Genomic DNA, 122,687 nt, shown 5'->3' on the forward strand with positions numbered 1-122,687 from the left:
GCTAATCATTAATAATAATTATAGTGAATGGCATGTAATTTCCGTATATAATGGACTAATAAATGTTTTATGCATTGCAAATACTTTGATCTGCTGATCTGTCCACATCAGCTCTTAAGAAAATTTTGTTCTTGTCAGATCTGCATTATTCCCTTCCCTTATCACTGTAAGAAAATATTCTGGAGGACACATTTGTAAGGGAGGCTGTTAATGTTTTAATTTCTCTTACGTTGTACAGTGTGGAGGGCAGTCTTCGTGAGGGGAGTCAGACATTTTCCATTACCTTTTTTAAATATATATATATATATATATATATGCAATTTAAAAAACAGATATAGCTTTTACTCTCTTAAAACTCTTTAAAGTCATTAACTTAACCACTAATTTTGCCTTTATGAAAGGTAGTGGCCCAGATTCTAGCCTAATACTTAACGTACAAACAAATGTACTTCAACTTGGATAGTGCATTTTTCTTTCTGTTTTACCTGTGGCATGGCATAAAGGGAATTCTTTATACACTAATAGTGGGTTCATCTTTCTAAATTGTAAAAAAATATTTCCTAGAACTATGGCCCAATAGTCTGAGGCCTTCTTACATGTCACTTTATCTGTGTAATCTGACCGTGTGCTTCAGTTAATGTCTGTCCCATTTCTGTGACCCACTTACTTTACTAATGTTTGTAAAATAATGACTTTAGGTAACAATCAGCAGCAGTTGCATATAAATGCCTTTAAAAAAAAAAAAAAAAAGAAAACCCTATAGAAGTTTCTGATTGGCTTATTTTATTCCTAAGGGCCAAGGGCTAGATGTTGTGATACCATATATGCTAAAGGAATTTGTTTTGGATTTGAGAGATCTTTCAGTTATGTCCTTTAAAATATGGGCTTTGTTTTAATACGCACAAAAATACATGGATCAGAAAAAATACACCAAAATATTATTTGATTTGATTTGAAAATACAGAAAAGCAAAACAGCTACTATACTATTTTGCTGCTTTCTAACTACTGCTATTCTGACGTTTTTGTGGAGGAGAACATTCTTCAGTTTTCCCTGTGGCATCCTTGGCTCCTCTAAACCACGTGCGCCTGGAACAAACAGCCCAAAACTCTGAACTCATGGCTGACTTCCTTGGCCACCTCCATTGCAGTCCAGATGTTGTCCGTCTTTCAGACAAACCTGGCTCTGGCCAGCAACTTACAGGTTAAACAGGAATAAAAACAATAAGAAAATAATAGGAAATGCTGAATAGTTAATGCTTATTATTATAATTTTAAAGTTATACAAATTACTTCCCTTAAAGAGAAAATAAGCTAAGTTGGTCTGTTTCATGATTTTTACACATGAGAAAACCTTGTAAAATATCTCTTGCTCACTCAGACATAGTAGCTGATTTCACAAGATGGCATGTGCAGACTTCTGCACTTGAAGTGTACATATGACATCAGAATTAAGCTCTTCCAGTCCAGAGACAGCTTACAACACAAATAAAATGGATTATTTTTTGTTCCTTAAGGTACCTCTTTCTAATTCATGGTAATTTCTAATCTAAAAAAAAAAAAAAAAAAAAAAAGACTAAAATTTTAGTAAAATAAACCCAGGGTCATGTTAGATTATCAACATGATCCACCGAATATGCTTTGACCTTAATTAGCTGTTGCTCTATTCCCAGAAAATTTCAGTGCTCCACTGATTATAGACAGGGTTACCTTAAAGACTCTCATGTCTGACAAATAATTTTTGAGAAAATGCTGTGATGAGTATTTCTGAATAGGGAGTTACATGGACTAAGTAAACTGTTAAACTTTTAATTTTTTTGCTAATTTGTTTAAAGTTTCATTATACAGCAGAAGTTTTCAGTTCACTTTTAAAAAGATCAATCATTGGTAAAACATAAAAATTAACTACTAACCAGATGTCACCATTCAGAAGGACCCTGACAGGCCGGACAATGGGTCTGAGAGGAATCTTTTGTAGTTCAACAATGAGAAGTGCAAGGATCTGCACCTGGAGAGGAACAACCCCCTGCACCAGTACATGCTGGGGGCCAACTGGCTCGAAGGCAGCTTTTCACAAAAGGACCTTCGAGTCCTGGCGGACGTCAACTTCAACATGAGACAGCAGCATGTCCTCCTGGAAAAGGCAGCCAAGAAGCCTCCTGAAATGCATTAGGCAGAAAGTTCTCAGCAGGTCAAGAAAGGTGACTTTTCCCTTCTACTCAGCACTGGTGAGACTCATCTGGCATGCTGGTCCCAGTTCTGGGCTCACCAGTACAAGAAAGGTATGGACTTACTGGAGAGTCCACCACAAGACCACAAAAATGGTGAAGGGACTGGAGCATCTCCCCTGTGAGGAGACAGATTGCTGGCTCTGTTCAGCCTGGAGAAGGTTCAGGGGGATCTCACCAATGTCTATAAATACCTGCAGGGAGGGTGCATAGAGGATGGAGCCAGTCTTTTTTCAGTGGTGCCCAGTGACAGGACCAGAGGCAATGGGCACAAACTGAAGTGCAGGAGGTTCCCTCAGAATGTCAGGAAACACTTTTTCACTGTGAGGGTGGCTGAGCACTGGCACAAGTTGCCCAAGGAGGTGGTGGAGTCTCCATCCTTGGAGATACTCAAAAACCATCTGGACACAGTCCTGGGAAACCAGCTCTGGGTGGCCCTGCTTGAGCAGCGCGGGTGGACCAGATCATTTCCACAGGTCACTTCCAACCTCAGCCATTCTGTGACTCTGTATATCTTGACAGAATTACAGACATTCGTAAAGCTTTTCATCAGTTCTTCCCCTTCTTACATAGTGGACTTGTAGTTTTATCTTCAATTTATAGGTTGGACAACTATGATCTATAGTGATAAAATACCAGCCAGCCTCCAGCAAAATCAGAAATAGCATCCAGCTCCTCCGAGTGCAAAGGCAGTGCCTTGTCCATTAGGCCAAACAGCCAGAGCAATGGAGAATGGTATTTGCTCACCATGCTCTTTACAGCATGTATGATGAAAAAAACCCTAGCCTGACAAAAGATTAAGCACAGTCTAGAAAGAGCTGTTCTGTTTTCAAAGCTGATATTGTGTTCCCTACGTGTTCAAAGAACATCCGTGCTGGTATTTATGCACTAGAAAGCCACAAGAGCACAAGAGAATAGTTTGTTTTTCATTTGAATGTCCTATCATTTGAATGTTCCATCCCTCTCTTGTGGGGATCTACAATTTTCCATCTAACAGGATCAAGTTCTGACTGCAAATGCTTCTTCAGAAAATGCCAGATCCAGTGTTGGGTTTTAACCATAAGCTGCTGAAAGGAATTGTTTATTTAGTTCTTTCAGCTTCTTTGCAAAAATAATACAATGAAACAAACCCAACAGGCTGAAATATGCTACCCATATATCTAAGATTATTACTGAACACTTGCATATTGTTTACAGCTTTTACATGTTTTTAATTTTAGTCTTTAGTAATAGTGTGATATCTATAATAATATGTAAAACATGCCCAAATGATCTAACAAATACTGACTTTTCTCATTTGGGGAAAATACCTATGTTGTCCTATCACTTCTTACTGAGACTCTGCATCAGTTTACATGGAAAATGAAAACAAAGCATTGCAAAGTCAAGAAATGGAACAGAAATGTATGTTAATCACAGTAAGCTAATTGTATTGATAAAGAAAATCCTAAAATGCCCTAAAGTTGCAATTTTATTTTATTTCATTCAGGTAAATCACACCTCCTAAAATGAAGCAATAACTAATTATATACATGTACAAGTCAGTGACAGATGGTAACATCATGTAGCAGAAAAAATGTAAATTACTAGAAATTCCATTAAGTCATTTGCTTTGGTGCTACACAATAAAATAATGTGATACTTATAATCCATTCATTGTGCGATGCTTTGGGCTTGGTTTATGTCTACATTGCTAACTTCATGCAAAAGCTCTATTACTAACTGGCATATGTCAGCCCCTACATTTGGTACAAGACACACAGCTGGACTATTTGTTCTGAATGTTCTTTATAAATTTAGCCTGTTTTCATAGAAGACCATTTCTGAACTGACACTGGCTTTCTCTGAAGATATCTTCCTGGTTTCTGAATGGTTTTAACAATACTCTACACCACCAAACCCACTCTTTTCACCAGCCCTCTACCAACAATGTACTTTTGATAAGAACTTCTGGACAAATCAGCCATAACTCCTGGCTGATAATTCCACACTACAATTCCTGAAAATAATCTGTGCACACACATCCACTGGCCTGATCCTAGCAGTTTGTTCGCAGTCCGATATGAAAGCTGTGCCTACATTACAACAGGGGGCAGATGCCAGCTTGGCCAGACATACCCGTGGCAGCTTAGATTTAACTCGTTTGGGTAACCTTGGAAGCCAAGTTCAGGGAAATTGGGCTGCTGTGAAATTTCTGAGGCTCTGGGCTCCCCCCTGACGAGAAGATCTCGACTGCTGTATCTTTACTTCTATTGATAAGAGTTAGTTTGGTCAAAAGTGGTTGATCAGAAGCTCCCCTGTGCTACGCATCTGACCACAAAGTATTCAGAGTTCCTTCACAAATACTGTGGTAAGAAGAGGAGGTAATTTTAATGCACAGGAGACCAAGATCAGGTCTGTTTCTGGGTTTAAGTTGTCAGGATGATGTCTGACTGTATGGCTTTCAGTCAGTACCTGATTTCTGGAAAGGAGAAGCACTAAGTTCTCGTTTAAGCCAATAAGTTCTTGTTAAATCACCATAGCAATTGAAATCTTTCACCAAAGAGAAAACAGGCAGCAAATTGTCTCATTCTTTTTCCTGGTCCTTATGGTAAAGTGAGTTGCATGATCTTTAGCAGAGATGTTGCTGGAGTACATCATGGTGTGGAAAGGTGAAATGTGTCTTGCACAAGGCAGGGTAATCCATTCCAGACTCATGTGTAATGGAGGGGAAACAGGTGCAAGCAATTGAGCTCGCTGTCAGTAAGCTACGGTGATCGCTTTTGATATCTTAATCGTTAGTTGATCCATGTGCAACATTGGCAACATCACTGTCATAGCTGACTGCTTTCCGCACATCTGTAAACCTTTTCTGGGCGCTTCTTGATGTGTGTGTGAGTCCATGACGCCCTGACATCATGAGAAACTAAATTGGGCATGATTGCTGCCATTTCCGTTTTCCTGCTAGAAAACCAGAGAGTTGACAAATGTCAATAACTGCTAATAGCTCACTACTGTTTGTCAGATGCCACACAGGGCAGGTGTGAAGAGAAGGCAGCGTGTTCCTCTGAGCACCACTCAGCAACCAATTCATTTGTGAGACTGCTATCTAATTGCTTTTGCAGATAAAGAAGTTGCTGTTGCTTCACTTCATGACACTCTGGTAACAGTTCTGTATTAAACATGTTCCCACTGTGTCTACTGAGCTCCAGCAAACTGCTGCAGATTCCCTTACAGGTGATCACAGTGGTTTGAAAATAATTTTTAGGGCATAGTGTAACTCCACATATAATGCCATCAGCTAACAAATTAGCTGCCCCCTCTCTCTTTTCCTGCAGAAAACATTAATACAACTATAATACATCTAATCATGACCTCCCCACAAAACATGACACCAAAACTGATGACACAGGCTGCTGTAGTGGGAACTTCTGTTTCTACTTCCACCAGGTTACACCAGCTTGAGGATAGCAGGTTTCTACAGTGTTCAACAAGATCTGTGTATTCTGCTTATTTTAAATTTCAATTTATTTTTGCAACAGTAAAATGGGTTTTGTATCTCTACAGCCAGTTTGTATTCACAGCAGAATTTCCAGCCAAAGTTCTGTCTTTTCAGAGGGAGGCTTGTTCATGCAAAAATACAGCAAATGCTCTACATGTTTCATTAATTTCTTCAATAATTGTTTTGGTTCCCTATCTACTTTACCTTATGACAGTGAATACTTTGACTGGCTACGAGATACATTTCAGTCACCATTGAGTCAACTAGTTCTTAACTGATTTTGAAGCATTTCTTGAGAATTATCACCAGGCTGACATGCAAGTGGTTGACCTTTTATTTCATAATTTCAGAAGTATATGACTGTAAGGTGTTCAGCTGAGGATCTCCTCCATTCCTTGCATATGTCTTCTAACACATTTACTAACGTCCCCAAGAAACCTGACTAAAGAAGTCAATCGAGGCATTTGATTTTCACCGATGTTTGATCCATTCTGTCTCACTGATTTAGCTTAGGTAGGTATTCCCAGGCACCTATCTTATAAACAGCCTCACAGTCAAGGGTTCCATCACAACCTTGCATTTTCTTCCATTTCAGAAGATTTGGTTTTCAGAAAATGCCTACATAAGTTCTGTATCTTTGCTGATATAACAAAGTTATGGGGAGTATGGTTTGTAGGTTAGATCAGACAAAAAAAAAAATCTTCTCTAACTATTCATCAATGAAAGAAGCAGATGGGTAGGTAAAATCTACAATGGTTTTCCTATGACATCAATAGTAATCAGAAAATACAAAGAAATAGTCTGCTCCAGTTCCTTATTAAAACTGGCAAGGTCAAAATAGGATTCATTTCAGGTTGCTGTGCCTTTGTTCATCTGACTACCCACTGCATCCTCATTTCAAAGGTGGCATACAAGTTGGTTCTGTTGATGACTCTGTAGGATACTTCATTTCAGCTGTTTCAGGACCAATCCACAATGATGATAAGAAATCTGTGTGATCCACTTATTAAGGAATAATAAAACAAACATTAACTCTGCATCGAAGGTGAGAGAGAGCCAACACGTGTTGATGGCCCACCTTCTCCATCAGTGTAATACCATAGCAAAGAATAAAAGAAATCCCTACAGCCATACATAACCTCCATATTGCCTTCTCTGTACTGTTGTATCAGTTCTGGGGAGGAGCAGTCAGACTTTATGGAAGAGTGTCCAACACAGTATTGATGTTCTTCTTATAGAGTTAGAAATTAGAGCTGTTTATGGCTATGAGCCATTAGTTAGTTTGCCCCCTTCCTCCCACACAAAGGAGGATCATCTAAACAAGACCTGAGACATGATTTCTAGCTTGTCCTAAAGCCTTCCCATAAGGAAGATGTCTCCCATTTCTTTTCCTTCCAGAGTCTGTTTAGAAAGAGATTTACCTGATGTCAGGAATCAAAGAGTCGAATAGAGGATTATCTATAGCCCCTCTGCTAGCTTGTGTCATTTACTAACTTATAAATCCAGATGGGATACCTTTGATTTTTAGAACTGATAAACTTTTGAATTTAGGGTTGGGGTGGTGGGTATATACATTTCTATATATTTTTTTATACATATGTACATGTAGACATAACAGATATATTTATTTAATATATGTATATTTACAGGTATCTATAATTAAACTTACTTAACCACCAGTAGCCTCCAATGCCTTTCTAATGTCACTCTCCCTCTAAACCCCTATAGTTAATACTCTTACTTCCCCCATCTTGACTTAAACAGATAATTCCTTAGGACTGAGGGTATATGTAATGTTTATGATTGGTAAGTGACTACCACTTTTTCATATGCTGAAAAATAGCAAGTTATATCTCCGGGATGAGAAACAACAATACCTTTTTGCATTTAGATTTCACACCAACCAAATTGATGAGTGTTGTAGGAGAGCGCAGCTGCACCCACACTGACAACCACAGTGATCAGATAATCACACTAATTAATTAAATTTTACCACTGTCAATCAAAAATATGCTCTTCCCCTTCTTGTTTTCTTACTTTCTTTTCAGGAAGTTTTCAGAGATCCTCTTTCTCAACTAGGAATCTGCAAAGTGATCTCTGTAGTCCCAGGAAGCTCATAGCTTAGAGTTTGTAAGGAAAGCACTAATTCTGGTTTTCTTCGACATGTTTTCAAAAAGTTCTGCCTATTCTCTCTCTTCACAACTTGCATGTCTTTATGTACTCCTATTTTTTCCCATTGGAAAGATTTAACTTCTAGTGGTAACCCTTTGGAGCACCTGGCTCAGGAGAGAAAAAGAAAAGAAAGCTTGATTTATAGAGGATGCCAGTGACTTTCTTCTGGCTGTGAAACTTAGCTCTGTCCATCTGATGCCTTTTAAAGCACAACCATGTGTGAAAAATAATGAATCTTTATAACTTCCTTTACCATTTCAAACAAAAAGTTAATGTATTTATTTAAAGAGCTGTTTGCTTTTTTTAGACTTATATTTCATTTCAAAATATATTGCTTTATACAATATGGATCATTTAGGATGGATGCTGATAGGTAATCCAGTAGTATATACCCTTCATGGTTCTATAACAACATAATTAAATATTAAAGCATTAGTAAAACATATCTGGACAACATGACTGACCTTTGAAAGAAAAGCCCCTTAAGACCAGAAAGAATTCATGTAATTATATGCAAAATTACGACCCTGTAGCAAGTCAGGCCCAGCTGTGCTCGGTGACGTAACGGCACATGTGTATTCCCCCCATTCAGTCACATCCGTCCTCTACGAAGTGTGCTGCAGTTTGCACCTAACCACATCTGCACTTTGGATAACCCACGGCCCCCCCCAGCCCGTGCCTGCCAGCAACCCACTGGCTCTCACCAGCGTGGAAATGATTCACGAGGAGCCACAAGGCAACACCGCCGGCCGAGCCCCAGCCTGCTGCTGAACAGGGGGTCTCTCCGCAGCAAACGGCCAGGGAGCGCTGCCGGAGCCCACGCGTTCTGCCAGCCCCGCGGCTGCCAGGGCAGGGCAGGAGAGGGGTCAGCAGTGGCTAAAAGAATTTCCACACTGCAGACAAGGCCGGTGCCGTGTTATGTTTGGCTCCCATTTTGGCTGAAAATGTGCGGCGGCGTGAATGAAGAGAGGTAAATGAGCGGGCAGGAGAGTGACAGTACAATGTGTGCGATCATTAAGACCCTGGTGCAGAGGGAACCAGCCCGGGCTGCACCGCAGTACTCTGCTGCTGCGGAGAGGCTGGGAGGGCTGCAGGCTTGGGGATCCACAGGCAGATCCCGAAATCTGACACGTAGGGTTTTGGTTTGGCAGACAGCTTTATCAGACAGTCCCAATAACTCAGACTTACAAAGAGTAACGTCTTTTAGCACATTCAGCTACATGCACCAGTAATGAGATATAACGTCTATATTAGAATTTGAGATGGAGAGATATATAAGGCTGATCAGATGCCTTTAGCATAGACTAAAATACTTAATCTGAAGAAGAGGAAATCAAGGCAGTGAAGATAGCTATTGTGAAATCTGGTGCAGTATGAAGTTGAATGGAGAGTGACTGTCTGCTGTCGCACAGTATACTAAAAGTAGGCGGCATCAATTACAATTATCTGGAACTATGTTCAAAATGAACAGAATAAGACTAACCCTAGCCCTAGTAAAAACCTAGAACATAATGGATGCTACAAGGTTACATGGATCGTACAGGCTCACAGAAAAAAACTCCACTGAGGGCTATCAGAAAACCAGATAGTTTGTCTAGGTGAGGAAGAGCCTGAACTGCAAAAAGGAGCTGGACTTATCACTACATATCTGCTCTACTCTTTTACATTTCTGTAAACATCTGCCATTGGACACTACTGAAAACAGAATAATGGACTAGATTAACTTCTAATCTGCTGCTGTAGAGCTTGATACCTATACACTCTTAATTGCACTGCAGGGAAAAGGGGGGAGCAACTACTTCAGCAGTTAGTTGGCATTTCCACCTTTCTGCAATGAGGCCTAGCATCTACTCAGAACAGAAGATTTTCCAACATAATCAAACGTGGAGAAAGTCATTTCCAATCCTCTTTCAGTCAAATTCGATCCTCTGGCCAACTTATTGATCACAGCCTCAGCATTTGGTCTACGTAGATTAAGAACTTCCTTTCTGCTTTAGCAGCTTGCTCAACCAGGATCGCCACAAGTCTTCAGAAACTCCTGTATAGACAGAAAATGCCCCACACTTCAACATTAAGAGGGCTCCACTGTTGAATCAATAGAAACAATACAGAAGACTTGAAATTTATCCGCAGGTCAGGTTACCACAGCCAGCTAGGCTTGCGCTAACATATAAGGAACCAGAAATGATCCAAAACCTGCAAAAAGGTTGTCCTTGACAGCTAGAGCCAGGTCAGCCTTTACATCTGTAACTCACATCAAGGAGACTCTGGAAAGAATGAATTGTTCTGGAAGAAGCTGGATAAATCATGTTTTAAATTATTTTTGTGGGAAGGGAGCCCTTTAGTCTATTAACAAATGGCTTGCAAACTGACCCTGTATTCTATTTATGTATTAGCTGAATAGTTAATGCATTTCAGCTTTTTGTGAGTTGTTCCAAAACAGTCTGTCAATGGTTACATGAGTCATAGGTCATTGTTTCCGAGAGCTGATTGGACGACTGCAGTTTTTAATAAGGAGACAAAATGTGAAAAATAGCACCCAGAGAATAAAACACTTAAAAAGGTCTGTGCCAAAAGATTAATCAATTATGGTGAAATGCTTTAGTTTGGAGAGTTACAGCCTTTTAGGCTGCCTGAGCACTCAAAACACATGGGTGACATGACCTGCAAATAACAGTTAGCCGGATTCACCACTTTAGCTTGGAGTGTTTCATACTCTACAGCCATATCTGTTTTATGTGACTTGGGTCAAAAATAAATCGTGTTTCTTAGAAAATAAACTTTTCATTTACTCTAAACTTTTAATGGCAGACAGTAAATGCATGGCCTTGACTGCAGTTGATCTGTTTCTTCTTGCTTCTCATCCAATGAAGAGAGGCTGCACAAGCAGCCTAAGTTGAAGAAACACAAAACTCCTGATGCAGAACCCCACTCCTCTAAATGCTGGTGTACGAGTGGTGACAGTGTGAGCCACCCCTGTCCCTGGCAGCATCTGCTGCCGTGCCTTGGATTTCCCCCCAGTGAGCCCCAGAGGTACTCACACACCCCACAGCAGGTGGCTCAACACAGGAACCTCCCTCATGGTGCCTGCTTTAGGAAACCAGCACAAACCAAACTACTCCTTTACTTCCCAGCAGGTACAAAGCAGCTCTTCAGGAGCTCCAACTCCTTTGCAACCAGCTTGCAGTCGCCTGTCCTTCCCCCATCCTTGCCAGCCTTGGTTCCTCCTGCCTTTGACTCAAGGGATTTGCACTGTTTCGAGCGCCTGTTCCCCAGAGGAGTTTTGCAGGCAGTGCGTCTCCTAGATCACCTGCAAGCCCTGCCCCAGGCTGCCCCTGGGATCACGGCCACCCCTAACACACCCACCTAGCATCTGCAAAGGCCGCTGTTTGCACCCAGGATGGACCCGTGAGCCATGTGCCCATCTTGGAAGTTTGTAGCCACAGTGCCCAAGCCGTTCTTCCTGACAGCCCTACCGATCCTATTCCTTGAGCATCCTACCTTACCTGCTTTCTGTCCCTGTGCCAGGGCTTCAGCTTGCAGGTATGGTTATGAGCCCCTTCCTCTTGCACACCAGGAGGACACTTTTCCAACGGCGCTTCCCACCTGGCAGTAGGCTGCAGTCACTCAGTAATTATTCAGGTTGACTGCTACAATGGGGGCACCTATGTTAGACACAGACATCTGCCTAATCACTGAAGTCATATGAGATAAAGTCCTTTCTAGTCTCTTAACTCTTGAGTAAAATCATGTTTCCTGAAGGCCAAAGCAAGCACAGAGAATATACAGCCTGAGGGTCCGGGGCTTTGTTCAGCATCACCAAAGCAATCATTCATAAATCAGTATCTTAAAACCAGCAATGGGTTTTAAATCCTCGTTCAAATGCTAAATATTCACTTATTTGGCTTAAATCTTCAGTTCTTTGGCTTCTAAGCCATTAAAAAGCCTCTCCTTTAGCGTTTCCTTCACAATTTTTGAGGACCTATAAACTCGTTGGGGTTTAGTTTAAATTTAAAGTAACTGGATTCTCATGAAACTCTCCCTGGGACTTTTAAGAAAAACACCAAACATCCCAACAGCAATCAGTCTTGAGAAGCAGTTACTCTGCCTTTCAGTGGCATTTAACTCTCACATAAATCACAGCATTTGAACTGATTCCTTGACTCACTATTAGTGATTCCAGAACAAAAAACAGAAATGTAGTTGAAATTTAGGCCAAATCCACCACAGACTGAAGGAAATGGTTGCGAGATCACTTGCACCGCAGCAAGGATCCCTGGGGCAGGCGGTGGGAAGGATGCTTGTAAGTGCAGTAAGAAACAAAGTCAGCTATACTGACTGTCAAATTTATCACTTTATAACCATACCTAGACTAAATAGACTTTTTTTTTTTTTTTTAGGTGGCTAGATGATTTTTAGTAGCTGTTTTGTTGGGAGCTGGATTTGAAACATGGGGAAAGAAAAGTGGCCAGCACTTCCTGAAATAAAGCTATTTTTGTAAAAGAGCAGAAGGAAACAACCTCGTTATCCATTCAGATTATTCATCTTGCACAGATCCTGGGGTCTCGCCTGATTCCTGCCAGTTGTACGTCATACCCTTGGGACAAACCTCCTGTTTCGATGTAAAAAAAAAAACAAACAAAACAAAAAAAATACAATCACCAAGAAAGACTCCTACAATTTCTTCCCATGCCATTTCATGCTGAAAGACTTCATATTGTTTGACATTATTCGGGATGTTCACGATACAGAAAATGCTGTGCGACCTTTTCTGTTTCTTGCTATCAGAATATTCTGTGGCTCTATGAAACACATACACCAAAGTGATTTTAACTTTTAAGGACCTTTTATTTAGGACCATTAAGTTACCTGGTGTCTGAATGAAGGAGTAGGCCACCCAGTCCCACACACAGTTGATATCTACTTAGACAGTCGTTGTCCCCATACATTAGACGGAGAGAGAATTTGGATCTCCATTTGCCCTGAAAGCATCTGCGAGGCGTGAGAGCTGAGAGCAGGGGCTGACCCGACCTCCTGCTCTTCAGATCATGAGCTACCAGCAGGCCAAAAAGACAAAACCTCTGAGCAACTTATTTGAAGGAATCTAGCCACTCCCTTAGAGCAGTCTGCCAGCTGTTGTGCATTGGCACAGGAAGATAAGGCAGCTACAGCCAACACCGGCGCAGGTGCAGTTCCCTGGTGAGCACTGGGAGTTGTTCATCGCTGGTTTGTTTCGGGGAATGGATGGTGACAGGACAAAGTGGAGGATGAGCCAGTTAAATGTAGGGTATACGGTCAAATATCACAGCTAGGAAATCTCTGGGTTATAAAAATTAAGCCAAGCCTCCAAACCATTTCTTTTTACATGGCCTTGCACCTATTCTTCTTTGATCCTGTCAGCAGATGGACTTAATTAACAGGTTAACACATGGGCTACCTTCTAGGTCATATTACCACAGTCAGAGTCACAGTCCTGGGCGCAGGAGGCACATATCACAGGGAAATTAAACTACTTGGAGGATTCCTAAATCCAATATACCACAGATCAGTGCTCCTTGGGATCGATAGGGCACAGGCAGAAAGAGCTGATGATCCCTACATTGGAGGATTTTCCTCCAGAAATCCTCCAAGGCTAGGCTTAGAACTGCTTTGGGCCACCACAATAGCTTTACAAGGAAGAGGGATTACATCACTGTCTACTTCACCTTTTGCTCCATATTTAAGTAGAAGAAATGTGTGGCTTAGTTTAGCCACCTCTGTAGTAATGCCTGGAAACTTCCATGTTTTCTCCTTAAATCCATTTTCCTATTGCACCTTTATACTCATTTTTATTAAGATCTTTGTTTTCTTTTTGAGTCAAGAGATCATATCCCTGGAGGTAGATTGCATAATTGTGAAATCATAGAGACCAGAGAAACAATCCCATAACTACTCCCCAGGGAACAACCAACATGGAAACTGAAAAAAAAAAAAAAAAATGTTCTCCCAAGGCTGGTGCCTCCCAGACAGTTATAGCCTTCAATGTTCTGTCAGCTTCTGTCTTGTACATAAACCATAAGACACATGGCCTCTCTGCATCATTATTTTGCAGCTGCTTTTATTGCTCCATCATTGACATTAGAACTTGAAATGGAGGCTGGAAGTAAAAACTTTTACAGTTGCTGAAAAAAAAAAAAAAATGGTTGACCTGCCTTTCTCAGTTTCATAATTTTTTTCTTTATTCTATATCTTGTCTTCAACCTGTTCAAAATTACCACAAAGTAAAAATTCATCTGCCATGACCCAGGGAGAGCAGCAACAGCTTGAACAGTGCCAAGGAGTTGGGTAATCTTTTGTTTTCAGAGGGATTTCTTCTTTTCTATAGTGTGGTCCAGTCTAACACATGCACGAAAGGGGGAAGGAGGCACCTCTTCTAGCTGCCTAAAAAGATGATTACACCCCACCCAGTCACCTTCTTCCCCCTAAAGGAATTTTATTTCATCTGGCATTTTCCATATACGTAACAGAAAGCACCTGGACGACTCTGCCCACACTTCTTTGTCCTGAGTCTGTTGGTGGTGAACACTCAGGGGGGAGTGAGAAGGCTCAGGTGGTGCATGTCAGGTCAGGCGAGTCACTAGAAATAAGTCCATAGGTAAGAAGAGGTTCTCCTGGTCCCAGGCCCTGCAGGATCAGCACAGGCCGAGACCTTGCCAGACTTCTTCACCGCAGTGACCTCCTGCCATGCCTGGTGCTGGGGAGGGACCTGAGGGCTGGTCAGAGCAATGGGTGGCAGCCACCTCAGCAGGATGTGCATCGTGACAGTGACCCTGGCTGCTATGCAAAAATCCCTGAGACATAAGCACCCTTCTCACTGCAGCAGAGCACCTCTTCAAAAAGAAAAAAAAAAAAAGAAAACAAAACAAAGCTGTTTGGATTAGCTGTTTGCTAATTTTTTTTTTTTAATAATTCTACATAGCATGATTTATTTCTTTTACTCCAGCTTCGCACTGGAATTATGCTTTTAGTTCATGTTTCTCTATGCTTCTAGTGGCCTTTGGCCATGTACTCCACAGTCAAAGTTGTAATGGTGGCTATAAATACATTTACTAACAGAGAATAATTTGGCTTCCCATGCCAGAAGCCAGAGCCTGCCCCTGAGGTACCTTCGCTGAGGTAAAAAACCCGCTCCCTTCCCACCCCAGACTGATCGATTTCAAAACCTGCCCAAACGTGAGGAGGGGGAGCTCTTTGATACATCTCATCTATTTGCCACAGCGATCCGTCTTGTGACAAAGTAAACACAAGAAGATGTCAAGATGTCCTGCTTTCTCTGGTTAGCATTATTCACAGTAGATATGGTGTTTTCGTGAGGGGGTGAAAAGACTTTAAAGCAAAAGGTAAAGTCTAATTGAGGAAGGTTGGAGGGTTATTTAGATATATATCAGTTTAAAGCTTTTGATATAACGTCGTGATGTCAGCTTGGGTTAAACCTTTAAGATTGAGACTGGATATTATAGGGATAGTCCATCACGAGGAATGGGGTTTCCAGAGATCTGTAAGGTTAATCTAAATTATCCCGGAGATTAGCCCTGAGACAGTGAATGGTTCCACAAACATCACCACTGCTGTCCCAAGCAGCCATGCGATACCTTCAAACCTTGGTTAGCATTTTCAAGGAGACTAATCCTGAGCTCAGCGGTGAGGAGAGGACATAATTTTATAGGTGAGGCTGTCATTCTCTCCCAGGGTGAGTTATGGGGCTGGGCTGGCAGTGGAACAGGAGCATACAAGTTACAGGTCAAGCTCTTCAAAGACTGTCAGCTCAAGCAAATCCACTCTGCAAATTTAAAGCTCTTCACCCTGAAGCGTCAAGCAATTTATTCTGTTCTAGAAGAGAAATAAGCTGTGACCCTGTTTCTTCTATTTCTAGCTACTATCCCTGACTTATTGCAGTCATAATTCAACCACTTTGCGAGAGGTATGTAGCATCAGTAACATGGAAATGTTCCCAGAAAGCTTTTCAGTACTTACTCTGCAAGTCTAAAAGTAAGATGGTAAACTACCTGCTCTTTGACATCAGAAAGTGCAGTCTGCTGTCTGCAGATATTTGCTGTATAGATTTAATTCAGGGAGCCTTTTTTCAAACCAACTTTCTATGCCGCTATTGAACATAAGTACCTGAAAAATGACTGAGCAGCATAACTACAAGTAACACCCATGTATGTTGTTGCCCACCCTGCGTGTGCCCAGAGCCCTATAGGCTCACCTAATACATACAGTTCTCTTAGTATGATATAAACACTGAGTTTTCACTTTTTGTCCCTAACTTGTGTTTTAAATTACATAAGGAAAATCTGCACATACTTCAGGTTCCAGTTTTCCAGCTCTTTGCTTCAGTGCAATTTTAAGGAAATGCAGTGGATTCCCATTGCTATAAAGCAGATTTAAAAACAGAGCTGTGGACACAAATAGTCTTGTAATAAATTAGGACAACCTGAAGTATGGAGGGTGTGAAATGACAAGGACAACATGAAATCATACAGTGAATACAGCCAGGTTTCAATTAAACATTCAAATGATACCAGATCACCAGTTACTTTCAAAATCATGTTTTGTTGATTATGAGCGTTATCTCAATAGGAAAATTAACACAGAGTAAGAATTCAAATAAAAACCAGTAAGAACTCAAATAAAAATAATGTGTAGTTATGGAAGGATTCTGAAGCCAAGGACCAATGCAGATGCTCTGATTATTTTTACTTGATTGCATTTTTAAAGCAGTGGAAGAGGAAAAAACAATACATTAAAATTGAAGTAATATTAAATATAAGAAGATTAAAAACCTCTCTGAAGCCAGTGGATTTTTATTTCAAGTGCCTAGAACTACCAAAAACTAGAGGCAAGTGTAATAAAATAATTTTTCTGTTTCGTAAGTCTCATCTAACGTCCTTGTTCAAAATGGAAATGATGTGCGAATCAAGGAGTAGGAAAGTCTGTTTCTTACTGAAGCATCTATGGGGATGTGCTTCTAAAATCATTTTTTACATATTTCACACTACTGATACTCTGTAAGAAAGAAGAAGGGAGGAGACACCCATAACCATTCACGTACGTTCACATCTGCATCTCATGGCCCTTGTTACCACCCAACACTAATTATCAGCTGAAGTGCTAGAAGTTTTGAAACATGAAGGTTTCACTTCTGGTTTCTGTTGAGAATTGAAATTGTCAAATACCACATACACACACATGAAAAAAAAAAAAAAAAAAGAAACGGCAGTTGGTCACATTTTCAGATCGGTTTTCCAAATTCAAAAAATGTGGACAGTTTGGACAAGCTTCAAGTAAACACCCAAAGAGTTCAAAGCAACGAGATAGATCCAAACCAAACCAAGGGCCTGGATCTGAAAGTTCCCACATTTCATAGACACTTGGATCCAGATCCAAAAATCTCTGTGGGCCCCATATGTACAAAGGGGCAAGTCAAAACCATACCCAAATCACCTTTCTTTTCTTCTTCCTCCTTGAGCTTTGAAGATGTTTGAATCTGAAACCAGGTCTGAACATCGGTTCTTATGTCCTTCTCCAGTTGGGTGGTTGTTCACACGTGAACCTAAACACAGATCTTTTGAGGCTCGGCCAGCAAAAAACAAAGGTTTGAACAAATACTGTTGACTTGGCTACGATCTCATGAGACAGCATAATCATGTCCGCTCTGAAGGCCAGAATATTTCAGATGGCGATATGAGCTACTTTATCAATGAATACAGTGGCAGTAAGAGATTCAGCACTTACAGGTTTAGTTTTTCAAAAGTAACCAGCAATTTGGGATTGTCAGTTTGAGACACCATATGCTTAATCTTCAGAAAAAGCTGAATATTTTAAATTTTTTTTTTAGTATTTATTTTTAGCTTTAAAGTGTCAGATAACAATTTCCAGAAACAAGAAAATGTTGCCACACTAGATGTTATTTCTGCAAAAAGCAGACACCCACCGTCTGCTGTTATTTTCTCACTTTCATATAGCAGGCATTTTTGTAAATGGTGTCTATACATTCTTTAAAAGGAAAAAAAACCCTGTTGCATCAACTTTGTTAGATTTGGCCTGACAGATGAACAGCTGTACGAACTGCTAAAAGCATAAAATACAAAAGAAACAATGACAGATCAGCCTAGTGCCTAGCTCCGGGCTCCGGTGGGGTGCATACGAAGTCGGCGGGCATAAATGCTTGAAGGGGAAACCGAGGCGGACGCGCCGGCTGTGGCACCACCGAGGTCACTCGGGACGGCCCTGACTGAGGCCGCGCAGCCGAGGCCGCCATCGCCCCCCCCTCCCCCATTACCGCCATCGCCCCCTCAGCGCCATCGCATTCCCCCTCAGCGCCATCGCATCCCCCCTCAGCGCCATCGCCCCCTCAGCGCCATCGCCCCCTCAGCGCCATCGCCCCCCCTCAGCGCCATCGTCCCCTCAGCGCCATCGCCCCCTCAGCGCCATCGCGCCCCCTCAGCGCCATCGCCCCCCCTCAGCGCGCCCCCCCCGCCGCGCGGAGCCCGCTGCCCCCTGGCGGCGCGGTGCGTTCCGTGGGCGGGCAGCGCCACCTGCTGGCGGAACCCGACCCTCCCCCGGCTCCGCGCCCGCGGGAAGGCCGGGGGGCAGTTTTGGCGGGGGGGGAATTAAAAAACGACCCCTACGTGTCACCTTCATTCAAAACATAAGGGGAAGAGGCTGTTAAAGGATGGGAAGAGCCTCCTCTATCAAACCCTGCGTGCTGCAGCAGGGCTGGCGGCCCCGGCACGGTGGAACCCGCTCTCCAAGCTGACCAGCAAATGGGTTGATAAACGCCCGAAAAGATTTTGGCAGCTCCGAATGAGGAGATTTCTGTCTCAGGAGGGCTGGAGGTCTCGGCAAACTTGGTGCTTCAGCATGGCGGTGTGGCTTAGTAGAGCTGTGTGTTGGCTCAGAGTGTAAATAAAGTAAAAGGTACACGTGGGGTAAACTGAGGGTGGCATTTGGCCGCCGAGCAGGAAATACGGAAAACCAGATCAGCTGTATCGGCAGAGAAAATAAGATAGTGTTGGTCTATGAACTGAAACTTCAGTTGACTAACAGGAATGAACTTACAGAGTGGAATCGGAAAATGAGGTAAATACCCGGTTTTACATGCATTTGCCATTTTTAATCTCAGTGTAAAGTACTGAGGAGACATCTGTAACTTCAGTGGTCGTTGATTTACATTTTCCATCTTTGTTATTTTGTTCCCCCTTGTAAAAATGTCTTTTCAGTACTGCAGGCAGTTATACAGTCCTCACAGAAATATACAATGACCAAAAAAAAAAAAAAAAGTAGTTACTACCCAAAAAAAGAACAAAACCTTAAAACTTCCCATATTTCTTCTGTCATTCTCCTTCTGCAAGAATGCTGCTACAAAGACTTTCCTGTGCTTGAACTGATGATAAACTAACTTGGATTTCATCAAAGAAGAAATCGGGAGATATTTAGGACAGATAATATGTAGTGATATTTAAAGCTGATGATCACTGTAGATTAATCAGAAAACAATGTTGGGGCTCGACCACATATTTATCCGCAGCGGAGGCCTGTTGCTGTATTAGTGGGCTGGCTCCTTTGGCTGCAGTGAAATAAAACTTTCTTCAGAAGGTATTCATTTCAAGTGTGGGAACAAACTGAATGCAGGGACTGACTCAGTCTTTGATGTCACATACGAGAGTATTGTAGATCTCCTCAAATGTAAATGGCTAACAAAGCATCAGGGATTTTTTAGCAGTAAACCATCGCAGTCTTCTCTGGGAATGCCTGTCTGGAAGTAAAGTTCTTCAGAAGAAAAAATAAGTGGATTTAGATGTGATTTTTAAGCTATTTTTACCCTTCTTTTTTCTGCCTGCATATTCTCAGCCGTAATTATTTGTGCTGGTTATAAATACATAAAAGCAGCTATCCACCGATGAACGCAATTGGGGTAATACTTTTGCGGACTCCTCAAATCACTGGAAAAATGTAGTATCATACCTGAAATAAATTGCGAGCAGAAAGCCTGGTTAAAAAAAAAAAAAAAAAAAAAAAAAAAAGTTTGGGCTTTAAAAATCACCTAATTTGGCATGGAAATTAAAATTGTTGTGTCTGTGTTGTCTCCAGTTATTTTGGTTATGTAGTTGGTCTCAGGGACTCTCCAGAGGAAAACCAGTCGTTGGGATCTGCTCTGCTAACAGTCACAGAGGGATGAGTAAAATGGTTATGCACCCATTTGTATTTTCTACTTGAGAGTATGTAGTATGGCACGTATCTTTTTTGGCACTTCAGGTGTTGCTGATATTGGACTGTCAGTCTATATTAAATAAATGAGGCACAGTTTAAAGAAAGGTCAATATTTTCATTATTGGACTGGTTGATAGAATTGGCAAATGAAACAAACTTTCAGGCATGTAAGCCCTTCTTCAGATATGAAAAACAATTTATGAGCCTCATTTTTCCTCTTCTTGATAACATGAAGAGATATATCAAATTATTGCCCCTCTCTACATGTCTGGCCTCACTTACATCCTTAGTCTACCATGCTGCGGATTAAGCATAGTCCAGTTCCATGACCTGCTGAGTGCTTGGAGGGTGCACGGTGATACTAGTGGGTGACCAGGCTTTCCTTTTGTACCTTTGATGGAAAATAGCTTTGAGATACTGATCACAGAGAAGTTTAGCAGAAAAAAATAATAGAGGAACAGAGCAATGAAGTGATACTTGGCGTATTTGGCAGGAGAGAGAGATTTTCCAGAAGTCCTTCCTCCTTTCTTCCTTGAAGCACTGCTTCTCTTCCCCAGGGAAATTTACCCTGCTCCCTTGGACTCCTTCCAGCCACTTTAAGTCACCACCACTATGACAGCCCTTTTCTGGGTGGCAGCACGAGCAGTGACAGCAGATGAAGCATCTGGAATATACTTACTCCTATTTGGCATGTTCCTCTTACCTCCCGCTCGCTGACTCTGCCGGATAACTCCAGATGCAGGTGTAAGGCAGCAACTAGAATTGTCCTCAATCTATTTAATTCCCAATTTTTCTCCCCTACCCAACTGATCTTGCTGGGGAACAGGGACACTGTGGCAGTGGTCACGATGACTGCCTCCACTGCAGCACCCTCCAAGCTGCAGTCATGAAGTCAGGGTCACACCAGAGGGAATGCCATTTGCTTCACGTGTAAGGTTAGGAAGATACATAACATTTTGTAAGACAGAAGCCTAGGAAGGAATTTAAAAGAAAAGAATGTGGGCAAGGGATCAGAAATAGCTATCCAAGATATATTACAGCTTGAAAACAAAGAAGCCTAAATAATAACCAGTGACGTGCCGAATGCAGTTTTTAAATGACCAGGATGGTGCAAGTCCCCACTACTAATACCTTCCTTCCACCTCTGCTCCTGCCACACATTATATGCACATGTGCATACCTACATGTAAAATCTTATCTGATTTACAGCTATGGCCTCTGCTGAGAAGGATGGTCCCCCAAAAATGCTCAAGATCTGCTGTTCTGTATTTCTGAAAGAGTGCAAGCTCCAAAACACTATGGTACAAGAGCAAGTCACTTTACCCTAGAATAATGTTATGAACTTGATACCCCACCCAGAAATGAGGCCACAGTGAAATGAGGTGATGTGTTGTTTATGTAAAAGAATATTTGTACTAGATACCTGATTTTTTTTATTTTATAATCACTCCTAATAGATCATTATCAAACTAAAGTAAACCTCTTAAATGCTCAATTTGTGCATGTGTAAATGAAGCTGTGCAGAAAGGCCTTGGGATAGAATGAAGTTTATGAGATCGTGAGTGAGCTCTATTTATAACATTGTTTGGAAATGAAACAAAGACTTGTTCATGGCTCGCTCTACACACACTATCATACCTAAAAAGCAACCTGGGATACCATACATTTGGGATTTCCTAGTTCAGAAAGATGAAAATATACAACTCCTGTGTTTCGATACAAAAAGGGCTTTCCTAGCAAATAGTCTGATTTTGAAATATATCGGAATAGAATATTCCGGAAGTGAAAAAGAATAGTGGATTAAGTTCAGCTTGTGCCAGGAAGTAAAATGTTGGTGAGAAAATCCACACTGTGTTTTAACAGGTCTGATTTGTGCCCTTTTTTTTAGGACATAATGTTTCATGGATATCAGAAATTACTGGGGCTATTTTGCAGTCTCCTTCAGATTTCCAGACTTGACTCCGCTGTAGTTAGTATGCACTAAAATACTATATGTTTATTCTCCATGTCCTTGTGCATGTGTATAATTGCTTGATAGAGAATTTATGTCATAAATTAACTATCTGAAGACCAAAGATTCGTTTTAGAATCTGAATAGGTGTGTGCTATGGTCACTGTTTCCTTTGGGTTTTTATACAGAATGGATCAGGTGATACTTAAAACAAAGTGATTGTACTAGATTTTTATCTGCGGTCTTGAGGAGCAGCATGCAAACGCTTCCAGGCAGTAATGTGTATTTTTATGACCCATTCTTTCAGCCCTTTTTATCTTGCTTCATAAGCTCAGCATCTCTACAGTGCCTCTATTACTGAAAAGATCTTTTAAATATGTGTATGCAAGCTCAAACACATGTACATATGTACAAATATGAAGAGCTTGAATTATACGTTAAAATGGTCGAAAATGACTATTTTTCTTTCTCCTTCTCCATAGAGTGGAAATTTTAAATTGTCTGTATTTATTACAAGTGAATCATCAAAAAACGTTGTTTCAACCATTTTAAAGGTGCGAGTTCAGGACCTTTGTTCCAAGAAGTGCAGGTTTAACGGCGAGCGTTCAGCAAAACTCATTGCAGAGGGTTCTCCCACAGCCGGAGTCGAAAGCCTCGCTTGCAAACACTGGCAGTGCTGGGGGCTTCCCCCACTCCCCTTCCCAACCTGCCAGGACTTTGCACCGGGATTCTCTCACACGTGCTCACTAGCTGTCTACATCCAGGAGCAAATTGGTTTATGGCGAGGTCTTGCGGGCACGGGTGCAATTAGAAGCTGGCTGCCCGAAGAGGGAGCGCAGCAGCACGGCTGTGGGCGATGGGGTCCGTGGCTGCCCCAGCCCGGTGGCCCTCAGTCACCCGCCGTGCGTGGGTCCCCCAAACCCTCCTGCTGGCACAGGTCCCTCGGCATCACCGCGGCTCCCCCGTGGCTCCGTGCAAAGAGCGGGGCACATCCTCGCTTCCCGACGGCGGTTACTGTATCGGAAACGTCCCTGGGCACCAAAAGGCGGGAGGTCCGGGACTGTGGGAGAAGAGGGAGATCTGGGCTCCAGTCCCCTGCAACTGCGAATGCTCTGGTGTGGAGTTAGATGTCCTGACAGCCTCTTCCACATACGGTCGAAAATGCTTCTTTCTGCACAAAAATGCAGGCAAACCCAACATGAAGCAAGAGACTCGTTGCAGGACAAGTGAAGCTTTCCATATATCCTAAAAATTACCATTTTTTTTTCCCACTTTGGCAAACCAAATGAAAGCCCTTCGTTACAAGCTGAATTAGTTTTTCTTTTAAAAATGAAAACCTTTTCAGCTGGGGTGATAAATTGCATCTCATGTCTGAAGAATGCACCTTCTGGCTTAGGAAAGTAGGTTATTTCTCTCTCACAAGCTGGCACGTTCCACCATGCAAACAGCTTGAGCTAATATTTGATTAGGTAAATAGAACATTAGTGTTAGAGCAAGAGGGGCTGGTCAAACATTCCTGACTCAAGACAACCTCTTAGACACTCTGATCAGAAAGGAAATACCGGCGAATGAAAAATGAGACGTTTTATATGCAATATTATTTATTGTTCTATTTGAAGTTTGGATAACAATTGTAAACCGTGGGCGTGCATACATGTGCATGCACTTAAAATAAATAGTTAATGAAATCTGGATACAAATGCCGCTGCTGATCTCCTTCTGTATATATAGTGGACCTAGCCAAAACACAATCCTCAGGTTTTCCAGACCTGGATTGAGATCCAAATGTCATGGCTCATGCCCACCCTTCCTTCTTTTCAAGGAACTCATTCATCAGTGGTGTGGACATTTCCCTGGACTTTATTGTAGCTGCCAGAGATTTTTTGGCATTTTATAATAAGACTAATTGCAGTGCATGTGAGCCCCAAGGATTTAAGATGCTTCTCTGCTTTAAAATTAGCAGCTGTGACTGCCAGTGTGACATGCAGAAATATTCTGGAGGCCAGATAGAAAGCTCAGTGAGAACTTCCAAGGCCACACAACAGTCTGCTGACTTTTTCAACTTAGCAAATATGGTTTTCCAAAATACTTGTCTTCCTTTTATTCCTATGAGGTGCTGCAGCTAAAAGAAGGAGAGCAAGCAATTCTTGGACTTAACCACTTGATTTCCTCTCTGATGAGCTTTCATCTCTCTCTTACTGCACAGCACAAGTCTTTTCTTAACTGTTTTGAATATTAGCTCCTTGGCTAATAAAATTTTACAAGTGATTTTGAAAACAAACAATACTATATTATCCCTTTTTTTTAACTCATGAAATAAATATTCCATCAAAGAGACTTTTATGTTTCACAGTGGCAGTTCTCAAATGACCAGCGTGGTATCATGTTCAAAACAGGGCACGGTCCATTTTTACAGTAGATTTACTCAATCACAGTTACTAATCGGATTAGTACTGCTTTTATGTCTGACAAATTTTTAAAAGTTGGGGGTCATTAAAGCACTTGCACATAGAGAGCCTGTGGTGCTGGGCTGTGTTTTTCCAGTTAACCATTTCTGCTTTGAAACAAATCAGACAATTTTATTTTTTTTTTTAATGCATGTAGAAGAGAAGTTGCTCTTCTAGGTTGCAGTGCCACCAAGCATTTAAATCCATTGTTTGACTTAGCAAAGCACATGCTTATGTATGGAGTTAAGAAAGAACATCAGTTTAAAAGGTAGGAGAGGCTAAGTGTTAAGGAGGGACTCGTGCATGCTACTATACAAAAGGAAAACATTTACTTAAGCCCTCGACCATATTCAAGAACTAACTCTTACCATCTGAATCACAGCTTTTGATATGGTTCCTTCACAATTGCTGTCCAAAATTCTAATAAAAAATATTGGGGTTAGAATTAGTTGTCATGAGCTTGCAAGTGATTTCACTAAGAAGTTAAGAAGAAACTACATTTGCCTCCAAAGGGAGAACTTGGCCACCAAAAGGGTAAGTTTTGCTCAGGAGGCTGAACTCCAGTGAAGTCAGAGCGTTATTCCAGATCTTGTAGATGTATATTACAGGCCTTTTTTGGATGCTGGGCGTGTGTGTCCTCCTACTTCAGCTGTTCTCATGAATTGCACAAGAAAACAACTAGAAACCTTTTACTCATAAAATTATAGGAAGGTCCAGTATCCTCTATCAGACAGTTGGCTTAAAGCTCAAGCCATATTAGTCCTGTGTCAAAGAGAAAGCAGACAAAGCAGGCCAAAAAAGTAGAAAATTAAGCCAAATCTTTCATTTCTACTAGAAATTCCCTCCTGGAGCTGGAGGAGAGAGCAAAGGGCATGTGATTACCATTCCAAAAGCTATTGCAGCATTAAAACAGTAGGAGTGGTTCTGACTGGCTCATTACTGAATAGGCTGAAATGGGATGTAAAATTGGTAAAAAACATACAAAAATGTTCCAGGTGTCTTACAGCACCAAGAGCAACTAACAGTGTCCATCTTTTCTTAAAATTCAAGTCTATTTTAGTTCTAAAAGACTGTTACCAAAAGGCTGTCTTGCTAAAATCACCACAGATGCTGGTATCTGCAAATGGTTCCACTGCTGTCTCCCCCAAATGAATGCAAACAAGCAGCTTTCATATAGCCATTAAAATGCCTTTATTTGCTCTAGTTTAGTAAGTCTGGAGGGTATAAGCAAAAATTAGATTTCCTAATGGATAAAGAAAAAGAAGATATTTAAATTATTTTTAACATGAATCAATTATGCCAAAAGGATCTCAGTAGAAACAGATGTACTAGAATATGAAGTAACTAAAACAGAAATGGAATTAAATATAGTCTATGTTTGTACATGCTCTCTATAAATACTAACTTTATGAGAAAGTGAATGGGTTAGCATCAGCCAAACACAAGTCAGGAAATGATCAAATTAAATTTACACACCGAAGCTTAGACTATGTCCCCTGGGCACGTGCATTACTGTGAGATCTTTGATGTTAATATCATATGTCATTTTCCAAACAATAAAATGCAGTAGCATACATCTTTTTTAAAAACTTAATTCACATATATAGATAAGTATACAACGGAGGCTTGCTGCCTATTTGTCAACTCTCTTCTTTGGAAGGGAAAAACAAAATAAAGATAAAACCTAAAAGCTCGGGTCTCCTCTGCAAGACTGAAAAGCTCTGTTGATCTGTAGAGTAACAATAATATTTCTATATAAATCGAGCTTGTTAGTTGTTAACAGAGCTATTAGCTAGTGTTAGGAGGAGGAGATTATTAATGCGATTCTGTCTCCTTTTCATGATCAGGGTGCAGTTTCATGTATTCTCAGTGGAAAGCAGGAGAGTAGTCTTTCCTTTGTTCTACCCAAAATCATTAACTCTTCAAGAGTCTCACAGATGAACACCATCTATGGAGATTGTGCAACTACCGCTAATTCCTCAGCAATTCACAAATTAGAACAAACAATCTATACAGAGCAACACACTGACAGAGTTATACAACTTCGAAGGAGTAATAATATCTATTAACATTAAGCCACTACTGTGAAGTAACTACAAAATGCTGTATAAGTTATGAATAGTATTATACAAGCTATTACAGTATCATAATATCATATCATAATAAATAGGTCTTCTATCAAAATAAAGGCTCGGTGATGTTTTGGCATTTATATGAAATGATAATGATTGAATTAACACATAATCCCAATTAGAAAAAAAAATATATATTTTCTTCTGTGGTACAGCAGGTCTTCTAAAGGCTGCTATTGAGCAAGTTGCCAAATGCAGGAGCAAAGCCTCCTGGATCGGTAAGTTTGTTTTAAAGGAAAACTCACAAGATATTAAATCAATCTCTGTTGTGTTTTGTCAGTGCAAGTTCCTCCACATCTTAAAACCCTTTTAAGGCCCCATGTGAGAACACTAGCACCACTATATACTGGGATTAGAGGGGCAAACTGACCCAGATAAGTAGTCCTTAAACCGGGGCATGCTGAGAAATAATAATTGTGATCCTGAAGATTCAGAAGCTCTTATGTAAGCATACAAGGACAGAAAGTCACCAGAATTTAAGTGTCTACTGGGAGCCAATGTCATCTTAATCTTTCAGAGCAGTCAATGGAGAGCTAGTCATAGAATCACCGAACAGTTTGGGTTGGAAGGGATCTTACAGGTCATCTAGTTCCAACCCCCTGCCACAGTCAGGGACACCTTCCACAAGCCCAGGGTGCTCCCAGCCCCGTCCAACCTGGCCTTGAACCCTTCCAGGGAGGGGGCAGCCACAGCTGCTCTGGGCACCCTGGGCCAGTGCCTCATCACCTTCACAGTGAAGAGTTTCTCTAAATATACCCTCTTTCAGTTTAAAGCCATTACCCCTTGTCCTATCACTATATGCCCTTGTAAAAAGTCCCTCTCTGGCTTTCTTGTAGGCCCCATTTAGGTACTGGAAGTCCACTATAAGGTCTCCCCAGAGCCTTCTCTTCTCCAGGCTCAACAACCCCAACTCTCTCCGTCTGTCTTCATAAGGGAGGTGCTCCAGCCCCCTGGTCATCTTTGTCACGCTCCTCTGGACAAGTACTCCAGATGGGGTCTCACGAGAGCAGAGTAGAGGTGCAGAATCACCTCCCTCAACCTGTGATCATGCTTCTCTTGATGCAGCCCAGGATACATTTGGCTTTCTGGACTGCAAGCGCACATCGCATGTTGAGTTTCTCATCAACCAACACCCCCAAGTCCTTCTCCACAGGGCTGCTCTCAATCCACCCTTCACCCAGCCTGGTTTTGTGCTTGGGATTATCCCAACCCAAGTGCAGGACCTCACACTTAGACTTGTTGAACTTTGTGAGGTTTGCATGGGCCCACCTCTCAAGGCTCTCACAGTCCCTCTGGATGGCATAATAGTCAATACAGTCAATGAAGCCAAGAGAGAAATTCACCTTAACCTAAGCTAAATAAACAAAAGAGGCATTTTCTCTTCTAAAGAGAGATGTCTAGAGCTGTTTGTGGTGCTCTAGGATACTCGGGACAGAACCAGGGCAGGCTGGGCACAAGACCTACAGAAAATCATTGCCCTTCAAGAGCAGCAAATGGTCACCAGGTGAAATATCCTGGAGCATCAGAAAAGTCAGTAGACATGCATGATTGGGAAACAATCCCATCGGTTCTGGATAGTCAGTTGAAGATCTCCCTAAGGACCTTTAAGTTTATGGACTAGACAGCTAGCGCACATATGCATTCACTGCTAAATTTAGGTGGACATCTAAATCCCGTGTGTTGCATCAATTCCATAGTTCCTATCTGCAAGACGGATGGCCACATGCTTCTGACTGCCTGAGTACATAGGACACTGACAATAGACCAAAGGATAATCTTAGGAGCAGTTACTTGCTGAACACTGAGTAATGATGACCCTCAGAGAAGAAAAACATTGAAAGCACTGACCTATGCATTTCTTGTGTATAAACTCTTGGCATGTTACTAGTCACACTGTCCCAGTTTGTTTATTCTTCTCAATCAAAAATAAACAACCACAAATCCCCAGGTCTATGACAAGAAGACACTAATAGTATTCATCCATTTCCAGAAACAGATGAGGTAAAAGTACTGGCAGTAAAAGTTTGTGATAAAGATGGTCAAACAATTTGGCGATAAAGAATTGCCATGGGAAGGACCCCGCTCCTGGTTCATTTGCTAGGCTGTCTTTAACTCAGGCCAGCAAACCCTACAGTAGCACAACATTTTTCCATCATCAGGTCAGGAGGAAAGGCATATTTCATGGTCACGTCGCTGACCCAGACCTCTGGCCGAAAGGGAGTGATATTGATGCATTCTGAAGCAGGTTTATCTGACTCTTAATCAGAAAGCCATTAGCCTGACACAAGGGTCAAAGTAGGAAGTATAAAATGCATTGATATAGGAGGGGTCCACGTGATTTCCAGAAAAGCCTTGGAAAAAGAGAGTCTGTGGCACTTCCTCTAATTATTTTTATTACCATGTTGGACTTCAAAACAGCAGCTCAGGAAAAGAAACAGCAAGGTAAAGCCTTGACCCCACTGAAATCAATGAGAATTTTATTGCTGACCTTCGGTAGGACAAAACTGGACTTCTTCCTAAGTTTAAAAGAGTGCCTACTTGTTTTGAGCATCTAAATACTGCAAGATGGGCAGGGATTTCAGTGAAGCTGAGAAATCTCCCTCTGATTTCCTGTGCAGACCAGAGGCTCTCAGATCAAACACGCTGGCTTAGCTCGTTCCTGCTGGGTGCCTTTCCCTAGTGTCTGTCAGGGCCCTGGCTGCACAAATTGGCTTTAATTGCCCTGACCAGCCTCAGCTGGGACCCCCACCACACCTTCTGCCCATGGGCTCAGGAGCCCCATTGAAGTTTGGCCCGGGATTGTCATCTGGTTTTCCTGGATAAATACTGAGCCTATGTAGTAGGGAGCTTTCTCTCAAGCCCTATTTCTAGCTGCAGCTCCTGGATGGACATCAGATCTGGTCAGTAGCTTTGTTTCTGGTCCTGTCTCCAGTGTTTCTGACCGGTGTCTCTGGCTGGACTTTGTACCTAAATCATCTCTTTGGCTTGTCAGAGACTGTCACATGAAGCTAGCAGCAGCAGCAGCAGGACCTTGTTCAGGTGCTGTGAGACTGTGGCTTGGTTACATATGTGACGTGTGACAATCACCGCCTGTTTTCTAGGGAGAGCAAGAGTAGTCATCATTGCTCCTCTACTGTTCTGTTTAATTTCTGTCTCTCTAATATGATGCCAAGAAAGTTAGATTCCGCAGTTGGAAGTGAAGCATTCAAACCACTGTGTTTCCCCTTTATTTTTTGTTTCGTCTTTTTTTACACTGACAGTGTGGTAGGTGGTTACTCATCTGTCCTTAAAGTAGTTAGCAATCCATTCTTATTAGAAGTTTAAAGTAATCATCAACAAATTAGACCTGGATGCATATTAAGATGTGGATCTCAGCATATGCAGTTTCCTGTCACACTGCAACAGTAGCAGCATATCAAAGACTCTGGATGATAAATTCCAATAGCTGCATTACATGAAATACCCACTACCAGTGATAGTGCTCCATCTCCAGGTCCTCTTCTTCCATCCACTATACTTGTGCTGGACTGAAGGTAAGCATCTTTTAGACTGCTGGTGAGGAATTGAGACAAGCTTGTGATAAAATTGTGTCTATATTTAATAGACCTCCTATAACTTTTATTCTGTGGGTTTTTGTTTGTTTGTTCCCCCTCCTCTCCCACCAGTGGCTCAGTAAATTTGCACAATCTCTTAATATCCACCTATACCGATGGCAAGAGCTTTTGTAGCATACAAGCCTCTCCTGTTTTGAAAATGGCACATCTGTTTTATTTGATGCCCCCCTTCTTATATCACTACAGATAAGTAAATAGGGAGTGATTATTCCCTTCTTCTGTGTCAATAGCGATTCTGTAGGCCCGTAGTATATCACCTTTCAGCTCAGTCTAGTCTGAAGAGTTTTGATATAATTTGTTCTTTTCTGTAAAGGTTGTGAAATAGCTTTGATTGTGCTTGTCTCCCTATAGGGATCTTTTGTAATCATACTACGTTCTTTTTCTGAGATGGGGAAATAAGAACTGTGTACAGTGTTTGAAGTCAGCACATTGTGAAGATGTAGAATGGCATAACATTGCTGTAAAAACAATCCCTTCACAGAAGTGTTGAGAAACAAAATGTTGTATCAGTTTGGAGTTCAACTGCAATTCTTCTGATTTAAAGAGAGGCCAGGCCTACAGCTCATGTACAAAAGCAAGTGATCTACTGAGTAACACAAGGAATTTTAAACAATTTAAACCGCCATCACTTAAATTATTATCCCATTCAATCAAACTACTGATCAACCCTTGATCTGTTGGACCAAGTCCTGGGTAACAGGAGATTGAAATAATCTTCTCTAATAATCCAGAGATTCCTACATAATTCTATGATAACTATAATTCTTCAGGTAAATCCAAACTCTCAGCCTGTATTTATGTACCTAACCTTCACTGCTTAGCCATGGAGTACCCAAGCCCATTCTAGAGAGGTTGAGTACCTCTCTAGAACTTCTCTGGCTACTTGCCAGCTCCACTGAAGTTCTTATCTGGGGGAACTGGGGCAATTTAACCACCGAAACAAAACAAAAGAAGCAACAATTCCTTATCCCCCCCTCTCTAACTGACATAAGTAACACCGATGACACTTTTTCCACGTGACAACTTTTCTAGAAAACTTTAATGTTCAGGTTCCTACTACCTGACCTTTTTCAGGTCAACACCGGTTAAACAAAGAGCCTGACTTGATAGGACAGGGTGGGTTGAAAACTTGCCATTACCTGTGTTGTAAATTTTTGTGGATAAAAAGAGAAATGCTACCGCTGGCATTGTCAACCTCCCATCTTTGTAAGCCAACAGAAAAAGAAAACCTTGATGGTTAGAGGGGGAGTAGGGAGTAGAATGGAGCAATAGAAAGTGTTGCTAAAAAAATTTTAGTCTGTGAAATTATTTTTATCCCCATATTACATTCCCTTCTTTAATAATCACTTAGGCAATTAAATCTCCAAAATGGAGAATGCTTTCTTCACATAATGAACTTCTGACATCATTACCATGCAAAGAAATCATCATACCATGCCCTGATGCCTATTTGAGAGGTTGCAAATAATTTTTAACAATTCTGCTAAGAATGTGTTTCTAATGAAAAATGTTTTCTAAATAAAAATAGTGCCTAGACAAAGACAATCAACTGCATGATGATTTCTAGAACTGCTGATTAATAGTTTATGCATGAAGTAGATTAGTTGGTAGGTAACACACCAGTTATGTCAAGGAAGGATTAGGGAAATGAAAAGCAGCCCCCACACTTACGGTTGCTTATACAGTAAACAATACTGCCCCTCACAGCACAGCAACAACCATCTGTTTTCATTATATATGTGAATGTTTTGCGGTGCTTCTTGCTATTTTTGTTAGTATCATGTTTTCTGTGTTGCACCAGAAAACACCATTGGCAGGCATGCTCTTTTTGCAGTCGGCTGTATCGCCTAGGGTAGCAGGGGTAAAATACTTAAGAAATAAATACAGATTATATAAATCAGGCTATAGGAACATACAGTTAAGTTAAAAAGGAGAGACATCAGAGATTCTAAAATCCTGGAAATACCGACCCAGACCAGTCCATCCGCGTGGGCCAGTGAAGCACTGTGGGGATAATTTTGGCTGAAGCCCAGAGGCCCTTAATCATTCTTGCACAGCACCGTATCCACACCAACAAACTCTCTGGGCCCAAGGGGCTCACTAAGCAGCTCTCTGCGTTACGCTGCTTGGTGCCTCCCTTCGCAAGGGGTTTAGAGCTGGGCTCTGTGCCCCCTCCTTCGCAGCATGGTCAGTCCGCAGCTCACGTGGACACCCACAAACAATGAAGATGAGACTATTCACTCTCATTCGATGGGAAGTTAGGACAATAGCAATTTTAGGAAGGGTATTGGAACAATACGTAGGCTGAGATTTTTCACAAACCATATAAATGAGGAAGAATATATCAGGCTTTTCTATTAATATTTAGGTGTCAAAAGCCTTGTAAAAGCTACAGCTCTTTCTGGCAATTGGGTCCATGTTATGTTTCCAAATTTTACCTAGAAACACTAAGTACTGTGACCTGCTTGTGTGTTACAATGCTATTTCAGGATCTGCAGGTTTTTCATCGTGTGCTTCCTTTTTCACAGCTCTCCCAGCTCAAAATTCCAAACTATAACTATATTTATCATGTGATAACCTCTGGCAATAATGAGAAATTGCATTTCTTACCTCATTTTCACTGATTATTCAAGATACTATGATAGGAATTTTATTTTTTTAAAAAAAGACTTTTGACTGCTGCCTTTCTATAGTGTCACAGTTTGAGCTCAGAGGGCAACTGAGCACCAACACCACTGTTCCCTCTGCCCTTCCCCCGAAGTGCTGGAAAGAACAAAATGAAGCAAAAGGCTTCAGAATTGAGATAAGGATAGGGAGGAGTAACTCACCCATTACAGTCACTGGCAAAAGACAGACTTGTTAGGGGAAGAAAAAAAAAGAACATAGATTTAATACAGACACTAACAACAACAATTAACAAACAGAGTAGGACAGTGAGAAGCACTACCACATCTTAAAAACACCTTCCTCCACCCTCCCTTCTTCCCAGACTCAGCTTTGTTCCCAATCTCTCTGCCTTCTCCCACCAGCAGTGCATGGGGCAGGGGATGGGGATTACAGTCAGTCCTGCTGCTCCTTCCATCTTGGGGAGGAGGGGAACTTCTAGCATTCTCCCCCTGCTCTACTTGGTGTCCCTCTCACAGGAGATAGTCCTCCACAAACTTGTTCCGACATGAGTCCCTCCCACAAATTGCAGCCGTTCCCATGCTGCTCTGGCACGGGTCACCCCCATGTGTTGCAGTCCTCCCAGTGCCAAACCACAACAGCGGGGGCTGCTTCTTCCCACAGAGTCCTGGCCTTCTTCGGGCAGAGTCACCCACTCTGGTGTGGGATCCTCCACAGGCTGCAGGTTGGCATCTGCTCCAGACAGACCTCCATGGGAGGCGGAGGAGGGTGTAGGGGTGGCCCTGCTGTCTCACCATGGGATACAGGAGGGTCTCTGCTCCAGTGCATCTCCCCTTTTCTTCCTTCGTCCTTCCACTGACCTCGGTATTCACAGAGATGTTGCAGCTCCTCCTCGCGACTCCAATTCCTCCTCTCAGGTTCCCTTTCTTAAATATGTTATCACAGAGGTGCAGCCACCATCGTTAATTGTCTCGGCCTTGGACAGAGGTGGGTCCGACTTGGAGCCAGGGGAGCTTTGAGAAGCTTCTCACAGGGGCCAGTGCTGTAGCCTCCTCCCCTGCTACAAAAAACCCCGCCACTCACACAAACCCAGCTCATATAGTTACAGAAATTCCCCAAATGCAGTCCTGTTACAGCTGCAACATACAGCAACATTCCTGGCTTGGAAGCCACATCGCTGTCTGAAAATATCGCCTCTTCACTTATTACTAGTACCCTTTCAAGATTATCAATGTCAAAATTAGAATTCTTTTAAATGTTCCTATTTTTGTCTTGTTTGCTGACCTGCAGATGACTTGATGCCACTTCTGTCTGTCCAGATGCAGTATAATAATTTCTAAATGACATGGCTGACTGTTCCCTGAGGTTCAGATGACAGAGGACAACCCCTTTTAGCTGGGGGAAATTTGGATGGATATGAAAGAAGGTGGAAGGGCAAATGAAGACCTCTGCATCTGTTCAGATAAGCCACTAATTCAAACGCATTTGCAATTGATTATAGATCAAAGAATGGTCAGCAGAACTAACTAGCATGTTCCAACATAGTGTGTCTTCTTATCTCATCTTACTAACATCCCAGCTGGCCTTAGGTGGCCCCGCTTGAGAAGCAGGGTTGGACCAGCTGACCTCCGGAGGTCCCTTCCAACCTCAGCTGTTCTGTGATTGTGACACACCTGGACAGAAACAGAAGAAATCAAAAGTGAATAACAAAATTATGTCAGGGCCAGAAGTACAGCAATGGCATTGGAGGATTGAGAAAGCACATAAAAGCATGAAGGTACAGGACAAGATCTGGGAAAATGAGTGTGCAGAAGCAGGAAAATGGCTGAAATGGGAGATGAACAGACTGCCATAGATAGGAAGGATGGATGGAAAAGACACTGGAAAAAAGTTCCTGAAATAGGTGTTACAGAGCCTCTGGTGTAGAGAGAGGTGGACTATACAGCATTCCTTATCTGAAAGAAGAGGGGAGGCTGCATGGCATCATAACGTGTGCACGGGACACTAACACACAAGGGAAAAAGATGTGGAAATGTAGTCCATATATGTACGACAATCAGGCTTGCAGAAGCAAGGGAACCATGCAACATTCATATTATCTTTAAACAAGTATCGGGGTGAGGCGCAGCAAGCTCTGCCCCTTTCTTCCTGCACAGGAGCTGGGCTCCTGCCCTCTCCACAGGCATGAGACTAGTGGGCACTGAGCTGGAAAAGGGGCTCCGTGCTGGAACAGGGCAGGGACTAACCTGCCTCTTCTTCCTCTCTCCCCCTCACCTTGGTCCCACTTGTGTTGTATCCAAAATCCTGTTGCAGTTTGGCCTCCCCATGCACAGACTGCCTGGGTGTCATGCTAAGATGCTTAGTGAAGTGCAGCAGCAGAGCTAACTCCTGAAGAAGCACCAGGTAGGCCTTGATAGAAAATGAAGGAATGAGATGTACAAGGTACGGGCAAGTCTCTTCTGAAATTATTTCCTAATTGCTTGTGATTTCAATACACACCTTGACAGAAGATGGATGTTGTATGTGCTGTCTTCTCAAGTTGTGCTCTGCCTGCCAGATGATAGTGCGATGGTAAATTGCACTTGCGGAGAACCTGCTTCTAAAGCTCAGCAGGTAGTAGGAGAATCCAGTCTTCTGAAATTTATGAAACAGGTGGGGGGGGTTTTAGCATGGTACCATACTGAATCGATCCATTTATTCATTCCCCTGAGTAACACCCATCATCCTTCTGCAATCAGCTACAGTAAACTGTATCAGTAACCACAGATTCTACTCTGAGAAAACCATTTTTTAAATCAAAAATTGAGATGAAGGTCTTAAATCATGTAGAATTCTTGCCCCGATGTATGGCTGTCTGACATATACATAAGATACCACTGACGCAACGTTGGTGGGACTTTTGTAAGCAGCAAATAAATCATTGCTTTGACAGTCACCCATTTACACATTTTATTGATAAATGGAAGCTGGAAGTGGATGACTTAGTATTTCAGTGGAATTCTGTTGCTTTCTTCCTAAGTGGTTTAGCTGAAAACTCACTCCATCCTTTCCCAAAACACTCAAGCAAAGGGGCCACCACCTACCATACATGCGGAGTTTGATAACTGCTGAGCCTCAGAGGTCCAGCCCACTTTGGTAGGGTGAAAACAATTATTGCCCATGACAAGGCCTGCAAGTCTTTCATTTCCTTTCTCCTTTATTAGCAAAAAAAAAACCCACCTTTTTGGGTTTGTGTTTTGTTTTTCTTTCAGACTGAGGAAGGCCACACCCAGCTGCTTTAATTATACTTCTAAATGCATACATGGCTAGGAGAACATAAGTGAGAGAAGGCTTTTTGGGCTTTCATTTATTTTTTTCAAAGAAAGGCATAAATTAGTTACTGATAGCTACAATTGTTGTTCAAGTCTGATTATAATTATAGACATTAAATCACTAATTATAATTTTATATTCATTTTTTGACACAATAGTCATTCTTGTTTGGAACTGCCACGCTTATTTCTTTTCATAAAATTCCCCAGCCTATTTAACAGAACACAGGAGAAACAGGCATGCAGCTTGAAGAATGACATTGCTTATATTATGCTTTTTCAAAAAGGTGTTGATTATGATAACTGCCAAAGTGCAAGCTCATTAGCCTATGCAAATTTTGATAGTGTCATTTAAGAAGTTGTTTATAAGGGACTTCTTCCATGTTATGTGGCCGAGCCTATTTTCCTTTGTGTTTATGTAAGTGTGTCATTCAGCTTTGCAGACTGTAAGGTCACACTCAGGTAGGATCATGTAGTTAATGCCATGGTAAAGAACCCAGGGAAAATTCACCAGGGGTAAGTTCCTTCCACTTTTCTTCTCAAGTGAGAAAATGTTATAGGGTCGTATCATCAAATTGCACGTAAACAAATCATAATTCAAGTTGATATGCATTTAACTTTAGAATACTTGAGATGGTTGCTTACTACACTGAAGACATTAATACTAAGTTTCAGAGCAAGGTTACTTATTTCAACGTGATGTTCAGAAATGGTCCAAAGGCTTATTAAATAAGCAGTCTGAAATACTAAATGTAAGCTATTATGCAGAAGAAGCAAATGAGATTCGAAGGATCTCAGAGAAGTCCATGTCTATAGGAGAAAGAAGATGCATTCCCACCATTCAGTTTTTAGCTTTTCAGTGATTGAAATAGCCAACTAATATCCCTATGCTCCCTATATATATGATCTGAAAAAAAGATTCTTACTGCTAATTTACTAGGGTTCTGCTACACATAGTAGAATTACTATGCCAAGGGTCAGCTATATCACCTAATTTTACCTACCTAAACTCCATCCTGTCAACATTCCTTCTGTAGTCAACGGGGAAGGGCACCTCTAAGGGAAGATTCATCAGATCCTAAACAGGTGGCAGGGTAGACAGGATGACAGCCCTCTGGGTGTGATTATTTTTTTTTTTCCCCTCTACTGATTGTAGAGGACCCTATACAACTTCACATTCAATTTGAGTTAATGGTGTATGTCAGAAAATTGAGATAAATACCAGTCTACAAGCAAGGGTACCAATCCAATACCACTCAAATAATGCTGCCACACACTAGTGACTGTGGAAAAGCAGCACAGAGCTAAATGAGGTACTGTTTGGCTGCTCTGGAGTACTGACAAAAACAAGTGGCAGGTGACTGACCCTTTTAAATCTAAGTTTAGAAATTACTATAGCCCAGCAGAACACAGCCCAAAACAGCTTGGAAAACACCTGTAGAATGTAATCTTTCTGCGTTATTTACCTATTGTATTCTGCCATTTTCCAGAGCCCAGATTATAAAAATATTTTCCTCTCACTCTTCCTTTTCATCCAATTTAAACAATATAACAAAGTATAAGAGTATAACAAACAGCATGCAGTCTGCATCATGGCAGGGGCATGTATCCCCGCACAGTATAACTTCAACCAAGCAAATGCATTTCTTCCCCAGTTGAATAATTCAATGTTCATTAAAAATACACATCTTCATGTAGGACATAATTTTGGAAAACCCCAAATATAAGCATAGCAGAATTATAAAAAGCCAATGGTGTTTTCCTGGAGTCTCTCAAACTTTTATGTGAACACTCAGCCAAATTCTGATGACTAAACATTTGCCATTGAAAAGGAGAAACTGTTTTCTGGACCACAGGCTGAATATTCATGGAAACAAAAACTGTAATTATGAAATAAAAATAGGAGTGTAGCTTGTGGACAGAAAGAGTAATCCATCTGATACATTCAGCAGTAGCTAGGGTACTGCACCACGATACTGGTCCTGCCCTTCAAGGACGACATGGTCAACACGACAATAAAGAAATAGGAAGGATCATCAGTCTAGAAGACAAGACATACAGGATTATGTGGTTTCATGTGTTCGGCACTCAGAGGAGTCAGAGAATATGATAATGGTCTTCAAATATGTAAAATCCTGCTTCACAGAAGAGGGAAACTATCTGTTCCGCAAGGCAGGGAGGGCAGCAAGGGTCTTATATTGCAGTAAAGAGGGTGAACATAGGAGGCTTCTGACTGAGAAGACCCTCTGGATCTGTGGGAGATTACCCTGGGACATTGTGTTTTTCAGAACCAGTTAGAAAACTTCTGCCAGGAATGGCACAAGCACAGTGGCCCTGCTAGGACAAACTACAATATTACGTTTGAGGTCCCTTTCTACTCTACTACAGTGTAACACACTTCAAGTTTGACCAAATGTGTAGAGTATGCTATGTGGGAATGACTGAAAACACCAGCTCCTACTGTCTCTATTTGCTATGCCTTCCTCTCCTCTTCATCTTTACAAGTGACCTTCAAAGACGTAGCTTGGTCATTTGCTTCCTCACAGCAGCTGGGAACTGTCCAAGGATATTTAGCCCTTGATTTTCAGCAGTTGACCTACTCCCCATAGAATAAAATGGGTAACCATCTCTTTTCCAAGATGTTTGTAGGCTCCCATTAAAAAATACCTATGCTTAATCAGAGAGATTAAAGATCACTTCTAAGTGCTGAGCAGACAAAGCACAACAGAACTTTACTACCAACTTTTTGTTGCGTTCCGTCTGCAAGATATATAGTCTTCTAAGTATTGTCATCCTAGACACATGACCAAAGTGCCAGTAGTAGTAATAATAATGGTAATGATGATGAAGATTTTGTATGGAAATCAGCAAAAGCACACTGGAGTTTCTAAGGTACAAAAATGTGCACTTGAAAACCTTCTTATCGTTTCTCATTCTGTTCTGTAATTTACAGCTGTGATCGCTGTCAGAAATAAAAACAGTATGCTAAAAGTAAAAACATACATGGAAATCAACATACAATCATAGGAAGGCTAGTGCAGTTTGTAGTTTCAATGGGTGTTAGCGGGCTAAGGTAAGTTTGAAGCATCAGTCCCTATCCCACCAAGGTCTACGTTTTACTAAGCTAACGAATGTAACTCATATAGTGGGAATCTTCCGTGTGACTTGTATTTGTTATATGTTAGTTAATTGGAGGTAAAAGAAGAAAAAATTTTGACGGAGGTGGATTCCAGGGGCTTATCTGCACTCTGTTTGAGTATTGATTGTACAGCCCATTTACTTTGCTAATCTTCTATTAAAAATCTGTAAAATGAAACTAAAGTGCTAGGAAGCAGAGAAGAGCACAAAGAGGTAGAACAGGAAAATTCTTCAGCTGGAATGAATGACAAGTACATGTGTTGCCTCAGGTTCAGACAAGATAAGTTGTTTAACCTCTTATATTTATTTGGAAGAATATTCACATGGTGAAAACTGGGCAGAATGAAGGTACGCCTACATTCAGCTGTGTGCATGCTTCTACAGTGCATAATAAAAATGAGAGCTGTTAGTTTTGAAACCATCTTTGAGATGTAAGACTATGGGAGAAAAAAGAGCTGGTACTTTAATGTCTAAATATACAAGGGTTAATGTTTGAGCTTGAGGCTTTTAGAAATAAATATGCATAGTACCAGTAACGAGCAAGCAGCGGAACTCAGCACTCTGAAGGGTTAAAGTGAACTTTAATCTTCCACCGATCACCCTCTGGTACTGTGTCTTCATAAATTTCCCCTGTTTATGGAGTGTTTTTGATGGCAGGCAATTCTTTGTTGAAAGTTAAGTGCTCTTTTATATGAATAAATAAAGAAGGCTTTGGTTTGAATGAATACATTATTTTGACAAATGTTTATTGGAAACCCAATTATGGCTTCATAAATCAGTGCTATCTGTGGTACATCAGGTGAGCTCACCCATGCCATCAAATGGCACATTGAATATTAGTGGGATAATTAAAACAATTCTGATGAATGGTGTCCGTCTTACCCAGGTCTGACAGTAGTCAAAACAGGAAGAAATTGTTTATTATTTTCATTTAACTTATTAAAATACTTCTTGTAAGAGGTAATGGACATACTTAACAAAAAAGAAAAAATACACATTTGTTTTCAATTTGCAGTTAGATTAAAATGACAAGGTCAGGCACGATGCACGAACTGAGTTGCAGCTGAATTTTAAAAGTAGTCAGGAAACAGAAAGGATTTGTATGAAGTCTATTGTTTGAACTTTACACCTAGGTGAAGTGGGGTTTTGTTTGTTTTGTCTGAAGTGGTCACTGATGATATGAAATGTGTCTACAGTCAATTCATGTGCTTCCTTGTCCTCCCTGCTCCAGTGATTCTGGGTTAGAATGACCAAATGCATGTGAAGCCATTTTCATAACTATGAAAAGAAAGGGAATAAAGTGAATGTCTTGAACTCAAGATCAAGAAGAAAGGGAGGAGGATATAGTTGAAAATAAATAAATAAAAGTAGACAGCGGACAAGCTAACAGGAATTCCTTTCTCTTGAGGCCCTCTGATTGATGGCAACGAAATGGAGACGTTTAAAGTACCTGTGGCAGGATACCGAAGATCTGTTTAAGCTTTAGGAAAAGAATCTGCATGATTTCCCAAAGGATCATTTCCCAGTTTTAGGATACAGCTAAATTTATATCCACTAGAATTTACAAGCATAAAATAGGGATTGAAACTTAAGTAATTGGGTTTGATGTGTATTTGAATTAGTGTGATAGAAATAGCCGCCTAGATGCCTTTCTTACCAATGCGACCTCAGTACAACATTCTTCTCAGTGGCACAGAAGACGGAACAAGAAGACATAAGGAGAACAACAGAAGGCAGCACAACATTCAGCTTTTCTCCCATGAAAGAAAATGAGTGTTAGGGGTTGTCCAGAGAGATGGCAAAGAAATACTTTTATTTGGAATTTGTCAGTTCACTGAAATAAAAGAAAAAAAGGTCACGAAGACAAACTTCACCAGAAACTAACCTTCCTCCAGAGTGACTCAGGCTCCAGATTTCTTGCAGCAGGCAGACAACCTGGAGGACCCAGGTCTGAAGTTCCCACAGTAGGACTTCCCAGACGCTCATAGTTCCCTGGGGATCTGCTTCTCAGGTAATGTACAAAGTTTGAGGTCTTCTTCCAAATAATGGTTAGACAAAATTTTGTCATCTTCAGCAAGATGAGATAACATTCTCTCTTTTCCACACTACTTTACCCTAGTCCTTTCTCAGGATTTCAGATGAACAAACAATAAAATTGTGGGAAGTAACATAGAGATAGTCTTAACTATTTAGGATCCTATTTTTTCATAGCAAAATAAGAGTACATTCAGCCTAAAACCAGACATGCATTTTGCTGCCAAGGGCACCATCACCAGTAATACTCTGTAGATAAAGGAGACAGAATTTAGGGCAGTCATGGTGCCTGAAGCAGGGTTTTTCTCTTACCTAAGCAGCCATTCCAGGGCAAACAAATCTGGAAATCTCTTTTCCAGAGTAGAGAGAAGTGAAGGTACTCTTTTATATACTAATTTTAGGAAAATTATTGCTTAAGTCTCACTGATTGTACTTTTTCATGTCTTAAATTCTGGATCCACATTCCAGTTATTACTAAGTGGACGTGAGGGATTTTAGAAGTAAACTCTTCTTACTACACTGATTTTTCATGAGTATCCTTGGAAAGGCAGACCATTCAGTCCAAGATATGCACCTAGAAATTAAATTCCTTGAATAGGATTAAGAAGATGTAAGTGGTTGGCCTGGTAAAGATAACTATGGAGATGGAACAGGAAATAAACACATTTAGAAACTTCCCTGAGCTCTGCTAAGGCTGGAAGGGTAACAAGAAAAAGGCAGTCTGCAGTCCATGGACTTGACACAAAGGGTGCAAGACACAGCTCTTCAGCACCCTAATAATCGACTAAAACATCAACCCTTCCCCAAAGTTTTAGGGAAGTTTGCTGTCAACCAATAAAGCTAAGAGATTTGGTTCCTGGTAAACTTTATGAGTTTCTCTTATCTCTGGTCTCTTTTCTGAAACCTTGTTTCCTCCCTTTGCCTGTGGCTACTTCTAACTGCAAATTTGAATTATTGGAAGGCAAAAGAAGGGGAGAGAAAGAGCCCCAGTTCTCATAATTCAGATTTAAAACACAGCAGCTCTGAAAGGTTTCCCCTTGGTTTTTATTTCTGAAGAAGCTGTGGCTATCAACCTTATTTCCTTTGTTGTTGATTTAGCATTTGAACACAGGACTGAAATGTCTAATTTCACCTTGCCTTCTGCCAGAAAATGTTGATGGACAAGCTGGTTATTCCATCATTTCCCAACCCCTATGAGTACAATGCATCAGAACAGTTGCTTTTCTTTTCTCCAGTGACAAAGACAGAAGAAGCTGCACCACTGCATACCTTGCATAGCCTCCTATTTCAGTGGAAATCAGCATTCAGTGTTACATCTTAGAGCTCAAAGGAGAGGAAATCTTCAAGGAAGACAGTTCTTCCTTTATATGCAAGACTCCTGTTGCCATCCATAAATCACTCAGGCTGCTATTATAATCCAAAACAACAAGCTGGCATCACCCCTAAATACAGAAGGTTGTGTGAAAGATTAGCAGAACAAAAACAATAAAGGAGTCATTAAAACACCTAGAAGATAAAATGCTTGACAATATCTCCCAAATTTCCTTGTGGCAAGACAGTGATTGAGCCATAAATCAAAGCTATTCTTCTTCAAGGGGTATTTAGGGAGAAGGCAGTATGTTTTGTAACTATGCTCATCTGAAGAACTGCAGCTCACACACTAATGGGGAGAATCAGATAACTTAACACCACCCTCAATTATTTCAAATGCACTCCTCTTTCAACAAGAAAAGAAAAGCAAACCCTGTTTTTTTCAGAATCAACATAAATAAATAGAATGTTGTTTTAATTATAGCTTTCATTTGATTAAGTCTTAGCTTTTTGTATGTTTTATTTGCATTGTTAAAAACTACAACAGTGGATTGTGTTGGATGGATAGATTAAATTACTTCTTTTTCAAAAGTAACTTTGACCAGCACATAGAGAAATATTCATGTTATAAAGGCTTTGTACAGCATCACAGAAAGCAACAGTTATTCAGAGCAAATAACTCTTCTCCATTATGCACTACTCAGTGATGATACACAAGAAACAGTGACAAAGCAACAGACTGTCCAGAAAGTTCATTGCATTATGAAATTTTGAAATCTACCAATTTTCACTCTATCTTTTTGTCCTGCCTCTCCGTCAACTTCATCTGAACATGCCTGTGCTCTGCAATAAGCAGTGGGATGAAAATGCCTGTAATAAACAACAAGAAAAATAATACCTACCACCAGACTAAGAACAGTTAGGATGCTCACTATTGTAAAATGTATTTCCTTGATAATGGAAGGTTTCCAGAACATATATAGAAGCAAAATACCTAGAGTTACAACAGTGTGAGTAGCATAATAAATAGAAATGCAAGCTTTTGTTTTTCTTCCCTTTATGTTAAAAAACGTAAAAACTAGAATGATTCCAACAACAGTTCTGTACAGATATTCCATCTTCTTAGATTTGCAAAATGCAGTATGTTGTTTCAAAGTCCAGCTGAAGCCACAGATCCAAAGAAATATCATCAGAATTACAGAACTTCTAACACTTAGTAGAGTGATCAGTGAAATACTAAGTATCCAAGAAGTGATGGTAAGCAGTTTATAGAAGAGATACACTAACTTAGGAAGCACGCGAAATTCATCTTTATCGGGCAGAGATTTTCGTAATGATATCTGATAATCAACCGTTGAAAAGGAGATACCACAAAAAGACATAATAATGGCAGCATCTAAACAAAACACAAGGAAGAATGTTAGATTGAAGAAAAAGATACTTATTTTACATTATAATTTTTGGACAAGTTCATGCTTTCTTAACCCTTTCTTTATACCAATTTTATACTTCCTCTGTGCTCCTGAACAAGTCACCTTAATTTTAAAGCTCAGTTTAGTTACATAAATCTAGGCATCTAGTGCTGTTTGGTATGCCTATGTTATCCCTCCAGCCTCTGGCCATTAATGTTCTTGCTTAAGTTATGTATCATATTTGCCATCTCTATACACAGATGACTTAGAAAGTCCCCAAGTATTGTGAATACCCCATAAAAACTTAAGTTTCAGCACTGATACTGACTCTGTGTTGTATATAATGTAGAAATCTATAACTAAGTCTTGACCCTTCACATGGTCATATTTGAGATTGGTCTGGCCATTTTGTGTAAGTATCTATTGACTCCATGGATAAATTCCATCCCTGAGTCCATGGATAAATTCCATCCCTGAGTCATTCAATGTCTTGCCAATAATTCTGCTAGTTTTAGAGCAGGAAATGGCACAGCTGCTGTCTTCCTGAGAGTTGAATCAGTATCTCTTAATCATATTACATTCTGCAATGTTGACATATCCTTAGGTTTTTTCTGACTCTGTCTCTCATCTGTAATGTGGATGATGGCAGTGACAGCTCACAGGGCTGCTGATTTCAAGATGCCCAGTTAGCAGTTTTAAAAGAAACAAAGCAAAAACACACCAAACTACTCTGCAAATTATATGCTAATTGCATTCAATAGCTTATTTTCAAGTGATGTATCATGTTTCTATTAGATATTATGACTTGTTCTAGTGAAATCTTCCTTCTCATAGGTTTATCAGAACGGATAAACCTGCTAGACAGAAACTCTAGTTAAATGGAGAGTGGAGTGTATGTTTTCCAAGGTACATTTAAAATGTTATCCAATCACATGAGTTATCTTTGTAGGTAAGATGATACCCAACTTACAAATTAATGAGAAAGACAGACTCACATTGACAGAAATTATTTTTGCCATGTTCCATGAGGATATAAATCTGGACAAAAAGTTGTGGTATGGTCTCAAGAAAAGTCTTGAATACCCTGAGCATGTTAATATCAGTCACTACATCAACAGCTTGTTTTTGAATGAAGTTGTGAGGGTCTGTTTCTGGTGCATCTCCACTGCTTTTTTGTTTAAATGCAGCTTGGCAGCCATATTTCAAAGCAAACCAATACCTATTAAAAAAGGAGACTTGATTAGACAGCATATTTTAGAAGCACAACTCAATAAAATGATATAGGCTAACAACATTTTATCCCATTTCATTTTCCATTCACATTTTGTCTTTGAATGTAATCCAGCACCTTCTACTAAGATAAAATTTTGTCTTTGAATATAATCCAGCACCTTCTACTAAGATAAAATTTTGTCCTATATTTGTCATGTACCAGTGATATCAGATAATAATTTAAGCCCAGCGATACTGATGCAATGTAAAATCTACTAGAACAGAGTGAGTCTTGCCTGAATAAAGATTGCAAGCTTTATTTTGTTAGGTTCTTGTTTCTTTAAAAGTACCACATTCCTGAAAATTCCCTTAGCATCTCTCCTCAGTCTGCCTTTGAGATACTTGTTCACTTTCTTTGTATCCTTTTAAGGGTATTAGTGAATATCCAGCTGCGAACATCCACACCTATATAAGTATAATATAGATCCATAAGCCCCAGGGATAATAGCTGATGAATTGCAAACATACAACAGACTTAAAAAAAAAAAAATCACCACAGTGTTCTTTTTAAATACTCAGGAAGACATTCATTTCAAAAAATTATTTTCAAAATACATGGATTCCTGGGTTGACAGATTCTATTAATAATCTGAGTGGCTTTACATGAAGAAGCCATTTGCCTTGGCAAATGAGTGCACCTGAATGACTTTTAGAACAGTTCTGGTTTATTTTCAGTTCAGCCTAAACGAACAACTCCTCTAAAAGAGCAGTAAATGCAAAGATACATGGAATTAGTTAGTCAGGACTGGTGTACATTCTGTGTTATAAAGAACATTTTCTGTTCAGGATGTCTCTAATGCTTTGCTTAGAGATAAATAAAACCTAGCTCTTGTTCCCATTTTCAGACCTTTTCTTCAGGCCTGGGGGTGAACATGGATATCAGAGGGGAGAGTACGCCTAAGTTTTAATCAATAGCCATTTTGATAATAAGGGAAGAACCAGCTATTGTACATGGTAATCTTCACAGCTGTGTTTAGGAAAGCAGGATGGTGGCTGCAACCTGATGGAGGACCAGAGCTCCAGCTGCTGGAATTAGTGTTTCCATTGTCCCTAATGAACTCACACACACATACATGGCCCTGGTGAATGACTTGAGTCTTTGCAGTAGTTTTTTGGAAGCCAAGCAAGATAGGTAATGCTATAATAGATGAAATGGAGCAATTCCAGAAGAAGGGGTTTTCACAGCGAAAGACCTCTTCCCAGTGCAACTGCTCAACAGCAAAGAAAGAATCTATTGGAACTAGTTAACAAATGAAAGCAGGTAGAAGTATCCTTGTAAGTGTGCATGTAAATACTGTCTTGAAGCAAAGCAATTCTTGTTCCCTTTTGCTCTTTACTTGATTTCAAGTGGTCAGTAACAGTGGCTGTGTGGCTTGTAGGCTACCCGTTGTAACTGCAGCACCATAGTGGCATTGTCATTGCTAGTAACATGGCACAAGCTTTGCAAGGCCTCAGGAATGAGGCTTGCCAGGCTTGCTCTGTTTGAAGTTTTCGTGACCTGTCTGTGACTTTGTTTTACTTGGTTTAGCTTGGATTTTCTGCAGAAAAAATGATGATTTCTTCCAATTGACCAAATGGCTAATTTGGTTTACTTCTGTTTATTTTTGTGAGGTACAGCCATAGTTTTATACAGGTAACAGTAACAAGTAAGGCAAGGTCCCATACCTTACCTTGTCTCCTACTTCCATTCCCTAAGGCTGCATCTGGAATGATTTCAAGACTCATACTGAAGTGCTGCAGGTTCCCTATTCCCTGCTTGTCCCCCAGATCATACGCACTACGGGCCCCATGAAACCCATGCAGTTGTATTTCCTTTACATAGAAAAAAGGGGGCAACAGATCACTAGACACCCTGATCTCACAGACTCACCTCATCCCAATATGCCATTGGAGCACAGTCCCCTTCTGCTTACAAAGGGAGTTAGGAAGAATTCCTGGGTCCAGGTGTGAAAAGTTTAACACCTTCACCACCTTTAAAGACCAAATCCTTTGACCGCTGGGGAGACAGTGTCAGGTGTTATTCCATAGCTATAATCAGTACAGCCAGGATTTGCAGGTCTTGGGTTAAGTGCATGTTAGAGGAATCATGATTTATTCCCTGATATGTTGAAGGATGTCAACCATGCAAGTGAGAATTTCAACCTGGAAGCATCAGTAGTAGGTGTGGAACAGCTGTGTTGCTACTGAGGAGCCTTAGGGGAAGATCCTTTGCTCTTCTCCTTGCAGAGGCTCACAGACTGCAGACCCCCATTCGGTCCATATGTTGATTCTGTGAGCTGGCTTTAGAACCCTTATTTACTCCCAAAGGAAACCGTTATCTATTTTTAAGTTTTCGTGTATTTATCTTAGTGTTCTCAGAATAATCACTCATAAGCAAAGAACCAAACTGTTTGGCAAGACATCTATAGCTTTTTCAGTTTATAGAACAATAAGTATTACAAAACATCTGGTTCTTGCATCCAAGATGTAAACATCTGGAGAGTTTGCAATGTTTCCAAGAAAAAACAATTGGGTAGACTGATCTATTAATTGTCCATGGACTCGTTCACCAGAGCATGCTTTTGGCCATGCAGCAAGAAGTGGAAACCAGCTGCACAAGTTTCAAGCAGCAGAGCTCACTTCTGAGGAGGCAGATTATACACAAGACAAGAACCAGACATGTAAAAAGATTATTTCAGCTAGATGCACACCCGGAATCACTTGTCAATTTTCAGAAGCATTTTCCTCTGAGTGTGGTATTCTAAGTGTATATTGTTATGAGGTGGTATGCTATAGTATTTTTCACTAGTTGTAGCAATTTCAGTTAGTCCATTTCTGACTCTGAATATTGTATAAAATACCTTGTTTTTTCTAGAAAAGTCCAAATACTTCCATTGCTCTTTGACTATGTATTAGAGCGAGGTGGTGTTCCCTGAGCACCACACACCTATGTCACTTACTGTAGTTCACTTGACAAGTCTTTTATCCTTTAAAAGTATTTTGAGCTTACACTCCCATTCCCGTCTGCCCATTTGGCATGTGATATTCGGACGTTTTAAGAAGGACCCATAGCCAACTTTTAGGCCTAACATTGCATTCACAGCCAAGGGCAAAGTTCAGTCTGTACTAAGGGATGGATCAGACTCAAATTTTCTCCTTTATCATGCCTATGGCCCTAAACACTGTGCCTACTATGAACCTATGATAATTATAACCCTATATTAATATATCTATTGCAATAGCAGCTCCATGTTTCAGTCTTCATAAACTGAAAAAAAGGTTCTAATAAAAATACATTCATTAAAAGTATTGGACTGGTTATGTATTTTAAGTAGACATACATCTTAAACTGAAGGTGAAAAGGGTAAGTGTTGTGTGTTTACTTCTCCCTCTAGATTCATTAAAGAGGATTTTTTTTTTCATTAATCTGAAGTATATAAGATACTTGGAAGCCAACAGAGTAAAAAAATCACAATTTCTTTACAATTGGAATTGTCATATGTGAACTGTAAAGAATTATCAGTGTTTCTAAATATTATATTCACTTGGATAGGAGGTAAAAAAAAAAAAAAAAGGGTTCTGCCTCTGTAGTGTTGATTTGTGGAGAATGCAGATGATAGGGCTCCTTCTTGTTATAAACACTCATTGGAACACAGCTCCACTGTCTCTGTTCTTAAGACACTCCTACATTTTCATCATCATTTCATAAGGAGTGAAGTTTCCTCCTGGACTCCTGTATAATTAGTAAGGCTTTGGCTCACCAAGCATGACTGGGAATTCAGAGATGACAGCTACTTGGTTTTGTTGCTTCACAGCCTTCACATGTCACAGGCAAACTGCCTTGCCAGTGCTTCCACGTCACCTGTTTCCCCTCAAATTTCTACTGAGGATGTTCCACCACAATTCCAGCACTACACTTCATGTCCCATCTCATCAAACTACATTGATGAAGATTTGGGTGCCATTTAGAAATTCATAGAGGGAGAGTGTGAGAGACACCTGGCAGCAACGATTGTCCCTTCTAAATTCTGGTCATGCAATCACAGCTTGCAACATCATATAAGTCCTTAATCAAAGGAAAATTATTCTCTGCTGCATGTTAAACTTAATCTTTTAAGTATCAAAAGGCTTGGATTAAGTCCATTAAACTGATGCAAGTCAATACTTAGGACATTAAATTTACATTACAAAAATGGGATCAAGCATATATTATTATGTAACCTCTAACTCAAAGTAGCATTACAAACTTTCCACTTTTAACTGACTCTGTACCTCACTGACTTGGTATCTTAAATACCTTTCTATTTATTTTGTCCTGCGGAACTTCTTGTGATACACATAAATTGCTTGAGGCATGTTACCAGCTTCAGTCCTTATTTTTGATCCATTCTTGGTTTGGGTGTGACTTAACAGGTGTTAATTCTGTACCAGTATAAACTGAACATCACCTATCTTGACTGAATTTTTCTCATCACCTTTTCAAATCGTGTAATGAAATAATCCCAGGTTCAGCAAAGCACTCACATTTACTCTGATGTCTCATGGATTTAGAATTAATAGTTGCCAAAAAATCTGTTTCATCTGCTCCTGTTCAAAGATGCAGGGCATCTTGAGCCTACCTGTAAACATCAAGAGACACAATAGCAGCTGCCAATATCACAATGGCTGCTGCCTGTATGGCCGCCTATTCTGACAGTGAAGGTTATTGATGGCTAAAATGTACTCTTCTGCAGGTGTCCTTGACTGATGCTGCAAACTGCTACACATCAGCGGACTCCAGAATTCATATGGTGCCCCAGGGAAATGTCCCCTTTTCCCACATTCACTGACTGCATTATTGTCTTAATGTTGACTGTTATGCCACAGTCTGTTCTCAATTCTACCAACATTCGTGTGACCCATTTAAATGGGTCAGGCTGAAAATAATTTTAGTCAGCATAGCTAATATTTACTTTACCAACTTAATTTTGCTTCTTGCAGAGAATAATATTTCATATGAAATATAATTACAGGTCTACATTATTTCCATTAAAATAAACTAAAGCTTCATTAGATATAAAATAATTTTCATTTCATTTTTCTCTATTTTTAATACTTATATGTACATGGATGTATACACACATATTATTTCCATATTTATTACTTAGCATTAGCAGTGACAACCTAACCGGACTGATTCCCGTTGTGCTGTGCACTGTACAAACATAACATAATGAAGTTCCCCGTTTCAATGATGGGGCAAGAGGTGTAAAAGACATATGAGAGCGGGAAGAAGGGAAGAAAAAAAGGAAGAATTGAAGGAAAATGATTTGGTAAGGTATATTCACATCTTCTAATTTCAGGCATCCTAAGTTCACTGGCTAAATCATATTTACTGACTAGGACCCTATTTTCCTCTGTATTGAATGGAGAATATAGGTTCTTGCCCCAAATGACCTTCTGGAGAAGTTCACCTTAACAAGTATGACCCAACTCCCGACAAAATCTACTTTTATCCACTGACTATAAAGGTAAGCCTGAGAGACTCATTGTCTAAATTAACTGGATAGATCAGATGACTAAGAAGGAACACAGAAGGGAGTTGTACACGGATACACCTAAGAAAACACATATAATGGGAAGCATATAATAGTTGATCACAAAGGTACAAGCCAGGTGTCAACTTGCTGTTATCAGTTTATACTTTACAGTATGCATTATCACACTGCTGAGTTTTGAGGAGTGGCTGAAAGAACTTTGTAATTTGTACATATCAACTCGGCAATTTTTTCCAAGTGTAAGTGGCAGCACAGGAGAAAATATCATTTGTGCGATAGAGAACAGGTGACCAAGTTGACAACACTGTCAGTGCAAAGGGCAAGATTGTGTTCACTAGATAATAAGCCACTCAGAGAAGATGGCGCTAATTCTGGGAAGGAAGCTTTGAAAATTATAGAAATTCATGGTGAGAGGTATTAATTGGAAAGGGTATGAGTTCAGCTAAATCCAAGAGTTTCATGGATTACCTTAGAGTTAAGGTAGTCTATTAAGGTTTGCCCATAAAAGCAGCATTTTGCATAGATACAAGAACTGAGTCAAGATTAAGTGTCTAGAGTTGTAGACAATCGGAGCTTGGGCCTGAATTCTGAAAGTCTGTGTTGAAAGGTGAGGTCTAGGAATAGGCACTCAGTCAGTGGGAAATTTTAGGGGCAACCTGGAAGTGTAAAGCCAAGCCAGAGGTGAAGCCAGAATTACAGTCCTGAACAGATTGCAGAGAACAAGGTCATGGAAAAGAAAGCTGAAGAAGGGAGGTTTTTGGCCAGACACTGAAAGAGCGGCTTCTGCCATTCTACACCAGAGTTACTGGCTTAACATTTATCACCAGTTACCAAAAAGAGAGGTCATGGCTTTAATGGCCTTTGGAGGAAACAAACTCAGAGGGGTATGCCTGTAAGCCCTGAGCACAGGAATGGCACTCCCAGCCATACTGAAGTTGAAAAGCCTTGGGGACAGACAAAAAGCAGAGTGTCACAGTGGTCCCTGAGGCATTCTCTCTCAAAGGCTGGTAAAGTCCCTGTGGCCAGGTCTTGGTATATCTCACATGAACCAACACACGTCCATGGATCTGGTTAGTGAGTAAGAAACCATCCAGAGAAATTGAAGGGGAGTTTTCTTTTTCTTCAAAATGTAGTATTTCTAAGTTTTTCGAATACCTGACACCAGAAAAATTAAACCTGTCAGTAAATAGTCCTCTATGAAGTCTAAAACTTCAGGATTGCAAAAGGAGGAGAAGCAGAAAAATAAAGCTGATGGACAAAAGTAAAAAGAATATTGAGAGGCAAAAGTTAATTCCAGCACCTAAAAGCTCCATCATTTTCCTTAATCCATGATAACATCAAGTGAGTAAAACATTCGTGTGAAGGGAATTTTTACATTCGCATCCATATATCTTTCCTCATTCTCCATAGCATAGCATAGGAAGTTAAAAGAGGAATTTTAAACAAGTATTTTATTAAGTGTCTCAAATAAGTCGATATTCAGTCATGTTTCTTGCATGTTGCATACTCAAAATAATTAAAATCCAAGACTTTTTGTCAGCATCTTTCACCTCAGTTTTAAAATGGAAATAAGATCTTGGCATAATGATCTCTATAATGATAATGATAATTTTATAGCAAAGCCACCACAGAATGTTAAGCATATGGTATCTTAAACTATTCCTGGACATGTGCCTTTCAGCAAACAAAGGTTTCTGTCACCATTAACTCAGTCCTCACAGGAAGCACTGCTGCAAATATTCTTACTAACTATTCAACTATTAATTTCTCTCCCGAATCTTGGTGTTTTTTCTACATATGTTTAGTCTCTCAGAATCAAAAATTACCTCTTATTTTAGCTGTCTCACCTGTTTAGTATAATTAAATCAATTCCCTTCTTAACATCACTTTAAAAAAAATAATTTATCGATTACAACAGTGTGACTGGGTAAAGCAAGCATTTTTATTAAATATGCCCTATCAAAATGTTGATGAATCAAATAGAGATAGGCTGTGAATGATAAAAATTATTACTTACAGGTAAAATGAAAGAAGATCTACATTTCCATCAAAACGTGACATAATTTACCCTGGCATAAGCAGACAAAAATCCATTTGCTTACATGGAGCAATAATTGTTAAGGCCAGAAGTGGTCTTGTCCCTGAAGCCATATTAAACATTTCTTAATAAATTGCCTTAAAGCAATATGATTTCTCATTTAAAAATAAATTTTAAAATGTGCTTACCTTATAAAAATTCCACACTGAAAGAGGTGAACTAGAAAAATCCATTTCAACTTCCCGGTATCAGTACCTTCCCAGTCATTTTTAAACCACTCATAACTGAATATCTGAGTTATTAATGATGAAAGACCTCTAAAACATAGTATCAATATACTCCAAGAATATTGTCCTTGAGAGAAATATTTACTAGCTACCCAGAAGTCCACTCCAATATCAACTACATAAATTATAATTCCACCAATTAAAAGAATAAAATTCTGCTTAGTAAATTTCATTATGCATTAGACTGTCATTGCTGTCATCCTCTCTTCACTTCATGTAAAGGAAAGTCAGAATTAATCTAAATACTTTCCTACAATGGAGTCTTTTTCCTGATGATACCACCTGCTCATGGGACATTATACAAAGGAAAGTTGGATTATGCATTTTTATTATGGCAAAGGGCCTTGCATTTTTCTGTATTTTTGATTGAAATGCTAAATTAAGTTCACCGATGCATGCTTATTCTGGAAAAGATAAATGTAAATTGTCTTTTGAATGGGTGGAGTCTTTCTTCATTACTGGATCCTAAAAAGAAGAATTAAAAAGGAAGATTAGCAGTAACAATATTTTCTTTTAAAGTATCATACAGCAATTCTCACCACCATTTAAACAAGCAAGTACAAAATGCAGAAGGTACTGAGATATCAGTGAACAATCAGTCCAAGAGAAGCTGCGCTTCTGAACCTGCGGAGGTCACCCACTCTCCCAACCACAGTGACTCTTCACTTACCAAGCGGCTGTTGAGATAATTCCTAATAGTTGTAAAACACTGAGGAACAAGCTTACCTCTACTAGATTTTAAAATCAGCTTATGGAAAAAAAAGATTGATTCCTTCCCAGAACTTCCTTAACTTCTGAGCTCTTCTCCCTTATTGTGCACAGCACAAAACACTGAGAAAACTCCTGTCTTGAGTACACATCATTGTATCAGAGTACACATCATTATGTCATTTCCAACTGTGTTACTTTGTGTGCATATGTCTAGTGGTTTTATCATTTCTGCTTGGTTTTCCACATGCAACAAGAAAACGCTGAATAGGATTGCAGCTCTGCTGTAAAAAAGACTTGTAAGAAGCCAGACCTGCACCAGTCTACACCTCTTTGGGAAATTTCTCCCGGGCTGTGTGAGTAGTAGCTACACACAGATGACCTAACCACACAGTCTACTACAAATAGAATTAATTCACAGTTGGAGCTATGTTTACGTTGTCTAACATTGCAAGGATTCTTGTGACCTCCTCCAGTAGTCCTTATACATCCTTTCTCTGTGGATCTGTGGTCTTTCCCAGGTGAAACGGAAAAGCTATAAGGCAGTACATTCTTTGTCTCAATCATTTCCACTTCTGCAAAGCTATAAATATTAAAATTACAAAGTCCTTTTTTCATTTGCATATCTTAGGAAAAAGCTGTTGGCAGTAATGCCAAAGGATGGGATGCAGGACATGCCAAAACACTGGGTTTGGGCTGGTGCCACCTCCAAACGGCAGCAGACAATACATGGGGAACAGCTGCGCCAGGGAACGTGGAGCAGGGGAAGGGCATGTGGGGGCAGGACTCCTGTGGATTTTTGTGAATCTTGGCACGCTGCCACAGAGGAACGAAATGGGACAATTGGTTAGTATCCCATGAACAAAGCTTTTGAAAGGTAATGACTATTCTTTGCTTGTGTTGACTGGGCAAGTCTATGTTGTGACCCAGGTACAAATCCAAAAAAGAATATAAGCTCTTCATTTCCTAATGAAGACAAGTGAGACTATAACAGCCTGAAAAGGTGCTGGGTGTCTAGACGTTGGTGCTTTGGATCTAGGCCTTAGCTATTTCTAGCCTCTTGTTCTATCTCCTATTTAGGTTTCATGTCCTGGCCCAGCAGAGGTCAGAAAGATCAGGAGATCTAATAGCTGGGATAGCTTGAATCCTTTCACTGTTCTTTCCTATCCTCTCCAATAAAATACCACTAATCTCTTTCAAATCACTAATGGAATTTATATCCTGTTCACAGTCAGATTCAGGGAAGTAGGCTTTGGTACAAAGTCCAGCACAAACTGAACTTCATGTTTACAAATGTTTCATATCTGAAAACATGTGTATGAACCAGCTTTATAGTGTGGAAAACATAGGCATGATTCGTGTCAAGATAGAGTATGGTGTGATAAGTGTAATTGTTGTACCCTGTGTTTATTACTAGGATTCACTCAAAAAAATTCCAAAGGAAATTGTATTTACTCTATATAAGCACGTCACGTCATTCTGCAACTTGATGTACCACCTTTGCTGAGCTGTATCCTTTTTTGTGACAAGAACATTATGCACGGTTTTTAGAACAGATTTAAAAAAAAAAAAAAAAAACCAAAACCTAAACAAGTTCACTATTTGACTATGTCAGGAAACACAACAATAAAGATAAGTCAATAACCGGTTCCAATCAGAAAGTTCTTTAGCTAGGCAATTTATGGCTGTAGTAGGCAGTATACCAAGGTTCACATTTAATGAGTAGTACTGTAGCAGACATCTGAGTGGCAAGGAATAGCCTCTAGTTTTGTACCTGAAATGAATAAACAGGGTAACTGGAATCCCCGCTCTTTACAACCACCCTATCCTTTTGTATCTGAGCACTTCACAAAGAGGAATTATCTCATTATCATATTATCCCTACTAAGAAAGGATGTTTTACAGGCTATGTCCAGACTCCTCTGAAACAACAGCACAAAGAGTAGCTGTGAGCCAGGTGATTTCTACTTCCAACACACATACTGTCCAAACTGCTGCCATGCTGGCAGTCTGCAGATTGGTCTGGAAAATCTTGCTGGTATACGAAGCCATCAGGTAAACTGAGATACATGAGGAGCCACACATTATCTAGCATGTCAGCTTACTCACAATCTTGTGATTATCTTGAATATGGAATCTAGTCTCGAAAGAGCCTTGGAATGTCTAGTAAGACACAGTGTTTACATTTTGCTCATGATAACCTAAAAAAACATCTCAGACACTCACAAATCTGTATTCCTGAATGTCCAATGTCTTAATTCCAAACCCAAGCACAAATGCCTGCTCACAGGTGCACATGAAACCTCTGTTGAAGATCTCAGCCCTTAATATCCCCTATACTTTATGCATGATAGCACTCCAAAGAGCACAGTGGTCTCATGCACCAGGTGGGGTACAATTAAGTGCCACAGGAGAGAGTGTTTTGTATCACTCAGAATAATATTGTCCCTGGTCTTATTAAACATATGAGATCTAACATGACAGGAACAAGAAGAGCAAAGTGCCTGTCAGCCAACATACATATAAGCCTGCTCTTAAAACCAGCCTACTTTTACAGAATCATTTTCTGATAAAGCAGAAACAATGTGATTAGCAAGACCTTCAGTTCTCACAATACATTTAAAATGCTATTACAAAATGCAGACTTACCTTAATATTGGCCATGGATAGAGATTTTTCACTTTAAAAGATTGTATATTTACATATTCGCAGGTTTCCGACCCATACTTTTACAAGACTTGCAATCCAAGAAAAGTTAAAGGGCTTACTGATATAACACAAACTGAAACTAAAATCATATGGAAACCATGTGACATAGTTAATGATTTGCTACCTGTCAAGCATTGTCATTCTTATGAATATATTATAAAATTTCTATTCTAAAAATTCTGTTTAGAAGTCCCTGTCTATATTTAATACTAAATTTAATAGATTACAAAATTTGTATTTACATATATATGTATTAAATTATTAATAAATTAATTTCACACTTTACTCCATAAAAGTAAAAAAAAGTTCCACTTTACCTCTCTATGTTTATATATCTCTGTGTGCAAGTTCAAACTTAGACTTTAGTTTATTAGAACTGTTGAGCAAAAGCCAGTAGGTATTTCTGGAAACATATACATGTATATGTGTGTGTTTATATGTCTATGTTGTTTATATATATATTCGTTTATTTATTTCTATACCCATTTATTTATCTCAAAGATTTATGAAAAAAGAACAGTCTCTTTGGCTATAGCTGAAAACTGTAGTACAACGCATTTTAAAACATGTACAAAAAAGCTTTTCTGTGCAATGATACATGCAGAGACTGCATGTGTCCAGATACAAGTGATTAAAACTGCTTTGCTCTGGTAAAACTACAGGTATTTGTAAGACTGCTCCAGCTGAGCTATCGGCCCTCAACATACAATTTTTATGCATGTTTGAAAGAGCTGCAGGGTACAGCTATTGTGCTTCAGCCTCTATGACTGTGCTGCACGAGGATAATACACACCCTCCCCCAGAGCAGCCTATAGCTTCTCTAGCTCTTAGGACAGGAGACAGAATCCTCCCGGTGTCTTCATAACAAACACAGTATCAGCGTTTGCCTTTTCTTTTGCTCCTTCCTGCTTCCCCCTTATAGGTTAGAAACATCTTAATCCTGAGCGGTTCTTGCAGTGCCTGAAATACCATTATTTTCACGCCATCACTTGAAGAATAGAATCAATGAATCAAGTTAATTCTCCAAAGCTAAAAAATCAGTGTCTAAATCCAGAGCAGTACTGAAGAATTCCTGGCTCAATTGCATATGGTTCACTCCTGCAAGGCAATGCATTGGGAAAACACTTTAGGACAGCGATGGGATGATTCGTTATCCACAACAGCCTTCTGAATAAATGCAGCAGAGGCCTTTCTGCCTGGGCAGAATAATCTTGGTGATGACTGAAAGATAACAGGCCTACTGCCTGCATGCCCAACAAGCTCTTCATAACGGCTGTGGCATCATGAATGCACTAATTAAAAATGTAGTTGTATATTGCTCCACAATGAAATCCCGGTGACTTCAGAGAAGCAGCAGCTCTAAAATTACAATGACACCTGTTCTGTCCTATAAATGATCAAATGAATACAAGCACTCTGTTAGAATATGGCTTTTGTGGACAGTGTTTCTTTCAACGTTGGACTAAGCTACTGTGTGCTTTTGAAGCAAATTAAATGTCTCATGTCAGCATAAACCTATGCAATCTTTGCCAAGAAAAATAAAAGTGATTCTTCTTGTCCGTCCTGTCTTGTATTCCCCTGACTTGGTTGTTCCACTTGCATAAAATGCACTGGAATGGACAGGACCACTGGTTCTTCACAACCTTCACTTCACTGGGACCTCAATGGATGAGACTGCAAGAGTACCCGCAGACAAGACAAGACTGTGACAAACTGACTGTGGGCTAGACTATCTACATTTAGCAGCTTTTACTAAGACTGCCCCTCTCCATGGATCTGGGCCAGATTTGAAAAGCAACTGCCCTCCAGTACAACATAGATTTCTGTTAAATCCTAAAAAGTCTCTATTGATCTTAGTCAATGATTAGTATCGTTCCTTCATGAATGAAAAGTTTGGGTCATGAGATATGTTCTCCCTAAATTATAATACACATAATTTAGCAACAGAGCAATAAACACATTATATACTGAGTTTGGTATATTGTTTTAAATTCTTATAGCCCCACCTCAGATTTTTCAAATTTGTAATAGACTTTGCAAGCTATTTGCCCAAATAGTGACTAAGCTCCTACAGCTTTAACAGAAGGCATCTTAAGTCAGCCAAGTCACAAACCCATCGTTGTGACCTTTGTTATTATTTTAAAATGACAAAAACTCTGCAGCACAGAGAGACAGACAAGGTTTATGTATCTGATTCTTGGAATGTAAATCAAGCAGTTCATGAGCTAAATTAGTGGGTGGATGATTTATTTGTTTTCTAGTTAGACTTGCCATTGAAGAAAGCACATCTCTAAATTGTGACAAAACTCCCATGGTATTCAGTACACATCTTGTTATTTTCTTTCAAATGGGGTAGGAAGGACGCTTTTTCTCAGCTTTGATTAGTGTTAGCAGGACATTGGACACTGGATATATTGGATATATATTTCTCTTTGGAACATCCAATTTATTCCAGACATTGGAAACTAAGGTCCTCCCCAGGACTAGCGCAGAAATAAACAGGATGAAGTGCCAATCTGAAAAAACCTCAAGATTTCTGAAGATTCATTGTGTAAGTGTCTTTACTTTTGATACTTAAGTTTTTCAGTCAGTTAATGTTTTTGCCATCGGTATCAATGGAAGTTACAGAAGAAAATGCATGCCTTGAAAGGGTGTGTTGGCCACTGACTTCACTTCAGTGTAGTAGATTCCCCTGCTGCTTCATTAACTACTTGTACAGGCTGTCAGAAGTTTTCTACCACCGCTGCTACTTGGTACTATCCTACAGCAGAACCCCATGTCACCTGTCTAGCGAACCCAAAAGTTGAACTCACGTAGAGTATTTATGATCTGAGCAGCATGAACATACAGGATTTTCTTGGAGAATCTCACAAAGTCCCAGAACAGATGAGGCTGGAAGGGACTTCTGGAGGGCATCTGGTCCAACTCCCCTGCTCAAGCAGGGCCACCTAGAGCTGGCTGCACGAGACTGTGTCCAGATGGCTTTTAAATATCTCCAAGGATGGAGACTCCACCACCTCCTTGTACAACCTCTGACAGTGCTCAGTCACCCTCGCAGTGAAAAATGTTTCCTGATGTTCAGAGGGAACCTTCTGTGTTTCAGTTTGTGCCCATTGTCTCTGGTCCTGACACTGGGCACCACCCAAAAAAGCCTGGCTCCATCCTCTATGCACCCTCCCTTCGGGTAGTTATACACTGATGAGATTCCCCTGAGCCTTCTCTTCTCCAGGCTGAACAGTCTCAGCTCTCTCAGCCTTTCCTCAGGGGGAAGATGTCCTAGTCCCTTCATCCTTCCCCCTAACCATCTCCTACAAATCAGCTGATCTGGCTTTCTACATTTTCTACACAATGCTGCCTCTTAATGTAGGAATATTGTGGCCTATGTTTCCTCTGCAAAATCTGCTCCACTTTTTTTTGGTTTAAGGTTTCTTTACTTATCTCTGTGCCAGGTAACAAGCATAAAAACATAATGAAACTGAAAGAAAAATTCTGCAAGTACCAAGAAATGTATGCATATCTTAAAATATGTTTCATAAGTAACAGGTAGAATTATACTAAAATAATATGAAAGCCTTTCAACCAAAAATCCTCTCAATGAGACTTTCACATACCAATATCTGTGAAGGTAAGTATCTCAGGAAATTTTCTGTATACTATTCAACTGATTCTGTCTGATTATCACAGAGTTACATTCTTCTGCTTAGATCTATTAGGCCATTACACAGTCACAGTGGAGAGGCATTTATCCTCAACATTTATGCTTAAAACGGGGTAGAAAGCCAAGTGCCAGTACTTAAAGTTTTCCTGAGTGTTAAAAATGAAGTAACCTTGTGGGATATTTTGGAAATACTAAACTGCATTTTATGCATCTCATAACTGTAGAAAATTAATCCTCCATCAAATACCCCGTTGTATATCACCAGCAATCTCACTTTAGGTTTATTAGAACTCATCTTTTTTTTTTTTTTTTTTTTTTTTTTACCGATAGTCTAACATTCCCTGCTTCAGAATATTTTTCCCCTCAAAATTTTGTCTGAACAGCATAAAACAGTCAGTACACCAAAAGAACCTGACAAAAGTACACTTATATTTGCTTGTACCAGATTAGAGAGTATAATAGCAAGACTTTCACTACGTGCCTATTAACCCCTGTATCGTAAGAGAAACAAGAGTTAAACCGATGGGTTTGTGCAGGAGATTAAGATGATTGTAGCAGAAGCTGTATGTCGCTCTCCAAAAGCACCCGCTACTGCCACCTACAGACGAAACGATTCACAGCTCCTGCCTAAAATCAGAAAATCTATTCTTTTATCACAAGACAGCAAGAGTAGTAATAAGTATACCCCAGGGAATAAATCTACAGTTCCCCAAACAATTCATAATTTAGAAAAAAAAAAAAAGTTTTGTGATGTTAAAAATAACTGGCACCTTACTTCTGATTTACCAGTGACACATAAAATTTCAGGTAAATACTTTCAGAAATCTCTAGGCTTTCAGAATTTTCTTAGAAACAGGAAATCACTGAAATAAACAACTTGCCTTTGCTTAGGTAGTACCTTCTTCTAACGACACAGCAACTAAACTTTACCTATGGCCTGAAAATGGGTTGAATATACCACCAAATAGGTGTATAAGTGTGATACAAAATCAGCATACCAGGATACCTCAAGATTAGGTAAGTCCAAGTCTAGTCACAGTTTCTTATAAAACAGTATACAGGAAAAGTATATGGGAAGAGGCTGGAATATTGTATATAGGGGTGTCTTGCTCACTTCAGCAGCATACCTACACACAAAAAGGTGTCTTTGACCTGAAACATCCTTTCCGTTGTCTGTAGTTTATGCTTAAATGAGCTTGCAAATAAAAAATAAATGTAATGGTTTTATATCTCAAATAAATAAAGTTTTTATTTATCAGATAAATCAAAGAAATTGGCTTGAAGGCCTAAATATAGGGATGGCCAGTATCTGTGCTGTGGCACAGTTTCCATCTGTGGCTTTTGTGATGCCTGACAATTAACAGCTGCAATCGAAGTCCATGCCCAGGAGTAGATTTTTTTTTTAATTGCTGCATAATACAGGCTGGCACAATGTACTGCCAGCAAGCCACTTATGCATCACAGCGCAAACTGTTTGGCTGAACGGGTGACTGCAAGGTGATGCATACTGTTTGTGCAGCTGAAGGGTTAGCTAGCACTTTAAGTATACTAGCTGTAGCTAAATTAGCACTGATGAAGCAGCCTAGAGGCAAGCATGCTGTCTGTCCCTGGGCAAAGAAGATGCAGGTGCTGTCTGACCAGGCAGCTGAAAGGCACCCTTTGTTCTCTGACCTTGGAAGCCAGCTGAAAATCTGGAGTTGTGAGTCACCAACTAGCAAGTGCGGCGTGGCTGGGCAGGTAGCAGTGCCTGCCTCAGAGCTGCCTCCCTGCCTCGTGCCGTCCTCTGCCTCACACTGCCCAAGAAGCCAAACACATCAGGTGGATCTGTGGCAGGCTTAGAACCAGCAGCAGGGGAAGGAGGAAAGAGGCGTAGTGCTAGTCCGGGCAACGCCAGTTTGTCATGCATGGCAAGACACAGACCTTTGTTAGCGTGTTGGAGCCTTCAATAGCTCATCTCCCGGCATGTATTGCGCGTATTACTTGCCCACATTAGCGTTTAAGCAAACCAAAAAATTTAAACTTTGAAGTTTCATGAAGTTATAAAGTTCAGTTGAAGCCACAAAGTTTTGGTTTTCAGTTCCACGCTGTACTCAGAGCTATTTGTGCCTAACAAGTCTTTTGGAAGTTTGCCTATCAAGATCATGTTTGGGGATTTCTGCCCCTTCAGAAGACAGTGGGAATATGTTCTGTTTGCCCATGCAAATCCTATAAATGGTCTCAGATCACATGTAAGGGTTGCAACTCTGTTTTCATACCATGAAAAAGCATTTAAGCAAAAAAAAAAAAAAATGTTACCAGCAAACACTTTCTTTTACTTTGTATTGCTATGATCACCTTATAAATTAACACTTGTTTGTTGCAGGTAATATATAGGATCCTATATAGATATAAAACAATCAGATAATATTTGAAATTCTAATACTGGTTTTATATTCTAATATAAATATTCTAATTCCCCACAGTAATAGTACTTGGTTTAATTTCAGGCTGAATTATCTTTATTCTTTGTTTACAGGGACTTTAAAGAGAGACTAAGTCTGCTCTAATTTTTTAACAGTACCAGTTGAAAGCCAGTTGATGAGTTTCAGAGGGGACACTGCAAAACCAAACAGACGAATTTCAGCACCTTGCAGGCTCTAGAATGAATGCTGATTGCACAGTATCACTACTTGGATAACAGTGACAAAATTTCACAGAATGGCTGAGGCTGAACAGGACCTCTGAAGGGCATCTGGTCCAACCCTCCTGCTCAAGCAGGGCCACCTACAGCTGGCCGCACAGGGCCGTGACCAGATGGCTTTTAAATCCTCCAAGGGTGGAGACTCCTCCACTTCCCTGGGCAACCTGTGCCAGCACTTGGTCATCCCCACAGGGAAAAGGTGTTTCCTGAAGTTCAGGGAGAACCTCCTGTGCTTCAGTGTGTGCCCATTGCCTCTGGTCCTGGCACTGACAGAACCATAGGTAAAGGTCCTGTGACAGAGCCTGGCTCCGTCCTCTATGCACCCTCCCTTCAGGTATTTATATACATTGACAAGATCTCCCTGAGCCTTCTCTTCTCCAGGCTGGACAGTCCCAGCTCTCACAGCCTTTTCCTCATGGGAGAGGTGCTCCAGTCCCTTCATCACATTAGTGACCCTTTGCTGGGCAGTCTCCAGTAGCTCCCAAATTTTCTTAAAATTGCTGAATCTTAGATAGCTCGGATACACCATACAGGAACACATATAGGTCCGATTTACGTTGCGAGCGGGCACGTTCTCAGAATATACAGCAGCTGCAGCTACAACAAATTCCTCCCGCCTTTAGGAAGTGGCCGGCAGAGCCCGGGCCTGCCTCTCACCGGGCAGCGGCGAGGCACCGATCCGTCGAAGGAGAATATTCGCCTTTATTCCTCTGAATTACCAGCGTTTTTGTCGCTAGAGGCCGAGTTACAAGCGTAAAACCCGCCGCGTCCGTGGGCGGGGAGGAGCCGCCTCCCTGAGGGCGGGAACCGAGCGGCCTCGCCGCCGGGCGGAAGGCCCCTCGCCTGGCGCCGGGAGGCGGAGCGGGGGGTAATAGAGGCTTCCGCCTTCCCGCCTTCGCCTTTCGGCGGTGGCGGCGTGAGGGGGGGGAGCGGAGCCGGGAGGGAAGAGGAACCTACCGGGATGGTGTCGCTGCTGCCGCGCATCGAGCGGCTCTCGTCGCGGGTGGTGCGGGTCCTGGGCTGCAACCCGGGGCCCATGACTCTGCAGGGCACCAACACCTACCTGGTGGGCACCGGGCTCAGGTAACGACCCTACTCGGGGACGGGGGAAGGGGACGGGGACGGGGCGGCGGCGGCGGCCGCCGCCGCCGCCCCGTCCCCGTCCCCTTCCCCCGTCCCGCTTTGGGGCCTGCGCGCTCCCTCCGGCTCGAGAGGCGGCTACCGGCCTGTTAGGAAATCCTTTAATTGGGGTAAAAAGGAGGAGAAAACATTAAAGAATGCAGCATTGAGTTTTCGGGACCGGTGCCCGGAGGTGGCTAGGGCAAGGTGGGGGGGGTGTGGGATCGGCCGAGGCGGGGAATTCCGTGAGGGACGCGGGTGGGTGCCTCGCAGCTCCCCGGCGGTCCTGCCGCTTTGTCCGGGGGTTGCGAGTGCGTGGGCTGAATTCACTCTTTATCCTTCTTGGTAAATTGTTGTGCCACGGCGGGGGCGGGGGGTGGAATACCGAGGAGGGAAGAGGTGGTGTCAGGAATACGGAGACATCCATTACTACTGCATTTCCGTAGAATGCTGGGTTCTTTTTTTAGCATTCTTTAGCTGTCACATGAGCACTCTAAATTCTCTCAGTGTTTTGTTTTGTTTTTTTTTCCCCTCTCTTTTGTTTGTTTTTCCATGTGTAGAAGAGTCCTTATTGACACTGGGGAGCCAGCTATTCCTGAATATATTGGCTGTTTAAGGCAGGCCCTGTCAGAGTTCAACGTCTCAATTCAAGAAATTTTAGTGACACACTGGCATCATGATCATACTGGTGGAATACCTGATATCTGCACAAACATCCCAAATGGTAGGCCAGAGATTTTTGCGTATTGTTGAAAATGTTAGACATGTGGCAAGAAAAAACTTTTACTAGGTGATTTTGTGCAAATCAGCCGGACTGTTTTTCTGAAATCTCCACATAAACTAGATGTAATTTCGTGATACTGTTGCAGTGTGTAAAATGAGAACAACAAATAATCTAAATATTGTAGTTGTAGTACTGCAGTTTTTATTCAACACCTGTGCGTACCTTCATAGTGAATTTTTCATAAGTGTGAGTAATGACAACCTAGAATACCATCAGCAGTTTACATGATATTACGAGAAGTGAGAAAAACCTGATACTCACTTCTTTCTACACTGACAGTAATGACAAATATACCATTATTTTCGCTTGTGTAAAAACAATAAATAACTTAATCTCTGAAAAAGAAACATGCACAACTTTGAGATTCCTTACAGAGACCGTTAGTAATTGCTGACAAATTTGTAGGCCTCAGATCATGAAGGGGAAGAGGGTAGCGCAGTCTGCAGGTAAAGTCTGATCTAAAAATGTGTATTTCATGTTGATAAACAGTAAGAGACATTCCTGCTTTAGTGTCAGGGAGGAGAATAAGCAGTATGGAAAATGCAGTTCTTCTTAGCATCGTTGGACTTTGTCTCAGGCTTTGTCACAGGCTTTGTCAGATTTTGTAAAGTTGCCAGATGCTTACGTGCAAAGAAGCCTGGCCATGACTGAAAACAAGATTGGTGTCTTTGTGAGGCTTTTGGTCTTGGCAACCCATGAGTATGGTTGTAAAGACTAGCAAGGGATATAAATACCTTTCTGAGTTGCTGTCCATAGATGTTCCAGCCAAAGCATTCACAGTTCATGCACGGGTCAGAACGATGGACGTTGAGGGAAGTTGCAAGTCAGAAAGCCTCCATCCAGTGTTAGTCAAACGTTGAAAGATGCTTCTGCGAATCGTAATGCAGAACTTGAGCACAGAAATCTTAGTCTTGTTGTAGAAACTTGGGAGGTTTGCCTCTTGTTGAGTCAAGAAGGAACGTTTGTAAAATACAATAATTATTGACATTTCTTTATTTCACTTGTGCTTTTTCATCTTCCAAGTTGCTGCTGGTACAGAGTACAGTATTCAGATTCGGTGGCTTTCACTATTCAGTGTTTGTATCTTGGGAATAAGATTGCTTTATAAACATAAAGTTACTGTGCAGAATTTCTTGTTTCTAGGTTTGTACTCATACTATGTAATAATTAATAGTACTTGTTCAAAAAGTAGCTTTTCTATGGAATTAGCTTTATTAGTGACAAATTCAAAACAACATTGTCTTTGCTTTCTTTACACAGACTCTGAATATCGCATCTGTAAGCTTCCTCGTGTCCCTCACAGTGAAGAAATAATAGGAGGAGGACATAAATATTTTTATCTTAAAGAGGGAGATGTGATACAGACAGAAGGAGCCACACTCAGGTAAACACTAATTTCTACAAGTTTACTGGATAATGTTTTTCTTCATAATTCTGACACATATGTATCCTAACGTCTAATGACTGGCAATCCATACATCTAATATTTTCAACACATACATGTAGACTTCCTATTATGTTCCAGCAGGGTATGTTTAATATGAAGGAATTGTTTTAATGAGTGAGGATTATCAGGAATTAGCCTTTGGATTTTGACCTCAACAGAGAAATTAAGAACATTTCCTTGAAAAATATTTCCCCTGGGAAAATCAAATAGAGGTTTACATACTTTCTCATTGCTCTTTTTCGTGATTTAACCCCAGCTGGCAACCACGCCCAGCACAGCCACTCTCTCACTCCCCACTGGTGGGATGGGGGAGAGAATCAGAAGGGTAAAAATGAGAAAACTCATGAGTTGAGATAAAGACAGTTTAATAGGTAAATCAAGAGCCGTGCACACAAGCAGAGCAAAACAAGGGATTCATTCCCCACTCCCCATGGGCAGGCAGGGGCTCAGCCATCCCTGGGACAGCCGGGGTCTGTCACACATAGCAGTGGCTTGGGAAGACAAATGCCATCACTCCGAATATCCCGCCACCCTCCCTCCTTCTTCCTAACAGCTTTGTTGCTGAGCAGGACGCCCTACGGTGTGGGATGTCCCTTTGGTCAGTTGAGCTCAGCTGTCCCAGCCATGTCCCCTTCCAACTCCCCAGCCCACTTGCTAGTGGAGTGGTGTGAGGAGCAGAAAGGCCTTGGCTCTGTGTGAGCTCTGCTCAGCAATAACTAAAACATCCCTGTGTTATCAACGCTGTTTCCAGCAGAAATCCAAAACCACCCCATAACAGCTCCTATGAAGACAACTAACTCTCCCAGCCAAAACCAGCACATTCTCCACTCCTTATTCCATATCGTTTACATCATGCTCAGGTCCCACACAACCTCATTAACCATCCCCCCCTTCCCATCCTTTTATAGAATACGCAGAGATCATTCCCTTCATCCATGGACCACCCCTGTAAAATGTCCATTTAGTTCATTTAGTTCTTGACTTGGGCTTCATCTGTTACCATGGTCACTCAGGACAAGACAGATGGGGTGCTGCATGGAGTTACTGGGCACCAAAGCCAGCTCAGGTCAGGTCACTGCTGCGCATGGCACTACTTCTTGTAAGACTTGTCCTCCACTGGTTTGGGTGGTTCTTGCTACAGTAATTCCTATAACATGCAACTCAAAGGTATATCCATTACAGTCTCCACCCCTGGTCCCTTTGGGTGAGGTTATAGGGTTTAATGTTTCAAGGAACTCCTCCCTTTGCCTGCACAGACTGCAGTCCCTTAGGGGTGTACCTGCTCCAGGTGGAGCCTTATCTGTGAGCCACAGTCTCTCCAGGGGCGTGCCTGCTACAGCGTAGAATTACCCACAGCACAGTTGCGTTGAAGCTCAAGTGTGGCCTTCTCCATGGGCCACAATGTCTTCAGAGATATACCTGCTGGAGCGTGGCCTTACCCACGGCCACAGTCCCTTCAGAACTGAACCTGCTCCAACATGACCTTAACCATGGCTGCAGTTCCTCCAGCTCTGTTGTGGGCTGCTCTGTCATGGGCTTATCCATTGCCACACGCTTTGAGATGCTCCAGCATGACTTCATGCACAGCCACTAATGCTTCAAGGTGTACCTGTGTTGGGTAATAAAACCGACTGTTGTGGTTGAAGCCCAGCCAGCAACCAAGCCCTGCACAGCCGCTCACTCACTCCCCCTGATGGGGTGGGGGAGAGAATCAGAAGGGTGAAAGTGAGAAAACTTGTGGCTTGAGATAAAGACAGTTTAATAGGCAAAGCAAAAGCCGCGCACACAAGCAAAGGAAAACAAGGAATTCACTCCCCATGGGCAGGCAGGGGCTCAGCCATCCCCAGGACAGCCAGGCTCCCTCACACGTAACGGTGACTTGGGCAGGGAAACGCTGGCACTCGCAACATGCCTCCCTTCCTCCTCCTTCCCCCAGCTTTATTGCTGAGCAGGACGCCCTGTGGGGTGGGATGTCCCTGGGGTCAGTTGGGCTCAGCTGTCCCAGCCGTGTCCCCTCCCAGCTCCTTGTGCCCCCCCAGCCCACTCACAGGGGCTGTGGGAGGAGCAGAAAAGGCCTTGGCTCTGTGTGATCTCTGCTCAGCAGCAATTAAAACAGCCCTGTGTTATCAACACTTTTCAGCACTAATCCAAAACAGCCCCATAACAGCTCCTATGAAGAAAATTAACTCTCTCCCAGCCAAAACCAGCACACTTATTAAAATTGATACTTTTGGGGAAGCTTATGGTAGTCTAGATGGAGTATTTAGCATGCCTTTCTTTTTACTTTAAAAATATTTCCTAAGGAGACACTAAAACCTGTCATACTTAAAGGTTTAAAATTTAACAGTTTAACCTGTCAGGTACTTATACGGTGCCAATTTGGGCGGGCTTCTTCCCAGAGAGCATATTGCCTGTCATGTCAGCTTGAATGAGTCTGAAACAGAAAGCCACTCTGCCTCCCACAAACACACACAATGACAAGATCTGACTATTCTTTTCCAGAGTTCTTTCATTAACAATGGATTACTCTTTTAAGGACAAATTTTGCTTGTTTTCCTCAGTTTAGATATGAATTATACCTCACCTGTAGAATATGCCAGCTGGCTGGTTAGAGTAAAAAAACATAAAAATAAGGGATATATTTGACCAAAAGCATTTTATTTTTATAGTATAAAAAAACCCAAAACATGGAGAGTATTATGTTGAATATTGAAGACCTATCACTACTCTTAAGTGGCTCATGTTTGGACAAAATCCATTTAGAGATGGAAAACAACTTGTTAAATTTGAATCTAGGTAAAGCAGGGGTGGTAGATTTTGGAGTTTGGGGTAGTGCAGCTAAACTTTCTGCTTGGTTAAAAGCAGGTATTCTTACCTGGTTAATTCAGTAAGCACTTTAGGGATACTCTTAGATCCACCACTGGTTCAAAATTAGTAGTATCTGCATGTTAAATTTTAGTTAGCAGTTTTCAAGGTGTGCCAGTCAGTGTTGGGTTCTTTTTCCTTTGTTTTTCCATGTCCGTGGTTAAGCTTCCTGGTAAAGTTATATCAAGAACTGGAGGATACCACTTTGTACAAAGGCAAGATGCAACCCATCAACTTGATTTTTGTGTTGCCTCTGCAGGACGATGGCTCACCTACTTTCTGCTCAATTCCAGTAAGAGCTGGAAGTCATTGCATCAGATGGTGCTGTGCTTCTGGCCTCCCAGCCCTGCACTGATGTGGCTGGGAGCAGCTTAGCATTGGCTGTATACCATGCTTGGCACCAGCTCTGTCAGTGCCTGATCACTGCTTTGATGCATCTGCCATTAACAAGAAGATGCTGATGAATTTCAGGAGGGCTGCTGGTCTGAGTTGTGTTACTTTCAGTTTGAATCAGCCTCAGCATGAGGCCTTCTGCCTTTCAAAAATCAGAGCGAAAGGGCATTGCAGTGCAGCTCCTTAGCAGCTCAGGTTACTGTACATATATCAGTTGTCTCTTCATCCTTTGCTGCGTTCCACCGCAGTACTCATTGAAGCTGTGGGGTCCTAAACCCTTACCATTCAGTTGTTTAATAAGCTGCACATAGAACAGCTAAAAGACCATGATTCCTTGTTGTATTGGACAGCTCCACTCCACTATGTCATGGGGCTTTCAGGCAAAAATAAATTTCAGGAGACAGAACTTAATCTGGGTTGGAATCAGAAGCTTATAGTTAATTCCTAAAAGAATTGGCAACATCATCCTTACCTTCTTTTGCTAAGTGCAGGGTGTACGTCAAGAACTTCACATTTCAATCTGAAAATAACATGTCAATTTTTCTTTTATTAAAGCTTCAGAGTAAAGTCCTCTGTAACACAGATTCTCAGCTCCCTTAATGCCCTTTTATTATGATGTGTCATGTAAGTAAAAGGATGTTAGAGATGGTTATCTGTGTTCTCTACATAGTATAAGAAAGTGGACTGGGATTAGGCAAAGTGATGCCCTATTTACATTGGCATTTCAGCATTTTTTTGGTCTATTTCTTTCTGGTTCTTGTGGGCTACTTTGTAAGTGTATGATTTTATCATTATGGGTTTCCAGCTTCTGAAAATGAAGCATTTATGCTGCATGAAAAACCTTACGCTTTTTTGTTGTTGCTCTTTAAACAGAGTTTTATATACACCTGGACACACTGATGATCATATGGCTTTACATTTAGAAGAAGAAAATGCTGTATTTTCCGGCGACTGTATTTTAGGGGAAGGAACAACAGTAATTGAAGACCTGTATGATTACATGAAGACTTTGAAAAGGTTGTTACAAATGAAACTAGATTTAATATATCCAGGTAAGTGGTTCTATTTTTAACTGCTCTGTTTTACTATATAATTTTAAAATATCTCCTCACAGAACTTGAGAACTCTTACTAAAATCAAACACCATTACTAGCGTAGTAGTTCAAGTTCATTACTTAATAGGTGTCCAGTGCTAAGCTAAGATGACATTACGGCAAGACTTGAAATTTCTTCAGTATCTTTCCTTCCTGAGATTTCTCCATTTGAGGGTGAATCTTTTGCTTCTGTTCCCAAAGCCTACAGAGGTCAGAGTCTTTTACTTTCGGAATCACAGAGCAAATTTGGTTTTCTTATATTACTCTATCCATGTGCCTTAACGTTACTATGGAAGAAAAATAAGAGTTGTTCTTCTGGTCATTTACATCCCCACATATGCTGCCAATGTGAGTAACCTAGTCATGTTTTTTTGAGAGAGTTGTCTGTCCTTTGCAGCACAGATCAATCACAAATTCATCTTGGAAAGCTACAGAACTGTCAGATGGTTGTCTTAGTTAATGACTTAGCTTAAATTTGAACAAGAGCCAAGAAGCCAAATGTCATGTTCTAAAAATAGGTTAGCAATTCATTAAGTCTATGACTTTGCTTTATTTTTTTTTCCTCTATTTCCCCCAAACCTTGGGAATGCATTTACTTTTCTTATAAACCACATGTCTATTTGACAAAACTGGATTTTAAGAATTCATTATGTAACTAAGGTATAAGCTCCTTATTTGATTTTTCAGAGCTACATCTCAGGATTTTTTCTGACTTTTTCATCTTCTTCAACTTGACTGTGTCTACATTCTTAGTTGTATCTTCCTCCATTAACCATCTATGTTTAGCCTACATAACCAAATCTCTTTTGTGTTCATTCTTAAGACGTGCTTCTTTTGAAGTAGGTGCTCTTTAAGTGCTTTAAGATCTAATCATAAAAATGCTATTTAAGAAAAATACCGTTATATATATTCCATGGATGTGGAGGCTGACATAGACAGAAATAGTGACTTGCTGGTGGTTACTGACCTAACTACTGGTAAAACTAAGAATATTTTAGCCTCCAGAATCTTAGTCTGTTGATCAATCAAATGATTTACTTTCTTAAATACCTACAAAACAAAATCTGTTCCTCTAATTGAACTTCTGCCTTCCAAAACCCCATATATGACGAATTCTATTGAGTTTATCAATTTTATCTGTTGTATTTCACTCTCTCCTTAATCATTATTTATCTAGATTACACATTCACCAAGGTTGAATGTTTGTACCATTTATCTGTAACTGTTTGCTACACTGTTGTATGTTCGTGCTGTACTTGCAATTAGGAAGTCAGTTGGATATTATGCTTTTTCAGTGATAAGTAGCTAAGTATTGAGATGGCTTGGAACTAGCTTTCTTCTTTTATGCATGCGTCACAAAATGTATGTGCTATTGTGTAAAAGATAACTATTGCCCAATCAGAACAATTGTTTATACTATTGGTATGTACTACAGTAAAATGGTAACTATAGCAGAAGGTAATTTGCTTTACCAAAACATTCTGTATAAGCTTAGTACTTTGATTTTATTGGAGTTTTAGGTCTTCGTAATTCTTGAACTGTTTCTCTGTTCCCCATTCATGCTTTAGCACTCACGTTGCAGCCTCAGAATTAGATGCAGGGCTGCGTGAATTTTTGTTACAAGCTGACTGCTGGCTAGGTGTGAGTAGCTGAATTTTGCCAATCCTTTCATTTCCACGTTTCTTTATTAATTTAATGTGGAAATGACTTCAGGCAGAATACTCGTGACAATCTTCACAGCTGAGAGTCGATGAGAATCCTTGGAACCAGAAAAGGGCATTTTAGTCAGCAGAGGGCTCTCCAGCCTGTAATAATAAGCAATGTTCCTTGATAATACAGAAAAAAAATGGTACCGGAGTTGGGAATCTGCAAGGTTTCATGAGCCAATTATTTTCTTCAATTTTATCCTTTGTGCTTTAATTTACTGTAAAGTAAGAGAATCTATATTACTTCACAGGGTGTCAGGAGAATAAAAACACTGTTTCTGATCATTTGGGCTATACAGAGGTCTGAAATAACATGAAGCTGTCTGATATAAAGTCTGAATTATTGGAAAGACGGTCATATTTTGACAGATACGTTTCACAGGCTCAGAAATATTTTACAAGTATGTGGATATTAATTTATTTATTGGTGAAGTTAACTGTTGCTGTCCCAGAAAAAATATGGATGGGAAAGATCCGCATCTGGATTTAGTTCTCAGCTTTCTGACATCATTTTAATGTGTGTAGATGCATACACAATGGCTATGGATCAGATGATGTAATGGATATGAAATGCCTTTAACTTTGCAAAATGTGGTTTCCATTCCAGGTACTGACATTGGTCTTATAGTCTAAGTCAATTAAAACACTTGGAAGAGCAAGGACAGGTTTTAAGACTGCCTTGTGATTCCATGTGCAGGCCTTAATTTTGAATACTTCAATGCGACTTCTGTCATTAGAGAATGCAAGAGAGTGGACAGTCACTATTATAGTCTCTGCTCAGTATATCTTAATGTGTTTTTTCTAATTTTAAGGGTTTTTTTAAAAAAATATAACATATTTACTAGAGATATTGTTATATTTGTAATTTATTCTGTAAGGAGCAATAGTTTCCAGTTAAATATGTTTGAAATCATTAAATATATATGCATATGACATATCGTTTTATATTTACATATTACATATCTTTTATATATAATACTATCTTCACACAAGGTAAGCTTCAATGTATATTTAGTAATTTCAGATCTGCTGAAGTGACTGTATAAGTTGAGATATGCATAAATATTTTGACTTGCTGAAAGATTTCCTTTGACACTTTATTTCATAGATAATCAAAACATGAAAAATTAGTTGCTCTTTTTCCATAAGCTGCTTGTCCTCAGACAAAATAAGCTCTAATTTAAAAAGCCTTAAAAATAAAAACTCATTTAGTCAGTTAACCCAAAAGTACAAATAAAAAATACAATGATTTTTTTAAAAAATAGTCAGAGAACCTCAAAAGAAACTGTCTGATTTGGATGATGCTCAATAACTTCTGAAAGAAAGCTAGGTTTTCTACAGTAATTTCTGTTCTACTCATCTTATAAATTACTTGGAGTTTAAACTGGCAGGGCTGGAAGTTGCTGCTGCTAATTCAGGTGAGTTATACAGGCAAAGAAATAGGAAACTTTGCTATAAAAAGCATGTGATGAATATTCATGCAAGTAAATTTCTCTATAGGTAAAACATTAAGTTTAATTTCTGTGCATGTAACTCTCATGTCTGAAAAATATTTTCGTTTCATCTGCCATTTTAGTGTATCATGAGGCAGTATTTGATTTTACCACAAAGGTTAGTGCTTTACCAATTAAGCCTTTTTCTGATTTGATTCAAAGACCTTTCAGTAAGTTCAACATTTCTGATCTGCCTCAATATGTACAGGAAAAAGCATTTGTGTTTTGCTTATTAACCAGCCAGACACAAAATGACCCACATATAACCTTCCTTGTGCATTGTTTATTCCTGCCCTGGCATGTTCTGGTAGTCCCACTGATTTGTCTTCTATTAATTTTTTTGATCATACTTATGAAAGTATGTTCTTCAGGGAATTAAACACCGTGTGTGAGTCAGTTTTGAAGATCTGTCCTGGAAAATTTATCTCTCACAATTAAAGTTATTACTTCTCTCGCCTCTGTGTTTGCTAGACAGCCCCACAACTGGACAGTAGTACATGAGTCCTTTGCCTCAGCCACTACTGTTCAAAGACCAGTATGAGTTTAAATCTTCAGTACCCTTTGGGAAGAGTAAAACAGGCAGACAAAGGTAATATAATCATCTGAACCTCATCTTTAAAATCTGTTCAGCAGTGAACTCCTTTCCCTTTTTTTTTTTTTTTTTTTTTTTTTTTTTCCCTTTCATAGCCTGAAGTGGTCTTCCCTTGCTTTCTATATTCCACCTGAAGTATTCCCCTTCCCCATTCAGACTTTTCAGATCCTAATTCTTCCGTAACATCTTAATGCTTTTCAATTGCAGACTGTGATGCAGACATTCAAACTTAATTTTAGCTTATTTATGTGCAAAAAAAAAAAAAAAAAGGAAAAAAAGCATGCAAAGAGCATCTTACAATTTAACATCACGGATACTCTGACAGGGAGATGCTTACCAGATGCTGCTCCCTTCTTATGACTTCTAAGTCTACCCAAGTATACGTAAGAATGACTAGATTATTCAATAGCATACTTAATACCAAATTTAAGTAATAGTGCTCTGGTATATGTGTTTTGATTTAGGTCATGGCCCAGTAGTGCGGGATGCAAATGCTAGAATCCAAAGCTACATTTCTCACCGAATGGCACGTGAACAACAAATTCTGAATGTTTTTCAGAAGAATGCTGGAAAATCATATACATCCTCAGAGCTTGTAAAGATAGTATACAAGGTAATTGTTAATTAAAAGTTTTTAGATCAAAATAAATAAAATTGAGGTTACGTTCATAAAATTGTATGTAACAGTTTAAGTATTTGACTGAAGACCTTGGTGGCTTTTTTTTAAAAAAAAAAAAAAAAAAAGGAAGAAAATATATCTGCTTGTTCAAATTTCATATGACTGCATTTAAATTGTATTGCATAAGCACTTCATTGGAGCAGGGACCAGATAATTCTTATTTCACTGTCTAGATGGTCCTAAGTACAGTTTCATAGGACCAAGCAGAAGTAAAGTTGTAGTGCTTGGTTCTTCCAAGTGTTCTTCTAAGTACGAGATGGCTGTTAATTGTTGATTTGTCAAAGGATGTTTGGAGTCTCCTGAAAGATTGGTTAAAACTTCTAGTTCCTGACTGATTAGTCTGCAGGAGGGTGCAGGTGAACTGCAGTTCCAGAGCGATGATATTGCGCTCAGAAGCTGGGCAGCTTGTCTGTGTCATTAGACAGGTGTAAGAGTACTTTTTTTGCTACTTCATCATTCTTCATGTAGCCTCAGTAATTTGTACATGCAGTATGGGGGTTACGCCTCCTAGCAAGTAGAGATAAAAGAGATACAGCATTTGCTTCAAAGGAAGATGTTGAAGTTGCCAATGGCTGCAGTTTGTGAACAGGTCTGCAACAGCTTCACAGCTCATTTTTCACGGTTCTGCTGGACCTGTTTCCAAAAGAATGACTGCACCACACTGAGCTTTTTGTGATGCTGGTGCACTGTTACCCATGGCTGTTTAGCTCCTGCAGTTTTCCTGCCTGGACCACGACAGCTTTCAAAGCTTTTAAAGATTCACCATTTGTTGAGCTAGATTTCTAGTGAATTTTCCTGCCAGACTCGTGTTCTTTGGAGAAGAACTTTTTAATTTTCAAAAAGAAGGCTTTACTTTTAGGATGACAGAGGTGGAGAAGAGGATTTTGAGAAATGTTATTGGGTTTTACCTAATGAGCAGTAGAAAATTTCAAGAGACGTTTTGTCCTCCCAAAGCTGTTGTATTTTTAAATTGTTTATTCATTTACAGATGCTAATTGTTAAAGGATATTTAAACCCATGCAAATATTGTCATGGAATATAAGTGATAGGTATCTGTGGATAAATGCATCTCTAAATTTGTTTTTAAAAATGCTCAGCTACACTAACACACAGTGCAGACCAAGCTCAGAGGAGCACAGTCGTCTTAATATTGGCCAAAGTTTGCATGATAGAAACAGATAATGCAAAAAAATGAGCCAAGTAAACAGAAGTGTATTATTAGGCTACTAGTTTAACCGGTATAAAGTTGATTTACTCGTTTCAGTTTGTTGTCATTATATAACTACCTGAATGTTCAATATAGCAATTCAGAAGAGGAAAATGTATTTGAACCAAGAATTCTGGATATTGAAAAAATAATTGGGAGATATTTAAACAAATACATTTTTGTGTTCTCATTAGGAGATCCCTGAAAATTTACTTCCAGCAGCAGAAAATAACCTCCTAGTCCACTTGAAGAAGTTGGAAAAAGAAGGAAAAGTGTGTAAGTTGTGGATGGAGGGTGATTTTCATCTTGATTTTCTATATACTGTTTCTCACTATATTTTAGTCCATTATTTCCTGGGAAAAAGAGCCCTGCAATTAGTTGTAGAAGCTGTCCTACAAGCAATTTGAAGTAGAATTATATACAAAAAGTCTATGGCTATGCAGTATTTCCAAACTTTTAGAAAATATTTTATAAAGTGTTTGTGAAATGTTTAGAGAACTAATTACTGCAATGCAGTAAAAATTTTTATTTAAAAGATACCATGGAATACATTCCTAATGCCAGTGTTTATACCCTTGTGTATTTTCTGAAATTCATACCTAACTATGCATGTACATAGCATTTTATGGGATTACATTTTATGTTTCTGCCTTTTCTAAATACCTATTGTTGTATGTATGTGTTTTAGAGATGGTTAAAATCATGCAGTGTAAATTTTTACAATTTCTGATTAGTACAGTACTTAAATAGAGCAACTATATTTAGTTTACTGGTTTTACATTATGCTTTTACTTTTAGTGAACAAGGTGAAGTATTCAATTTCTGTAATGGCATGTGCATGTAGAGAAGTTAGTCAGCCAGAAGCTAAGGAAAATATTTCTGTCTATACATTACATAACTGCACCCAGGACTGTCTACTCATAAGTAAATAATTACATGAATATTTACAACTGTTTCAAAAATTCAGCTTTTACCAACCTGAATAACAATTTGAAATTAGTGTCTTTTTTCTAACTTAGACCTTCTGTTTATTTTAACGGTAAATCAGCTGCTGTGTATTAATTGTGTAAAGAATTGAGACAATTTTTGTGATAATAAAAACCCACTTTTTATTCAAAGCAGGTAGTCTAGAGTCACACAAATACAGTCATTACTGAAGTTCAGAAAGTGATGTCTTCAAGCATATTTTGTGCAGAATACTGTGGAAGCTTACCAGCATGGTACTTATTGGAGCAGCTTTTAAATGTGATCTCAGTTCTTGATTATTAACATTATTGACATACACATTTCTTCAGTTTGGCTCCACAAGATTCCTCTGGGGTATCCCATGCTGTTGACTATTTATCTCTTCCTTTTTACTGCCAAAGTAGCTCAAGCAACATCGTTTTCTGTTTAAATGAAGTGGTAGTTAAATTAGCTTCCTCTTCATGGGTAGACTTCCCTACAAAAGACTGGGTATATGCATCTTAAATGTCCAGGAATTAATTTGACTGAGCTAGAGATTTTCATCTCTTAAGCCAGGGGGGTTTTCTTCTTTCCCACCCCCCCCTTTATAAAAAAAAAAAAAATCTGCCTTTACAGATTTGCTTTTCTCACTTAAAACAGAAAAATAATGTCCTGTGTACAGGAGCATGATACAATATGAGCACGTAAGCTTTCTCCCATGTTTGGATATAAATGTCTTGGTCATTCTTTCACACTTTTAAAACACGGCTGATGAAGACAGAAAAATAATTTTACTGTTCTTAGTTTAGCAGAACAGATTTTTTTTTTCTCTGGAGTTCATACATTTCAGAAAATTCAACAATTCCTCTGCTACCTCAAATTTCTTAATATCTAGAATTTTTAATATTCTGAACTTTAAATAACTGTAGGATTATTAAACACTTTTTTATTAATCGTTCTTCACATTGCTAGGTTACATTGTGAAACAGTTAATGTTTATCACCTTCCATTAAAACTCAATGCTGGCCTGAAGGAAAGTATTGCAGTAGTTTTAACAAAAAAATGTATAGACACACATATGCACATAGAGGTTAAGTTTGAGATAGTCTAATGTTTATATATAGAATCTAAGTGTCAGTTTGTGACTAATTTGGTCTTTTTCTCTTAACAGTACATGACGCGTCTCCCAACTTCAGATGGAGAAACAATTTATAAATTACACAAGATTGCTCAAGAATATTTTTAATCTGCACAGTTGCTGCATGAAAAAATACAGTGATGAACTCAGATAGTACGTAAAATAAACACTAATTATTCCTTCCCTTTTTTTAAACAGTGGTAACACAATTTTAACGCAATGTTACAGTTGGTTAACTAATGTTTTTCATATTCTTCTTCACATGAATTTTTAAAATAACCTGATAGGTACTGAGTTAGTAAAATGGAATGAGTGTGAAGAACTGAATATTACCTCTGTTATAAAATACCCAGCTTTATTGTTGGTGGCAGAAGACAAATAGCAGGGTCTTATAAACTTAATATTACAATATTATAAAGCAATATTATAAATGTAATAAATCAGCTATATAAAAATATCTCTAGTAAAAAGAATGGAAAGTATGTTATTTTAAACCTGTTTTCATTTGCTTGTGATTTTCAAAAAGTCATTTTTCTAATAAGTTATCTATACATTCTAAAAACCAAGTTATTTTTGTTAACAGATGTAAATACTGGAGTTTATATTCCTTTTCTAATTTAGCTGCCTGTGCACATATTTGCTGGTTGCTCACTGCTGTAGGTTTTAACGAACGCTGAAAGTAATTCCAGACTTCTCTGTTTTCTGGTGGAAATGCCATTTCTATGGAATTCATTCAAAGTATTCATTGATTTTAACTACGCCATGTCAAAAAATGCAGAGTCGGAGCAGACTCTTAAATTCTTTATCTTAAAAGATTCTGCAAGAATGTGATTAAAAAGGTGTATAAATTGAGATACATACTACCACATGAAGTTGTTTGTTTATACTTTATAACTAATAAGCTTCAAGTTTTGCTGTTAAATCCATTTAAACTACAAATATTTTAACTAGAGGTTTTATTTGCTTGTCAGATACTGTATAGTGTATTAAAATACAATGTTTGAAGATTGATTTAGACTGCAAGTTGAGCTCTTTGTGTAGCTTAAACTTTCAGAATAGTGTACAAATGTTTGCATTACTTTGTATGTTCAAATTGTGTGAAGTTTTTATGATACATACACTTATTTTAATGCTGGCTCAACCTTTACGAAAAAAAAAAAAATCAGATACGAGATGTTTGAAAGTACCAAAGAGAAATATATATGTCCTTGAAAATTCTTCATCATTTAATCCTGTACCTTCATTCGCGAAACATCCATGTGTTTGGGTATTTAAGACATGTCTTAATAATTACCATTATTTGATGAAGTTGATGGCATTTGTTCTAATCAACTGAGCCAAATCCCATGGAAAAATACTCCCAGGAACAGCAATCCAAAACTGAAACCATGTTCTGAAGTAGTAACCAGCCCAGTGAAGAGGGGAAATAATAACTTTCTGCTCTATAAAATGATGCTTTTTGCAAACTTCATTGATCTGATTTTTGGCCACATCGTGACTCTTGCTCACTTCTAACTCTCTGTGCAGTGCCATTTTAGGGTCTTTTTCAGGTCTCCTAGTTTTGCTTCCTTTTTAATTTTCTGTTTACTTGTATTTTTCCATTTCAGCCACTTTTTTTTCCCCTCCTCCCGCAAACCTTATTTTTTAAAATTTCTTTTTGATTGTTTCTCTCTTCATAATTACTCAGGAGCTTTCACACGGACTTCTTACCATTAATAATTATTGTTTTCCTTGAACTATTTCATTAATTTATAGTTACCTTTTCCATTGTTGGGAATGAAAAGGTAATTATCAGTGTTTTCTTTTTTAAAAACTTAATTCACATGCTCTGATGTCATTTTGCTTCAGGAAAACAGAAAGATCCATGAAATGGCATGATTTTCTGTCATGAGGTCTGAGAACCTAAGCCAGCAGGAAACTGGTATCAAGAGGTGATGTCTCATTACCTTTCTGAGCTGAAGAAGAAATCTACTGGCAGGCAAAATGTCACTGAACCATTTTCTTCTATTTTACTATGCTTCATTTTTAAGTAGGAACGCTTTAAGAAGAAAACGGCTTTAAAATTCAGTTAAAAGTATTATTGGAACTTACAGGCAACAAAGAAAGCAGGAGGATACAAATCAGAGGCTTCCATGTTTCATGCTGTGCTGAAGCAAACACCTGACATTCACAGAAAATAAGGGAAATTGCAGTTTAACCAGACTTGTCATTAATGATTGGGTATGGTGCCTCTGGAATATTAAAAGCAGAGATTGCACTGTTACTGAGAGTAATATACAGTAAAGGATACTTACATCAGCTATGACATGTTGTGAAAGTCTTAAGACTCCCTGTCGATTATGAGATTATAAATCAGGAGGAGTGTTTGTTTACTTAAAAGTAGAGTGGTATTGCAAGCTATATGGCATGTACATATAAAAATGGGGATTGGCCTATTTACATCCCTTGTATTGAATTTATTAATCTGTGCAGAATGCATTAAAAGTTATGAATAAATACAGGAGAAGGGGCAACTTCTGTCTCATCAAGCTAGAAGGGCAAATGTCATTCAGTGCGTGAACTTCCTAAACAGCTGGGGACAAATTGAGTTTCCAGCCTTCCTTGCCAGCTAATTTGAAGATCCTGTCCTGAGAGGCAGCATCATTTATTAGGTTTAAGACCTAGAAAAGAAGTTTGGGGGTAGTTAGAACATTTTGGGGGTTTTCTATTCTGTTTCTTGCTAACTTCTTTATTTACACTTTGTTTAAAAATGTCATTCTTGGTTATATCTTTAAGCGTGTTTGATGACAAGGGAATTCCGGGGAGGTTCCCAAATAAGAAGGGCGTTGTTCTGCTTGTGTCTGTTACTGTTGTGTGTTGTTTGTGTGAGTGGTGTGGGGTTTGGTAGTGGGGGGGCAGGGGGAGGCCACAGCGCTGGCCCCTGTGAGAAGCTTCTTGTTGCTTTCCTGGCTCCAAGTCGGCCAGGACCGAGCCGATCAACGACGGTGGCTGCGCCTCTGTGATAACGTATTTAAGGAGGGGAACCTGGGAGGAGGAGTTGTGAAGGACACCCGTGCGAACACCGAGGTCAGGGGAAGGAAGAAGGGGGAGAGGTGCGCCGAATCCCATGGGGGAGATGGCAGGGCTGCCCCCCCAGCCACCCACGGAGGTCACCGGTGGAGCGGCGTGTGATCGGTGGCCTGTGGAGGAGCCCCCACCAGAGCAGGTGGATGTGCCCGGGGATGGCCGGGATGCTGTGGGAAGAAGCCGCCGCTGTTGGAGTTTGGTGCTGGGAGGACTGCAACGTGCAGGGGGGGACCCACGCTGGAGCGGCTTGGGAAGAATGCATCCTGTGGGAAGTACGGCAGAGAAAGTTCGTGGGAGACTGTCTCCCGTGGGAGGGACACCACACTGGAGAACGTAAGGAGTCCTCCCCCTGAGGAAGAATGAGTGGTGGGCTGAGCATAACCCCTGCGCCGCTGGGGTGCAGAAGGTAGAGAGATCAGGAACAAAACCCACCCCCTCCCCATCCTTTCCTAAATTCCCAAGACTTTACCTTCATTTTCTCTTTCCCAAGTGCTGGGGGGCAAGGGAGGAGCGAGCAGGTGTGTGGTGTCCAGTTGCCCTCTGGGCTCAAACCACGACCTGTGGGTGCAGTAATGCGCTTCCTACCCCGTCCTCCACAGCCCTGCCACCTGAAACGGTGTGTTGGGTTTGCGTGGCAGAGTTTTGGTAGCGAGGGGGCCCTAGGGGTAGTCTTTGTGAGAAGACACCAGAAGTTTCCGCCATTTCAGACTGCCGGGAACTTTCTTTTTAAATGATGTGATCATTTTGAAGCCCAGTATTTCAAAACATGGACATCTGGAAAGCAGCCTGGCAAACACAGACCCGCAACCCATTGGCGAGAAGCTGACAGGGCTGACAGTCTCGGGTGGTTTAGATCATCCCACTCTACCTAAAGAGCCCTAAGAAACATCATGTGGCAGAAGAGGGAACTCCAATAAAAGGAAGGTGTGGAAACTGTTCAGGCAAGGCAACAGGTTGCCTTTTCCATTTCAGCATAGCAGTTTGCGCTGCATCATCGGGACAAACAAAACCAAAAAAACCAAGGAGCTCTGTGCCTGCATGAGGACTTCTAGCCAGACGCTTGAGGCACTTGCTGATTATAGCTTGAGGCAAGGATGTCTTGTCCCAGTTAAGTCCTGTTTGTTATGTTCTGTGGAGATGATATGACCTGATTTCTTTTAAGGCTGAGGTGGGAAATAGATGCAAGACATTGCAAAAAAAAAAAAAGATTCTCGTTTTTATCCCAACCCAGTGTACCTTAGGGGCTCAGTATGTTACATCTGTGTTACGGGGTATGCAATCCGGGATATACTTTCACAGTGTTACAATGTGTTGTAATTGTTGAAATAATGTTCTGCCTACTTTAGAGTTACAAAATACTGGTGTGGCCAGGGCATGAAGAGATTTCTGGGATACAAAACATTTTGGGACTGAAATATGAATGCTTGTTCTGTTTAAACTTTTATATTAACCAGAAAAAAAAAAAATCTCCGGGTGTGAAGGGAAAAATTTCTGTGGCCTTTTATTATATTTTAAAGTACCCTGGATCATCTCTGGACACCAAATATCCCTGTTTTTCCGATTTAATAAATTCATACAAAACCTTTGAGCATCTTCACAGCTGATGAAGGTGTTTCATAGTTGAAAAACCTGGTCAGACACTAATCAGTCCGCTCCGTGAGTCAGTCACTGCTCCGTATGGTCAGAAGAAACCAACCTATTAAAAACAGTTCATAGAACGTATTTGGTGCACGCTTTCAGCTCTGGCAAGGCAAAGCCGTATCGGAATAGCTGCATCTTAATCTCTTACCCTGCATTCATTAGCTGCTGGCAGCAAAAGCTGTTCTGACAAGGCTAAGCCTCAGCCATAAATTACTCCATCTCTTGATCTTCTCCACCTGGTAACAGCCTTCTGTGACTGGGTTGGGGTTTTAATCCGCATCCAGCCTCCCTTTTAATGTCCGCTATATTTTCCCCGTTAGCTTTTCTTCCCTTCTGCTGCCTTGCCATTGGGCTGCTCGTCACAGTCCCTGGGATGACGCATGCTATTTCTGGCTACACGCTGTAAATGTAAGCGGGCGGGACGGCGAGAGCTGCGCCCCGGCCGTAACGGCCACGAAGCCCCCCGAGCGCGGCCTCCCCACACGGCACCTTTCGGGTGCCCGCCTTCCAGCGGGCGGCAACAAAACTTAGCCCGCGCCGGGGGGGGGGTTGGCGAGCAAGCAGTCGGAGGTGAACCTGGATGGCGGGGGGGAGCCTGACCCGGCTCCACGGGCACAGAACGGCGGCGGGGGGAACCCGCTCCGGCCGGTCGCTTCCTCGGCGAAGCCCGGCGGGCCGCACGGCCGTTCCCAGCCGCCTGGGTGGGGGCGGGAAGGCGGGCCGGTGCCCGCGGCGGGCCTTGGGTCGGCGCGGAGCGGCGGGGGCGGCCGACAGGGGCGCTGCGGGCGGGGGCTGCTCCCTGCGGCCGGGCCGGGCCGGGCCGGGGCGGGGCGGGGTGAGGCGAAGCGAAGCGGCTGCCATTCCTCGGCTGCGCGGCCGCCTCCTCCCCCTCCGCCTCTTCCTGGCCGCGGCGAGAGGAGCTGTGCTGGCAGCGGGGAGGCGGCGGCGCGCAGCTCCCTGCCCGCCATGGCGATCCGCAAGAAGAGCAACAAGAACCCGCCGGTGCTGAGCCACGAGTTCATCGTGCAGAACCATGCGGACATCGTGTCCTGCATGGCCATGATCTTCCTGCTGGGGCTCATGTTCGAGGTGAGGCGGCATCGGCGGCGGGGAGGAAAGAGGGGGGGGGGGGGGGGGTGGTTCGCACCGCTTCTCTCCCTCCGCCGGGGGCTCTCGGTGCTGGGCGGGGAGGGCGCGGCGGGGGTGGGGGGGGGGCTGCGGTTGCCCCCTCGGGAAGCGTGAGCGCTGCCCGGCCCGCCAGCCCACGCCCTCCGCGGGCCGCGCAGCCCCCGCGGGGAGAGGAGCCGCCCCCCCCCCCCCCCGCTCCTCCTCCTCCTCCTCCCGGTCTCGCCGCACGGCCGGGGGAGCCGCGCCGGCTCATCCTTCGCCGCCTTTGAGGGGGAGGCCGTGACCCGCCGCCCGCACCCACCCACCCGCGGCGCGGCCCCGCCGTGAGGGGACGGGGAGCGGGGCGGCGCGGCTTCCTCCCGCGGCGGCGGCCAGTTCCTGCCGGCGGCGGGGTTACGTGGCAGTGGGAGCGCGGCGCGGCGGCCGGGGGAGGAGTGTCCGGGGCGGGGAGGGGGGGGGAGGCCCGGCCGCGGCAGCCGCTCCACACACACACACACACACACACACACCCCCACCCCCCCCACCCACTCTTTGTGTGCCGGGCCCTGCCGGCACTCCCGTAGGGCCGCGCGGCGGGGAAGGGAGACACGCGGTGACGTGGGCCTGCAGCCGCCGCGCGTGGGGAGAGGGGGGTGTCCCCTCGCACCCACCCGCGGGGCTCGGAGCCGCGGTGGGGGTGTCTGGGCTGGCTGCGGGCGGGGGTGCGCGGAGCGCTGCCTCGGGCCTGGCTGAGGGCCGGGCCGGGCCCGCCAGCCCTGCGGCCGGGCGCTCGGGCTGGGCCCCCCCGTGTTTGGGTGCAGACGCTCCAAAACGCGGCTTTTTAAAGGGTCTTCTCGGCTACGTTCCGAGAGAACCGGGAAGGTAATTTAACGGCGACTTCCAAAATGTTCTCAGCGGTGTCCCGTCCAAGTTGGACGCTTCCATCTTTGTTGGCTAAACGTTTCTGGCTTTTCAGTGGTTTTAGCCGTTTGCTTAGAGTTGTGGACCTTTTTATTATACGGGTGGTTTTCCAGAACAATTTTATCCAGCTGTTGATATCGCTGAGCACTAAAGGCCAGTGGAGTTAGGAAGAAAATAAATATGGGAAGAAAAAACAAGGCAGACCAAGAGAGCTGTTATGTTTGGGTTTACTATCAAAAATCACCACTTACATGGTGGTTTTCAGCGGAATGAGGTTAAAGAGATGGATTTAAACCTTTACCTTTTATGTCTGCTTCTGGCTTACTGTATTTACAGTATTACGGGTAGGGTTGGAGGTTTTGTGAGGACTGGATGTGCTGAAGTCTTTTGTTTCCAGTTTTTTTTTTAACCCAGGGTCATTTCTACCCAGGTGTAGAAGGGCCCTATGCCTTTGTTGGTACAGATGTGGTACTGCAGAGAAAATTGTTCCAATTTTTTTAACTGCATTGATACAGATCTTGGAAATCACCTGCTGTGGTTAATGTTGGTCAGGTCAGGCATTTATGCTGCCTTGCTTGTGCAACTGAATTAGGACTGTGAGTAGCTGACAGCCTTCAAAGGGCAGTTCAGAATTAACTAATGCTTTGAATTGTGCTCTGAAGGCTCCCATGATGAATAGGGAGCCCTAGGCAACTTCACTAATTCAGGCAAACTAGGTGAATTCCCTGAAGTTACATGGGGTAAACAGTCCACTGCGTATTCAGGGTTTCCTATAAAATCTAGGGCTTGTTTATGAAGCACTAGTTTTTTTAAATAAATAAATATAATTCCTGTGAATGATAATAAATGCTGGTAGTAACCTAATCGTTATCTGCAGTAACTCAAAGTATCCTTCCAAGATTCTTAAATCAGTTTTGCTTTTTGTTGGAGTTTTTTTTTGTTGTCAGTCCTATAAATGCAACAAAGGTGCTAGGTTTTTACAACAATGAGAAATGATCAGATCATAAATACTGTAAAGCATGGTTATTTTCCCCTCTCTGTTAAGACACGTGGATTCCTGTTGGGATTCAACAAAGATGTGTTCATGTTGAAAATTAATTTACATTTATTGACAGATAATAACTTGTGCTGCTGCTTTTCTGTTGGGGTTTTAATAGTATCACCACTGTTGTCCCCCATCATCTGTCTGTGTCTGTCCCTGGTCCATGTCATTCCCCCCCCAAAAAAAACAAACAAACAAAACCACCAAACTTTAGAATAAACTTTTATTTCCCCCCCCTCTCATTTATTCATTCTACTTCTTCTTACTGTCCATCATCAAGCAGTGGTACCACTACTGCTAAATTTCATTTATTTTGTTTTACACTTCTTGCCAAAAGATCCCCAGGGTCAAAAAAATGCCAGTTGTATTGAGTTGGTATGCAGCTAGCCTGAGACAGTTCTCTGTTCTTTATGCCTTTTCTTTTTTCCTGTCTGCGTTTTCCAAATCACCTACAGATTTATGAATATGATACTGACCTTCAAATTAAAAAGTAGTTTTAAGGGATTACATGATATTGTGCATTCTGCTAACGTAATAATACATTATGGATTGGAGAAAAAATTGCAGCATGTGTTTTCATTTTCATGTTGTAGGAAAGACAGTTTTGTAAGTAGCATTTTCAAGGATATTTCACTCGGGAGATTGGGTACCCTGTAAACAAACCTGTAGAGATCATGCAATGTGTTCTGCCCTTGGAAAGTCAGGTGAAGTGGTGTGATAATGCGAGTTGATCAGTTTTATGGGAGGGGATAAAGGTGCTGGGGAAGGGTGCTAAAACTATGGGCAGATGTTTTCAGTTTAATATAGTTTATTTCAAGCACTTGTGTTTTTTCTCTTTCAGTTTACAGCAAAAGCAGCTGTCATTTTTGTTACACTTCAGTATAATGTTACCATTCCTGCCACTGGTACGTATCTTGCAGGAGGTTGGTTATGAGACAGTGTGTTCAGACTTTATTGGTATGCCGTACTTTCTAGACTGAGAGTGATTTGTCGATTTGTATATCTAATAAGCAATTTTCAAGCACTTTATTTTTAGTAAAATTCCATTTTGATTAATTAGGTTAGGCATGATATTTCTATTCTGCTGGATTCATCATTAGTGATTAAACACCATCTGACTGGTAGATAAGTTCACATAATTCTTATTCTGGTTTTGCAAGTGACAATCTTTACTAGTCAAAGTGGGGCAATACTTTAACATAATTTTATTGTACCCTTTCAATGCATTTGGGTAAGCTTCCTAAGTGCACTTAAGGTTTCATTTTTGGAGTACATCTTTCCAGAATTAAATGTAGTTTGTGAAGCGATGGAGGTGACTGTAAACAATCTAGTGACCTAGCTCATGATGGCAGTTTAATTTAACTTCTGTTTGTTCATCTGACTGCAAACTGCTTCTCTCTGAAAGGCTTCACTCTGAGAAACAAACTTATTAGCCATTAAACTGTATCAGCGCCTGACAGTTAATCCTGTTTGTCTTTTAGACGTACAATCTGCAGAAACAATCTCTCTCTATCACTATGGCATCAAAGACTTGGCTACGATTTTCTTTTACATGCTTGTAGCAATAATCATACATGCTATAATTCAGGAGTACGTACTGGATGTAAGTACAAAATACTAATTCCTTTCATCAAGATAATTGCTGGGTTTTAGTTAGACTGTTCACTTTAAAGTAAACTTTTGCACTAAAGCTTTTAATTGTTAAAACATGCACTGAAACTTTTAAATGTTGCAATGCAGTTAACAGGTAAATGTTAAGTACTACAGCATGTAAATAACAATGGACTTTCATTTCAGAAAATTAACAGGAAAATGCACTTTTCAAAAACAAAGCATAGCAAGTTCAATGAGTCTGGGCAACTTAGTGCATTCTACCTTTTCTCCTGTGTTTGGGGAACAAGTATTCTTGTCTCTGTAAGTATGCTTTCTCTTCTGTTTCTATTATGAGATTTCAAAAACTTTGCTTATGATGATCATAAATCAGTTTGTGCTTTATTTTTCTGTTTTTTGCTGGTTTTAATATTAAAATGGAAAGGAGTTTGGGGATTGTCTTCAGGTTGTAGTCATAACTGAGTGTAAAGTTTAGTAGTGTTACTGTCACTCAGTCTGAGATGATTTACTGTCAACTGAATAAGGTAAAACTTTTAAACTATTATAGTACTTCATTCTCTGTCATTTTTCTGTGTTGGATTATTAGCATAAAATAAATGTTAAAAAGCATCGTACATAGCATTTTGGCAGCGAGGGAATGGGTGTATGGACAGATTGCTGTAGGCTTAGGTGCGTGTGAGCTTTCAGATGGCATGTTCTTTGCTAGTGGCAAGGGAAGAGCTACGGCTGTAGTGATGCTGAAATAAACTGCATCTCGTAAGGACACTCTTATCTTGAATGAATGCTTGGTTTGGTTGGTTGCTTTTTATTTTTCTAAGCCAATACAGCTGTCTTTTGGTTTTGGGGTTTGTTTTTGATGGTATAGTGGTTTGGGTTTTTTTGTAAAAGGAAACATATTGATCTGCAGCTTTTGCTTGTGTGTGTAGATGTGGGCATGTCTGTATGTACACATTCGCATATATATATAGATACATACATGTATGTATGTTCATTATTTCTGACTAGGAAGTAGCATCTTTGAGGGTTTACTAGGGTTTTTGTGTCTGTTGTGGTTTTTTTGTTGTTGTTTTTTTTGTTTTGTTTTTTTTTTTAGGAGAACTATATATCAGATCCAACCTCTCTGTGGAGGGACTATCCGCACACTCTGATTCCGTAAGGCCTCTTCCTTAGGGGATTGTTGGGGAGAAGAGGGAGTGTTTTAAACTTAGGGTGTGTCACATACAATCTGTATAGAATATGTAGTCTGTAAAAATATATTAGTCACTGATGTATTTTTGCTCATATTTATGGAGGAGCTTGATTCTCTCAATTTGTAGCACAGAGAGTTCTCTTTCTGTAGGATACTTTTTAAATAATTCAGTGTTTGCAAGCTTTATTTATCATAATGATTTTGTTTTATGAGAACCTTTTTGAGTTGGCTGGCAGGAAGGATCTATATTTTTCTTTCTTTAGAGACAGTGATTAAATGTGTTCACTAGAAAGCTTCTGAAATGTTCTAAGTTCATTAATAAAAAGTAATATTCTTCAATTCTTGCTGTATTGTACAGGTTTCAAATGAAGTTTTTCTACATCTTACAGTTGGCATACTGGTTTCATGCTTTTCCAGAATTGTACTTCCAGAAAACTAAAAAAGTAAGTTCAAAATGTAAATCAAAAGAACACCAAAGCAGCTTGAACAGTGAAATAGTTAATTTATTTTGAACTTCCAGAATAATGTGTTACCCTAGATTTCCTACCCTATTCTTACTTGTGTTACCCACTTTTCCTGATGGAATTTTAGGTGCTCAAATGTCCATGGGAGAAGGTAGGGTTTTTCTTTTTGGTTAAATCCTGTATTTCTAATTGCAGTAAAATTGCTATATATCTGTTGTGTAAATAAAAATTGCTGGTGTTTCTCATTAACTAAAAGAATTTTCCCCTGAGCAGATGAATGTGAGGTTTTCTTTTCAAATACTTTTTTTTTTGTTTGTTTCTTGTAATTAGTAGTCTTGAATAGTCTCACTGAAATCACAGGTGCTTCATGAATCATGATACAGGTGTTGAATATAAACAGGGAATGATTCCATAAATCCAAGGAATATTAAACTCTGGGATTTGATTTAAATACCATTGTCCTCAGCAGAAGTTCTGGTTAGATGTGTATTGAGATTTTTTTTCAATTCTCAGTTTTTAATGGTATCCATTTCCCCCCCAAGGGTTTTCTCTGTTGGGGTTCTCAAAACACGATGTCTACTGTACATTTTTTTTTTATACACACTTTTTGCCTTCCTGGACCAATTTTAAGTAGTCTCTCTGCATGTTTTTGCATAGGCTCGTTTTGCATATGCAGTTTCCTTTTTAAGTTTCTCTTTTTTAAACTCTTGAACATGGCTTCAACAGGGGTAAATCATGCTTGACTAATTTAACGGCCTTTACAGTGGAGTGACTGCATCAGTGAATGAGGAAAGAGCTACTGATGTCATCTGCTTGAACTTCTGTTAAGGCTTTTGATACGGTCCCCCACAGCATTCTTCTCTCTAAATTACTAAGAGGTGGATTTGATGGATGGAGTGTTAGGTCAATAAGAACTGGCTAGATGGCTGCTTCCACAGAGTTAGTGGCTCAACATCCAAGCGGAAACCAGTAACAAGTGGAGTTCTTCAATTGTCTGTACTAGGACCGATGCTATTTAACATCTTCATCAATGACATAGAGTGGGAATGAGTGCACCCTCAGCAAGTTTGAGGATGACACCAAGACGAGTGGTGCAGTTGATTTGCTTGAGGAAAGGGATGTGATCTAGAGGGATCTCAACATGATTAAGGATTGTGAGCCTCATGAAATTCTAGAAGGCCAAGTGCAAGGTCCTGCACCTGGGTCATGGGAATCCCCAACATCAGTATAGGCTGGGGGTGAATGAATTGAGGTCAGCCCTGCAGAGGAGAACTTGGGATTACTGGGGGGTGTAAGACTGGACACGAGCTGACAATGTGCGCTCCCAGCCCAAAAAGCCAGCCGTATCCTGGGCTGTATGAAAAGGAGCATGGCCAGCAGGTTGAGGGAGGTGATTCTGCCCCTCTGCTCTGCTCTTGTAAGACCCCAGCTGGAGTACTGCATCTAGCTCTGGGGTCCCCAGCACAAGAAAGGTATGGATCTGCTTGAGCGGGTCCAGAGGACAGCCAGAAGAATGATCAGAGGGCTGAAACACCTCTCCTGTGAGGACAGGCTGAGAGAGTTGGGGTTATTCAACCTGGAGAAGAGAAAGCTCTAGGAAGACCTTGTTGTGGCCTCTCAGTATTTGAAGGGGGCATATAAGAAAGATGGAGGACATTTTATCAGAGCCTGTAGTGACAGGACAAGGGGCAACGATTTTAATTTGAAAGAGGGTAGATTTAGATTAGATGTAAGAAAGAAATTCTTTCCTGTGCGGGTGGTGAGACAGTGGCACAGGGTGCCCAGAGCAGCTGTGGGTGCCCCCTCCCTGGAAGGGTTCAAGGCCAGGTTGGACGGGGCTGGGAGCACCCTGGGCTGGGGGAAGGGGGCCCTGCCCATGATGTCATGGGGATTGGACTAGATGATCTATAAAGGTCCCTTCCAACCCAAACCATCTGATTTCTCTTGTTGCTGCTCTGTGACTAGACTTTGTCTCTGCTGCCAGAGTTCTGCTCTGTTCAGGAAAATGAAACTTAAATGTTATGTAACCATAGGTCTTTGTTCAAGAGGCTAGAAGAGGCTTGGGAAAATAGTAATGAGATGCTTTGTTTTCATGCTGATCAGGCGCAGTATAAACACTGATGTTTGGCAGATACATTGTAGCTGGTGTTCCCATATTATGGGATTTGACTTCATATTCAAGTGTGGAGGTTTTTTTATTGTAACTTCAAGGAAGCTGTCACAAGTGGCAGAAGTGCTGTATATTGAATTGTAGTGTTTTACTGGGTCACTGCTTGGAATTTTGGCCTCTGATTTTCGCATTACATTTTAAGAGTGATAGTTCATTTGTTTTAGCAAGTTCACAGTTGATGTTTCTTTCACCACAGTTTAACCTCTGCTGTCTTGGCTTCTCAGCCTTATTCCTTCTCTTGAAGGAACTGGCTTCTTTTACTCAGGTCTAGTTGTCTGTACTGCTGACAAAGACAAGAAAAGAGGTTCTTAACTTAGTTTTCTGCATAGTAGTGTATACCTCCACCTGCATCATTCCAGTAAGCCTTCAATCTCTTGACAGTTTTTCTAAGCAGACAGCACCGGCTGTTTCAATGTTCCCTCAGTTCTGAAGATAAAGTGCAAAAGGCTCATCCTGGTAGTTCTGGGAGAAGCTGAGCATTTGTACTGACTATTCTCTAATTTGCCTGAAAGACCTTATTTTTTTGTTTTGTTTCAGATCATCGAGAGTAGGTCTTTATCTCTTTTCTTGCTCTTTGTGTATGTGTGTGGTCTTTGCTGTTCTCACAAGTGTTTGATTCTATGCTTTCGCTGGCTTTGACATATGAAGTACTGCATAACGTAGGATAGATCTTACAGGAGTGAATTTTTAGGCCTTTTTTTAATTACGTGTATACAAGATAAAGCTGAATACCCTTGCTTGAAGTTTAGGGAACCTTTCCAAAAACAGGGGAGTTTCTTAAGCACAACTGAATGTACTCTGCATACCCGTTCAAGACAGGTTTTTATTGTGATCTGGCATACTTTAGTGATTCTTCTGTTCGTAGATGGCACCTTCTGTTTTCTGTGTGCTGTGTGTCTATGCTTGAATTCGTGTCTCTTCCTCTTTATTATTTCATCTCCGTGAAGTGTTCAATTGAATGGAGCTGGATAAAAACCTAACATGAAGTGTGGCCGTGTGGCTTAGCATGACTGGTTCATAACATTATTCTCTGTATGTGCCAGCAACAGTGTGCCAGAAGCCCGGATGATCTTGAATTTTTAAAATATATGTCAACACTTTGAAACCTTATCATTTTGGTTCACAGACTGTTATTTTATTTCTGTAGCATTCCGATGGGCAGCAAATGCACAGGACTGTAGGAAGTTACCTGATAATTTAGTAATACCTACCAAATAAGTATTGTAATAGCAAATTCACAGTACTCATATCAAATAAAAATGTGCCCTTTTTAAAAAGCATCTTTTTGATGTTTGGTATGTTTTCTCACAATACCATATGTGTAAGACACCGAAAGTTATTGGTAAGTAAGCAATAAGTTTTATGTGTGGAAGTAGGTGATCGAGGCTGACTGATTCAGTGCCAGAACAGGCCACATTAAGGTAGCTGATAAACTAAGCAGACTTTTCAAGACTAGGGAATAGTTTATAATAATATATAACATCGTACAGTAATGTTTAACTGTGTATAATGTGTAATTACTTTTTTCTTCCTAATAGGAAGATATCTTTCGCCAGATTGTCTACATTGGACTTTATCTCTTTCATATTGCTGGAGCCTATCTCCTGAAGTAAGTCATAAAATCATGGAATGGTTTGGGATGGAAGGGACCTTAAAGATCATCTAGTTCCAACCCCCCATGACGTGGACACCTTTCTCTAGAGGTCACTCAAAACCTCATACAACCTGGCCTTGAACCCTTCCAGGGAGGGGGCAGCCACAGCTTCTCTGGGCACCCTGTGCCACTGTCTCACCACCGTCACAGTAGAGAATTTCTTCCTTATATCCAATCTAAATCTACACTCTTTCGGGTTAAAACCATTAACTCTCATCCTATCACTATACTCCCTGATAAAGAGTCCCTCCCTATCTTTCCTGTAGACCCCCTTCAAGTACTGGAAGGCTGCTATAAGGTCTCCCCAGAGCCTTCTCTTCTCCAGGTTGAAAAACCCCAACCCTTTGTCCTCATAGGAGAGGTGCTCCAGGTCCCTGATCATCTTTGTGGCCTTCTGGACCTGCTCAGGCTAGTCTATGTTCTTCTTAGGTCAGGGACCACAGAGTTGAACACAGTACTCCAAGTGCAGTTTCATTAGTGCAGAGCAGAGGGGCAGAATCACCTCCTTCAACCTGCTGGCCCCACTCCTCTTGATGCAGTCCAGGATACGGTTGACTTTCTGGGCTGCGAGCACACATTGCTGGCTCACAGTCGGTTTTCCATCATCTAATACCCCCAAGTCCTCCTCCACAGGGCTGCTCTCAATCCACTCTTCGCCCAGCCTGTATTTGTGCTTGGGATTGCCCAGACCTACATGTGGGACCTTGCACTTGGCCTTGTTGCATTTCATAAGATTTGCATGGGCCTACCTCTCAAGCCTGTCCAGGTCCCAGGTCCCTCTGGATGGCATCCCTTCCCTCCAGTGTGTCAGCGGTGCCACACAGCTTGGTGTCATCAGGAAACTTGCTGAGGGTGCACCCAATCCCACTGTCCATGTCGCCAATAAAGACGTTAAGCAGCGCTGGTCCCAACACTGTCCCCTGAGGAATGCTGCTCATCACCCCCCTCCATTTGGGCATCGAGCCATTGACCGCAATTCTTGCAGTGCGACCTTCTAGCCAATTCCTTATCCTTCAAATCCATGTCTTTCCAATTTAGACAAGGATGTTGTGTGGGACAGTGCCAAATGCTTTGCACAAGTGCAGGTAGATGACGTCAGTTGCTCTTCCCTCCTCCACCAACACCGTAACTCTCTCACAGAAGGCCACCAAATTTGTCAGGCACAGGTTGCTCTTAGTGAGACCATGTTGGCTGTCACCAGTCACCTCCTTATTTGCCATGTGCCCTATCATTGTCTCCAGGAGGATCTGCTCCATGTTCTTGCTGGGCACAGAAGTGTGACTGACTGGCCTGTTCCCTGGGTCCTCTCTATTTCCCATTTTGAAAATGGGGGTTATGTTACCCCTTTTCCAGTCAGCAGGAACTTCACCAGACTGCCACGACTCCTCAGATATGATGGTGGCTTAGGTACTCTGTCTGTGCGTGCATCTAATCAGGTCCCATGGACTGGTGCACCTTCAGGTTCCTTAGATGGTGTCAAACTTAATCTTCTCCTACAGTGGGTGGTTCTTCTTTCTCCCAGTCCCCGCCTTTACCTTCTGCATCTTGGGCAGTATAGCTAAAGCCCTTGCCCATGAAGACTGAGGCAAAATGGTTGTTGAGTACTTCAGCCTTCATATCCTGGATGACCAAGTCTCCCTTTTCCTTACAGGGAGGGCACGCATTTTCTCTAGTCTTGCTTTTATAACCAACATACTTGTAAAAGCTTCTCTTGTTGCCCTTGATGTCTCTGGCCAGATTTATTTCCACCAGGGCTTCAGCCTTCCTAACCTGATCCCTGGCTATCTGGACAGTTTCTCTGTATTCCTCCCAGGCTACCTGTCCTTGCTTCCACCCTCTGTAGGCTTCCTTTTTGTGTTTGAGCCTGTCCAGGAGCTCCTTGTTCATCCATAGAGGTCTCCTGGTGTTCTTACCTGACTTCCTCTTTGTTGGGATGCATTGCTTCTGAGCTTGGAGGAGGTGATCAAATGTCTAAATGTTTGTTTCATTTGTTTTGATAGACTGACCCATCTTGGACTTGTACTTCTAGTATTGCATTACTTCGTTGAATTTCTTTTCCACATATCCCGTCTCTTCTACTTCAGTGATGAAAGATACCAGAAAGGGTAAGTAGTCTTTGTCTTTTAAATTAATGTAATTTCTTTCTCGAAGCCTTGTGCATTTAACTAACCAGTAACCAAAATGACAAGAAAGCTTAAACAGTGTTTCCATTGAGGCCACAGTTCTCCAGACTAGTTTTAGTACTATTTAAGTAAATATTAGTGGTGATATAAAAGGAAGCAAAATCTTACACTATGTAGTAATATTTAAAAAAAAACCCAAAGTTTTGTAGAAGAAGGAACAGCATAGTTTGCTAATACAGCCAGTTCTATAGGAGCTAATAACGTGCTCATGTTCTCAAGTAATGGAAGGCACTTTCCATTGAGTTGAAATTACTTTTCAGAACAGACTTTTGGTTTGTAGTAAAAAAAGAAAAAAGATTTTGAGGCAGGGATTTTCTTGCTTTTTTTTGTCTTCTACAAGTACTAGAAACACAAGGCTAGTTTAGGATAGGTACAGAATAATGGATTTAGGTAAGTTCTTAAATTTCAAACGAATTCATATGGCAGAGAGTAAACATTTGCATTGTTAGTACTTGTGAATGGAAAATTCATCTACTGTTTGTGGTTTTTTTCTTTGTAGATTTTCACTGTGGGCAGTTCTTTTTGTTTTGGGAAGGCTTCTCACCTTGATTCTCTCGGTCCTCACTTTTGGCTTTGGACTGGCAAGAGCAGAAGATCAGCAGCTGAATTTCAGTACTGGAAACTTTAATATCCTGGCTGTTAGGTATAGTAAACCTGGAATGGTTCTTAAGCATGGCCTGTAAACCTGTGTTAAATACACAATATAAATGGTATGGTATTAATGCTAGTAATTTTGGATCGTTAGGTGTTTTCATGCAGCCGACGGGATCAATAGGAATAGCTTATGTAACCAATTTGTAAGGCACAGTGAAATGAAGAATTTACAGTCTACAGCTGAGAAATCTATAACTGGTTACTTGGTTTTTTTTTGTCAGAAGAAAAACCCAGAATTAAAAGGAATATCTAATTACAGAGCTTGCTTTCAAATATTTTGAGAGTTAGTGAATTGAATTCTAGATACAATCACAGTGAGTTTCTCTACAGAGGTCAAGGCATTAGGCTCAGAGCATCCTTGGTCCTGTTTGAACAGTCTTACCTTTTCCTCTGCCTGTATTATGGCTCCTCTTGCTGCTGCAGGATGCAGAATGTTCAGCCAACTAGCTACCTGGCTTTTTTTATGAATTAAATCCAGAAAAGGAAGTTATTAAAACATTGACAATGTCAGCATTACCCTGCAGAATTGATACTCAGAACTGCAAGGCGCTCTCAAACCGTTTTCAGCTGTTATTACCTGCTTCCTTGAGAGTAATACTGAGAAAGGAGAAAGCAAGAAAACAGTAGTTCTTCCCAGTTTTGATAGAGGGGTAGAGACTTCATTCTCACTGTATATTTATTTTTGTTCAGCTGTGCTAAGCCCAATAACTCTATGTAAGCTAATTCTTGCATAGCTTAAAAAATGGATGTCACAGGGTGAGGGGACCGGGGGGGAAAGTTACCCCCCAAAAAAAACCAAACAAAACAAAAAAAAAACAAAAAAAAAAAAAACAAAAAAAAAAACAAAAAAAAAAAAAAAAAACACAAAACCAAGCCAAACTGAACTTTTACAAATTTGCGTTACCAAAACAGAATCACTCTAAAGTGTTTGAGGAGCCTGTGTAAAAAGGCGGTTTATGACATACAAAATACTCTCTGAGGTGGTGTTCTACTTACCTTTTCTATTTGCTTAATGAGATAAACTTACTGATAAACCTTTACCTGTGTTTTGTTTCTAGAATTAGTGTGCTGGCCTCCATCTGCATGACTCAAGCATTTATGATGTGGAAGTTCATTAATTTCCAGCTTCGGAGGTGGAGAGAGCATTCTTCTTCTCAGCCTCAGACAGTGAAAAAGAAGTTTGTAACAGCTAAAGGAAAGAACTCCAGAAAAGAAAGAGGTTTGTATTTTCAGTTTTTCTGTTGCCTTGACTTCTCAAAAAAACTTTAGGTAATGGAGAGCCATTTTTAATATGATTGCTAAAGAAACATTTTATGTTAACTTGCAAATGAGATGACTGTTACAGAAACAGTATTGGTGAATATTGTGGGTATTAATTGTTTGGTGTTTCTCTTCTAATTGGCTGAATGAAGGAATTACCTTAAGGCAACATGAGATTTTTATTACGTCTAATTTTATTACTTGAGCAAAATGTGTCATGCTTATGTTTTTGTTTCATTATGTTCCCTTATAATAAGGGAACAGACACATTTTTAGATCTGTTCTCATAATCAGTTACTTCTAAACTTTTCCTGCAATGAATTTCAAGCTTGTTTTTCATTGCCACTAAACTCTGATGTTGTAGGGCAAGGAGATTTGATAGTTTGATGATCCATCCACTAAATCGGCTTATGTTGGACTGGTTTTACTAAAAATAGAATTTTGATACGCCTTTTAAGGGGAGCTAATAACTACTTACTTCTCTAAACCTGTGTGGAAGCATTTGGAAATGAACTAATGACTCCAGGTTTGACTTCTTGATTATGTCACACCCTTTTTATAGAAAGGGCATAAAAGATGAAATGGATGCTTTTTTCCCTAAGGAAAATTATGAGTTCCGTTTTAAAAAATAAAACAAAACAAAAAAAGCAAACACAAATCCCCACTCTTCAGTATTTCTGTTGTACCAACAGTTAAACTTCTCTGTATTTAATTTCTGTCTTGAATAAATTCTGGATTTCTTTTGAAACTGCTTAAGTAATTTCAAAAGCTTATTTCAGCACGATCCTTTGCTACCAATCACGTATTGTTAGCCTGTTCCACTTTTTGATACGCTGAACACAACGTGTGTGAAGATAAGACCATTTGCACTGAGAACTGAGATTTGTGGTTAGAGATAATTGAGTGATTTTTTTTTTTTATTATTATTATTTTTTCCCTCAAGATCCTTTTTTATTAAAATGATGTGATTTAGAGTATGTCTGTACTCCCCTTTTAATGATTTGTAATTATCACAACTCTAGTTTTGCGTCTTGTTTTTGTGAGAAAATCCAGTTGGACTTTAATTGAGTGAAGGTAGTTTCCTATGTAGGTGTCCTGCTTGATCAGAGCTTCATGTTCATTTTGTCTTACTATGGGTTTTTTTGTGGAATTAATAACAAATATCTTTAAAACATAAACTTAAATGGCATTTTAGTCAATAAATTTAAAATGTAGTAGATTTTAAAAATACCTTAAACTACTCATATAATTTGGTGAATTTTCTGCTTTTCACCCAACTTCAGTGGAGACTTGCAAGTGGTAAGCTAATAGTGAAAAAAGCAGTTAATTGGAACTGGGGTTGTATTCACTAAGTAATTGAGCTATGCCTGTCTTAAAGACTGGGGAATTTTACAGCTTATTTTAAATGGAAAGAAAAGAAATTTAAAATCCAAAAGGTTAGTTGTTTCAGATTCTTCTGTTTTGAATATTCTTCTAATGTTATCTGTTCAAAACACTTGCACAGGGTGCAGCAAGACAGTGTTTCTGAAAGAGTAATATATACAATTAAACCATTTTAAATCGCTTTTTTTTTTTTTCCTTTTCTTTGTGGTTGGATGGATTTTTGGGATCCAGGGTACAGTAAAATGAGTTACTTTTAGACTATGCCAAAAGCAAGAAATGACAGTAGAAAAATCTTACTGGTGATGTAGGTGGGGTACCCAGATACATGCTGATTCTTGTTCTTTGTTTTACTTACACTTGTTTTGACTTAACTGTTTAAAAAAATATGATTTCAATTAGCTGGCTTGGATCTAGCTCATTGTGTGTTATTCTTAAGTCAAAAAGCTTACAAAAACTTTTTGAAAAGTATCCAAAGACCACCTTACGTAGGCTTAAAACGGCAGTGTCACTTACAACCAAATATGCTGGATAGACTTTGTTCCTGTGTGACTAATTGGGCCTGTGTCTGGTCTCATTCTCATGCATGTTTCTGATTTTATTATTTTCCTTTAGTTGCTTGTTCACATCAATGGGAGCATTTGGGTATAGTGGGGAGATCAACAGTTGTTTCTGTGGATTGGCCATGCTGTGTGGTGATCTGCCACATACTTGCAGATGGAAAACATTAACCAGTTTTAATGGTTGCCTGAAGTCAGAATGATACTGTGTCAGAGCAGAGATGTTAAGCAGCAAGAGTTATAGCTGGCTAGGCACTCTGCTCTTCAGATCTTTTATAAATATAGCTACTGTCAGGCGACATCTCTGCTTCCTTGGGTTATGGTGACACTGAACAAAGGGGATACTTTTAATTCACAATGGTATCATGTTGCTCCATTTTACTCTAAAGTTGTGTGCGTTATAAATCCACAGATTGTGGGTCATTGTTCTAGGGCAAATTTTTGTTATCAAATTGTCACTGTGCTACTTGAACAGATTGAAACTCTTGAGACCTTTAAATTGACCCAGAAGTGGGATAGAGGCGGAGAGATGCAGCTGGTAACATGTTTTTTGCTTTGTAGTCTTAAGGTGCCTGGTCTTGTGCTGGAACTCCTTCTGTGTACACGTACTCATCTCAAATCTAATTAGTGTTTTACTTCTGTTCATCTTATCTATATGTAAATATCTTCATCAGAACATAAATGAATCCTATATCTTAAAGTATATACTTTAAAAATTGTGTGTGTGTATGTGTAAAGATTTCCTGTATGAAAATCTTGTAAAGGTAAGTGAAGGAGTGTAATTTTAGCAAGAATTAAAATACGAAATAGGTGAGGTGAACAGTAAAGACCTGTACTAGGGAGTTGTGTATATAGTGTGTATCTCCAGAATTTCACAGGACAGTCTCATCTGCGGGTTGAGTATTTTAAGATAATATCTTCTAAAATCCCATAGCTGGTCTTGATTTTTCAGTCTAGATGTATATAATGCACACATTTCAGTGTCTGGCCATGTCAGGAAACCAGACTTTATTATAGTAAACTTGGTAAAAACTTTTTTATACTTTTGCATTATGAATGATAATGATGACTTTTAGTAAAGGAAAAACATCAGAAAAGAAGTTAAAAGACTGTTTGTATAAGACCTACAATAATGTAATAAAATATAAAGCATTTCATTGTATTTGAAAAATGTTTCTTCTTTTTTCTAGAAAATGGAATAAATGGAACAGTGACCTCAAATGGAGCAGACTCGCCTCGTAGCAGGAAGGATAAATCCTCGTAAAACTGGGTTTTATTAAGTTAATTGACTAATGTCCCCAAAGAATCTGCTTTTTACATGGATGGCCCTTCAGCACTAGAGATGTTATGGATTAAAGAAAATACAATTCATGTTTTTTGATTATTGCTGTTGTTTTGAGAAACTTTTTTTAAAAGCCATTTTGACTATGGAAAAAGGTTTATCTGTCTTCAAATACTTGGCGGGGGGGGGAATACAACACTTTTTAAATAACATTGACACTTTTTTAAACATTTATTGTGATGAAATCACTTAATGAGGATCACTGTTGCAATGTATTACTTCCTTCCAGTTTTTGTAATCTTGGTGATATATACTGTTCTACCAGCTTCGCTTTTTTCAAGTTCTTGAAGAAGTATTGCAAAATTGAAGTAAAAACTTAGTATGCATTTTCAGATACTCTGGCTTTTCAGTTAATTGCCTTGATTCAAATTTACAGTTCAAATTGGGACTCCAAAACCACACAAATAAACCTTTTATTTTGTAGTTATTAGCTACACAGTGTCTGCTCTAAGAATTGCCCCGTATCATTAAAACAGAACTGAACTAATTGGAAATGTTGCAGAGTCTTATTGTTTATTGGTTAGAAATCTCTTAACAAGGAACAAAAAACCTCTTTGAGCTATAGCTTTAGCACTTGAAAATTAGAAGGGAGCGTGTATGGTCATAGAAAGAGTTGATTTGAGTAGCACTGTTAACTCCTGTCTGTGCTTTTAAAGTGTATGTATCTTGGAGAATTAGTGTGCGTTGGACCTTCTTTGAAAACTTGTCTGTCTGATTTTAGAGGGTGGAGGTTCTTACAGCGTGTTGTTGTGATTGTTTTAGGAGACATTTAATGTTCCACGAAGAGGGAATGTGTTAGATAAATGGATCAAGTTATGAGAAACATTCCTTTATTATAACTGCTTTGCTTTGTTTCACTTCTGCTAGGAAATAGTTTGATTTCTCCTATATATTTTTATGAAAAAAAATATTTTAAAGTTACGACTTTGTAAAATTGATTTATTGTGCCCTTTGCTACAACTGGAAAAATCTTAATTTAATATTTTCTTCATTATCTGTATTTCACAATGGTATTAAATGTGAAGCTTTGTCCAGTCAGTTTTCCAGTTTAATGTGCAGTTGATGTTTCCTCTGTACCCTTTTGTAATGGGTATAATTCAACCCATTTTACTTGAGAGAATGAGTTAAAGATTTAATTCAGTCTTAAGAAGTTGCTACATTAGTCTTTCAAGTTAACCCAAGTATTAGACTGCTTATTGATTGAGAGGAGTAATTATGAGCAATCAAGCTGATAATAACAGTTTTTAATTAAAACTTTTTTATTTATAGTTGAGCTTATACCCAACAAAATAATAAATCTGCATTCTATATCTTCTGCAGTTTGGATGCTTACTATACAGAATAAACATTTCTAGTACAAAATCTTGACTACAAGTAACTATCCATTCTTCAGTCATTTAGTGCTATTTAGAGTTATTGCGGTATAATTTATTATATGTTTCAGCTAATTTCAGTCACGGTTCCCAAGTACTTGCTTCACAGCTCTTGAAGTGGACTTGACAGACTTATACTTGCTTAATTGGAGTACTCCAGGGCAGCATGCCCTGTAATACACCCGGTCTGCTTCAGTGGAAGTAGCAATACCCTATGTTGATTTGAAGAAATAAAACCCAAGTGGTGAATCTGTCTGATCTGACCATGAAACTGGAAATTTGGAACTCAGAAATTCTGAGGGAATTGCATACATTAAATACTCACTGCACAAAGTCATGTTTCATGTCTGTTGTTTCTAAAAAGACCTTCATAGATTCTGTGTGCCTTGCTCTCAAGTTGTACCTTAAGCCACAAGGGGCTAATTTTTAAATTTTCTGGTCTGGTACTTGGACTCTAAATCAGTTTTCTTGTGATACCTTGCTGTCCAGGGGCTGACGAAATCATAAAGGGTGGAGGAACAAATTGTGGAGGGAGCGTTTAAGGTACTTCTTGAGATCTTTAAGACTTATTTAGACTCTGAGGGTTGTAGTAGTTGTTTCCCTAAGGCAAACTGTTTCTTGTAAGCCTCATTCTTCGGCACAGTAATCTTGAAATGTAAACTTCAGGTTCACTTCTAAAAACTTCAAGGGAGTATATACTTGCCTGATAATTCTGATGTTGTTTTTTGTCTCCTTTTGGCCTTATGGACATTTTTGGCCTTTGAAATTTGAAAAAAGTACTTTTGCTTCCACAAATGGCTTAATCTTTCTTATCCTTGCCTTATAGGAGTCATTGCTTTCTGCAAAGTAATAGAGAATAATTTCAGTTGTTCTAGAATTTTGATAGAGTATTGAAAGCCAGTTTCTTTTGTCATAATTAAAAATACACATTTATCATTTTGGATGAGGCAGAAGCAGTAATTTTTAATTCTCTACCTTGAGGTGGAAACCCCTGTGGAGTTAGAAGACTTTGAGACTTCTGTTTCCAGTTTGATATTACTCGTCTTGGCATAAGATTTTTGTTTGCCTGGATAACTTCTGAATTGCTTAAAACTGATTTTTCAAATGTTATTGCATTTTGGCTCTTTGTAATCTGGGATTCAGTAAACTGGAAGAAGATTAGTTGTCTAATTGTGTTTTCTTAATTATGGAATCAGGAAAATTAGAAATGGAAATGACTGAAGAGCTCATTATTTTATTCCTATGCCTAATAAAATAATTTTTGCTTAGGCTATAGTAATTTATCCTGATCAATTACACACAGAGGTCCCACAAAGAGAAGGCTTTGTCCATGTAGATGGATTTGAATTGAGTAATTCATACTGGATGGGGTTTGTTGGGTTTGGTTTTTTCCTTAAACCCCCCTCCTCCCTGCCTCATCTTGTCAGAACTTTTCAAGACTTACAACAGATGATTTCAAGCCTTTTCTTACCCCCATCCCCCCTCCCAAATGTATGTTTGGTTTATGTGCCGGAATCTACTATCAAAGCCTGTATTTTACTAAGGAATTATATGTAACTTTAAAGTACAAACAAGGAATACAGAGCAGCTGAAAATAATTCTCTGAGTTTTTGCTTTTATCTGGACACTTTCTCCTCTTGACTAGTTGCAAAGATTGATTTCTCATTTGTGAATTATTCATGAACGTGGCTTTTTGGAAATCCTGCTTTTTGGGTGATCCCTTGCCCAAATTTAGGATCAATCAAGGGATTTGCAGTGCAGAGAACATGCATAGGCTGTTTCTGCTGATGTGAGAATACGCTGAAAGTAAATTAAGTACGTTGGAAAAATGCATTTTGAAATTAGTAGTTATTTGTAAGCATTTGACAATTTTCCTAAGGTTGTTTTATTTTTGTTTTTTGTTTTTGTTTTGTTTTGTTTTTTTAATTATAGTTGTGTTTATGGAGTATTATTACCCAGAATTTTGTCATAAGCAGAGTGGTGCTTTGGTACAAGTAATTGGACTTCTGTAAAAAGGGTAAACACACATCTGCAGTCCCTTTGCTCCTTGCAGATTTCTGACTAACTTCACATGAGGTGATTTTGTTGGGGGCAAAACTTGGTATTAAAGGGAAGAGAGTGCTTTCATGGTCATGCTAAGCTAAAACTAATGTAGGTTGCTGACAAAATTGGGGTTCTACCCCTTGTCTAGCACAAGCATTTCTGGTTGAATGGTGAAGTAGATGAGGGGCTGGTATGACTGAAAACTGGTTTGTTTGCTCAGTTGCTTTTCCAATGGATTAGTTGCCTGATAGTAATCCCGGAGGTACTTGAGTATTTATATAAAAGAAAGAAGAAAAGATGCAGGGAAAAGGTGAATCAAGCTTTAGGGCAGCTACCCCTTTCTACTGCATGTTTGGTTGAAAATTACACTAGATTACAGTTTGAGTTGAGAGATCTCTTTGAAGGACTCCCAGTCATCAATACCCTAAGGGAGCTGGTGTCTCTGGTAGCTTCTGCGTGCCAAACTTACTAAGTGTTAATGGATTTTTGTTAGATATTGTGGGGGAAGGAAGAAATACTCGATGTGCTTTACTGTACTGAGATACCTTTTATCTATCATAGTTTTGGGATTTCCAAGCAGTACAAGATGATACTGGTGCTGTAGAAATAGGAATTCTGAAAATACAGTTTTTCTTGGATCAAAAAAACAAGATTATTTTCTTTAACAGCCAGGAAACTACAGCTTTTTTGGTGGGTTTGGTTTGGGTTTGGTTTTTGTCTTTTTGTTTTTTTTTTTTTTTTTTGACACATGAACCCTGTGTGTCTCGAAGTAGGTCTTCCAGAGAGCTTTGCAAGAATTGCACTGTATGCCTGTCTGGGTACGTGGAGGGGAGGGTTGTTTGGTTTCTCTTACTTCTGTTTTCCTGTTTTCCAGAAATTTACCAGCTGATTCCTAGGTCATACTTGGGTTTGGTTCCATTTGTGAGTCAGCCCTTTAGGCCTGTGTTGTAGAAGATGGACACGAGCAGCTATAATAGGCTCTCTACGCAGTGTTGGTCGTTGCTGTCCTAATCGTTCTTTGTGGAAGATGTCAGCATTTTGAAGAGACTTGCACATGAAGTAGAGTCAGCCATGGTACTTGTATTGTTCGCAGGCCAGTGAGAGCCTGTGTGCAGAGATACTGTGTTCCAGGGGGCTGTGGTTTAATTCCTGTAGTAATAGTCGCCTTGTTATGCAAATACTTGGGTTATTTCTTGCACAGGGTATAAGAATGCCCTACAAAATTAAGGCTTGGGGAAAGTTTAAGAGATCCTTTAAAAAGAATAAGGACTGACGTCAGTTATCATCTGTTCATCGTATTTGAATTTCTCACATTTTCAGTTGTGGATTATCTTTAGAGAACTGGACTAGCCCGCGCTTGGGGGTTTTTTTCTGCTGTAGGTGGTTGTGGTGGATATCTGGTGGATAACCCCTCTTCTCATTGCTCCCTGAACTACTCGGTTTAGGATCTGATAAGCCTAGTTCTGTACACATTAAGGAGTTTGGCGTGCTCTCTGGAACTAAAATAGAAGCAGTGCAGGAGTGTTTCTGGAGCAGACGTGCAAGAAATAAGCACATCAATATGTCGGGTGTCATCAGAACCCACTTAATGGGAACTGAAACTTTTCAGGATACAATTTGTATTGCAGTGTGGTGTTTGGATATAGCTCACATCCAGGTAGCAGGTGCCTTTGTGGGTGAAATGGAACTGCTGTCGGCATCTACAACTGCCAGTGCCCCTTCCATGAAGGATGGGTGAGGGGTGCTGCGCTGCAGCTGCAGTGGGCTTCCTTCTGCCTTTTAGAGAATTTCTTTTGATGTTGACAAGACAAAAGGCAACAACTTATTCCAGGTTTAAAAAAAAAGTAAAACATGCTACCCAGTATTGGATTAAAAACAATTGCTCTTGATCTCTTTCTACGTGTCCTGTCACTTTTAGTTTAGGTTTCTGCAAGTACTTTACTTTTATCCAGCTCAAGGATGACAAATCTGTGATGTGAGTGCCAGAAATGACAACTCCTTTTTCTTCTTTTTGTGTTTGAAACTTTTTGCAGAATCAGAGCAGCTACAGTGTAGCTTTATACTTTGATAGCTTTTCAGTATTCTTTTTCGTTATTTATTGTGGTTAACATTAAAGGTCAGGCATTGTCATGCAGCACAACACAGTTGTCACTTCTTTATTCCAAACACAAGAGTGGAAGGCAATTTGATATACTGAAATACAGAGTCTTGACTGGTTTAGCAGAAATTGGAATTCCTGGATGGTTTTGGTTTTCATATTGCAGTTCACTATTATTGCCTTTCTCATTTAGGAAACTGGGCACTTAAGATCTTTGAATCTCTAGGCTGCAGTTTTGCTGTATATCACTTGAAAAATTATGGTCTAGAACTTGAGCTTTGTGTCTCCTTATATCGGTTATAAATGTTGAAGAATGTGTCTTGCATTGTTATTAACAGACAAAAACTCAGCCCGTGGTGATGAGAATATTGTAACGGGGCAGGAATTTCAACTCGAACTCCAGGCTAGAAGCCAAGCCAAAAAACTATCTTGTGTTCTGACGCAGGTGATTCCTCCTCTGTTTCCTGATTAATCATTATCTTTGTTTTGTTTATTTAGATTGTAAGTTCTTTGTGGCAAGGGTTGTCTTTTATGTGTGTGTGCGTGTGTGTGTGTACCCAGGACAATAAGGCCTGGAACCCCAGTCTGTGGAAGCTGTAATAAGCAATCACCTTGTTACTGTTTTACTGGATATCATAATAAAGAGTATCGAATTAAAACTGTGCTTGAATAGTCTGTTACAAAAATGGAGGCATAAAAATTGCATCTGGCCTTGCTTACAGTCCAGTAGCATCAGTAGCAGAGAGGTACTGGTCAAAGGTAAATACAGTATTCTGTTTGGGGATATTCGTTTGAGCCAGTGAACACAGAGCCAGGAAATCATCTTAGGCTGAAGAGAAACAGCGTGTAACTCAGGCTGGAGCTAGAACTTGCTCAAGATTATCAAGAATTCAAGATCGAATTTCTCACCGTCTGTCCACTTGAGAAACTGCATTGCTCCTTACTCTTGGGAGGGTGGGGCTTGTTTGCCTTAATGCTTGTGCAGTGCTTTGTATCCTTTGAGTAGCACTTTCCAGCTTGAAAGGGTAACAACAAACTTGGAAAATACCAAAAACTGAGCTAGGCAGTGTCTGATGTGGCCTGGGAGCTTACTATTCAAATTCAAGTGTCTCTTCTCTCTTCAGCTAAGCAACTTCTAGAGCCTTCATAGGCTTCAGCTTCAGTGATAGGGAAGAGTAAAATTTCATCCAATCTGAAATTGAACCTCTACGCTGATCCACTGGTGATCTCAGCAAGGTTGTAGGGAGGTGGGGGCTGTTACCTGAGTTAGGGAAAGTCAGACTGTTTTTAGGAAACATTTGCCATGAATGTCGCTTTCCCATGGGTTTGATTCGCTGCATGGTGGAGGGCGTTGACTACAGATCCCAGGATCTCTGTGTTCAGTTCACCTCAAGATGCATCAGATTGTTGCTTCTGAAGAACTATGGAACTACTTAATCATTCTTAAAACCTGCATTTGTAACTTGTAAATCCTCGAATTAATTGAAAGATGATGTTAAGTGAAGATTAGTCTTCCGTGAAGATGCATATGGTTCTTGGCTTCATTGTTAGAGTGTATCTTAAACTGTAGCTTAAAGTAATTGTGTTAGAAAAACCAACGGAAAACATGAAATTTTAAGAACCAGGGCTACCTTACCAATGGGTATACCTGTCCGGTGACTAACTCAACCATAGCTGGTGAGGACAGGCAGGCATTGATATGTAACTGGCATCTAGAATGACTGTCACAAGTCCTGCCTTATCTTTCCCCTGCTGCACCCCTCAAAAATTGTCATCTCGGCCTCCTGCCGCTTTCAGGCTGATCTAGCAGACACTGGTGGGAAGTGAAGTCGCTGTGGTCTCATGAGCCGAATCATGTGATGAGTTTGGGATGTGGGGAGAACAGCCACTAGAGGCCACCGCAGTCCGTGTCAGATGGGCTTGAACTTGGGTGCCTGGTAGCCAGATAAAACATATCCAGAGGTCCATGTTTTTGCTGCACTTGCAGCAAAAATTATGTGTTTCCTTTTAAGTAGCATCTCTGCTGTAACTCAGACAATGGGGCATTGAGTTAGGTTAAGACACAACTCTTTGTACTTAGGGATCTTGGTGGTGGCATAGAAGTAAGAGCCATGTCGTATTCTGCAGGGCTTGGGAGATGTCCTTGTTTGGCCAGAAGCTACTTCCTCGCTTCTGGTTAAGAGAGCAGGATGTCGACCTCCAGTATTAAAGCTTTTTCTTAACCCAAAAGCATGTCATCTTAGATTAAAAAAAGCATTGAGGATGCAAAGACTCAGATTACATCTGATGGCTGTGTTCGGTTTTGTAGGCAAGTACGCAGTGCTGTGGCAGATGCTGATTTCTTTGCTTAATCCTCAGGGTGGGGGAAAAGTACAGAGAACCTGCTCTCTGTTTTGAAAGCATCAAAAATTGGTGGAAATGCCGTTATTATTAGAGGAGCTTATAAAATTGTTTCCTGCACTGAAAAGAAATTTCAACTTTTATCTGTCGATAGGAGACCCTAATTTTGTGGGGGCACTGCTTGTGGAAATCTCCCGTTAGATGCTGCAGGAGCCATGTGAAAATTTTACCTGCGGTAGTTAAGTAGCTTCTCAGAAAATATAAATTAGAATTTGTACCTTAGAGATTTTTGTCTTCAATAATAAGGAAATGTCTTGTTCCTTTAGCATATGCCCCCTTTTATATAGAAGAAAGAGTTTTGGGGCGTCACTGGAAAAGTGTGTGATACACTAATTTTTGTTCCTGACTTTGGGGTAACTTTACCCTAGTCTGACCAGAAAAAAAGCATGCACTGGCTTTAGCTGTTCTGGGCCCCAGTAGGACTGCTTTTGCTGCTGGAAATCATTGCACTGCAGGGTAATCTAGCTCTGGAAGAATAATAAGAAATATGGCTCTCTTTCAGGAATGTCTTGGGACTTTGGTGGAGTCCGGGCAAAATTTTCCTGAACATCTGGATTTGGGTAGTCCTGGTAAGAGATGGCAAACTAGCTGAATCATGTTATGAGCTGTGAATATGCTTTGATTTGTAATTCATTAAGTTGCCAGCAACAGGTTGAGTGTCTGACTGGCCTGGTCACCAGCTCAGTATTGCTGCGCTGACCTCCAAGATGGATGGTGTGCAAAAAAAGCCAATTTGCGTGGCTCCGCATGTATGGAAATGCATTTGAAAACGGGCCGCAAGCCTTGCAGTGCTTACGCTGAGAAGGTACGAGGTTGAGCACTCTCTTCTTGCTCTGGCTATCACTTTTGAGATGAACAGCAGCACTGAGACCTGAAGGAATGCAGCAGGAGCCAGGAGCTGTGGTTGTGCTGGAAATAGTTGATTCCCTCAGGACCTGAATACGTACCCCCATTTCCCCACCACCAAGCCTGCCCTGCTTCAAGAACTCAGGTTTGAAATGGAAACCTTTTAATTTATACTGATAAACACCGCTCAGCAGCATGGGGGCTGTTAGGAGCCTCTAACTGAATAAAGGATAGAGTATGCCCCACCCTGGAGAGAATGATGTAAATCATTCTAATTCTTGGCACTGGTATTTAAATTTTGTTCATAGCATGCCATAAAAAAAAAACTTTCAGACATTGTAAACTGTCTGTGCTGTTAAGAAAACTCTCAGAAGCTTTCTAGAGGAAAATTTTTCAGAAGGTGAGGGCAACGTTAGCGTAGTTTCTAGAGGCATCGTGAATGGTACCATAGTCTCCTTGGCCCTCTCAGCTCCTGCTCTCTCACCCTCCCCTCTTCCCCTTCTCTGCCCCACAAGTCAGGGAAGTCATGAGAATGAGATGCAGCGAAGGCTGAGAGAAACTTTGGTTAACTCTGGAGGTTCCTCTTACAGGGGAGCCCGGCAGACTTCTTGTCTCCACAGCTGCAAGGCTCCTTTGCGAAGAGCTGCTGTCCTGGGCAAGCCCAGAAGACCACATGCTCCAGTGTCTTGCCTTCATGGCTCTTTAGGGAAGGGATGTGAGACTGAGAGAAGTGGCATCCTGTTTCATCCACCCAGTTTCTGGCAGTCGTCAGCTTAGACACTTCTGAAGCATCTGGTTACATCAAAACTTTTGTTGTTTTTTTATTTTTTTATAGCCACCAATGGAAGTATTCTACATGCATTTATATAATCCCTCTTGAACCCATTTAAATACTTGGCATCCACAACACTCAATAAGTTACACAATTTAACTATGCCTTGTTTGGAAAAAGTATTTCATTTGGCTTGTGTTTTAAACCTGATGATTTCCTTCTGTGAGTCTCAAGTAGTGAATAATCATTCCCTCTTCATCTCTCTCATACTACACGATTTTATAGACCTCTCTGATTCAAGCCTGAGGGTTCTCAGTCTATTTAGTATTTTCTTGTGCAGAAACTGTTCTGTGCATCCAATTATCTATGCTGTCTTTTATGTACCTCTTCTAGTTCACCTAAATGCTTCATATTTGGACTTATATGTTCAGTTTATTGAGAAGTAGCTTCTAACAGTTCATTCACTTCTAGATTTTATTTTTTTTTAATCTTAAACCACATTTTTCTGGTACACATTTCACATCATCTTAGCTGGTTTTGCTGCATGTGTTTACCTGTTAGTTGAGTTTTATAAGTATATTTCTAGAACAGTGGGAAACTGAGAAATTCATTTTAAGCCACTGATCAGTGAACAGTAGTTCCTCGTGAGGAAAATAAACAGTAACTTGCCAACACAAAGCAAAAGGCTATGTCTCGAACACAGCCTGGTCTTCCTTGGCCATGTTCACTCTCTAGTGGCCTGTTGGGTTTATTTGTAGCATAGTGCCCATGCAGTAGTTGTTCTCTATTCTTCTAATGCTACTAAAACATTTTTCAAATTATTCAGGAAAGTGTTTTTAAGCAGTAGCGTTTGTATTGCATTTCCTGACTTCTTTATAAGGATAGTGACAGCTGAACTTCACCCTGCTTTAAGGCCAGAGAGAATCAAGTCAAACATCTGTTATACCTTTCATTTTCAGTTCTGCTCTCAGATGAAGCCCCTCAGCCATGAGCTTTTATGTGTATGTACATCTAGAACCTTAAAGTAATTGTACAGAATACAAACTCCTGAAAAACTGACAAACAGATACTTGAATTAGAAAAGTAAGGAAGAAGTCCTAAACCGGTCATAATACCTTAGTGCTGCAGTGTTTCAATAGCAAACAATGGACATTTCAAAGGTCATGAGGCCTTGAAAAAAGGCAGAATAACAAATTAACCCTTTTCTGCAGGAGTACTGCTGGCCTGCCCTCATTCCTGGGAATTGCTTGGATTTTTTTCACTGGAGATCATCTGGTTCTTAAAGAGTCATAACTATTCACAAGATAGAATATTAGAAACAATAAGTCTTCGAGACAGAGCTGCCTTAGTTGTTAAACCGGTTTGTTTTGTCCTTCTTCCATTTTATTAATCACTTACCTTCATCCATGGTAATTTCATAAAATGCAAAGTTGTTCTCTTCCAACGAGGAACTATCTTTTGGAGTTCAGAGCAGTATGGTTTAATCACCCCAACATCAGCCTGCTAATATTTCCAAGGGTAGATTTAGATCTGATATCAAACAGAGTTGCTCCATAGTATTTTTAAGATGTTAACTTGAAAACAATGATGAGTTAAAGTTTGTTTCTGAATCTATCTCAGTCTTTTTGTTAACCTTGGACTAGTCATTTTAAACTTTATGCCTGTTTATCTTTAAATAGTGGATCATATTTAGCTTAATGCAAATACTAGGACAAATATATTTTATTTGTAGGTCACAGTTCCTGATCTGCCGTGCCTTGCAGTTGCTGCTTTACAGAAAAATGGTAACACATTGGGTTTGGCGTGGCCAGGTGATTCAACCTCATGGGGAAAGTTGTCAAAAATCACCCCTAACTTCAAAAACAGATTTTTCTACTCAAGACACATTGTGATGGAAACAAGATGCTGTGCTGTAGCAGTTCGGATTTTCCATACTTTCAACTCAGAGTCCTTTGACCTGGATATCTGAATGACACTGAGAGTTAAAAGAGCATGTCTGCCCTAGAAGAGCTAATAGCCCCAGAACTTGCATCTAAATGGATCATCTTTTATCCCAAGGAGAACTGGAGAAGCAGTATGTTCTCATCGTAGAGCAGAAGAACTGGAGCTGATGGTCCAAAGGCTTCTGTGGTACCACGGGGAACCGAGCCTGAATTACAGTTCAGTGTGTAAAGTGGTGGGACCCTTCTTCCTCCTACCACTGCGTGTGTGCATGGCCAAGGTTGCCCCAGATGCATTGTTAAAATCCATCTGAAGCCAGGAGATACGTTGATACTGGGTTTGGGATTTTAATTTTTTTAAATAACTAAAAAGAAGAACCTGAAGAAAGACTGGGGTTTGTGAGGCTTTCCGATCACCCAGCCCTAGAGTCTGCAGAGTGCCAATGTTTACATGGGCTTGCAAGTGCCTACAACAAAAAGAACAACTTTGTTCTGGAGGTCACATGCCTACAAGGGAGCTGCTGACTTCAAGGCGCAGGCTCTGAGGTACAGTATAGCCATTTATACTGCTCCAGAAGTGTCCCCGGAGGATTGAAAACTTTTTTGTTTTTTTTTTTCCCCGCTCTGGCACACGGTCCCTTTTCCATGCCTGCAGTTATGAGCAGCGTTTGTATCTGGGCCTGTAATTTGGTGCCGTTTGGGACTTCCAAGTTCTACAGTGCCCCTACGGTTTTTGGCAGCAGCAGAGCTGCAAAGCGGCTGAACCTTTTGATCTCCGTTCAGACGGCAAATGAACATTTCATCTAACACCTCCATACCTGTGTTCCCCAGAACAATCAGACTCTTGATTGCCTCCTCCCTCCCTCCCAAACCGGAGTACAGCGGAGTAGCTCCACAATGGATGACTATACTTCCAGCAGCGTCTGGAGGACTATAAATAGCCCTAAATAAATGCGCGTAAGAATCGAGCGTATTGTCTGAATGATCTAAAATTAGATTGCTTTAATGTTTGTGGATCGGTCTTCCTTTGCTGCAGGAAAACGAATTTCTTTCCAAAGTATTTAAGCGTGAATTATGGTTCCTTAATGATGGGGGAGGGTGGGGAGGCTGTTTGAGAGGAAACTCCTGTAGGGATGGGTCTAGTTTTCCTAAAAGAATGAGATCAGCTGCAGCCACTACTGAGGAAAAAAAAAGCGGCTGCAAGTTCCTGGAAAGCATGGACATACGTAGTCGCAATTTGCTCCCAAAATACCACCTTTATCCTCTTTATTTTTTCCTTCAAAGACATTTGCACCTTGACTGCAACAACTGTTTTGAAAGAGATTTACAGAAGGCGGGGTGGAAAAATCCCAGAGTGCACATTTGCTTTTTTGTCTGGGAATAAATGACATTGAGTGTTCTATGTTCAGGGTGTTTTAATTCTTGATCTCCAACCATTCTTTTCAACAAATAACAGTAGCTATGTATTTTAGATAAATTTGAATGTTTCCTGATATCGGCTGGCAATACTTGAGTTAGCTGTTGCTCCCGTGAATAAACGTATTACTCATACTACATAATGAAATAATGCTCTCTTGTTCAAATAACTTGCCACTGAGTTGAGAGAACACAAACTTCAGTAATTCCATAGTCTTCTATTCCCATCTTCACACTGCAGTGGTTTTGGGGAGGAATTTGTTGTACAATAATATTTTATATAAATATTCTAATATACCTGGCTTTTTATATGAATTGTGATTTTTTTTTTTTTTTTTTTTTTTTTTAGCAATGAAAACATAGAAAATAATTCATTGTTCTGTTAATTAAATTGCAGCTTGACTGAGAGTAGTACTGTTTATTTTGTTCTTTGTCTTTGGGGACCTGCTTATGCAAGTTTATTATGCAAATCTGCATAAAGAAGGGTCCACTGCATTGAGACAAAATGAGAGGCGTCCTCTGTTTTGACATCAATTTGGAAACTGGGAAGAGGGAGGGAGTTTCGAGCCATCAGAGTGCATTGGCACAGCTCTATTAAACAGCACTAATAACACGTGTTGTGTCTACTTACATGCAGTAAGGGACTGTGTCATTGCACTGTATGTTAGACTGATAATGGTCATTTAGGTGAAGTAAAAAATAAATTGTTGAGGTCTCTGGAGCCACCAAAGTCTTGAAATGCTCACAGAAAGTGTTATATAGGATTCTGCACACCCTGAGAAGAGATTTAAGGGTGTGTGTTAATCCTGTGAAGGAATCCAGGAGTTTCACATCTTTAATTTCCAAGCTGGTCTGTGAGTTTAATTCTTTGTTATCTAGGGGGCAACTGTTCAGCCAGTGTTTGCATATGAAAAACCCTAAACCTCTATCACTTACAGCCTCTTTTGCATGGGGTTGTAGATTTCTGCATATCAGATCCCTGGTAAGTTTTCTTTTGTGGTTTTATCAGCCTTTCTGAGGGAGATAATTTTTTTTCTTTTGGTAGCATTTTAACACAGAGATACTAGGTGAAAGTGTATATCCAGTATGAACTCTGTGCATGGTGTATTACACTCATACTTCTGCATGTGTGAGCATGTATGTGACTGCACATTGAGATGCAAATTTAGGCAAATTATCCTTTCTTCAATTAATTTTCATTAAAAGATTTTAAATACTGCTAAATTAGCAATAGTTAGTTTTAGCCACAAGAGGGAGTGATGTTTATCTTCAGTGGGAACATTGCTGACACTGAAAAAGCTTAGCACTTCTTTATAAGGTTAAGCCTTTTATTTTCCATCCTTATCACTGTTCTGTCTTTTTTTTTTTTTTTTATGTCTCTTGACGAAATGCATGATAAAGAGAATGTTAAATAGAAAGCATAAAGCACAACATAGTTGATTATGAACCTCCAATTACATCAACTTGCAGCTGAAAATTGCAAAGTGATTTTGAACAGAGTGTATCCAACATACCCTGGTTAATTAATGCCAAACCTACAGCCTGGATGAGTTATCACTTATGTCAGAGAATTTCTCTAGCAGAGTTGAAAACTGTAGCCACATCTCCCAAGTCTCCAGATCCATGCTTTTTTTCTTTCCAACTCCCCTCTGCTCCTTTGGAGGCAGCAATTGGAAATATAATTTTATTTCATAATTTACTCGACAGCAGATTAGTTCAAAAAGCAAATGACTGTCTTTTGCTGCTTCAGCTTCAGGCTGCTGGTGCGCTTTTTTTTTTTTAATAACCCTTAACATTTTCTACTTAATCTATTAAAAACTTTGTCCTGGCCACTGGCCACCTTATTAGGTGATTCCTGAGCTGAGATACAAACACTCACAGAGGGAAAGTCGAAAGGGCTAAGAAGGGAATCTTGTTACCTCCACCAGCTACAGGCTAATGAACATACATCCATTTGTGCAACCGCAGTCATAAAACAAAGCAAAATGCAGCTGCAGGTGGAAAGCGGCTAGTGGCTGGGGGGAGACGCCCGAGATACACGGCTTGAAAGAGAAAAAGCAAGAGCAGCGTGGAAAAGAGGGGTGAGGAGCAAGGGGGTTTGGCAACTGGTCAGGGAACTGCTCGGGGATGGGAAAGAGAAGCCTTCTGCTGTTCATCTCAAGGTACTGGGGTGAGAACCTGGCAGGGCAGCCTGGTGTCTCCGGCTGCTGCAGGGAGGGAAGTGGCTCTCCGGAGGAGAAGAGGTGTAAGGGCTGGTGGGTCTGAGGCTGGGAAGTGGCCTCACACTGGTCCTAAAATTCCTCAGATCTTATAGGTATGACCAAACGGCTGCTGTATGTATCCACATGGCGGATGCAGGTCTGGGTTACATGACCATCTGCTGCCTCCTTACCTAGCCCCTTAATAAAAAAAAAAAAAAATCTCAGTAATCTGGCAGCAGACAGTGATATGGTTTAACAGAAACCTCTTATTGTCATTATGTACTCATCCCAGCTCCACCTAAAGAGTTTATGTGCACTTTCTTGACTTACTGAGTGAATGAGGCTTAAGTAAATTTTAAAGGTGGTGTTACGAATGAAAGACACTGCCATTCCTGTGTTTCACTTGTCTTTACATGACATTTTGCATTTTGTTGCCATGCAATGGCTCTCGCTCGGGTTTTGTTTTTTTGATGTATCTTCCTGTTGATTTCAGGCTAGAGAGCTGGTCTGTAATACTCAGACACTGCTCTCATAATAGCAGCCTTGTTACTGTTCATGGGTTCTCTCCTCCAGCAAAAATGAGAAATTACGTGTGTTTGCAGCAGCCCCTGCCAGCGTGGTGCAGCCTCTGGACACCCAGCAGTGTCCTCTTCCTCCAGAGGAGTTTGTGTCTTTTTTGGGGGAGCAAAGAGAAGGGCCACAGGCAGCTTGGCCTGGGAGGTTTTGTTTTCTGGTTTCTTACAAGTGCACCTAGAAGGACTCCACACCCTTTCCAAGATTTCACAGGGGTGTCTAACAAAACCGTAAAGGTCTGTTAGTTCAAAACCTAGTTTTCAGACAATAACAGCGTATCTGAATTTGTTGCTTGTGAGCTTGTGATGTTAAGGCAGTTCTTTTCCTGCTATAAGATGAACACAACGACCGAGTTTTAGGCTTTGGCCATGCCTAAAATATTAAATGATGAGGAACAAATGCACCTTTGGCAATGTTCTCGGGGTAAGTAAGGCTGTAGATGGTCAATTAGGCTAGGGGATTTGGTAGAAGCTTAAGTATTTGCGTATGATAGAATTGGCGGCAGTTAGATGGTTTTATTACAGGGTTTGATCTAAGCTATAATAAGAGTCTGAGCCTGGAAACAGAAAATAGTCCTTCCCATGAACAAAGTTTTATGTGTGTATTTGACAGCCAGCATGACCAAAAACACTGGAACTTCCCAATGGGTGTGTCCTGAAGACTGCTTTTTTGTAATACAACCAGAAATATGCTTTAGATCAGAAAGACTGGGCAGTTTTGATCTGCTTTTCTTTACATAGATACACTTGAGAAATGTGGTATTAGTCAGAAAATCCTTTGTATGAAAGCTAGTTTTTATGTCTATTTCTAGCTGGTTTGCTGATTAATTGTTTTTCTCTGTCTCTCATGGAAGCTTGGTTACTTAAGAGATATGTGTTTACTTCAGTAACATATGTACAGAGTTCAGTTGCCATTCTCTCTTCTACAATCCATTTGCAGGAAACTAAATTATCTTGATAGTTTGTATGTCCTGGAGATTTTTCTGAAAACACAGATCCCCTCCAGCACCACTGAATAAGAGGAGCTGTGTCCTCAGCCACTTTTATATTCTTGCAGGTAACTCAATGTGGCTTTCATTCTTATAGAGAAGGCAGTGGTGAGGAGAAAAAGAGACTAGAAGCACGTCTCCTGGTATAGCCGTGTTCATTGTATGAATGTGCTAGTTTCTAAGAAGATAGAGGAGATCTAGACCTTTACTAGCTTTGATTCACAAACACACCTCTAGAAAGTTCCTTACTGTATTACTTGGAGAACATGGAAAGGAGTAATGCTGTTTTAGAAATATTTTAGCGATTTAGGAAATGTTATGGAGGGGAAACTCTTTCTAAGTGACATACTCAAGAAAGAACTGGAAGGTGTCAGTGCTGAGGTACAGGTGCTGGTGGCCAGAAGTTTGAATTTGTTTTGGAAAACAAAACATTATAGGTGCAACATTGTGGTAGCCCTAGAAAACAAACAAAACTGAAAAAAACCCAACCAACCAAACACCACAACAAAAAACCCCAAACAAACTGTTGGTGGCAGGGAAGAGAAAGTTAATTTCAGTACTCAAAGGAACTCAAAGGAAATCCTGGTTCACTTTTAGGGATGCTGAAGAAATGTTAGCATGATCAGAGCAGTGGTTCCTTGGGGGGAGGAGGGATCTTTCAAGCTCAGCTTTGCCAGTCCCATGACTTTGAGTGCTTCTGTTGTGCTCGGACATCCTCTTTTCTCTTGATTTAGTGAGATGACACGATGAAAGAATAAAACCATATTTCATACCATTGCTCATGCTACTAAAATGCAGCTGTGAAGTGCACAACCTTATTCCTGTTTGTAGTGAAAGATTTCCAGCAGTGTGTGGTCAGTTGTTACTAATGAGGCATCTCAAACATAAAGACAGTAACAAACCAATATTCACCGAAAAGCTTAGCAAAACAAATTCTTTGTATTTAGAATTGTATTCTAAATTCCAGTAGAGCTCAGGGAGTTCTAGTATCAGGAGGATTATTTCACCGATGACTGAATCACAACCACTTCTGCCTGAAAGAGCAGTATCAGTTTGACAACTCAGAGCTTTATTGCTCAACAGCTTCGAGTAGGAAGAGGAGCTGATAGTCATCTTGGAGGAGGCTGAGGACAGCTTCCAAAGCTGGAGCCTGGCCAGGAGTCTGGGCTAGGCTGTCTTGCCCAGACGCCCGTGCCAAAGCCTTTCCCTTCACCCAAAGTCATCCAGCACTTCATGTTTTGGTCTTGTTCTGTAAATTCTGACTGTTTTTTAAAAAACACTTGTCTTGAAACCCATTTTAAAACACCAGTGATCTAAAAGTAGGACTTGTAATGCAAAAGCAGGGATTTTTTTTTTTTTTTTTTTACCCAGCCAATAGGTACTTCTGGATATACTCACTTTAGGCATGTTGTTTGAGTGTCAGCTGGATGCTTTGTCCACTTCATTATTTATCTGCTTTAATACTGTGACTATCCTAGCCAATCTCCAGTTGCTGTTCAAAAGCACACTGAACAGATTTGCCCTCTGCTCTAGTTCTACGTGTGCAAAAGCTTATAGAAATTGTATGAATGTTAGAGAGTTCTGCCTGTTTTCTTATTGTTTCAATCTTCCATATTTCCCAAGTATATCATCTTACTTTGTATATTACACCAATGGAACAAACAGCTGGTGTTGAATTCCTTAATGTCCCAATTGGCTTGGAGATTACACTTCTTCCACACTCCCCAGAGTAGGTCTGGAAATTTAACAAAACTTCCTTCTTTCCCTTGTTTTTCTTTTTACCTTTCTTTTCTTCCCTCTTGGGTCTCAATTTGGGTCCCCATAAAAGATCTTAGATTTGATGGGATGTATTACCTAGGATTCCAAGTGAATCAATGTAGCTATACTGCTTCAGATAGTTTGGGTGTTTTGTTTCAGGGTTTTGTTTGTTTTGTTTTGTTTTGTTTTGTTTTTTAGTTTTCCACTTGCCTAAGGTTTCCCACGTCTTCTAGTGCTCTAAATGCTGAGGAGTTCATTCTATACAGGGTAAAAAAGCTACAAAAAATGTAGCAGCTAAAAGTACTTAGTGTGAAGCTAAAAAAAGTCTGGAAATTCCTATACCTGTTCTTATGTTGCTGTATTCTTTCTGAGAACCAGATCTGGCTTTTTAAATTTCTGCCTCTGATGCATCCTTCATCTCTGCAGAGACACCCTACTTAGGTAACTTTCCACTTATAGCAACACAGGCCAGATTCCTGTGCAGTGCATCAGCCTCACTCAAGAGGTGATGTTAATAAAATGTTGTTACAACAGTAAAGCATTATTCTCCATCTCTCTTTCATTTTAGAGTCCTTTTAATTTGTGATGATCAATTTATATTCCCAATTATGTTAAGAATATTCATAAAAGTAGATTGATATGACATTTCAAACTGTAGTAAACTGAAAAAAAACAAAAAAAAGCCCTAAAACCTGTTCAGTTTTGTTGCAACAAGGAAATTCCATGTTAAGTGGTGTTTTTACTTTTGGTAGAGAGAAAGATGAGTACTTTGCATCTGTTGAGGTTCAAGCTGTCAGCAAGGTGGTAGAAAGGCACCTCTCCTCTGCACTGCAACTGACTCAAAGAATGATTTAGGGATAAAATTATTTAACTCCAGGTTCATACACCTGGCCAAGCAGTGGTTGGTATCAGTGATGCCTATTGCTCCCAGCTGCAGTCAGATGCTCTCTGATGCAGAACGATTACGTATAACGTCTTAAAGATGCAGGAAATGGGACTCACAGGCCACAGATTTCTGAAACTCACTGAGGACTTTTGAATGCCTTCATTTTTGTCAGTCTTCTTGATGCCAGCTGCCTTTGAGATGTCTGTCTGTTGCACTAACTGCCAGGCCAACTTCTTAAATGCTCCTTTTAGAGTTTCAGCTTGGGTTCACAGAACAATACACTCAAAAACAGTAATGATTTTTTGAAATGTCTGAATCTTTGTGAGGCATTTGGAGCTCATTAGCAGGAGAGCATTAGAAGCAACTGTGAAAGTATTAGGAAACAACATTATGTAACACACAAAGCATTTGGCTAGGACAGAAGTTCTAGCTGTGCCATTTATTTGATACATGCTGTCAGCCACCTACCTTTGTTGCCTACTGTACAAAAGAGACTTTTCCCACCTTCAAGATACGAGTTGTATTTTATTTCATATTTAGGACCAATAACTGGATAACCCAAAGGACTTTAGAGACCTTGGACCTCTAAATTCTCGACTACAGTCTGGGGACACCTAAGACCCGAGATGGCTAAATGGCACATGCACCACGAGTGGATCATCTTGTCTCATCATTCCAAAGATGAAGGTACACACTGTTCACAGTATTCACAGAGTCAGATTTGCTGCACATGGACAGATCTATTTAGTAATGCAATTCTCTTACGTGTATCCAGCCCTATAGCCAGAAAAAGAACCTCTTCCAAACAGAAAAGCTCTCGGTCCTGTGCTTTCCATATGCAATGTTGGGGTTTTTTTGGTCATAGATTATGAAATCACATAGCATTTGCCATGTCTGGCAGTTCTATTGATAATCATGGGGGCTCTCCAAATCAGTGCTCAGGCTCTAGATTCCATCAAGCCCTCTCCTTAAGCTGGCACCTCTTAGCTAAAGAGCTTGCGTATCCATATGAGGGTTAATTTTCACAACAGGAATTTTCCCTTACCTTAGGTTACTGAGAAGAACCATAGTTCTTCTATAGTCTTTTGTCATGCTCCCTTTACAAAATCAGAATTTTTGAGGCTTTATATATATATAACACTTCATTTTTATATACATATATATAAATAAATGCTAAAAACAACCACATAATAAATAAGAGCAAAACAAAGCATAACAAAATGTAGGAGAAAAGCCTATCAAAATACTCCATGTGTGTATACATGTGTATACACACACATGGCTTTCTGGGTACATCCCAGTCACAGCTACAATGTATTCTGTGTGTTTAGGTGCTTGGCTCCTTCATGGTGCTTTTGCATCATACATGAATAATACTGTTTAAAATAGATAGCTGCTATGAATCAGGAAAGAATTTGTTCAGGATGACACTGAGAATTTCTTGGAAATCTCTCTCACTTAATTTTTTGTGAAGCAGTTAGGTTTCTTTTTGAAAACCACCTGTCAGCACAAAAGCAGCATTTTTATGTCCATGATTATTTATGTCACAGTTTGCGTACTGTCTTTTGCCAAGTAGAAATTTTCTCATAAGCAGCAACTATATAAAGAGATGTTTAGGTATAGATATAGGTAAAACACACTTCAATTTTGTTTTTCCTTTAACAAAATAGTTCCGTATTTCATGAGGTTAAGGATCACTTTTGCCAAGGGACTGGGTTTTGCCACTTGTAAAAGTCATTACCCCATTGGCTTTGGGCAAGATGGCCAAGTGCAACATACGGAATTGCTGTTCTGTGGAAATGTGTTTATTTTTCCAAGAGGTGATTGTGGCTCCCAAAATAGCTGCCGTATGACTGTGTAGTAAATTTTAGATTTGTCAGACTTGGCACTATCCTTTCAAACAATTTATGTCCTCCTCCATATTACTTCAATGGCATCTTTAATGAGTATATGTCTCAAGCACTCACAAGGGCAATTTGAGCCCATCTCATTTCCTGGTAAACATCCAGTCTTCAGTGAAATAAGCTCTTCTGTGTTTTAAGTTGTGTGCAAACTTTCACTTGCATTTATTATCACTTCCTTGGATTAGTCAGTGGATATTATAGCAGCAAGTGAAAAAAGAAGATGTTTATTTTCTCCAGTTCTTGGGGGAGGAAGGTAAAGAGGAAATAAAAGCATAACGTGTATTTTTACTTCTCTTTTAATATTAATATTACTCAAGGGGGTAGTGCAAATAAAGCTTGATTGCTTTTATTCTGATAAAACTATTGAATGTTTATCATAGTTTAAGCCCAGCCATCAACTAAGCCCCGTGCAGCCGCTTGCTCACTCCCCACTGGTGGGATGGAGGAGAGAATCAGAAGGGTAAAAGCGAGAAAACTTGTGGCTTGAGATAAAGACAGTTTAACAGGTAAAGCTAAAGCCTTGTACACAAGCAAAGTAAAACAAGAAGTTTATTCCCCACTCCCCATGAGCAGACAGGTGCTCAGCCATCCCCAGGACAGCCGGGCTCCATCACATGTAATGTTTATTTGGGAAGACAAATGCAATCACTCCAAACATCCCTCCCTTCCTCCTTTTTCCCCGAGCTTTACGTGCTGAGCATGATGCTGTATGGTGTGGGATATCCCTTTGGTCAGTTGGGGTCAGCTGTCCCATCTGTGTCCCCTCCCAGCAGAATGTTTTCAGCCAAAAAGACACTGACAGGTAC

The 122,687-nt window shown here is 40.4% G+C and overlaps 3 protein-coding genes across 5 annotated transcripts; 2 read left to right on the forward strand and 1 right to left on the reverse strand.

Moving 5' to 3' along the window:
• Positions 1–43,449: 43,449 nt before the first annotated feature.
• Positions 43,450–53,395, reverse strand: XKR9 (XK related 9). The gene is made up of 3 exons (XM_009976837.3): positions 53,124–53,395; positions 45,105–45,328; positions 43,450–44,093 (listed from the first exon to the last, which is right to left on the reverse strand). The coding sequence occupies exons 1-3, from the start codon at positions 53,393–53,395 to the stop codon at positions 43,450–43,452; spliced, it is 1,140 nt and encodes a 379-aa protein (XP_009975139.3).
• A 10,390-nt stretch (positions 53,396–63,785) lies between these two features.
• LACTB2 (lactamase beta 2) lies at positions 63,786–81,259 on the forward strand. 3 transcript variants are annotated; one of them, XM_042786153.1, is made up of 7 exons: positions 63,790–64,060; positions 64,657–64,820; positions 66,141–66,264; positions 70,459–70,637; positions 74,935–75,083; positions 76,551–76,650; positions 78,473–81,259. In XM_042786153.1, exons 1-7 carry the CDS (start codon positions 63,939–63,941, stop codon positions 78,514–78,516), a joined length of 882 nt encoding a protein of 293 aa, XP_042642087.1. In that variant the 5' UTR covers positions 63,790–63,938; the 3' UTR covers positions 78,517–81,259. The 3 variants fall into 3 exon arrangements, with proteins under 3 accessions (XP_042642089.1, XP_042642087.1, XP_042642088.1); XM_042786154.1 differs by having other exon boundaries at positions 63,791–64,060; positions 76,551–76,632; positions 78,473–80,935; XM_042786155.1 differs by lacking the exons at positions 74,935–75,083; positions 76,551–76,650; positions 78,473–81,259 and adding an exon at positions 70,881–71,352 and having other exon boundaries at positions 63,786–64,060.
• Positions 81,260–83,954: 2,695 nt separating this feature from the next.
• TRAM1 (translocation associated membrane protein 1) lies at positions 83,955–106,856 on the forward strand. Its single transcript, XM_042785840.1, has 11 exons — positions 83,955–84,235; positions 87,058–87,121; positions 87,698–87,819; positions 88,014–88,130; positions 88,921–88,979; positions 89,375–89,459; positions 93,189–93,259; positions 95,305–95,409; positions 95,987–96,130; positions 97,200–97,360; positions 100,532–106,856. The coding sequence occupies exons 1-11, from the start codon at positions 84,113–84,115 to the stop codon at positions 100,603–100,605; spliced, it is 1,125 nt and encodes a 374-aa protein (XP_042641774.1). The 5' UTR covers positions 83,955–84,112; the 3' UTR covers positions 100,606–106,856.
• The last annotated feature ends 15,831 nt before the right edge of the window (positions 106,857–122,687 follow it).

This window comes from Tyto alba, unplaced genomic scaffold (genome assembly GCF_018691265.1).
Source record: "Tyto alba isolate M040663 unplaced genomic scaffold, T.alba_DEE_v4.0 Super-Scaffold_9, whole genome shotgun sequence".
Lineage (NCBI taxonomy): Eukaryota > Metazoa > Chordata > Aves > Strigiformes > Tytonidae > Tyto > Tyto alba.

Excerpts from the sequence above, each read along its gene's own strand:
- XKR9 (XM_009976837.3), bottom strand. The coding sequence starts at position 53,395 with ATGAAATTTACTAAGCAGAATTTTATTCTTTTAATTGGTGGAATTATA. Across the intron at positions 45,329-53,123 it reads CAGTGTGGAATTTTTATAAG|GTATTGGTTTGCTTTGAAAT; the intron begins GTAAGCACATTT and ends CTTTTTTAATAG. Across the intron at positions 44,094-45,104 it reads CAAAAATAATTTCTGTCAAT|ATGCTGCCATTATTATGTCT; the intron begins GTGAGTCTGTCT and ends TGTTTTGTTTAG.
- LACTB2 (XM_042786153.1), top strand. The coding sequence starts at position 63,939 with ATGGTGTCGCTGCTGCCGCGCATCGAGCGGCTCTCGTCGCGGGTGGTG. Across the intron at positions 64,061-64,656 it reads CTGGTGGGCACCGGGCTCAG|AAGAGTCCTTATTGACACTG; the intron begins GTAACGACCCTA and ends TTCCATGTGTAG. Across the intron at positions 70,638-74,934 it reads ACTAGATTTAATATATCCAG|GTCATGGCCCAGTAGTGCGG; the intron begins GTAAGTGGTTCT and ends GTTTTGATTTAG.
- TRAM1 (XM_042785840.1), top strand. The coding sequence starts at position 84,113 with ATGGCGATCCGCAAGAAGAGCAACAAGAACCCGCCGGTGCTGAGCCAC. Across the intron at positions 87,122-87,697 it reads TGTTACCATTCCTGCCACTG|ACGTACAATCTGCAGAAACA; the intron begins GTACGTATCTTG and ends TTTGTCTTTTAG. Across the intron at positions 88,980-89,374 it reads TATCCGCACACTCTGATTCC|GTTTCAAATGAAGTTTTTCT; the intron begins GTAAGGCCTCTT and ends TGTATTGTACAG.